This window comes from Emys orbicularis, chromosome 1 (genome assembly GCF_028017835.1).
Source record: "Emys orbicularis isolate rEmyOrb1 chromosome 1, rEmyOrb1.hap1, whole genome shotgun sequence".
Lineage (NCBI taxonomy): Eukaryota > Metazoa > Chordata > Testudines > Emydidae > Emys > Emys orbicularis.
The window spans coordinates 314,428,335-314,572,513 of NC_088683.1; the positions used below are offsets into that span (position 1 = coordinate 314,428,335).

The 144,179-nt window shown below is 42.4% G+C and overlaps 1 protein-coding gene across 1 annotated transcript; it reads right to left on the minus strand.

Moving 5' to 3' along the window:
• Positions 1–17,567: 17,567 nt before the first annotated feature.
• On the minus strand, positions 17,568–116,687 carry COG6 (component of oligomeric golgi complex 6). The gene is made up of 19 exons (XM_065417267.1): positions 116,541–116,687; positions 115,022–115,165; positions 113,925–113,996; positions 105,119–105,177; positions 86,596–86,707; positions 81,801–81,883; positions 81,517–81,587; positions 80,532–80,625; positions 74,384–74,512; positions 74,204–74,295; positions 65,663–65,727; positions 60,836–60,927; positions 58,887–59,004; positions 40,643–40,774; positions 39,681–39,848; positions 35,151–35,258; positions 34,172–34,225; positions 28,125–28,204; positions 17,568–17,792 (listed from the first exon to the last, which is right to left on the minus strand). The coding sequence occupies exons 1-19, from the start codon at positions 116,685–116,687 to the stop codon at positions 17,645–17,647; spliced, it is 1,968 nt and encodes a 655-aa protein (XP_065273339.1). The 3' UTR covers positions 17,568–17,644.
• Between the last annotated feature and the right edge of the window lie 27,492 nt (positions 116,688–144,179).

Below are 144,179 nucleotides of genomic sequence, written 5' to 3' on the forward strand. Positions count from 1 at the left end.
CTGGTCTGTCTGCTACCCTGGCTGGAAAGCGCTGAGGCAGCTGGAGCACCCTGCTCCATGAGGAGGGATAGGAAGGGGAATGGAAGCACTCCAACCGGCACTGCTACAAACAGTTCCACCATCAGAGCTGCACTGCCAGTGCCTCTCTGGAGTGAGAATGTGTAGTGGCCACTTGAAACAGAGCATAGAGATGTATAAGAAAAGGGGTAAGGTATCTTTATAGTTCCAATGCCTTGGAGAGTGATTTCCTGGTCTTAGAACTAGGGGCTGAGGAAAATAAATCTCTAGAAGCCACAAAAGAAACAACGTGAGGGGAGATCTTAGCCAAAACAGGGACTAAAAATCAAACTAAAAAACCAAAATAAAACAAAAAAACCCTCTACTTATGTCCTCTTCTGATTCTTCTTTTCCCACTTTGACTCCTTTCCTCCTCTGATCGCAGAAAGTGAGCTCATTTCCTACTTATCCAGCCAGCTGATTGTACCTCTGCAGAGTCAAGGCCCTGTGCAGCTTCAGCAGAAGAAGCTGCTCCAACTCCCATTGTGAGCAGGGCCTGCTCCTGTTGAGGGCTGAATGTGCTGGCAGCAAAGGACTGAGGAAGCACCGAGACCGTGCTGTTTTTAACTCCTTTTGCCTTCTCCATGACTCCTGGTATTTGTCTGCATGTGGTGGGGCAAAAAATCAAATAGCAGCCAGGGGTGGTCATGGAAGTCATCTTGGGAGTTGGGGTGTATGTGTAAGTAACAGAGTGTGAAAATCCTATTATTAAATTGGTTGTCATTCTGCTGTCAGCACAACTAGCGAGAAGAAACCAGGGTCCACCTAGTTGCTGATCAAACCAGAGAAAAGGTGCAGTTTTAAAATAATACAGCGAGGAACTAAGGAAATGAAAGTCAAGTATAAGGGGGGTAGCCGTGTTAGTCTGGATCTGTAAAAAGCGACTGGCCTGCCTCCCAAGGCCTCTGAAAGCGAGGGATCGTTGTCCAGGATGGGTTGTAGATCACTGATGATGCGTTGGAGAGGTTTTAGCTGAGGACTGTAGGTGATGGCCAGTGGAGTTCTGTTGGTTTCTTTCTTGGGCTTGTCTTGCAGCAGGAGGCTTCTGGGTACACGTCTGGCTCTGTTGATTTGTTTCCTTATTTCCTCGTGCGGGTATTGTAGTTTTGAGAATGCTTGGTGAAGATCTTGTAGGTGTTGGTCTCTGTCTGAGGGGTTGGACACACAATAGCAGATTTAAAGGTAGCCATCCTGCAGCAAAAAAACTTCAGGACCAGACTCCAAAGAGAAACTGCTGAACTTCAGTTCATTTGCAAATTTGACACCATCAGCTCAGGATTAAACAAAGACTGTGAATGGCTAGCCAACTACAAAAGCAGTTTCTCCTACCTTGGTGTTCACACCTCAACTCTAGAAGAGGGCCTCACCCTCCCTGATTGAACTAACCTCATTATCTCTAGACTGATTCTTGCCTGCATATTTATACCTGCCTCTGGAAATTTCCACCACATGCATCTGACGAAGTGGGTATTCACCCCCGAAAGCTTATGCTCCAATACATCTGTTAATCTATAAGGTGCCACAGGACTCTTTGTCGCTTTTTAAGGAAATGAAAATATATCTGCCTTGTCTGTATGATCTAAATTGACACAGAGCTGCATTTAAGTGCGGAAAATGTTTGGAGCTGAATATTGATTTGCAAAGCACAATGAATATCTTTCACAAACTTTAAAACCCCCGTATTTTCCATTCATGAGCATCTTTTATTCTATTCTAAACCCCAGAAACAGGCTAATTGGCTTAACAAGTGCAACAAATGGCTTTCTATCGACAAAAAGAATCCTGTGAAATGCACATTACATTCATAAAGGATAAAATTACACTATTTTACTGAAAATGGATAAAGATTACTTTGATAAATCACGACTAATGTTATCTTTGGCAGATTAAGAACTTTGTGCATATCTGTGTGGGTTCTATAAATAGCGTGTTCTGAACGTCTTCTCCCTAAATATAGTCAGTGATCCTGCCTGGCAGGCATTTTCCTCTAATTTGACAATACCACATCTGTGATCTAGCTAGCAGTGAAAACTTTACTGACTGCACGTTAAACACTCAACAGATTAATGGTGTTTTTACTCAACCACTTTACATTAATGACACCTCATGCTTCCAACCATATCTTGCTTGATCTTTTAAGTTTCCTTTAAAACTTGAACAAAGCAGCCAAAAATAAAATGTATTTGAGAGAGTGAGGTTCACCTCTCAAATGCACATCAAATTCCTGTATGGGGTCTGTATCGTTAATGGGTCAGACCCTGAGCTGTGGCCAAGGAATACTTCCTGCAGCTCAAGGAGTGTGTATGCACAAGCATGTACAAAGGTGCCCTTTGTGTACCCTACCTACCTTTGGAAGGCTCAGCACCAGTCTGGTCCCCTAGTCCTGGAAAACTGCACCTTTGCTGCTGGCCCCGCAGGGGCTGTTCAATTATCTGAGGATCACCAAGGTATAGGGGAGGCCCTAGCCATACTACCCCAGCCAAACCTCCGGTGTGAGGGGCCACTAAATTGGCTCTAGCCCTGCAGGGAGGCAGCGGTAATCTTCAAATAGCTGAAGGGAAGATTTTCATGCTAGAGCTGCACTAAACTGCTGTACCTAGGCTGAGTACCTGACCCAATGTATTGGTTTAGCACCAATCTGCTCCTGCATAATAAATACAGCAGTGAGGTGAAAATTCTAATTACGAAGTGGACACTGAAGTCCAACTGAGAAAAGCATTTAAGACTGTGCTTCACATTAAAATATATTCTTCAGTCCCACTGATTTCAATGGGATTTACGCACATGCTGAAGTTCTATCTTGAACGGGACATACAAAAGGAGAAATTTGATTGCCATAAAGGATCCAATGTAGATCTGGCTGGAGAAATTCCAAAACTTTTTTTCATTGGAATTTGCTGATTCATTGAAATCTACATTTTTTGCAGAGACTGGTTTTGATGAAGTGCTGACACAACTCAGGCACAGATTCTAATTTTGAATGAAACCAAATTTCAAAGTTTCAAAATCCTTTGTGAAATGGAATTACCTTTCTCCACCCAGCTGTAATCCATTAGTACAAGCATCCAGTTCAAACATCCTGCTCAAGATTCATTCATTAATTACAACAAGAAAAGTTTTCTAAGTATCTCAAGAGTCAAAGGGGACCCATTGCCAGCTCTGCCACTGACTTACTGTGTGAGCTTGTGCAAATCATTTAACCTTTCTATACTTTACTTACCCATACACAGAAAGTGTATGACCTGCTCTGAAGTTTATTTATGGCTTGCCTTTAGATCGCTGTATGACAAGGCTAGGAATGTTGGGTTTTGTTCATTTGTTAACCTGTAAAAGCAACACTTGAAGAAGTACAGTTATACAATGCAACTGGATATTCTTTTATATTAGTGTTTTATAATCTGGGCTCTGAAAATCCTTTTGATTAGCTAAACATAATACATCTGTGATGGTATTCAGCCCACTGTCATCACTAGTTAGAATTGCTGTATTTCTACAAAACAAATGCTTCTTGGGCAGCTCTTTCCCTCATTACAAGTGGGTGACAGTAGCTTTCAAACAGCTCCACACCCATGTCTGCACCATCTTTTAGTCATAAAAGTAAGTTTTACCCCTTCATTTATTCTCAAAATGTTCTACCTTTTTTCTCACTGGAAAATGACTCAGCAAGGCAAGCAGAGAGGTTAAAAAAGGCAGCAATTTTTAAATTGGAAAAGATGAGTTGTCCTGAAAGCCTTTTTTCATTTTTTAAAAATTAAGCTTTTGAAATAACAATTAAGCATTCTTTTGAGAGAAAATGCAGGGATAGAATCACAAATTGCACAGTAGAGCTGGTCAGGAAATTTTTAACCAAAGCCTTTTTCATTGGAAAATGTCAATTTATCAAAACAGAAACTTTTTATTGAAAGTATCAGAGTCAACAAAACTTTCTTCAGGAAGAAATGGATGGAATTTCTGGTCAGAGAGCCCCACTCCTCCCAACAGCCCACTGGTTAGGTCACACAGCTGTGATGTGAGAGAGTCAGGTTCAAGTACCTGCTCTGCCTCATTCAGACCAGTGACTTGAACCTGTCTCTCCTGCATCCCAGGTGAGTATTCTAATCACTAGGTTATTGCCTATTCTGGGGTGGAGACAACTTCTCTTCTGCCCTTTGTAAGGGGAAAAAAGAGGTGACAACAGCCAGCTAAAGCAGGGCATGATAGAAATTGCCTGAACCTGAAGCAGTGAAAGCATTTCTACTGAAGTTCCATGTTTTTCTCTAGTCTTTTATCCCTGACTCCAAAGGGGAGGTGAGGAATGGCTGGCACAGCTGGGTGGCGCGGGGAGAAACACTGTGGTGAGGATTCCATTTAGCTTACGTTATATTTTTGTTGTTGCTGGGGTACTGTGATGTGGGAGTAAACAAAGTGAGTCTGCTTATTTCTGAGTGTACTTTTAAATATATCATCCAGGGCTCCCAGAGTTTGGGATAGTCATGAGGTTGTGGTAGATTAAAAAAAAAAAATCCTGGTGGAAATCAGAAATTAAAATCACATTGCTATTTTGTTTTATTGTCTTGTCTACATAGCACCATACACCGCACCAATCAACATAGTGTCTGGGCCAATATATAAAGATAAGATCTTAAGACAACGTTTTCCATAAAGGACTCTACTATTTACCACTTAGGCCTGGTCTACACTACGAGTTTAGGTCGACTTTAGCCGCGTTAAATCGAATTTAGCCTGGACACGTTCACACGACGAAGCCCTTTCTTTCGACTTAAAGGGCCCTTTAAACCGGTTTCTTTACACCACCTCCGACGAGGGGATTAGCGATAAAATCGGCCTTAGGGGGTCGGAATTGGGTTAGTGTGGACGGAATTCGACGTTATTGGCCTCCGGGAGCTATCCCACAGTGCTTCATTCTGACTGCTCTGGACAGTACTCTCAACTCAGATGCACTGGCCAGGTAGACAGGAAAAGCCCCGCGAACGTTTGAATTTCATTTCCTGTTTGCTCAGCGTGGAGAGCACAGGTGACCACGCAGAGCTCATCAGCACAGGTAACCGTGATGGAGTCCCAGGATCGCAAAAGAGCTCCAGCCTGGACCGAACGGGAGGTACGGGATCTGCTCGCCATATGGGGAGATGAATCTGTGCTGGCCGAACTCCGAAGCAGTAAACGAAATGGCAAAATATTAGAAAAGGTCTCCAAGGCCATGAAGGACAGAGGCCATAACAGGGACACACAGCAGTGCCGCGTGAAAATTAAGGAGCTAAGGCAAGCCTACCACAAAGCCAGAGAAGCAAACGGAAGGTCCGGGGCTGAGCCGCAAACATGCCGCTTCTACGCGGAGCTGCATGCCATTCTAGGGGGTGCAGCCACCACTACCCCAACCGTGTGCTATGAGTCCCTCACTGGAGAAACACACAGGGAAGCGGGTTCGGGGGACGAGGAAGATGAGGATGGAGATAATACAGATAGCTCACAGCAGCAAGGAAGCGGAGAAACCGGTTTCCCCAACAGCCAGGATATGTTTATCACCCTGGACCTGGAACCAGTAACCCCCGAACTCACCCAAGACCCTGTGGGCACACAGGGGACCTCTGGTGAGTGTACCTTTGTAAATATTACACATGGTTTAAAAGCAAGCGTGTTTAATGATTAATGATTAATTTGCCCTGGCAATCGCGGCCAGTACAGCTACTGGAAAAGTCTGTTAACGTGTATGGGGATGGAGCGGAAATCCTCCAGGGAAATCTCCAGAAAGCTCTCCTTCATGTACTCCCAAAGCCTTTGCAAAAGGTTTCTGGGGAGGGCTGCCTTATCCCGTCTGCCATGGTAGGACACTTTACCACGCCAGGCCAGTAGCACGTAGTCTGGAATCATTGCATAACAAAGCATGGCAGCGTATGGTCCCGGTGTTTGCTGGCATGCAGACAACATCCATTCCTTATCGCTCTTTGTTATTCTCAGGAGAGTGATATCATTCACGGTCACCTGGTTGAAATGGGGCGATTTTATTAAGGGGACATTCAGAGGTGCCCCTTCCTGCTCTGCTGAACAGAAATATTCCCCGCTGTTAACCACGCGGTGGGGGGGAGGGATGAAGTGACCATCCCAGAGAATTGGGTGTGTGGGGGAGGGGAGTTAGTTGGGTTTGTGCTGCATGTTAACCCTGAAACCGCAGCCCCTCCTTTTACATTGCAAACCCATTTTAAATGGCCAACCCAACGGGTGCTTGGTATGGTTAATGAGAGCAGTACTGTTTTAAACCATCCCCACATGTTAACAAGGTTAAAAAAGCCAAAAGACTGTGTCTTACCATGGCTGCCTGCAACCTGAAATCTGTGGCCTGGCACTGCGTGAGTGATCTCTCACACCAAACCTGCAGGCTCTCAATATAAGAGGAAAAATGCGACCTTGTAACGAAAGCACATGTGCTGTGTGATGTGAACAGCAAAATCTAACGTGAAAGAGTGTACCCATTGTTCTCTAAAATGTATCTTTTTTAACCACCTCTCCCTTCTCCTCCACCAGCTGCAAATGTTTCTCCTTCACAGAGGCTAGTGAATATTCGAAAGCGGAAGCGAAGGACGCGTGATGAAATGTTTACTGAACTACAGACTGCCTCCCACGCTGACAGAGCACAGCAGAATGCGTGGAGGCAGTCAATTACTGATTTTAGAAAAGCCCAATATGAGCGAGAGGAGAGGTGGCGTGCTGAATCGCGGGCTGAAGAGGAGAGGTGGCGTCAGCTTGCACACAGAAGGCAAGAGTCGATGCTCCAGCTGCTGGAGCATCAAACTGATATGCTCCTGCGTATGGTTGAGCTGCAGGAAAGGCAGCAGGAGCAGAGACCGCCGCTACAGCCCCTGTGTAACCAACAGCCCTCCTCCCCAAGTCCCATTGCCTCATAAGAACATAAGAACATAAGAAAGGCCGTACTGGGTCAGACCAAAGGTCCATCTAGCCCAGTATCTGTCTACCGACAGTGGCCAATGCCAGGTGCCCCAGAGGGAGTGAACCTAACAGGCAATGATCAAGTGATCTCTCTCCTGCCATCCATCTCCATCCTCTGACGAACAGAGGCTAGGGACCTCCTCACCCAGACGCCCAAGAACACGGTGGGGGGGCCTCCGGCCACCCAGTCACTCCACCCTAGATGATTTCCCGAGCAATAAGTGTTAAAGTTTTAAAGTTTTAAACTGCAGTGTGTCCTTTTCCTTCCCTCCTCCCCCACCCATCCCGGGCTACCTTTGCAATTATCCCCCTAGTTGTGTGCTGAATTAATAAAGAATGCATGACTGTGAAGTAACAATGACTTTATTGCCTCTGCAAGTGGTGCTTGAAGGGGGGAGGGTAGGGGAGGGTGGGGTGGTTGGTTTACAGGGAAGTAGAGTTAACCGGGTGGGTCGGGGGGCGGAGATTTCATCAAGGAGAAACAAACAGAAGTTTCACACCGTAGCCTGGCCAGTCACAAAACTAGTTTTCAAAGCTTCTCTGATGCGCACCGCGCCCTGCTGTGCTGCTCTAACCAACCTGGTGTCTGGCTGCGCGTAATCAGCGGCCAGGCGATTTGCCTCTACCTCCCACCCCGCCATAAATGTCTCCCCCTTACTCTCACAGATATTGTGGAGCGCACAGCAAGCGGCAATAACAATGGGGATATTCTTTTCGCTAAGGTCTGAGCGAGTCAGTAAGCTGCGCCAGCGCGCTTTTAAACGCCCAAATGCACATTCCACCACCATTCGGCACTTGCTCAGCCTGTAGTTGAACAGGTCCGGACTCCTGTCCAGGCTGCCTGTGTACGGCTTCATGAGCCATGGCATTAAGGGGTAGGCTGGGTCCCCAAGGATCACAATAGGCATTTCAACATCCCCAACGGTTATTTTCTGGTCCGGGAAGAAAGTCCCTTCCTCCAGCTTTCGAAACAGAACAGAGTGCCTGAAGACGCGAGCATCATGTACCCTTCCCGGCCAGCCCACGTTGATGTCGGTGAAACGTCCCTTGTGATCCACCAGGGCTTGCAGCAGCATTGAGAAGTACCCCTTGCGGTTTATGTACTCGGTGGCTTGGTGCTCCGGTGCCAAGATAGGGATATGGGTTCCATCTATCGCCCCACCACAGTTTGGGAATCCCACTGCAGCAAAGCCATCCACTATGTCCTGCACGTTTCCCAGAGTCACTACCCTTGATATCACCAGGTCTCTCACTGCCCTGGCAACTTGGATCACAGCAGCCCCCACAGTAGATTTGCCCACTCCAAATTGATTCCCGACTGACCGGTAGCTGTCTGGCGTTGCAAGCTTCCACAGGGCTATCGCCACTTGCTTCTCAATTGTGAGGGCTGCACTCATCCTGGTATTCTGGCGCTTCAGGGCAGGGGAAAGCAAGTCACAAAGTTCCATGAAAGTGCCCTTACGCATGCGAAAGTTTCGCAGCCACTGGGAATCGTCCCACACCTGCAGCACGATGCGGTCCCACCAGTCTGTGCTTGTTTCCCGGGCCCAGAATCGGCGTTCCACGGCATGAACCTGCCCCAGGAACACCATGATTTCCACATTGCTGGGGCCTGTGCCTTGTGAGAGGTCTAGGTCCATGTCCATTTCATCATCACTCTCGTCGCCGCGCTGCAATCGCCTCCTCCTCGGCTGGTCCTGGTTTTGCTTTGGCATGTCCTGGCTCTGCATATACTCCAGGACAATGCGTGTGGTGTTCATAGTGCTCATAATTGCCGCGGTGATCTGAGCGGGCTCCATGATCCCAGTGCTAGCTATGGCATCTGGTCTGAAAAAAGGCGCGAAACTAGTATCTGAAGGACCAGGGGAGGGAGGGGCGAGTGACGACATGGCGTACAGGTACAGGGAATTAAAATCAAGAAAGGTGGCTGTGCATCAGGGAGAAATACAAACAACTGTCACACAGAATGCCCCCCCCCCCCCGAGATTGAACTCCTAAGCCTGGGTTTAGCGGGCCGTTGATTTGACGGAGGGAGGGGCGGAAGGAAATGAATACAGAACAAATCTATTTTTTACATCTTAAGACGACGGTGCAGCATGACTGATAGCCCTCGGCATTTTCTGGGTGCTTGGCAGCAAATACTGGGCGCTTGGCAGTATGATGATGACGGATACCAGTCATAATATACTATTTACTGCCAAAAGGCAAGGGGTTGCTGCTGTGTAGCAATGTAGCCCCATGTGTGCCAGCCACATGTCTGCCAGCACCCAGATCGCCCTCGGCCTCTTCTGGGTGCTTAGCAGACAATACTTGGCAGAAAATAGTATACTACGACTGATAGCCATCATTGTCCGACGAGGACGGTTACCAGTCGTAATAAACCATCTACTGCCAAAAGGTAAGGGGCTGGTGCAATGCAGCCCTACGGCTGCCAGCCCCACAGCTACCAGCATCCCAATTGCCGATGAAGGCTACCAGTCATGCTGCACCGTCTACCGCCAAAAGGCAGTTAGCTGCTGCTGCTGTGTAGCAATGCAGTCCCACGTCTGCCGGCACCCGGATGACATATGGTGATGGTGAGCTGAGCTGAGCGGGCTCCATGCTTGCCGTGGTATGTTGTCTGCACAGGTAACCCAGGTAAAAAGGCGCGCATCTATTGTCTGCCGTTGCTGTGATGGAGGGGGAGGGGCGTGACGCAATGTACCCAGAACCCCCCGCGGCACTGTTTTGCATCATTCGGGCATTGCGATCTCAACCCATAATTCCAATGGGTGCCGGAGACTGCGGGAACTGTGGGATAGCTACCTATAGTGCAATGCGCCGGAAGTCGACGCTAGCCTCGGTACTGTGGACGCGGTCCGCCGACTTCATGCACTTAGAGCATTTTATGTGGGGACACACACAATCGGCTGCATACAACCGATTTCTATAAAACCGGCTTCTATAAATTCAACCTAATTTTGTAGTGTAGACATACCCTTAGTCTAGCACCAAAGTGCTAGGTCCGATATCACATCTTAGACCTTAAAAATCACATCCTGAACATCTTGTTTTCCTTCCCCCACGTAAACTGTAACATGATTTTAGCAGCAAATCTCACAGACTGCTAAAATTCAGGATTAATACTTTATAACATTTGAAAGTTGACATCCCAAGCATTCAGAAAGTATAAAGCAACTGTTTTTACCACTCTCACTTGGAGAAAACAGCTGCTAAATTCACATTGCAACTGAAGTGGGGTTGTCATAACTATAAAGGGAAGGGTAACAGCTCTCCTGCGTACAGTACTAAAATCCCTCCTGGCCAGAGACTCCAAAATCCTTTTACCTGTAAAGGGTTAAGAAGCTCGGGTAACCTGGCTGACACCTGACCCTAAGGGCCAATAAAGGGACAAGATACTTTCAAATCTTGGGGGGGGGGGGGGGAGGCTTTTGTGTGTGCTCTTTGTTTTAAGGGGTGGTTCGCTCTTGGGACTGAGAGGGACCAGACATCAATCCAGGTTCTCCCCATCTTTCTAAACAAGTCTCTCTTATTTTCAAAATTGTAAGTAAAAGCCAGGCAAGGCGTCTTAGATTTACTTTGTTTTCTCAACTTGTAAATGTACCTTTTACTAGAGTGTTTATCTTTGTTTGCTATACTTTGAACCCTAGCCAAACCCTCTGCTCCCTGTCCTCTGATTGCCCTCCCGACCCCTATCCAAATCCCCGCCCCCTGACAGGCCCCCGGGACTCCCACTCCCAACCCTCCCTGTTCCCCAACCTCTGACCACCACCCCCAGAACCTCTGCCCCATCCAACTGCCCCCTCCCCCTGACTGCTCCCCAGGACCTCCCGCTCCCTTACCCAACTCCCCCCCCCCACTCCTCACACCCTTACCAGCAGCAGGAGCTCAGAGCTGCGACACCCGGCCAGAGCCAGCTGCGCTCCCCACGCTGCTCAGCGGGAGCGGCGGGCCAGAGCGCGGTGGAATAGCTGCGGGGGAGGGGGGACAGCAGGGGAGGGGCCAGCGACTAGGCTTCCCAGCCAGGAGCTCAAGGGCCGGGCAGGACGGGCCCACGGGCCGGATGTGGTGCATTATTTTCAAGTATGTGGGATAAAGTATCATAAAATCATAGGACTGGAAGGGACCTCAAGAGGTCATCTAGTCCAGTCCCCTGCACTCATGGCAGGACTAATTATTACCTAGATCATCCCTGACAGGGGTTTGTCTAACCTGCTCTTAAAAATCTCCAATGATGGAGGTTCCACAACCTCCCTAGGCAATTTATTCCGGTGCTTAGCCACCCTGACAGTTAGGAAGTTTTTCCTAATGTCCAACATAAACGTATATATCAAGAAGGCTTGAGCGGGCCTTATGTTACGTGAGGTAACAGTTGCGCAGTACAGGAGAGCTGGATTCAGAAGCCATTGTGGGTGAACAGATGGCTAGTTTCTACATTTGCACTTCCTATGGGCCAATTTGCAGAGTGGTATATTTGGTTCAGTTCTAAACATGGTGCTGATCCACTTTTTCAGGACTGACGGTGTCAGGTTACAATAGCAGGATTTATTTTCTTGTTGGCAAACTGGTGGCTCTCCAGATTAAAGAGATGAAGTATCCTAGACCCCCATATGGAGGAAGAATACATTATTGTAAAAACATCAAGAAAGGTGTAACATGCCATCATGCACGCACACACACAAACACGAGTCAACACTTATTTCCTGCTAACATGCCACCAACCTATCCCTACATGTGCACAATTTGGCGTTGAAAATACATTTTTTCTTCTGAATTCAGCTCAATTGTTGTATTTGCTTTTACTTTGGTTCTATTTTGTGCATTGAATCATCTTGAAGTAATTACTTTTTTTTAAATTCACTGGCTTCCCCAATTTGATTTTGATAGACCTTTAATAACATGAGTGCATCCACACCTGTTCAAATTGAAAGCAGTTGTACAATGGGAGCTTTAAAAACTGAAAGCTGTATTTAAAGAACAGATTTCAATATGCACAGATGACAGAAAGTTTGTTTCTTCAACATCGACATTATGTATCAGGTACAGTATTTGAAACCCATAGGCATGCAAATTCTGAAAATCTAGCCCTAAATCTCTATGGCTAAAAGTAAGCGGCTTCTAGAAAACCCAACACTTTAACACAGTACCCTACGTAATTTCAGCACAACATGGTATATGGGAAATGCACTATTATAGCCTACAAGTAGCAATGTGTAAACCTGCTTATTAATAACATCTGCACCATATGTTTAACTCTACAAGGAATATAAACATGGCTCCTGCTTCTATTAGACACTATTATGAAAGCAGTTTTTATTTTAATTTTCTCAGTGGTTACATATTATATCTATACACATACACACACACACACACGCACAGGAAAGCAAAACCTATGTGAAAGTGTCAGGACACCTGAAGAAAAGCTCCATGTAAGCTTAAAAGCTTGTCTCTCACATCAACACAAGTTGATCCGATAAAAGATTTTACCTCAGCCACCTTGTCTCTCTAATATCGTGGGACCAACATGGCTACAACAACACTGCACACAATGATAATAAGTGAAAGTTAGTCCATTTCCCCACCAGTAATCCCATTTGTTACAATACTTATGGGACTGCTCACAGGAGTAAGTGCTAACAGGGCTGGCTTTAGGACCTGCGGGGCCCGATTCTGCGGTCCGGCTCTTCTGCGGCGGGGGTTCCGCTCCGCGTCTTCCGCGGCACTGAAGGACCCCCCCGCCGCCGAAATGCCACCGAAGACCCCGGAGCGCCCCCCCCCCCCCCACCGCCGAAATGCCGCTGGAGCGGACCGCCGCTGGGTGAGCCTAAGGCGCGGGGCCCTCTTACCCACGGGACCCGATTCCGGGGAATCGGCCTAAAGCCAGCCCTGAGCGCTAATGTTGAGTAATCGGTGTCTGCAGGCTTTGGTCCTTTCAAAGGAGAACACTGCTTCACATTTTCTGATGAATGTGTGTTACAGAATCAACATGGGCAGTTTTTTCCTTATTGACTTTTATTTTACAAATCGGAAACTGCAAATAAAAAGCTCATCTAGTCTTTTTTTCCTTTCAGAGAATAAGAGGAAAAATCAGGCGTCACCACCAAGGAAGACATAATCAGTTACTCTTAAGCTTTTATTGACTAATTTTCTCAATTATGATCCTTTGTTGTTCACCTCTATTGATCAAGCCAAAATTAGCGATTGATTTTTATTTTTTAAAGTAACAACTTTATGACCTTTACATTACTAACAGGAAAGGATGAAAGGGTTAGTTGAGGCACATCATGGAGAAGTCTCAGCATGGACTCAAGTATAGGAAATAACTTCTCGCAAATCCTTTCGCAAGCTATTGACTGCTTATTGAAGTTTGTGGTCAGTTTCTGTGACTGGAGAAAATATTCATTTAGTCTTTCCTAAACTTCAAAGCCGAAAAATTGTTCAGTTTCATGCGTCTTATCACAAGCCCATGTTTATTGTCCTCTTACTACTTGTTATGCAATTCCCATAATTTAACACGTTAATTAAACAATAGTATACAGCACATTACACAACTTCAACAAAACTGTTTCCATACATATCATGGTAATGTAAAGATCAAACAATTTAAGATGTCTCACCAGGTAACAGATGAATGAGAAGTACTGAAGAATTGTTTTCCTTGGGAGCGTCTCAATTCAAATATGTTTTATGAATTGGGGCTGGGTTCTCCATATGAAGCTTTTTCCAGGCTTGCTGGATTTCTTTCCTTGCATGATGTTAAGAGTTCAAAATGATACCATACTTTTTACTCTCCCTTTAAATTATTTAAAGACCCAAAACACCCATAACATTCATGTTTATAACAGATCAGAGTCATTATTCTAAGAGATCTAGGACACTTATATTTTCTAGTTCTTTTATATTATGCCAGTATACTATATACTAGAAAAGGAAGATGATCACTGTCCTGTGACATTACCACTGCAGTTGATTCCTAACATATAGTTGGATTGGACTATTTTTCTAGGATTACATTCTGAGTTGCTGTTCTTCTCTGCCACTGGTTCTTTTACAGACATACACTGGCTGTCGATGTGGCTGCTGATTAGCACATAACTGGTATGGAGGTATATTATTTATATAAACCTCTACAAGTGCTGGTCACAGATTCGGTCAGGTGCCCCCTGCAGGCCATCTACTCCACTGCTATGAGGGGACTCCAAGTCTCTGGGTGCCTCATCCCTCCATGGTTTAAGCCTTCCTTGAGTCTCAGCAATTTTGCCCAGTATCTTGTCCTCCCTTGGCCTTTCTGGCACATTTCCTGGGCAATGACTGTCTGCTACCCCTACACAGTTTCTCTCAGCCCATGTGTCCTAGGCCCCCAGGACCAGCGCTGACCCCCAAGATACTCCATTTCTTAAACACACCCTGTCCCAGAATCTCATGGAAAAATGTGAGCCTTCTGGTTTACAGCTTAATTCTCTCAGGAGGCATGTGTAATTGTGACGCATATAACACAGATGCATTGCCCAGAATCTAACACAATTCTCTTGTACTTAATCATATCAAGCACAAAAGAGTATGCATCAGTTAGAAAACAAACATCCTAGCTACAATGCCCCTCGCTAGTTCACCCTGCCCTTGGGAGGCCACCTGGGCTCAGGAAGGCAGGCAGGGTTTCCCTGCCTCATGCAGGCTGTTACATGCTGAGTGGCTTCTCCCTCATGGAGTCTTCCTCCCCAGTCTCTCCCTCAGCATCCCTCAATTGCACCCTCTCTGTTCCTGTGTGTTTCCTCATTTAAATCCCTGCTTTCTTTGTTCTGTGTTTGGTAACTTTCCACTGCTCCAAAAACATCCCTCAGAGAAGACTGGTTTTCTTTAATGATAGTGCTTTGACCACACAAAGGTTATGCTAAGAACTGCCTGCATCCTAAATGTTAAGTATGCCGCACTGTACTCAGTCTGCAGTGTGCGCTTGCAGTATGTCTCGTCAGCGATAGTGAATCCACACATACAGGCTTACAATAACACAGTAATGGTCATGATACAATGTCATATCATCCAGAATTCATACGTTGTACAGAGTCCCCAACTCGTCACAATGCACATCCCATAAATTTCAAATACACAATACAAAATTCTATGTGAATGGTAGCTCATCCCATCTAAGTATGCACCAGCTTAAACCGAAGCACCTGAAACAACCCGCTGTCCACCTTCTACACAAAATCTTGGAGGAAAAGAAAACATGGAAACTGAGGTCTCCCAAAGGAAGGTTTCCCACCTGTGCCTCCTTCTTCCATAGTATAAAGATCCCTTATTGGTAACCTCTGGTTTTCTGGGCAGGATTTCCTGAATGAAGCAAATATTCTCAATTTATAATAATGTTTTCACTGTCTCTTAACAGGTCAGTTGGAAATCCAGTAACATTTCTATTATATATTTTACTCTCCTTCTGGAAGCACAGATCATCTGTAAAAATCCTACACTGGTCACCAATAACTTATTTAACAAAGGTAAGTAGTTCATTTCAATTTGTTCTGCAAGTACTCTCCATGCTAAATACAGGAAATACCCACAGTGATATGATCTGCTTGCAAAGACAAAATGTAATGGTGACTACCATACAAAACAGTTCTTCATTTTCCAGTAGTACCCAAAGCCATTGCTGACACTCGGGCCATAACAGTACAGTTTTCAAGCAAGGATTAAAAATGACTTTTTTTTTTTGGTTTTGTTTAATGATTTCTATTATTTAAAGAAAAAACATTTAATCAAACACAAATGGCTCATCATTTCAGCTTCCAGAACAAGAGAAAAATGCATTATGGCCAACTAAAAACTATATCCCCAGTAGGTTTTACAGAATCATGCAAGAGTTGTTGGGATATCCGCCGGGTTTCTACAGAATTTTACATACAGCCCACATTGTGAATGACACCACAGACTGCACGAGTAATTGAAATACAGTAGATTAATATTAACAACTCCTGGTTAATAGCATCATTTTGCCAGGAGCCAATCCCGTCTTATTGACTTTAATGTTAATGGGATTCAGAGATTGTTAATAAGCAGCGTGCCCTTGCCAATGTTTTTCAGAAGAAAAGCACCACCTGCAAACAGGTTTGCAAGGCTGCAGCCAGAGAAGGAAGTGCTGAACGTGCCTGCCCAGGTTGAAGTCCCAGAAACATGCTCGGGGCCATTGATCAGACCATTCCAGCACTTCCTTCTGGGGCTGCAGCCCTGGAAACCTGCCTGTGCACAGGACTGCACAGGAGGTAAGGGGCTGTGGTCTGGCAGTGGAGGCTGTGAACAGGGCAAGGGGGAGGGGACTACAGCATGAATGCTTCAGTTGCATGGTACCTCTGCCTGTGCTGCATCCTGCCGGGGGACTGCATGTGGGGAAGGAAGTGCTGGGACGTGCTGATCCCCAACCCCTGGAGAGAGCAGGGAGAGGTATGGTACAGCGCCACAGCACCACGTAGAAAGCCCTGGCATCCAGGCTGCAGCCCTCCTCCCCGCTGCTGCCTTGCCTACAGGCAGTTTTGCAGGGCTGCAGCCAGGGAAGGCACATCCCAGAACTTCTTGTCCTGGCTGTTGCCTAGCAAACCTGTCTTCTGCTTATTAGCAACTGCTGGATAATAGCAACTATTTGCTGGCAACTGAGGGGGTGCTAGTAAGTGGAATCTACTGTATTTCCTATTCTTATTGGAAATGTGTTATACATTTTTTAACTGCCTAATGGTCTGAATTATTTTCCCTGTTAACAATGGAATATAATTCACAGTTAAGTTACTAACCTTCTAAATTCTCCTTTACGTTTGCAAGGCAATGATTTGTTCTCTGAATTTAGATTGTTATGGTATGGGCACCAGTGGCATCAAGAAAAGCACCAGAACCAATAACAAACAAAATTGATTTTTTTACCTTGTTCCAGAGACATGAAATCAGTGGGCTTTAAAGAATCTTAGTATGCCACAGTGCCAAATATTTTGAAATGACATACAGGATGTAAAGCTGATTTACTTCTAGATATTCAGAAGTATATCAGCTATATCCAAATTATGTACTATTAGGAGGGAAACTCTTTTGTTCTGTGTTTGTACGGCACCTAGCACAATGGGATCTTGGTCCATGACTAGCGCTCTTAGATGCTATGACAATACAAACAACAATAATATGCGTACTTGCAATGGGCTATTGAATAAAGCACCTAGGAATAGAATGGAAAAAAGCAGGGGGAAAGAGCAATTAAGAGAGTATTGGCTAGTTCACTAATGATGTCAGAAGACAGTGTTTCAACATCTTATTCGAAGAATTAGGTGTAGTAAGTAGCAGACTATAATTTTTCATTTCTGATCAGAAAAGTTGTCATGATCCTTCATTTCCTTTCCAAGAATAAGTTAAAAATAATTATTAATCTATATTCTATTTTCTTGTTCTTGTCTATAGCAAGAACTCAACACAAAGTGTATAGAAATGGCCAGACTTCTGTTAGACATATTAAACAAAACCCCATCACTGCCCTTCAAGGTAACTGTACGGTTATAATCAAAATTCAAAAATATAAAAACAGACTGCAAATATTGAAGGCTTTAATATTAAGGGAATGTGATGTTAAGTAACATTACAGTAAGTGTTCTGCAACATAATTTGGAAAATAAGTTTATGAGAGAAGTGATTGAACTTGATGAGGAGATCTGTGTAGTATGGTTTCCGGATCCTTATATTCATTGGCTGGATTCATCACAGCCGCATATATATCACTGTAGGCTCTGCAGACCAGTTCTGTGGACTGTTTTATTATCTGCTCTCTAAAAAACGAAAAAGTTATGTGAACAGAATGTATAGTAAAGTTACGATCAAGATATTAAATCTATAACAGAATATATGTGGAAGATTTTCCACTATCCAAGATTTTTGGATGCATCACAAGTCCTTTGTTTCAACAGTGAAAATAATCAGCTTAGAGTTTACAACAAAAACGTTTTTTGTGTCTGTGTACTATACACACATAAGACCACATATGTGATCTTGATAAGCATGGAATAAGCCTCTTTATTTCTGCAACATGAAAAATTGCAAAAAATGGAATAAACTTCATTTAATTTGCATACATGATCTTTTTACCTGCAATTTGCTGGGACTGCTAATAGAATGTTAATCCTATCAAGAGGTTTTTCCTCAGCTACTATTTTTTTTAAATAAAAAGAATCTACCACCAAAATGTGTTCCTCCCCTTGTGATATCCTACTTCACAACATGGCTCAAATATGAGCAGGTATTGAAAGTTTCCCAGTTCTGTCCAGTGTATTGTTATATTTTACTTTGGACCAAAAACAGTATTAAGATTCTGTCATCTTGTTAATTGCCAGGGCTAGAAATGAATGTTACTGGAAGTAGGAGAGTTTGGAGACTAAAATCATAACATTCTGATTTCCAAAAAATATTTGAGCATTTTAAACAATGAATTGGTGTGGTTTTTTTTCATTCTACCTGTACATTCAGTTTGCTTTAGTTACCATAACAACTTGTCTATAGTTATGCATATCTACAGTACATAGCTAGATGTAGATTAACTGTACAGTAACTGTAACTTCTGCTATGTAGGTTCACAAACACCAGGAGTTCTCAATGATATCAGGATGATCATGGGTCATAGTCACATTTGGTGTAACATGCAGTAACTCCAGAGAAGACAGCAGAGTTATACCCACTAATGCCATGTCTCAATTTGGCACCAGGTCAGGTGGACTAGTGGGATTTGAGAAGTTAATAGAATCTCAAGACGTATGTTTGTAAGTCTCCAACTATTTTTCAACAAAATTTCCTACTTTTAAATATTTGAACACTAAGCAACAGAATTTATAGCAAATGGGATTAGCAGAAATAAATTATTATTAAACTGTATTTTCTTTTGATACACTGCTAAGAATCAGGCCTTTGGATTTCCTAAATTTCTTGACTATTACAATACATGAAAATGGATCAGACACATAACAGCAAATCCAGAAATCCTGCAAGTACAGGAATACATTCACATTTTCTGGGTAAATAGATACCAACTCTCTTCTCAGCATATCCTAAAAATGTTAAACTGATGACATGTGAAAATCTTTAAGCAAATATTTTATGCAGCTACTCATCTGGAGCTGGCAAACTGAATTACATAAGATAATATTCAGTTAAAATAATTAAATGGAAAACCAGTTTATCAAAAATATTTCTATTAAGTAACGAACTGCATCAACACCTGAGCCTTTTCAACAACTGGTGTCAGTGGTGCATTTGTCATTAATTATGGCATTTGGATTTCAGATGTCATAACATAATACAATTTTTATCAATACAAACAACTGCATTTACTAAAAATAGCATCTTATTTCAATTTTCAGTTTCTGTTTTCCTACTCAAACTAAAATGGAGCTTTATTATAGCCATAACTAAAATATTAATACATAGCTTTCAAATAAAGGAATTTTCTTTATTTGGAAACAAGTACAACAGGATACACTATAAATATTTTTCCTGGTTATAGCGTTTAAATGTTACAAATCAATTATCAGAATGAATCAATAATATGGCTAATCTCTTGCTACAAGCACATGTCCTGCTTTATAGAGACAAACAATCAACTCTCAGCTCCCAACAGGACAGAAAGAACGGTTACCTACCTTCTGTAATTGTTGTTCTTCGAGATGTGTTGTTCACGTCCATTACACATTAGGTGTGCACGCGTCGTGTGCACGGACGTCGGAAACTTTTCCCCTCAGCGGCTCCCATCGGGCCGGCAGGGCCCCCCCCTCCCGCCAGAGCGGCGCCCCGCTCTAGCGTATATATATCCCTGCGGGCCTGACCCTCCCTCGGTTCCTTCTTGCCGGTGACTCCGACAGAGGGGAAGGAGGGTGGGAAGAGTAATGGACGTGAACAACACATCTCGAAGAACAACAGTTACAGAAGGTAGGTAACCGTTTTTTCTTCTTCGAGTGATTGTTCACGTCCATTACACATTAGCTGACTCACAAGCTTACCATTGGAGGAGGATAGGAGTCAAGGAGCAATTGATTGAAGCACAGCCCTGCCGACCACCGCGTCCTCTCTGGTCTGATGATGGATTGCGTAGTGGGCTGTGAACGTATGCACTGACGACCAGGTCGCCGCTTTACAGATTTCCTGGAGTGGAACCTGTGCCAAGAAGGCCGCTGAGGACGCTTGGGCCCTAGTCGAGTGAGCCCTGATCACCGGGGCTGGTACGTTGGCGAGCTCATAGCATGTGCGTATGCAAAGCACAATCCATGCTGACAAGCGTTGTGCTGAGATAGGCTGGCCTTTTATTCTCTCTGCAATGGCAATGAACAGTTGCGTCGACTTGCGGAATGGCCTGGTCCGTTCCAGATAGAATGCCAAGGCTCTACGGACATCGAGGGTATGCAGGCTGCGGTGGCTTGGGTCCGTATGGGGCTTAGGGAAGAACACCGGTAAACAAATGTCCTGCCCCATATGAAATTGCGTGACCACCTTCGGAAGGAATTTGGGGTGCGGCCTCAGTTGCACCTTATCCTTATAAAAAACTGTATAAGGGGGTTCCGAAGTGAGGGCTCTCAATTCCGATACCCTCCTAGCCGATGTGATGGCCACTAGAAACGCTACCTTCCACGAAAGGTGCATGAGGGAGCAAGAGGCTAGGGGTTCAAAGGGCGGCCCCATGAGTTTAGTTAGGACCAGGTTAAGATTCCATGCAGGGACCGGCGGGCGCGAGTAGGGAAAGACCCTTTCCAGCCCCTTGAGGAATCGGACTACTGTGGGGTTGGAGAACACCGAAACCCCCAACTCTCCGGGGTGGAACGCCGATATGGCGGCCAGATGCACTTTAATTGAGGCGGGAGCGAGCCCCTGATGCTTGAGGTGCAGCAAGTAGTCTAGTATTAATGGTACGGAGGCCTGTAGAGGCTGTATGTGATGAGGCTCACACCAGTGGGAGAACCTCTTCCATTTGGCAAGGTAGGTCGCTCTTGTGGAGGGCTTCCTACTACCAAGAAGAATTTGCTGGACCTGGTGGGAGCACCTGTGTTCCGTATCGTTTAGCTAGAGAGATACCACGCCGTGAGATGTAGCGACGGTAGGTTCGGGTGGAGTAGGCGACCCCGGTCCTGCGTGATGAGGTCGCAATGGAGGGGGAGGGCAATCGGGGCAGTCACGGACAGTTCCAGCAGGGTCGTGAACCAATGCTGGCATGGCCACGCCGGTGCGATGAGGATGACTGTCGCCTTGTCCCTGTGGGTCTTGAGCAGGACCCTGTGGATGAGTGGGAATGATGGGAAGGCATACCTCAGGCTCCCGCGCCACTGAATCGCGAAGGCATCTGCCAATGAGCCCGGGCTGAGGTTCTGGAATGAACAAAACTGCGGGCATTGGCTGTTGTCCTTAGTGGCGAAGAGATCCACCTGGGGAAACCCCCACCTCTGGAAGATTGAATGTAGGACGTCCTCTCTCAGAGTCCATTCGTGCATGCGGTAGGACCTGCTGAGGTGGTCCACTAACCCGTTTTGGACCCCTGGAAGATATGCTGCCAGCAGGTGGACTGAATGGGCTATACAGAAGTCCCATAGGAGGAGCGCCTCGTGACAGAGGGGAGAGGATCGGGACCCACCCTGCTTGTTTATGTAGAACAATAGCGATAGTGTTGTCCGTCAGAACTGACACGCTGTGGCCTTCTATGGTAGCGTGAAAGGTCTGGCAGGTGAGGCGAACTGCCCTTAACTCCTTCAGATTGATGTGAAGCAACCTTTCCTCCCTGGACCATAAGCCCTGGGTCCGCAGGTCCCCAAGGTGCGCCCCCCAGCCCAGGTCCGACGCAATACTAACGTCAGAGTGGGTTGTGGGGTGGCGAAAGGGACTCCTTCGCAAACCTGCTGCTGATCGAGCCACCAGCGGAGGGAGTTCGCCACCCAAGCTGGGATTGTCACTACTAGGTCTAAGGGGTCTCTGTTGGGGCGATACGCTTCGGCCAGCCACAACTGTAACGGTCTGAGTCTTAGGCGGGCATGTCTGACTACATGTGTGCAAGCCGCCATGTGTCCCAAGAGTTGCATACAGCATCTGGCCGTGGTCGTGGGGAATTGTTGGATGGAGCTTATGACCCTTTGAATGGCCAGGAACCGAGCCACTGGAAGACTTGCCCGTGCCGCCACAGAGTCCAGGACTGCTCCTATGAAATCCAGTCTCTGTGTGGGGATCAGTGAGGACTTGGGTACATTGACCAGTAGACCGAGCTTGCGGAACACCTGTAACGCCAGTGCCACGTGGGAGCGGACTTCGGCCTCTGACCTGCCCGCGAGGAGCCAGTCGTCCAAGTACGGGTATACCCGCATCTTTCTTTTTCGAAGAAAGGCTGCCACCACGGACATGCATTTCGTGAACACTCGTGGGGCCGTTGCTAGGCCGAAGGGCAAGACCGTAAATTGGAAATGGTGTTGGTTGATGGTGAAGCGCAGGAATTGCCGGTGGGCCAGATGGATGGCGAAGTGAAAGTACGCATCTTTCATATCGAGGGCAGCGTACCAATCCCCCAGATCCAGGGATGGGATAATAGCGCCAAGGGAGACCATACGAAAACGTGCCTTGACCAAAATTTTGTTTAGTTTGCGTAGGTCCAAAATGGGACGGAGGCCCCTTTTGCTTTGGGAATGAGGAAATATCTGGAGTAAAACCCTTTCCCTCTTAGGTCCGGAGGAACCTCTTCCACTGCTCCTACTTTGAGGAGGGCCCGCACCTCCTGCATAAGGAGTTGCTCGTGAGAGGGGTCCCTGAAGAGGGACGGGGATGGGGGGTGGAAGGGAGGGGGCGAGGAGAACTGAAGGGTGTATCCCGCCCTCCACCGAGTGAAGGACCCAGCGGTCCGATGTTATACGGGACCAAGCACAGTAAAAATGGGACAGGCGGTCCCTGAAACATATAGAAAGATCTGGTGTAAGGGTCGGTACGCTGTCCTCGAACACAGCTTCAAAACCCTTGCTTATTTCCCGGCTGCGGCTTGCCTTGACCGTGGTTTTGGCCCTGGTTAGGCGTGTTGTTACGTCTACGCCTGTTATCCCTGCCCCTTCTGTGGTACGGTTCCTGTCTCGGACGAGGGTGGTATTGCCTCTGCGGCGGTTGGGGCTTAAAGGGTTTCCTCTGTGTCACTGGGGTCTGCATTCCCAATGACTTGAGGGTTGCTCGAGAGTCTTTGAGGCTATGCAATCGGGCATCCGTCTGGTCTGAGAACAAGCCTGCCCCTTCGAACGGGAGGTCTTGCAAGGTGTTTTGAACCTCTGGGGGAAGGCCGGAGGCCTGTAGCCATGCCGAGCGCCTCATCACCACTCCTGACGTGATTGTCCTTGCCGCTGCGTCCGCGGAGTCAAGGGAGGCCTGCAAAGAGGTTTTGGCTACTGCCTTCCCCTCGTCCACCAGGGCAGCGAACTCTGGTTGTGAACCCTGGGGCAGGGAGTCCTTAAACTTGGAGACTGATGCCCAAGAATTGAAATTGTGTCTGTTCAGAATCGCTTGTTGGTTAGCGATCCTCAACTGGAGGCTACCGGATGAGTAGACCTTCCTCCCAAATAAGTCCAAGCGCTTTGCCTCCTTGGCCTTGGGGGCCGGGGCTTGCTGGCCATGCCGCTCTCTTTCGTTGACCGCAGAGACAACCAGCGAACAGGGTGCTGGGTGAGAAAAAAGGAAGTCGAACCCCTTGGAGGGGGCGAAGTACTTCCTCTCTACGCCTTTCGCAGTTGGTGCGCTGGAGGCCGGTGTTTGCCACACTGTTTTATAATTTGACTGTACTGTTTTTATGAACGGGAGTGCAATCCTGGAGGGGCCTTCCAGGCTTAGGATGTCAACCATGGGGTCCTCCTGCTCTACAGTTTCCTCCGCCTGCAGCCCCAGATTGAGGGCTACTCGGCGGAGCAGATCCTGGTGTGCCCGATGGTCAATCGGGGGAGGGCCGGACACTGTCATGCCTGCCACAGCCTCATCTGGTGAGGAAGAAGAGGTTAGGGCCTTCTGCGCGTCCTCCTCTTCCAGCAACTCCTCACCTAGTGGGCGCTCCCCTGGGATCTGTCCTATAGTGTGGGCCTGAGACGGTGCCGGGCTCGGTGCCGAGTCGGCTCTTTCTCGCTCCGGTGGTCTGGAGACCGTGGCCTCCTTACGCGAGGAGGGGCGCCCTTGCGGGGAGCGGGACCGGTGTCTCGAGGGGCCAGATCTCGAGGTCCTGGACGGGGGGCCTTGTTGGTGATAGGCCCAAGGGGTCCAGAATGGCCATTGTCCTGGCTGGCCCTACTGTGGGTGCCAAGCGGCTTCGTGCTCCCTACCGGCCGGTGCCCTGTGGGCAAATCTGCTGGACTGGCCCGAGTCTGCCTCCGAAACCACAGACGGTGACCTGGATGGCCACGGTGGTGCCGTGGGACGGTGCCGGTCCGGGGTCAGAGAGTAGTACCTCCGTGACCGGGACCGGGAGTAACGTCTTGCCGACCTGGACCTGGAACGGTACCGATGACCTCGGGACCGGGAACAACTACGAGTGGTCGGTCTTGGGGATCGCGTGGCTGACACGTCCTGGTGCCCACTCGAGTAGGGCTGCTGGGTCGGTGCCGGACGCTTGTTGGGGCCCGACGGCTGTGTGGCCCTCTGCGCCGAGGGTAGCCGGGAGTCCACCGAGGCAGAGCTCGACTGGGAACGGCGCCGTGAGCGGTGCCGAGATGGTGACCGTGATGGGCGCACCATTGCCGGCTTGCCTCTGGACGGCCGTCTTGGCGGATTATCTTTGGCTTGGAGGGGGCCCACAGCGGACAATTCGATGAGGTCCTTTGCTGCCTCAAACGTGTCCGGGGTGGAGGGCTGTTCCAAAAGCTCCTCCAGCCCTTCCTCCTCACTCGATGCGCCTATCCCGGGGCTCGACGGGCCTCTCGGCGCCGGAGCCACTGGCACCGGGATCTGTTCTGGGGTCGCCACTCCCTTAGGCGCAGTCGAGGTCTTCGTGGGTGCTGCCCTCTTATGCAGGGAGCGTCCTCGGGCCTTGGGTTGGCCCTTCGATTTTGCCGGCGAAGATGACCGGTGCCGGGGGCGGTCTTGCTGTGCCGTTGGCTTATGGTGTCCCGCCGGTGCCGGATCACGAACCGATGCCGGGGCACTCCGCACCGAAGTTGACGGTGCCGCGGCCTGATTCGAAGTGGAGGGCTGTAATGCAGCCTCCATGAGCAGCTGCTTAAGGCGAAAGTCCCTCTCTTTCTTAGTTCTGGGTTTGAAGGCCTTACAGATCTTGCAGCGCTCTTTTTGGTGCGCTTCCCCCAGGCAACGGAGGCACGAGTCGTGGGGATCGCTTATCGGCATAGGCTTGCGGCACGTGGCACAAGCCTTGAAGCCTTGGGCATGCGGCATGCCCCGCCGCCCAGGGCCGGTGTTGGGATCGACCAAACACCTAACACAAAGGAGCTTAACTACTAAGATTAACACTAAGTACTAAAGAACTGATACTGCTAAGAAGAACACTAACTATTAACGCTAAGGGACACTCTCAAGCGAGAGACAGAGTTGTTCCAACGCCGTCACGGACGGTAAGAAGGAACTGAGGGAGGGTCGGGCCCGCAGGGATATATATACGCTAGAGCGGGGCGCTGCTCTGGCGGGAGGGGGGGGGGCCCTGCCGGCCCGACGGGAGCCGCTGAGGGAAAAAGTTTCCGACGTCCGTGCACGCGACGCGCGCACACCTAATGTGTAATGGACGTGAACAATCACTCGAAGAAGAACAAGTGTTCAGCACTGGTGTGGGGCAGATTTATACCCCAGCTTGCCGTCAACTTAGTGTTTGCACAGACACATCTGGAGTCTGGTATACTACCCTATAATTTGTTGTATTAACAATAAATTAAAAAAAATAGGGGTATTTTGTACCCAGTTTTCACATTAGCTATTCTCTGTACAGTCTTCCTGATGTCCTGACATCATCAGGTCTGTCCAGCTATGCTAGCTGTGCTCCACAATCCTTTCTTTTCTCTGGAGAGTGCCACATGTACGTCTAGTGATGTCTGCTTGGCAGCCTATATGAAATCTGAGATCACTGAGGTTGTCTCCTGACCCTCTCTGCCATTGGTGTGGTGCTGTTCCTCTGACTCCGGTCACAGCTCCCATCATGAAATTCCTCTGTTGCACAGAGGGTATGTAAGGCACTCTACCAAACATACACAATTTTCTCCAAGAACTGAGGGTGACAGCTATGGCAGGAGCAATCTAGCTGAGACTAGAGAGACTATGAATGTCTGTGGATAGAACATCTCGCTGCACTTCCCCTAAGTCTCCTTGTTTCTCCAGGAGATTCCAACTCCCAACTGGGATCCCATGAGACGGCACCTATATTTATAAGTCTGCGTGACCTCAGCTGGCCTCCTTTTTGGCCCTCTCCAAATACAGGCCAAGCAGGTGGTGAGTAGTGAAAACTGCTGCTGACTGATTAGGAACTGCACACACAATTAGTCTGTACTAAAACATCCTATTATTTTTGTTACTTAGCCTCTAATAAAAAGGCCATTGAGCTGATGGGCATAGAGACTGAAATACTTTACCACCCTTAGAGGTGGGCACTCTGTAAAACGGAGGCACCTCAGCTTGCAGAAGCTTGCATTGCCACATGCCAAGTCTCTTAAAAAAACATCAGGCAGGCAGAACTCCTGTGATACCAAACAAGGAAGAGCGAGCACTAATCAGCAGGATTCACCAACATTGCTAGCAGCAAGAAAGCAGGGGAGGGAAATGCTAATGATTCTTAAACTTTATGGTGGCAAAAATAATTTTTCAGTCATACATACAACCATTTTAGTGACAAGACAGTGTCCTGTGTAATGAATACATACAAATGGACAGTTAATGTTGCTGATACTGCTGACTTCTGTAGTATTAAAATAATAAATTTAATCTCATATTAACAGTTTTTCACATGATACTATATAATCAGTGTATTTTCACAAAGTACCAAAAATAGTGGCAAGAGACCGTTTGATCACAGTAGCAAATCTAATTTTTTGAATGTAAGTGTTATACAATGTCTTCATGAGCTTCACATTTAATTGGAAAGAAATTCTTGGCATATTCTAGCCTTAAGGTTGAGTATGCCCATATTTGTCATATTTTAAAATATCTTCATGAAAACAAGAGGAGAGATACATAATAAAATCCTCACTTAATACTTCAAAGTAGAAGTCACAAAATTCTGCAAAAAATAATTGCAGCACCACATTAAATGAGACAAGAATATCAATATTCTACAGTACAGTGCAACAAAGCTGTAGAATTCTATAAAGTAGATATAGAAATTGGAATAAAAAAATCTTCTATGGGGAATTACGTATTTCATATATCTTTGGAAGGCTTATAAAATAACTAAAACAATTTCCAACAGAGACGAGAAACTGATAATGATACAGGGAATATGTTCTAAATCAGTGTTTCTCAAACTGGGGTCGCCGCTTTTGTAGGGAAAGCCCCTGGCGGGCCGGGCCGGTTTGTTTACCTTCCCCGTCTGCAGGTCCGGCCGATCGCGGCTCCCACTGGCCGCGGTTCGCCGCTCCAGGCCAATGGGAGCTGCTGGAAGCGGCGCGGGCCCAGTTTGAGAAACATGGTTCTAAATAGATTAGTGTGATTCATAGGCTTGCCAAGGCCAGAAGGGATCATTGTGATAATCCAGTCTGCCCTCCACTATAACATAGGCCATAGAACTTCCCCAAAATAATTCCTAGAGCATATCTTTTAGAAAATCATCCAATCTTGATTTTAAAATGGTCAGTGATGGAGAATCCATCACAACCCTTGACAAATTGTTCCAATGGTTAACTACTCTCACCATTTAAAAATTTATGCCTTATTTCCAATCTGTATTTGTCATGTCAGTGTGTTCATGGACTCCAGAGTAGCTACTTTAGAAAGTTATAAAATTACCCCTTACTAACTACTTGCTCAAGAAAGTGCAACCATAACAAATTAAAGTAGAACCTAAAAGCATATCTGAATAGCATTTACAATTGAATAATTCCACTTCTAACATACTCTGCTATATTCCACTCAATCTGTACCTTTTTAATGTGCAAAAGTAAAGAACAAAGAAATTCAGTCAAAACACTTACTTCACAGTAGCACTTAGAAGGAAATTGAGTTGTGGCATTAACAGATTATCAGGAGCAGACAGGTAACGATCAAACTGAACCTAGAAGAAGTAATAAAAAGTAAGAGCTTGGCAACATACACCACACCAAAGCACCAAGAACATACTACAGACCACTACATGCAAATTTCCTCTAAAATGCAGTCCTCCTCTGAAAAGTGACTATATTAAAATGGCACCTTCTTACTTAGCCAATTAGCTCCTATATACACATACACACACACACACACACACAAACACACACACACAATGTTAGTTGTATTAGCCCTACAGATACATAGCTATGAGAGAATTAACTGATTTTTTTTCTCGCTAATTAGCCAACAACATTAACAACTATGGTGCATTTGCAGAAACACTTTTGCAATCCTACTGAACACAACTGAGTTGCACTGGTGTTAATTAACAGCACAATTTGAGAAAAAAAGGGCTACGCAGACATAACTGAGGGCAGATTTTAGTCTGCAGAATCTTTATTAATAGTGACAATGCATGAATCAAAATATACATCATGTCCTACACAACTCTGTTTGAGTTTTTTAAGGCTAGAACTCAGGGGGAAAAATTCTTTTTTCATTTATGAACTCAGCAAGTTTCATATGGAAATCACTGAATCCAAGTAGCTGTGGAACTCTAAAATGCCATTTGCATAGATAACACTGCTCTACAGCCAAAATGCTTCTGAAATAAATGTAGTCAAACTTTACTAATTCTGGGTCACTGAGAATGAAAATGATGCTTAAAATTGTTGATTGGCTCTAGTTTTCAAGATATGCTATTGCGTCAGTATATACGACCCTGGACTTGGGAATGGCGGAGGATAAGTGAGTTATAAAGGGAAGGGATCTCAATTTAAACCAGAAATGACTAAAATACATCTTTAACTGGATCTATGAATAAATCTATGACTGGGTTTGGACAGTACTTGCTTTTTAGGCAAAACAATGAATGATGCAATCTGAAGCTGGTATTGCGTCATACATGATATGAATTGCATCATGTTATTCCTAGAAGTCATGGATGATGCAATCATAACGAAGCTTACATCACTCTGCTGAACAAATTGCCCTATATCAGCTCTAGAAATCATACAGCGTCGTGCTGTCTTATTTGTCAGTGTTGGATTTTGCAAAGGGACACATTTCTGTTTAGCCAAAGTGAGCAGAGATGCCTCGTACTTGTGTGAACAGTGCAGATAACTTCTGCTATGTTTGTGGTGAAGTGACTTTTGCATCACAAAAGCGCAGTATAACCACTATGGTTAAGAAAGCCTATCACCTTTATTTTGGCTGCAAAATTGGAGATCAGGACAAGAGGTGGGCCCCACACATATGCTGCAACACTTGTGCAACAAATCTTCGCCAGTGGTTGAACAGGAAAAGGAAATCTAGGCCTTTTGCAGTGCCAATGATTTGGAGAGAGCCAACAGATCATACCAGCAATTGTTACTTCTGCATGGTGCCTCCAGTTGGGAAAGGTGTGTCAAAGAAGAAAAAGTGGACTGTGCATTATCCAAACATTCCATCAGCTATACACCCAGTACCCCACGGAGAAGGACTGCCGGTTCCTGATGCACCAGAATCATTCTCACTTGAGTTAGACGAGGAAGAGGAAGAGGATGAAACTTCTGGTCCTGAACCATCAATGTCACAGGACCCACATTTTCTCCCATCCTCTTCCTCTGAACCACACCTCATAACACAAGGTGAACTGAATGACCTTGTCAGGGATTTGGAACTACCCAAGAGTAAGGCAGAGCTGTTGGGCTCCAGACTACAGCAGTGGAATCTCCTGGCAGGTGATGTTAGGGTTTCCATGTTCCGTGACCGTCAAAAGGATCTTGTCCCATTCTTCTTCATGGAAGGTGATCTTGTAGCCTGCAACAACATTGATGGTGTGATGGCAGCCCTCAACATCGTTCACGATCCAGATGAGTGGAGACTGTTCATTGAGTCTTAAAGCTGTTTTACTGCATAATGGCAATGTTTTGCCATCAATTCCAGTTGGTCATGCAGTCCATATGAAGGAAACCTATGACAACATGAAACAACTTTTGAGGTGCATAAACTATGACCAACATCAGTGGCAGCTTTGTGGCGATTTGAAGGTTGTTGCTCTCTTGCTTGGTCTGCAGACTGGATACACAAAGTACTGCTGTTTTCTCTGCGAATGGGATAGTCGTGCAAGAGATTCCCACTACATCAAGAAAGATTGGCCACTCCGACAGTCATTGGAGCCTGGGAGGAAAAGTGTTCAGCATCCACCACTTGTTGAATCAAGGAAGATTTTGTTACCACCCTTACACATCAAGCTGGGTCTGATGAAGAACTTTGTCAAGGCCATTGACAAAACACAAGCAGCTTTCAAGTACCTCCGTGGAAAATTTCCAAGGTTAAGTGAAGCTAAGATAAAGGAAGGTGTCTTTGTTGGTCCTCAGATTCGTGAACTTCTTCGAGATGATGCATTTGACCATGCACTGCGTGGCAAGAAAAGACGGCCTGGAAAGCCTTCCAGTTAGTGGCAATAAATTTTCTCGGAAACAACAAGGCAGACAACTACAGGTTGTTGGTGGAAAACCTCCTCAAGGCATACAAAAGCCTTGGTTGCAACATGTCACTAAAGATACATTTTTTGCACTCTCATCTAGATTTTTTTCCACCGAACTACAGAGCAGTGAGCGACGAGCACGGCGAGCGATTTCACCAGGACATTGCAACAATGGAGAAACGCTATCAGGGCAAATGGAGCCCATCAATGCTTGCAGACTATTGCTGGACAGTGACAAGAGATGCTCCATTTAATGAATACAAGAGACAAGCCAAGAAGCGCCGAGTAGACACTGAATAGGACTAAACTATGTACATAATAGTTTTTTGCCTTTTGTTTCCTAATAAATTTTATTTATATAACCCTTTTGCTGATTTTTAAAGTGTTACATAAACAGGAGAGGTGAAATATTATCATGTAAAGCAACCATAAACACATGAAAAGACCTAGGTTTACAATTTATGATTAAAACTCTACTATCTACACAATATACATAGACATAAAATGTAAAATCTTAAATATCTTAGAAACAGTAGCCAATCAGTTGTTTTAATTGTCATATTTGAATTCAGCACATCAAAATACATAATAAATAGCACATTTTATCTCTGAAGCAGACGACTTCTCAAAAATTGTAGACCAGTGTAATCACCTTTTCAGTGAACTGTACTTTAAAGGTTTACTGAGAAGATTGACAGTTCATTTATAGCTAGCTGTTGAACTGTGAGATTGCATCTGTGTCATTTAACTTTTGCATGTTGTTTAAGATGAAAAGCATTAACTGATAATTTGTTTTTAAATCTACAGTGTAATGAACTTAACACCTCCCAAAAAACAAAAATCAACTGCAACATACGCTCAGTACCTAACTTTTGAGCTTCACTGAACTACTTGCATAAAATGAAAGGTTTACTTTTCCCTATCATTTATAACTATAATTCCTGTATTTCAAAGCACTGAGGCAAAAGAAATCTCAGTGATTACAACTCATTAGAATTAATATTTGCTCTCAGCAATTCAAAATGTTTCACAGTGTAACATTATTGTAAGCAAAATTTTGTTTCTCAAGACTTAGAAACTTGATAGTCTTACTACCAGTTCACAAATAATTTTGTATTTGTACTACTTCAGTAGATCAAAGGCCCACTATTAGAAACAATGAAAATATTCCAAAACACAATTTAATGGATTTTTAAATTTCAATATGAGTGTTTCAAAAGAGTGTGATGGTTTCTATTATGTGATGCAAGATTACTGTAGTTCAACACGTTATGACTAGGGCTGTCAAGTGATTAAAAAAAATTAATCACGATTAATCGCACTGTGAAACAATAATAGAACACCATTTATTTAAATATTTTTGGATATTTTCTACATTTTCAAATATACTGATTTTAATTACAACACAGAATATAAAGTGTACAGTGCTCACTTTATATTATTTTTATTACAAATATTTGCACTGTAAAAACAAAAGAAATAGTATTTTTCAGTTCACCTAATACAAGTACTATAGTGCAATCTTTATCATGAAAGTTGAACTTAAAAATGTAGAATTATGTACAAAAAAATAACTGCACTCAAAAATAAAACAATGTAAAACTTCAGTCCTACTTCTTGTTCAGCCAATCGCTCAAACAAGTTTGTTTACATTTGCAGGAGATAATGCTGCCCGCTTCTTGTTTACAGTGTCACCTGAAAGTAAGAACAGGTGTTCACATGGCACTGCTGTAACTGGCATCACAAGACATTTATGTGCCAGATGCACTAAAGATTCATATGTCCCTTCAGGCTTCAACCACCATTCCAGAAGACATGCGTCCATGCTGATGACAGGTTCTGTTCGATAATGATCAAAAGCGGTGCGGACCAATGCATGTTCATTTTCATCATCTGAGTCAGATGCCACAAGCAGAAGGTTGATTTTCTTTTTTGGTGGTTCGGGTTCTGAAGTTACCGCATCAGACTGTTGCTCTTTTAACTCTTCTGAAAGCATGCTCCACACCTCTTCCCTCTCAGATTTTGGAAGGCACTTCAGATTCTTAAATCTTGGGTCGAGTGCTGTGGCCATCTTTAGAAATCTCACATTGGTACCTTCTTTGTGTTTTGTCAAATCTGCAGTGAAAGCATTCTTAAAATGAACAACATGTGCTGGGTGATCATCCAAGACTGCTATAACATGAAATATTATGGCAGAATGCGGGTAAAACAGAGCAGGAGACATGAAATTCTCTCCCAAGCAGTTCAGTCACAAATTTAATTAACTTTTTTTTTTTTTTTTTTTTTTAAACGAGGGCCATCAGCATGGAAGCATGTCCTCTGGAATGATGTCCGAAGCATGAAGGGGCATACAAATGTTTAGCATATGTGGCACATAAATACCTTGCCATGCTGGCTACAAACATGCCATGTGAAAGCCTGTTCTCACTTTCTGGTGACATAGTAAATAAGAAGTGGGCAGCATTACCTTCTGTAAATGTAAACAAACTTGTTTTTCTGAGTGATTGGCTGAACGAGAAGTAGGACTGAGTGGACTTGGAGGCTCTAAAGTTTTACGTTCTTTTGTTTTTGAGTGCAGTTATGTAACAAAAAATCTACATTTGTAAGTTGCACTTTCACGATAAAGAGATTGCACTACAGTACTTGTATGAGGTGAACTGAAAAATACTATTTTTTTGTTTATCATTTTTACATTGCAAATATTTGTAATCAAAAATAATAATATAAAGTGAGCACTGTATACTTTGTATTCTGTGTTGTAATTGAAATCTATTTATTTGAAAATGTAGAAAAACATCCAAAAATATTTAATACATTTCAATTGGTATTCTATTGTTTAACAGTCTGATTAAAAGTGTGATTAATCGCGATTAATTTTTTTGAGTTAATTGTGTGAGTTAACTGCGATTAATTGACAGCCCTAGTTATGACCCAACACAACATTACAAAATTTCTTTGTGACATGATTGCTATGGGAAACAGTTGAAAAATATTTTGAATTCTTCAAGGCTTTGAATTAGTTTTGTAATAACACACATTACCATCTGTATCAAAATACGCCATTTTATTCTTGAATAATTTCTGAATAAGATAAATGTTCATTTTTCTTTTCTAAACAGTATAATTGATTTGTTAAGACCTACAGCTAGATGAAAACATAGTTAAAGGATCACAGGACGAAAACCAAATGCACAATTCGGCTTAATTCTATTAGAAGTTCCTTCTGTCATAGTAAATACCTACAACTTTAATTCAGTATATTATGCATGGTTTTTAGAATGTTTTTTACCTCTTAAAGTCTGTTGAATGGATTGAAAAATGTTTATAGAAGCAATACAGATATTAAGCTCCAAAAACAAAACACAGATATTTAGATAAATATTTTTGTCTTATAACTTGGACACTATTCCTTTAAAAGTCATAGCAACAACACAGCTCAACATGAAATTGCAAAAAGCTCACCATTGCAGCCTTCAGTGACTCTGAATCCAAGCTAGGCAAGTTTGCCAGGGGCCCCTAAAAATAGGTAATCAAATAAAGCAGCCTTTTAAACAAGTGGATAAAATGTGAAAATAATCCTAGATTAAGATTTTATTGTAATCCAACACTAGATTGTAAACTCTTTGGGGCAGGGACCATGTCTGACTACCTGTTATGACTGTCAACAACTACACCTGTAGGTACAGGAAAGCAGTAAGTAATACATTCACTAAAACAGGCCATTTATCATTTCCTATCACTTCTTTAAATTAAAAATAACTAAAACTGAGCTCATCTGTCCTCCCAACCACTTCCTCCTCCCTTTTCATTACCACAGACAACATCATTACAGTCTCCACCATTTTGCTGTATTATAAATTGTTTCATGGAATCAGTATAATCTAGAACAGAGTTTGAAAATAGGCTTAGAATAGGAATTGGCCTCTGTTGACCAAAAAATCAAATTTAGCATCTTAATGGGGATTGCCACGTTTAAAAATGCTTGTTTAACATTATTTCCCCATTATGTTGGGGCATTCACACACATACACACTATCAATCTCTCTACTGGTTTAGGAAACAAGAACCCTAAATCTAGGTATCCTCCTCTACAGAACAATACACCCTCTCTCCAAACACATGCTTAATTTATCACCTTTAATCATGGGAACCTATTCGGAGAATTTTGAGTTCACTGAAGTTAAAAGACAAAGGACAAAAATCTAGCTGAAGAGAAAAAGGAATTTACTAATACCTGTAGTATAACAAATAAGCTACATAAAAAGATGAGTGGACAGGAGCTAAGATTGCAGGTTTTCAAGAGATAGTAAAAACTTATTTTTGTCACACTAGTTCTGACTGTCTTGAAGTTAGGATAAACAGAAAACAGATAGCATCACACTTTCAACAGTTTCAGGCAAAACAAAGTACTCCAATGGCTGCTGAAAAAGTAAATTCTTACCTGCTCTGGTTTGTGCTGCTGCACAGATTTGTATATGCAACTTAGACCAGCTCTAGTTAACACACAGGAGGCTTGTTCATTTATTAGCGTATCCAAGTGTGCTTCAATCTGAAATTTGGAGGGGAAGAAATAGTTAAAAGAAACATTAAATAAAAGTTGTTCTTAAATTACAAAGTGACAGTTTAGTAGTCATCCAGAATAAAAGGAGAATGAGCACCTAAGAATTCAAATCACATGCACTACAGAAAACCAAGAATAAAAAGTGACAATGTGGTTTATACCTTTTAAAAAAGATTTAATTTGCAAAGCCAATTTGGATCTTGATTATTTTGCATTACCAGGGAACTCAGTGAAGCAAGATGTTTTGACAAAAGCTGAGGTCCCAATCCTGCAGTGAGCTCCACGCAGGCAGACCCTGTGCACAGATGAAACCCCACTAACTTCAACGGGGCTTGACTTGGACACATGGGTCTGCCCACATTGTAACACTGTGGCCTAAATGCTCAAATCTGAAAAATCCATAGCCATAAAAGACAAATACTAATGCTTTAAAATTAAAACTTCAAAAAGTTATAGTAAAATATCAAAATTAGAATGATATAATGCATTGCAACTACATGAAAGAAATAATCAAATTCTTGTTGAAAATGCTGAAGAGTGCAAGACAAGATCAAACAAAAAATAAAATGAAACCATTAAGATTTCATGAAGAGAATAAAACTGAAACCTAAACCATGTTAGGTAATCAGTATAGGATTCAAAAGGCATAATTGAATTTATTTTAAAGAAAGAGAAAGTTAGCTACAAGCACCTATTCAAAAATTAGGCAATGAAGAGCTGTATAACTGTCAGCTCTGCTTTTATCATCTTCATAAAAAGCTTCCTTATTACCTCTGAGACATCAAAAATGCCGTATATTCATAAAATCATTTCACAATTTTTGTACAACTGCAACTTTGCTAGAGATAAAAACAAAGAACCCAAATCTAGTCAATTCAACCCAAAGGAGCAGCAATTTTCTTCTTCAGGTTTGAGTGGCCTTACAAAGATGTGAAGAAATATACTTTTTTTAATACATAATCCTCCATTTGCTTTTTCTCTCTCCTGGTCTACACAAGAAACAAAAACTTCTATTACAGCACAAAGAGTCCAATTTAATTTAATAGATATAGCAGATACAGAACCTTTATTAGGTATCCTACAAAACTTTGATCTCTCAAGAGAAGAATCATCGTTTTCTAATGAATTTATGGAAACTAGAATATAATAAAATACATCTTTTCCTCCTGATCTCTAAGGAAAGGCTAGTATTTGAATATGGTGATTTCAATAATTTTCAAAGGTCTCGATTTTCCTATTCAGTAAATTATTCTTGATGAATACCCCCAATAAATGTTTCTGTTCTACACTAGTCTATCTCAAAATCAGTAACCTTCTTTTGCATGACCTCAAGACATCCCTTCCAATTTAGATCTAACTGTGAAATGTTTACAGAAAGTGAATCCGGGTTAGTAGCAAATGTTTCCCACCTAGTCTCTAGATTTTGAATCGCAGAATAAATGGATTCCAGAAGTATCTTAAAAACACCACATTAGTAGTTTGGTTTTAGACAATCTGAATTTTTTTAATTAGTTAAATGGCCAGCTTCAAGTGCCAGAGTTTCTATTGCTAATGACATAGTGGTGATACTAAAGAAGGGTAAGAGATAACCTCCACAACGCTCTGAAATATTACAGGAGAGTCACTAATTAAAAACATGTCCAGAGAAACCCCTTGTAATTGTGCTTCCTGTTGGGAAACATTTTAAAGAAGGACATGGGATGCAGTGCAAGTTGCGGGCATAAGTAATCTATACATCTGAAGATGGATTGTGCCAAACGTGCCCCAAAATTAACAATCGAAAAAGCATATATTTTAATGTCTTAGTGAACTGTGGATAGTGTTAACATTACTTATTAACTTCAAAATATTACAATATGTAAAACATTGTTTTGGCATGTTAAGTAAAATCAAGCACTAGGGAAAAAACTTAACATCTAATCCTCCCATGGATATATCCCCATGTTCAGGGAAACAGAATTTGATTATTCATAATCATAGTTTAAGGCCAGAAAGGGTCACCAGATTGTCTAGTCTGACTGCCTGTATATCACAGGCCACCAGCACCTGCTCACTAAACTAAAAAATCAAAATTAGATCAAAATATTACAGCCCACAGAAGACTAGACTATTATATACCACAGACAGAGAATAGGAGGGACTGAGGTGCACCAGTGCCCAATTTCCCCCGCAGGGAAATGATTAAGTGAGCTATACCCACATAGTCCTGGCAAATGATCCACATCCATATGCTGCAGAAGATGATGAAAACCCCTCAAGTCACTGCCAATCTGACCTGGGGAAAAACTGCTTCCTGACCCTACATATGGCGACCAGTTAAATCCTGAGCATGAGAGCAAGAATCAGCCAGCCAAGCACCTGAAAGAGCGAATGCCTGGTGCCAGCTCAGAGCCCTGGCTCTCCCTGTCCAATGTCCAATCTCCAGCCATGGTCATCCCTGATGCTTCAGAGTAAGGAGATAAAAAAAACTTCACTGATTGATGATCATACTTTGATCATTACTCCTGGGGGAATTGTATGCCAAAAAGTTAAAAATTCTGCATCAAAAAATTAAAAATGCTGTGCACAATATTTTAAAATTCTGCATATTTTATTTGTCAAAATATCACAATATAATCACACCAGTTTCAATTATTTTGGTAATTTATTTCAAAATACCTGTCAGCAAATATGTCTAACAATACAGACGACAAAAAAGATTCAGGATTTTTTTTTTTTTTTTGACAAATAGATTCTTTAGTAGGCATATTAATACAGAACTCTTAGGGCCTGTCTACATTACCCGCTGTATTGACGGGCAGCGATCGATCCGTCGGGGGTCGATTTATCGCATCTAGTCTAGATGCAATAAATCGACTGCCAAGGGCTCTCCCGTCGACTCCGGTACTCAAGCGGAGCAAGAGGTGCAGGCGGAGTCAACGGAGGAGCGTCAGCTGTTGACTTACCACAGCGAAGACACCACGGTAAGTATTTCTAAGTACATCGACTTCAGCTATGTTATTCACGTAGCTGAAATTGCGTAAATTATATCAATCCTCCCCCCCACACACACAGTGTAGACCAGGCCTTAATAATAATTCATTTAAACTACAATACAGAACCGTATTACCCGCACCCCTCAGAAGCAGTGGAAAGGCTTGGGGGAGTCAGAGGCAACTGAAGAGTGAGAGAGAGGGAAGTAAATTGCTGGGAAGGAGCCTGGGTGTGAACTTGGAGGGTTATGGGGTATGGGTGGGAGAAGTAAGGAATGGGTATTTTGGGGGGGGGGGCAGGGAGGGATTGCTAGGGAGCTTCCTTCATGCAGACCCTGGCTGATCCCTAGCCTCTCCCATTCAGTCAGCCACTTATGCCCCTGTCCTCATGTGTCCCTGCACCACATGTTCTTGCACCCCCGTCCACATCTCTCCACCCCCACTCAGACACCCCTCCCTTCATCCCCTCCCTGTCCCATGTGTCTTTGTGCCCCCACTCAGTCGCCTCCCTTCTCCCACGTGTCCCTGCACCCCCTCAGCCAGCCTCCTCCACCCATCTCCATGTGTCTCTGTGCCCCCACTCAGCCACTCCCTTCTCCCTTCTGGTCCTGCACCTCCCCCGCATCTCCATGTGTCCCTGTGCCCCCACTCAGCCACCCCCTTCTCCCATGTGGCCCTGCACTCCTCCCTTCCCCCTGTGGCCCTGAGCCTCCACTCCCATTCAGCCTCTGCCCCAGTCTGTCCTGCCCCACTAGCCCTTATGAGCCTCTGTCTGTGACCCCCCAGCGGCCCCATGCTGTCTGTCTCCCCATATCTCCTGTCTCCTGACTTGGCTTGACAGGTGCTGTGAAGAAAGCACTGCAGACTCTCTTTCTTCCCTAGCTGACTGGAAGTGGGCAAAAGGCAGAACTGCAGCAACTTTCCGGCAAAGCTATTTTCTGCAAAAAAATTAAAAATATGCATGGCGCATTATGCATGCATGCAGTGGTGCAGAATTCCCCCAGGAGTAGATCATTAGGGATGTTGCATATTGGTGTTTACACTTCCATTTGTTTTAACTATATCAGCTCGTTTGTCTTAAAAAATGAGTGACTGGAATAAAAAATACTTTCACTTATATTGGTTTACTTTCAGATAAAAAAGCCATAGGTCAAAATTTTCAAACCTGGGTGCCTGAAATGTGGCTCCTAAAATCAATATTTAGGTACCTAAATAAAAGAGGTGTAATTTTCAAAGATACTATGTACTTTCAGCTGTCACTGATCTCAGTGGAAGTGGGGCTCCTCAGCATCTATGAAAATAATGCCTCATTTAGGTGCCTACATATGGATTTAGAAGCCTAACTTTAGGCACCCATGTTTGAAAATGTTGGTTATGTCTGCTATTCACAGCTATAAAACAATATGCGATAACCTTTCTACTTATTGTTGACACTTACCTGAAATTGTAACATTTCCAGACGTTTGTCAGTGAATTCAAAGAGAGCCAGGGTAGTCTTCATCATATAAAGTGAATTTACCATGAAGGTTGCCATGTCAGCTGTGCCTAAATTACTAGCAGACACAGTACATAGCTGTAATAATGGATCTAGCACACAAGACAGAACCTAAAAGGGAAATATGAACAAGAGGAAAAAAATGTTTCATGGGACTTTAGACTTGCGGGGTAGTGACCATTTTGCCTTTATCATCTATTTATTTCCCAAAACAAAATTTTAAAAAATGAGAGGTCCCCTATTGAGATCTAGTGAAAACAGCTCTTGACCAGCTGGTGATCAGCTACCAGACTAGTGGTGTGGTATAAGAACCTGAAAGGAACAGATTTTACCCTAGCAGGAGCTGGAGCAACTCAGAAGAGAAGATTGGTGGTCCACAGAATCAGTTCACAGAATCATAAAAATGTATGGGTGGGAGGGGCCTCAAGAGGTCATCTAGTCCATCCGCCCACACTGGGGCAGGACCAAGCATATGTGCATAGTATATATATATATATAATTTAAAAAACAAACTATCAATAGGATAATAGAATGTGGATATTGTAATAGGACATTCCATGCTGTAATATAACTATCCATTTTATTAGCCACAGTCTTATCAGTATTAAAATCTGGGGGGGCGGGAGGAAGCCTATAAACAATTGCAGACAAATACCGTAAGAACATAAGAATGGCCATACTGGGTCAGACCAAAGGTCCATCTAGCGCGGTATCCTGTCTTCCAACAGTGGCCAATGCCTGGTACCCCAGAGGGAATGAACAGAACAGGTAATCATCAAGTGATCCATCCCCTGTCACCCATTCCCAGCTTCTGGCAAACCAAATTCATGCCTCTTCAGTATTTTTTATATTGAGACCAAATTATGTGCATATTTCTGTGTTCAAATGAACTCTACAAACTATACCTGTACAAAGTCAGCTTGACGCGCATCCAAAGGCACAACAGATGAGTCATGGGATGCCAGAACCTCACGTAGCAATGTGAGTGTTTGATTCAGTGCAGAGCTTGGGCCAAGATCCGGTGGTGGGAGTTCAACCTAGACAACAGAGAGTTTATTCCCTACTTGTGTTATATTCACAGGAAATAATAAGCAGTATGTATCCATGTTACTAGGTACCAATCAGCTACTGGTAATGTCACACACAGTCAAGCAGAGATGGAGTTCAATATTTTGACACTGGACAGATCTATAACTTGTTCCAAAATATACTTGCCTATGACTCCCAGTGTTACAATATCACTTATTACTTACTGACAATAAACAAAACCAACCTTCCCCTAACATCTCAGTCATATCTAGCATTAAACTTAGTATTCAGCAACGTGCATCATGGGTGCTTCAAGAAATTGGCAAAATTAAAATCTGTAGTGGCTTGTAAAATGGAGAAGAAAAGTAATATAAACTTAAGTCCTTTTATTGAAGTTCGGAGTGCTGGAAGTCAGTCAATAGCCCATCATGCTATTTATACAGCTCTTCATAATGGACAAATAATTTAGACACCTTGTACAGTTTCCAGGGAAGAAAAGTAATCAGAGGAACAGAGGCTATCAAGTGGACAAAATTCTGCAATGAGTGCGCTACAAGTCCCCCACAGAAGCTGGGATAACAGAACTTTCTTGAATAAAATCAGAACCAAAAAGGGGGAGTATTCTGGTTAAGAAAGGACAATTTTCCTCTCCCTTGGATCTTGCACATAAGCTTTCATAATTTGTACATTTAAGAAACATTTAAGGCACTGTGAATATCTACCTGCTATTGGTAACAGACTGAATAGAAAATGTAGATCACATTCTTCTTGATAGAGTATAGCCCAAATGTTCTTCCACTTTAGCTTTCCAACTGAAATTATAATGAAATGTATAGGGATTCTATGAACTTACCAATGGAAACCTAAACTACATTCAGGGGACTCATCCATCTTTCAACTTAATCTTGATTTTCTGACAGCTTTATACAGAATACTTTTCTGGTGATAAGGGAACATCACCAGTAATGGTATTAATGTGGACCAGTTCAGACCACATCACAAATGCAATTTGAAAATGCAAGCCTTTCTGGTAGATGGCTTTGGAAAGACCAGGAGAGGACATGAGCCATCTACTCAGAGACATCATGTCTAAGGAGCTCTATACTGGATGTGTGCCATGGAAACTACAAGACCCATTGAGGTAATGGAATTCAGTATTCAAAATTCCATCTCAATGTTGGCAGTTAGCTCTGGAGCTTCCCACTGTTTGAGTGGAGAGATTTCAATCTCTAATCTGGAAAATGAGTTTGAGGATGAGCCATACATACAGAGCTCTTACTTATTCCAAACGTCTGCTCTGTAACGTTGGAACTTTAGAGTCATTTATTTGAACTCAGTAATTCCAGCATCCTGATAGTGACCCAATAGATAAGAGAAGACATATACTGTACTAAAAAGTATAATAGTGTTATCTGAAATTCAAGGGGCAATGTGTCCAAACAGGAATTCAAGCACATGTTTCCACTGATAGGTCCAGACAGGCATTCCAGTACAAGGCTGCATTGTCTACCACAGGGCTTGTAGATATGGGAGCAATGAAGAGCAAAAGCACCTCTCATGAGCCAACTAGGCCAGAAATATTGATGCTGTCTTGAGACATCAAAAAACATCCCAACTAGCTGCTAATGAAATGGTACTTGACCCACACCACCTACCTACCTACAATCTTGGAGCCTAGGTCATACACACACACTGATGTAGTAATCTTAGGAAGAGGCAGAACACTGACTGAGGGCATCAGTATGGCATGAAATCCGCACTAGAAGACCCCAGTACTAACAATCCTTTCTGAGATAACCAGAAGGCAAGGATGCTAACTGCACTGACAGAAGCAGCCTGTGCCTCGTCTTAGTAATCACAACTCTGTTCAGGGCATGAGAAAGTCATTCACATAAAGGTCAGCAAACTATGTTGGGTGATGCAAGTGTCAACATCCTTGCTAGGAGGTGGGAGTGCCTGTATGAACTAGTGCCACAGAATCTTCCCACTACCGTGGGTCAAGGGAACACACACTGGCAGGTGCAGAGTTGAGGAGAATGTGTAAAAGCTTATACAGTGCAAAAGCATCACAGTTGTAGGACTTTAGGCATTTAAAACCAAACAATGAATGTGCAGGGAACACCAGAAACCACACAATATGAGGGCTCAAACTACTAAAGGTGCCCAAATTCTAATGACAACAGTCCAGAAAGCCAATGAGGCAAGGATATGCCAATACTCCCAAGGAGCTTGCTTACTTCATTTCAACAGTGCAAATACCACCAGCCACATGAGATTCTAATGCTGATATCCTGAGGGCTCTGAGCAGCCATGTTATTCTGGTACTAAACCACAAGAATAGCAGAGGAAGAATCCAAAATTCCTAGACTTTTGATCTGCCAGGACAGAGCAAACAGAGGCATAAAGAATGATACATAGGGACTGAATAACTCTGACTATGGTTCTAAACTGCTCCACCAGCACTGATACACTGAATTCAAGAAGGCATGGAGAAGACCGATGCTGAACAGTTTCTTCAGGATAGGAACCCTGTGGAAGTGCAAGAAAGGTCCCCTGGCAACACATTATTCTGACAGTGCTGATGTGCTGAACCCAGGAGGCGCTGGGAAAGTCCCTGTTGTTCAACCAATCTGTTGGCTCTGACATACAAAAGCCAAGGCAGCATGGGAAAGACTCCCTGACACTGAGCTTCTGTATAGACTCTTGTCCTTAGGAGGCATTCTTTGGTATTGAGTGGGGATGGAAAGACCCACACAACTGATGCACTGTGGAGAAGATCCCTTGCTACCAAACTTTGCCATAGGTGTCAATGCTTCAAGCCTGGTCTGGGGAACCAAGACAACTTCCCAGTGCCTATACTCTCCACAGAGTATACTTATAAGTATAGAGTATACTATACTTATCTTCAGGCACCAAGCTGAGGATCTACATGTGTTACTGATGTACAATATTACAGCTCCTGAGAAGCCAAATCAGAAGCCTGAACAGAAGCAGGAAAGAAACAGAAAAAAGATTCCATCAAGAACTGAAACTGTGTTGGTTGAATCTGCTGGGAACTTTTATTGGCTGACCACAGAACTGGAGCCTCAGAGACACTGGAAGTATGCTCACTAGTGCAGTGCTCTTGAACAAGCCCACATGTGCCACATAGGATCAAAAATCTTAAGAGCTAGGGGTTTTTCATCATAACTTATACTGAATTCATGAGGACCAAAGAGCGAGAATCCTGAACTCATGGTATCTTGAGAAAAACACACTTTGGTAGCTCTATGTACTAGTGACACTTTTTACTTACTAATATAATGTGGGGCACATCAGTACTCAAGATCAAGAATTGCTCAAATGTGATTCTGTTCTCTCCACAGACTACTAGACATAGAATGTAGATCTATCAAAGCAGGAAGCACTGCATCCATATTGTGAGACTCGACATTTCAGTTTAATCTAGACAGTCATTCTGCATTATTTACCTCACTATAGCAAAAGTACATTTCCAATTCAGCATTAGCAAGTGGTGTAAAAGAGCCCTAAGTCAAATTTATAGAGCATAGGCAGGAATAAATGGTCTAATCATCTGGATTCAGCATGTGAACAGTAACTAACAAAAATTGAAAGGTCCTTTAGAAAGAAAGCAGTTTCAGGAATCTAAACAGCAGTTTATTTAAAATCTCCAGATAAATAGTTTAAGACTTCGGGTACGTCTTCACTACCCGCCGTATCGGTGGGTAGCAATCGATTTATCTGGGATCGATATATCGCGTCTCGTTAAGACGCGATATATCGATCCCCGAACGCGCTCACCGTCGACTCCGGAACTCCACCAGAGCGAGCGGCGATAGCGCAGTCGACGGGGGAGCCGCGGCCGTCGATCCCGCGCCGTGTGGACCCCAGGTAATTCGATCCAAGATACTTCGACTTCAGCTACGCTATTCGCGTAGCTGAAGTTGCGTATCTTTGATCGATCCCCCCCCCCAGTGTAGACCCCAGACAACCACAAATAAATTAAGCTATCCAGGGACTATTATAATCAAAATTATATTTTAACCACATCAGATTTATTTCTAGTTCTCACACAAAAACAGTCTAAATAAAAAAGGGTTCATTTGGATTACAAAAAATAAGTTTAGTAATTACTTACTGGTATTCCTAAAATGTTTTTAAAGTGATTTTTAATTGCTTTATAAATTATTTTTATTTCATTTATATACTTAATGGATATTCAATATCCTCTGAAACAGGCGTAACAATCAAGAGACTTAAGATCTTATAGTAGTTCCTTTAAAATAATTAATTCAAGCAATAATGAAGAAATAGAGGAAATTGTTAAACAATCTAGAAACAATAAAACAATAAGCACATTTTACTTTTACAAACAAGTATTCTCAAGTGGGCATGCCAGGTGATGTGCACTGAATCCTGAGCAAATGGCATACTGTAAGCTCAACAGACTGCTTTCTAGTGCTATAATCTTTCCTGAAAACCATAACGTTTTCAGAAACAGTTTCAGTGTGCTGGTACATGCACATAAGCACAATCCAATGAACTGGTAAAAAGGTAGGGATGCTCCTACACACACTTTGGTTTTGAAGCACATTAATAAAAAACTGGATGATTAAAAACATAATCCTGTAATTCCCTCCTAATTAAAAAAAAAAAAAAAAAGACATTCGCCACTAACTTAAAATCAACAAAAGGCTCCAGTATAAATGTTTAGCTGATTGTCTGCATTTTTAAACTTTTGCAAAGGTAATGAAAATTAGTTACAACTAAACAAAGCACTTTATTTTATGGAAATTATTTTGAGTATATAGTTATGTCATCAATTTTGCATTTTTTTAAATCAATGTAGAATTGATTTGAATCACAGGAAATGCTACACTGGATCAGACCAGTGGTCCATGTATGAGATGCACGTTGTATTCATTTAAATGGAATATATGGGCCAAAGGTGTTAACATTATCCAGCCACTGTCCAACATTAAATTGTTAAACAAGGTCCAGGGTTTGGTATACAGAGACCTCAGCTCTCTTAATGCCATGGCAAACACTCCCTTAAAAAACCTTTTAACTTTGTATTAAAAAAAAAAAAAAATAGGGAGGAAAACCAGTTAAAGCATTTTAAATTTAAATAATTAGGTAAGGTTTTCATTTAACAACATCCCTTATCCTTTAGCTGGAGTTTTTAGAAAGAACCCCTCCCCCCCTTGTTGACAGTCTCACATGGTAACAAAGATGGTAATATCTGTCCTTCTGGTGAAAAGAGAAGCAGCAGCTAGCTGAGATGGACTGGAGCTGCTGCTGTTGTTAAAATCTGATCCCATTTCATTCCAGATGGTGTTTGGGATTCAGCTGGAGCATAGAGATGGTGATAACATCTGGGTCCCTCTTTCTGGCCCAGTTTGGTCAGGACATCTCTCAGGATCAGGGTGACGAAGGCCCAGAGTCCCAGGAGATGGTGGGAGTGACAGCCATAGTGGTGAAGCTCCCTCATAGCCAATTTCTCTCCCGAAGTCTCTTTCTTTCAGGACCCACAAAGGGAATGGTGAGAAATATAGTCCACCCCCTCATCATTTTGTCCACCAATTAAGCCTAGTTTCTGACACGCCAATTTTGGTTCACTGATTTCTGGTCTACACTTTCCTTGTTTACCAAGCATGGTCTTAACACAGTTCTTAAGTTATATCAGTAGGCCTTTTTGTTTGGACTAATACAGTCTGTCTCCCTTTCTTGTCTTTTCCCATAAGTATCTTATGAACTTTTACGTACAGTTGATCCCACAATTAGGGTAAATTACTGTGCCCAATTATCACAACAGGAAACCGAACCAGATGACTCAGAGGAATGTGAAAAACACCCTGTAGGGACAATTATGGAATAACCTGCCAATAAAGGGAGTCTTCCTCCTAACATGAGGCAGTTAGCAGTTGGTTTAACCCCATTAACCATTTTTAACACTTTTAATTCCTTTAACCCTTAAAAATATTTTATTTGTATATATTACCATATGAATATGGTATCCGTTTTTAGACTTATGTTTATTGAATGTCTTATTGTAGTATCATGAGAAAGAGTAGAGTTTTTATACTATACTGTACTCTCAATAATAGTAGAACTTCCTATACCATTCATTATTTTTATACCTCTGTCATAACACGCTTATTTCCTCTGTAAATAGTGCCAGTCCTCTTGCATTTGAAAGTGTTTCCATATTCCTTGGCATTTTCTTTGCCTCTCACAATACCCCTCTATTTCTGCTATATCACTTTTTGAGATAAGATACACAGAATACTGTGTTAAATTTTAGTTAAGGGAACACCAATTATTTATATATTGGAATTATAATATTTTCCGTATTATTTTCTACCCCACTGTTTAAACATACTAACATTTTGTTTGCTTTCTGGACTACTACCACCGCACACTGAGCAGAGATCTTCATTCAGCTGGTCACAATGATGCCCAGGTCTTTAACCTGAGTTTACAGTTATTTTAGAACCCAGTAAGATGTATGAATAGCACAAGCTATTCCTTCTAATGTGCATTATCTTGCATATGTCAATACTGATTTTCAATCAACATCCTACTGCCCATTCACCTAGCTTTGTTAAGTTCTTCTTGAATTCCTGATAACCTTCTCTAGTCTTAACTAAATGAAACAATCTTTTCATTTGCAAGTTTTGCCACCTCACTCATTTTCCCATCATTGATAAGTATATTAAATACCACCGATCCTAGAACCTATCTTTGGGATACCCACCCAATATTTTGCCTTGCTGAAAACTGATAATTTATGCCTATATTCTATCTTATTTGATCCGGTAGTAAAACAATTCTGAATTTGTGATATAAGCCCTTTATACCACAGGATTATGACTCCTTTACAGAATCACTCAAAGAGAAGATAAGGGCTATGGGGAAGAAAGTACTTATCAAATACTAGCCAGTAAGATGGTGGGCAGTTTCATTTGTCAAGGAATGAGAATAAAGCCCCAAATATTAATCCTTTTAAGGCCCCTTTCCATGGGGCTTGCTTGTTATCCACTAAATAAAGGTGAAACTCAAATGACAACCAGCAGGGGAGAAGATGTATCCTTCCCTTATAGTTCCTTTTTGACCTAGCTTTTACTTCCTTTTATTCTCCATCCCAAGCAGCCACATGACCTGCAACTACAGCCCCCAGATTTAAAAGGCCCAAGGGTTGTAATGCCCTTGGATTTTCCCAAAGATCCAATGCTCTGTTACGGAGCCTAGTAAGAAGTGCACACGAATGTCTATTTTCCTAGTTTGGTGTAGTATGAAAATACTTCTCCAAAATACAGTAAGACTTCATTTTATATTTAAAACCAAAAAGCAGGTTGTGATATATTAGTATATATCTGCAGGTATCTCTCATTCTGCAAACTCCATTTGTTTTGTGAAAGCCATTTTGGCTGTAAAACGGTACTGTGCCTTCACTGTTGTCTTCTTACCTCCATTTTAGACTAGGATTCCAAGAGGTGTTAGCAGAGGGCTAACAATGCAGAACAATCAGAAGTTGCTAAGCTGGATGGTCTTCCATTAAATTGGAAGCATCCTAAGCAATGATCCGTCTGCAGTTTAGGTGCAGCTATACCAGTCTGTACACTTGCTACAGCCAAGCAATGAGAAGAGTCACTAAATGTGTGGAACAGAAACTTATAAAAGGAAGGTTCTCTCCCGGGCCATTTGGAGAGAGAGAGGAGACCAGGGTGAGAAGGCAAGGCTGTGCAGCCAGGAGACAAAAAACAGAGGAGTCCTGGGATAAATAAATAAATGGAGATATACCTATCTCATAGAACTGGAAGGGACCTTGAAAGGTCATTGAGTCCAGCTCCCTGCATTCACTAGCAGGACCAAGTACTGATTTTGCCCCAGATCCCTAAGTGGCCCCCTCAAAGATTGAACTCACAACCCTGGGTTTAGCAGGCCAATGCTCAAACCACTGAGCTATCCCTCCCCCCTTGGTCAATGACATTGACCAAAACCCAATGGGATGTAAGGGTGGTGTGGAAATTGAGGCAGTGTTGTGTATACAGGTTATGGTTATTTTCCACAGATCTGTAGATCACATGTGCTGTGTTTATGAAAAGTGTGATTGGTTTAGAAATGCCTTTGCAAAGTCTGTGTGTTTCTTGCTTTCTAATTCCTGAAGGGTGAAACAGTAACTGCAGCGTGTCCATAGCTTCAGCAGAGCGCTGGGAGCATGTAAGACCTAGTGAGGATGTTTGGCAGAGCCTGTACTTGTTTCAAGGCCTATGCAGTTGAACTGGGCAGTGTAAAGTTTCATCTCTCAGGGAAGGGTGCTAGATGGAGGATCTGTACCTTGAGAGTGTGCCTAGGGCCCCAGAGCCCAAAACCATACTTTAGACTCCTCAGACCTAGCAAGTCAACAACAGATGGGATCCAGAGGTTTGGATCCAAGTACAGCAACCCGGTGAGAGTACACTATGGGGAGCTCACCAAGGGTTGTAACAAAACTTGTTCAAGGATAATCTGATTTGAGGAATTAAAAAATGACATTCTAATAAATGCAAAGAGCAATGCTGACTATTATTCTTTAGAATCAGTCACAGACTCTAATTTTACATTTGGCCTGTGGGCCAGAAGGGTTAACATGGAAAACTTTGAAACATTAATACATTAAAATACAGACTAATTTGTAAAAAGGAACAGCCTGAGACACACTCTTTTCTTAACAGATTGACCGAAAATATCCCCATCAATGGGACTCTGCATATGAATAATAAAGTGTAACTGTCTGCAGGTCCAAGCCTGAACTGAATACAGAACATCTATAAATAAACTGATTTTTGCTGGACCATGTATTCACTGGTCACTTTAGGCAAGTTTTATTATATAAATTTTCATTTTATTGTAAAAAAAATTAAAATCACAGTACTGCTTTCTGAATAAATATTGAAGCAACAGTGCAAATATAAAAATAATAGTACAAATATAAAAGTAATAGTAAAAGTAACAATTACATCAGTATAATTTTGACGTATGTACTAGCAGACTAGTTGGAAAAATTCCATGGAAATAAAACTGATAAAAATGGAGGGGGGAAATAGAAGCAGTTACTTATCTGTACAGTAACGATTTCTTCAAGATATTTTGTCCCAATGGGTGCTCCACTACAGATGTGTACGCATGCATGCTCCTGTGCGTCTGATCAGAGATTTTTCATCAGCATGGGTCTGCACCTAAGCCCTACACAACCTTGTGCTTTGGACTGAGGGTATATAAGGAGGGATGGACCTACTGCTGCTCCCATTCTTCTCAACCACAGAGTCTAGAAAGACAAGGACTTTGTAGCAGAGGGGAAAGGAGGAGATAGTGGAGCAAAATATCTTGAAGAACACCAGTTACTGTACAGATAAGTAACTTCTTCTCCTTCGACTTATTGTATCTATGGTGACTCCTATTCAGTGTCTCTATTATGGAAGAGGGTGTTGAGTAGACATACTTAGTAGTTCATAGAACAGACTTGCCAAAGGCTGAATTTGCTCTCTAAGCATGGAGGATAGCACAGTGCCAGGAGAAGGTGTGCACAGATGACCAGGTGGCAGCCTTGCAAATGTCAATAATGGGTATCCTCTTAAGTAGGGCTTTAGAGGTGGATTGTGCCCTCCTCTCACATCCAGAATATCTATACCATCCCAAGATACATCCTGATACCCATTCAGAGAGAGTCTTTGAATGGAGATGTGAGCTCCCTTCATCCTTTCTGAGAAGGAGATAAAGAGTCTAAGGGAGGCTCTAAATGGATTAGTCCTGTCAATATAGAATGCCACGTCTCCTCTCACATCCAGAGTATGAATTTAGAGATGAAGTGAGGATGGGGACATAGAGTCACAAAGACAAAAATCTTCAGCTGGTAGGTGAATGGCCACCAGGTGGACTTTAAACACACCTCAAAGACAAACCTATAGTTTTTAAATTGAACAAAGCAACAGAGTCCTGTGGCACCTTTAAGACTAACAGATGTATTGGAGCATAAGCTTTCGTGGGTGAATACCCACTTCGTCAGACACATGTAATGGAAATTTCCAGAGGCAATTCACCCACGAAAGCTTATGCTCCAATACATTTGTTAGTCTTAAAGGTGCCACAGGACTCTGTGTTGCTTTTTACAGATCCAGACTAACACGGCTACCCCTCTGATAAATTGAACAAGTTGTTGCCATGGATTTGAGGGGTGTGTATACCCCAGAATGTGATCAAGTTAATTGCAACCATATAATGTGCATTCAGCCACTCTAAATTAGTGAAATAGAATACCACATAGTTAAGGGTTAATTTGGAGACAGGCTTTCAGAAGCAAGGTTAAATCTAGCTGGCAGTTTCTGCTACTCAGAGTGGGAGGAGGGAGCAGACAAGTAAACAACTGAGACCGAAAACCTTGGTGGTTAGAAAACCTTGAATCTAGACGCCTCTGATATTAAAAGTTTATTGAAAGTTAGAAAAGTGATGATCCAGTAGTTGTCATTATGACCTATGTGTTTTGCAGAAGTTAGTTATAAAAGATTAGCTAATAGAGTATACTTGGGCGCAGTCCTCTGAAGCCATCTTGAGAGACGTTTTTCCTGACACCTTTTCTCACCGATGGGTGAGCAACTGGCCACTGTGAACCTGCTGTTAATTACTCAATACCGTTCCAGATATTAGGTAAATATCTGGGATGTTCTAAACCTATTGCTTATGTCTGTGTGCGCTTAAATCTAATAAACTGCAGTTTACTGCATGCTTACTTGCATGAATCTGATCAGACGGAATTGCTGTGTTCCTATGGATTTATTCCTGACACTGCCTGGAGTGAAATAGTTGGGGATTCTGAAAACCCCAGGTAACAAAGTAGTCAGGAGTTTCGGAGAGGTGAGACTCAGTTGGGGACAATGACCTCTGGTCACACCAGGACTGGAAATTGCTTCAACTTCTATATGTCAGTTTTTCTGCTATTCAACCCATTGTACCTCAATACAACAATCCCATTCTACACCTAAGAGCCATTGAGGATCCAGGCTTTGAAGTGTAGTGGTGAGAGACTGGGAGAGGGCTACGATGCCACACTTCTGGGTCAATAGGTCTGTCAACGTGGGAAGGTGGAGACGTGACTTCAGGGATAGGCAAATCAGATCGGGAATCATACCTGCCTCAGACATGATAGAGCTATGAGAATAAGTTGATGTTCTTTCCTGTTTCAGGACCCCAAGGAGCAGTGGTGTTGGAGGACAGGCATGTAGCAGAGTTTGAGGCAAAGGAGTGAGAAAGGCAACTTCCAGAGAGTTACAACCAAAAACGCCCCTTGAGTAGAAAAGTCAGCATTTCATGCTGGACAGTGTTGCAAAGAGATCGCTCTCTGAGATGGCCCAGAAGATAAAGAAGTTCCAAAATACAGAATCACTTAGCTCCCATTCATAATCTTGACAGAAAAGTCTTCTCAAGGTGTCTGCTATAGTGTTCTCCAGACCTGCAAGACGGACTGCGGAGATGTCTATTCAGTGCAGTATGCACCTATTCCAAAGTTGTATTGATTCTGCAATAATGGCTTTGATTTTACTCCTCCCTGGTGGTTTATATAGTACATTGTTGCCCTGCTGTCCATCATAACTTTTATTATATGACTCCTGTTCCTGGGTAGGAAATGAAGGCATGCATATCCAACTGCCTGAGTTCTAATAGGTTGAATGAAGGGATGACTTCTGCGGAGTCCATTTGCCTTGTGCCATGAAGTCTTGGAGGTGAGTTTCCCAACCTAACAGTGAGGCTTCTGTGGTAATGACTTTAGTAGGGGAAGAGAATGGGTCTCCCACACAAACTGAGGAATCCCTCAAGTGGTGGAAGGACCTGAGGACTCTCTGAGGGATCAACATTCACTCAGGGTATGTCTATACTTACCCGCTGGTTCGACGGCAAGCAATCGAACTTCTGGGTTCGATTTATCGCGTCTTGTCTGGCCGCGATAAATCGAACCCAGAAGTGCTCGCCGTCGACTCCGGTACTCCTGCTCAGCGAGAGGAGTACGCGGAGTCGACGGGGGAGCCTGCCTGCCGCGTCTGGACCGCGGTAAGTTCGAACTAAGGTACGTCGACTTCAGCTACGTTATTCACGTAGCTGAAGTTGCATATCTTAGTTCGAATTGGGGGGTTAGTGTAGACCAGGCCTCAGACAGGTAGTGCTTGTTGGGAGTATAATGGTTCTGAGACAGCTTTGTAGGCATCAAGAATGGAGTCTGGCATGGGGTATTATAAATGTGCAGGTGACCACATAGCCTAGAATTTGAAGGCAAGATCTTGCTATGGTCTAAGGGCTCTGCTGCACAGAGGAAATGAAGTGGCACAACATGACAAACCTGGTATGCCACTATGACAGGGTAACCCTGAGCCAGCCCTCTGTTACACCAGCTCCAATCAGGAAAGGGGAATTGGAGCTGGCTGAGTAAGCCTAGGCCTAAGTGGCAAACGGGAAACAGCTGCCGGCCTCGTTAGCCAGGGGCTACATAGAGGCTGGCAGGAAGGAAGCCAGGGGAGAGGAAAGGGAGGAGTCAGGGAGCTAGAGGCTGCTCTTTCCTGCTGGCTGCAGAAGCTAACAGTCCCTGAGGCTGTTTGCCTGACACTGTCTGTAGCTACAAGGTGGTGGGAACTTGTACTGTAAATAAAGAGCATGGGTGATTGCACCAAAGCAGAGGTCTTTGGCTGGTTTGTGGGTGCAGAAGAGGCAGAAGATAGAGGGGCCTGCCTGCACCCTATTACAGCCACACTGGTTGTCTAGTCTAGGGTGGTTCCGATCAAGTTGATATGCTAGACAGGTGTCACTGTCGATTTTTCTGCATTGAGACAAAAACCCAGTGATTGGAAGAGGGCTAGGGGCCTTGTTGATTGCTGACTGAACCTCTGGAAGGAACAAACTTTGAGGAGTCAATTGTCCAGGTAGGGGAATATGACTATTCCCAGCTGTCAAAGATGGGCTGCAACTACCAAGAGGACCTTTGTAAAGATCCTTGGAGTGGTCAAAAGGCTGAAAGGAAGAACTCTGCACTCATACTGGTCCTTGCCCATAATGAACTGCAGGAAGTATCTGTGGGACAGAGGCACAGCGACATGGAAGTAATGTAGCCCATAGGGCTAGCTTGCCTTTATTATATTCACTGTCTTGCTTTCATTATATTCTGTCTTTTATTATATTCAGCAGTAATGCAAGGAACTTACAGGCCTTATCCTGTAAGACATTGGCTTCAGCAGTTAGCATAAGGCTTGAGGCCTATGAACTCTGGCACAGACAAATGATCTAATGGTCACCCCTAAGTTTTGAGGAACTGGAAACAGAATGCGTGACACCAACAAACCAGCTCAGGTTAAAATTAACAGGCCAGTTCACCTGTGTGTAACCTTTAAAAGCATGTCAAGGGGCAGTGCAATGTAGTCAGGCCAATTCTATTGTGTGAGAGTATTAAAGGGATGTTAAATGGGCTAGAGGACACCAGCCCATTCACTTGTTTTTGATAAGAGATCAAGGAAAATGTGGATGGTATTGTTTTCATCTGTCTGTATTCTGTACTCAATCAACCTTCAGATCAAAGATGTGTATATACTGCATGAAACGAATGATACTACCTGTATTGTCTTCGATTATCTATCCCTGTTATTATGAATGGCCAGCAATTACCTTATCTAAATCAATGTAACTGGATTATTTGTGTATGCATGGGAAGTAGAAGGTAAACTTCAAAGCAGGGGTGGCTGGTTTAACAATGGAGATTCACAAACTGTCTGAATTACCTATTCTTCATCAAAGGAAATTCCCACGTGGTAATAATGACGGTCAGCTTGCTAGCCTGTTTTAACTATAAAAGAGAAGCCTTGGGCATGATCCTGCCATCTCTAATCTGCTGAAGTCTAAACAGGGGGAGTTTTGAGCCACTAGACTGAAATCCCCAAAAAGCTAGTTTTGGGAAAGCCCTGAAAGACTTATGGAGAATTAGCAGACACAGTATCTCTGCTATCAATTGGACTCATATTCTGATTCAACTGTAATGTATTTTATCTGCTTTTAATCTTTCTAATAACTCATTTCTTTTTCTTAATAAATAAATATTTAGTTAGATTACTAATTACTAAGGATTAGCTAACAGCATTGTTTTTGATGAGATCCTGAAGTATCCAGTGAACGCGGGTGAGTGACCAACTCTTTGGGGCTTGAAAAACCTAATATGTGATGGTTTGGGTTTTAATAACCTAACATCATGCGATCCAGTTTGCCTGGGTGGTAAGTAGGGGCTGTCTGTATTCTGTGGTAAACTAATACAGTGATCCACGAGTACCCTTTTATTACTGGCTTGGTGAAATCTAATGATAGAATATACCACCAGTTTGGGGTGTCTGCCCTATTGTCTGGCAGTCTGTCCTGAGTCTGGGCATTCTCAGCTGTGGCCCACTCTAGGCGTCGCGACACAGTGAGGGGGGCGGAAGGGAGGGGGGAATTTGTCCATAATGACATCAGCCAGCCACAGGAACATGAGCTAACACTAGCTTTTGGATAGAACATCCGCAAACGTCTGACCACAAGAGTGCCATGGCAATGAGTTGACAGGCATAGCTGTGAGACCCTGAGCAGGCAGAGCAGGAGCAGTGCTGGGGTCTGTGGCTTTCCTGTAAGCCACGGGCACAGGTTCCCCCCCCCCGAAAAGAAACTTCCCAAGCTCCTGCTGGAACCTGGCATGGAATGTTTGCTGCTGGAGCTGGAGCCGGAGCCCAAGCTCTTACCTGCATGCTGCGCTGTGGAGGAGCAGCTCAGTTTTAAAGGGACACAGCTTGCACCACGTGCCCACTGACACTGCGGTGCCCCAGGGTGCCTCACTCATCACTCAGTGGGTATTCACCCACGAAAACGTATGCTCCAATACGTCTGTTAGTCTATAAGGTGCCACAGGACTCTTTGTTGCTTTTCACTCATCACTCTTGCAGAAAAAGGGGCTAGAACCAGCTGCCTATGCACACGTCCACTCACTGGGCAGCCACTTACAGGTAGGAGGAGAAGACGCTGAAGTTCGCAGGCACAGCTGTGAGCCCCCGCTTTGAGCAGTCCGCCCTGCGGAGCATCTCATAACATCTTGTTCAGAGTTGTGAACATTTCACAGTTACGAACAACCTCCATTCCCAAGGTGTCCGTAACACTGAGGTTCTACTGTAATAAATATAATTAATACATAACCTGTAAATCAAGCTACAGTATGAATCCTAGAGGTCGAGGGCGATGAATCAGTCCCCCAAACCTAAAGTTGAAATTATTGCTGCAGGGCTTACCATCCTGAATCACTGTGCATGGGTAAAATGTGTTCTAAGTCCTGAGTTCCAAGATCTGTCTCCATTCTCCTTTTTCTTGGGGCCTAGGAAGTAGTTGGAATAGAAACATTTTCTGCTGAAGTTGGGAGGAACATGTGGGATTGTACCCCCCTGTCTTTAGAGACTCTTGAGAAATGAGTCCCTGAAAAGGGACTGGGGGAGCAGGAGGGGGATGGAACTGAATTGGATAGAATAGCCTGTGGAAACTACTGTGATACACCTGTCCAAAGTAATGACCTCCCAGAACAGTAGGAAATGGGAGAGGCAGTCCCCATAGAGTAGGTGGAAGGTAGGGCAATGGAGTGATTCATGACCAATAAGTCAAAATGGTCACTTGGGAGGCAACAGAGGAAGATGGCCCCTGCTTGTGGACCCTGGGACACCTCTGGGAGATGAAATGCTGTACTGGGAGAGATCATTGGGCTGTCTGTGATCTACATTTTCTTTTTGTTGTAGTAGCATAGATGCCCAGGGATCGAAATGTTGCCCTAGAGTCCTTTAGAGAGTGGAGAGACTTGTCCATGTTGTCACTAAAGAGCATGGGTCCTTCAAAGGAAAAATTCTCCACTATGTGCTATACTTCCCTGGGGAGACCAGAAGACTGCAGCCTTGGAATCTGATGCATTATTATGCCTATTGCCATAGAGCAAGATGCGGTATCAGCTGCATCAAGAGAGGGCTACAGAGAAGCCTTGGAAGTCATCTGGCACTTGGAAACGAGGGCTTGTGGTAGATGGTCCTGTGGTAGATGGTCAAAAAAATGAAAAAAATTACTATATTTCATGTAGTCACATTTTGCCAACAAGGCATGGTAGAACTGCAGTGTAGCAAGAGATTAATTTATGGCCAAGAAGGTCGAGGCATTTGAGCCCCTTATCGTGAAAAGCTGATCTGGATCAGCACCATCTTTTCCTTTGTTAACCACGTTGACCACCAGAGTTTGGGGTATGGTGAGAATAAAGGTACTCCGAGCCCTTGGCTACCACACAGTACTGCTTGTCAGCCCTCTTGTATGTAGGTAGGAGGGTAGTTGGTGTTTGCAAAATAGTATGGGCAGGTAACAAGAAGGCATCATTAGCAGCAGGGCTATCTTGCCTTGAGGAGAGGTATGTAAGATATCTACCAATGATTGTTGAGATTCCTGTATCTCCTCTAGAGGGATCTGCAAAGTCTCAGCCAGTCTCTTGATCAGTTCCTGAAAGATGTTGAAATCATTAGCATAGGATGCAGGAGGAGGCATAACAACCTCATCTGGGGAGGAAGAGGATTTGTTTGAAGGGTGTAACCCCTCCTCTGCCCTTAGCTCCTGTTCTTCCGAAGGGTCTCCCTAGGGAAGAGAGTCCCATCTACTGGTGCCTACTCATCTTGATGGTTCTTCTTATGTGGGAACATCCTATAGAACTGGTCACTGTAGGGAGCCCCAGGTTCCAAAAAACACACTGTGGAGGAGCATAAGCAAAGGGGAAGAATCCCAAGGTATTCCTGCCAGAGAGGGTGGATTGGACAATGACTAGTCCTTAGAGTCTCATCATCTGGGTATGCCACGAACGGAGGCTGGAATGGGAAGAATTCCACCACCTCGACAGAAATTTCCAAGTCAGAGAAAGTGTCATCCCCTGTATACAAGGGAAGAGCTAGGGGTGTTGAGGCCAAGTGAATACTAGCATCTGCATCAGTACCGGTGGCTGACTTTGTGCGTGAAGGTGCAGAGGTACTGGAGGATATGTCAGTGCATGCATATATGTTGATACTGGCAGGAGATGCCTCTCTGATACTTGTAGTAGAGGGGATTCAGGTCTTTCCAACACCTGGAGAACCTCATGGAAGAGAAACATGGGCAGTACTGGTGATCCTGGGCACTGCTCCTCAGGATGTGATGTGTCGAGCAGTACCAGAGATGATATGGTCTGTATATTCCTCAGGTCCCAAGGAGCAATTCATAAGGAGTAGCTTCAATCTGTCCTCCCTCATCTTTTTGGATCTACTTTTGAAGCCGAAGCAGACCTTACACTCAATGGGATGTTGGACTCTGAGGCAGCTGGAATGACCCTTGCTGAGGGGAAAGGACCAGGGACAGATCTGGCATGGTTTGAAGCTCATAGTTTTGGGCATACCCCTGTAAATTAGGCTGCAAACGAAAGAGAGGCTGTGGGGGAGAAGGCCATGACTACGAATGTGGGGGGAACCCTCATGAAAGTACAAACCTATGCTATAAAATAGAGAAGAAAACTACAAACTAAATAAAAAAGGACAAAATACTAAAAAAGTAAAGAAGAAAATAGGCAAGCTAAGGAGCTAGCTTGTTGGTCCTGCTTTGAGCAGGAGATTGGACTAGATAACCTTCTGAGGTCTCTTCCAACCCTAATATTCTATTATTCTAGCTAGCAGACACCGCAACACTCTGTCTCAAGCTACACAGGTGGCTGAGAAGGAACTGGAGTGGTGGTGCATCTGTCCCTACCTATATACCCTCGGTCTGGAGCACGAGGGTGTATAGTGCGCAGGTGTGGACTTGCAGAAGCTGCTAACGAAAAGTCTTTGATCAGAAATGTGCACACATCTATAGTTGGGCAACTGGCAGGGACAATAACGTGAATAATTTACTGTATGTGTTATAGAGCACATGGAAACATGAAATGTCAATTTTAAGATAATGAATCAAAATGTAAACAACAATTTTTACTCCATTAGTCTCCTTATATTAAGGAAAAACTGGAGAATTTGTTTTAAAATATGAAAAGCTTATATTTCTGAAACAAACCTTTTCCATTAGTTTACTTGCATGTAGGCTCAGACTATTGAAGAATATCTTTTTGCTTAACAAATGCATTTCTTCAATTGTGGTTAACAACGTGGCTGCACTGTTTCCCAAAATACCACTGAAACCAAAAAGAAAATACTTTGTTAAATCCAAGAAATAAATATAAAACAGATCCAGATATTTTAGTCAATGTTCAAGAATATGACACCAAGTCTAAAAGTTGGAAATGCACAGTGAACTGTCATAGGAAACAGCTTCCCCTATTAACTAATTCTAATAATAATTTGTAAGATAGGATGATTAGTGAGAACAAGCACCTCCAGCCAAGATAATAAACAATTAGATACTATCTCAGCTATAACATATGCATAACTTAAATTAAGTAATATATTCCATTAAAAAAAGATTGGAATTACAGCTTTGTTGAAAAGGAAACTATCTAAGCATCCAATTCAGGTTTTGCTTAGTGGGTTTTTGTTTGAATGTTTAAAGCCAACAAGGAAGAGAAAATGCTAAATTTTCAGTTATACAGCAAAAAACATAGTACATAATGAAACTAATATTTTATTTTTTCAAGATGGGCTAAAAATATTTACCTATCCAATATGCTACTGTCTTTTTAAATAAGTGGGGGGAAAAATACTTAACTTTGTTTCTGCTATAGAGAACAAAATCCAAATGAGAAAGATGTGTTGATAACGTCATTCCATTTCCACTACTTTCCAGGTAAATATGTCTCGTCACATACAAAATTGTACTCTTTAACACTTTAAAAATGTATATGCTTGGCTAGTGTAAAATTAGTTTATTAGTTTTACTACAACTGTGTTATACCCATTATGCCATGACACTTTTCTACATGCTTCTTGCATATGAGTTTGTCGTCTAAATTAAAAGTGATTCTAAATTACCCATATCTTGGGTAAAAACTATCATATCTGAGTGGGACTAATGTGACATCCTTAACAAAAATAGCAGCTTGGTTTTCAGAGCACTATCAGCCCCAGTAAAGTCACCAAAGGCTCAAATTAGACCTTGCTATAGTAATTAGACCAGTTTCCCTCTATTTTTGAAAAAAAAAATTGGCTAGTAGGATCAGTACTATAATCTTTGACCTTTAAATAATACGGTATAGGCAGCAATGCCTATAGTTAAGGCTGCCAAACACTCCCCATTATAAAATTGTTTTCAGTTGCTTGTAACTACTAAATTTTAACTGTTTGGGCTAAAAAAAAATTAAAATAAAAAAAAAAGAGAATTCTGGTTGTCTTCCTCACCCACTTTTGGAAAGTTTTAGCAAAAATGGTTCTGCCAATTTGAGAACAAGATTAGGGGAAAATATGCTGTTTAACTTATTAAAAAAAAATATTCTTACAACTGTTTTACTGAGAAGCTGTACTGCCTCATGCTTTAGAGTAGGGACTTGAAATTTGGCAGGCAGGTTGAGTTTATGTTAGGGATGTGCCTTTTACTGTTCCCATGAAAAACCGCTAAGATATAAGCCCCTGAAAAAAAAATTGTACGGTGTACATATTCAGAGACTTGTAAAGCGTTTAAACTGAAGCTAAGGTTTCAACAGGTAACTTTAATTCTGGCATTTCCTAATTTTGGAGTGTTTAATTTTGCAACCTTAATGTTCTTTTAATGTAGTTTTTTGTGTGCACTTTAATATCTACAATGCTACAGAGTGATAAAGTATGTCTATATGTTGACGTTTTTTTCCATTTACAGACAGATTTCTATCAAAAGCATTGATTACTACTTCAGGTCAGGGCTGTGTCTTCCTCTTTGTTCCGTACACAGCTGAGCACAGTCAGAACTCAAACAAACAACCCCCCCAAAAAACAAAAACAAAACAAAGCAAAACAGAGGGAGTGTTTTTTACTGTACCAGAATTGGTGCATGTTCAAACAGGAGAGTTACTTAACATGTTTAGTAATTCTGTATACCTGATAGTATGGTGATAGAACTTGAGAAGATTAGATATTTTGTATAATAAAACTGCTCCTGGTTCAGCAACGATCACCTGCTCAATTCTGACCTGTGGAACAAAAAATAATCATTTTTATTTATAGGCATATTCTGAAAATCAGCCTCTATGCTTTTACATGCATTAGGGATATTCACGGACAAATGAACTTTGCAAGAAGCATAAGAACATCACATGGTCTGCTTATATGGCAGGATTCCTCTTGAACAGGGCATTTTTTTGCAGCAACCTGAAGGGCAGAAAACAAGCAGGTGTATGCCACTCCTTAAGAATGGCCCTATTTCCCATAGAGTTTTGTATGTAACTTGTTGCTGGAAATTTCTATATAATGAAATCATTTTGTGGATTAGCACCAGTACATACTGGAATTCCACCTAGCCCTGAATAGCAAGAACAGCTTCAAAATGCCTAAATTACAACAGATCATCAATGGCAGAGATGCAGAATAATCAGAACTGATATATCAGGGGGTTTATTTAGGTTTATTTTACCTGATTTAATCTCATCTCCGAGTCATGACCTCTAGCCAGTACTTTATCTTGAAAAGAGATGCTAACGGTAGGTAAACAGATATATTCAAAGCTAATACATGCATTTATTGACATGCTGACTGGGCCAAGAGATGCTGGATTACAGAGCAAAACAGGCCTGACTTCTTTCGCCTCCATAGCACATGCAGCCTCCACACAATCATAAGAGGGCTGCCCCACGATCAGTTTTTAGGCATTTATGAAGCAATCATGGTCAGTGACTATTATAGCACTATTCCTCAAGTGCTTATATGTGACAAGTCCATCTACATATTGCTAACCATTCATCATCCTTCCAAATTATTTGTCTGCTGCTCAGTGTAGCATCCCAGGGTCAGATTCACAAAGAAAATTGGTCGTGGTGACACAGAGCGTTGCCATGCCTAAATTTTAGGTGCCTAGAAAGTCACTGAGATCACAAAGCCTGAGTTTGGCACTTAGGCTCCCTATTCAATGAATGGGGAAAGATAGATGCATCAGAATGGGATATACAAAAGCCAGCACCCTAGGCAGCTCCTCACCTAAGCTAGTCAATGGGAGGTGTGAAGCGAAGGGCATATATTAAACTTCACCCCTCTTGGGGATAGGTGCCTCAAGTTGGGCTGCAAGGAGGCATTTCCCTCTGCTTGGGATTCTCAGCTGCAAAACCTCTCTTGGCATTAGGCAGCTATGCATTTTAGCAAGAAGCCGAGGGGAGGCCCTCCCTTGTAACTTAATGTCCAGTGGTCAGGGCACTCACGAGGGAGTGTTGGAGTCCCTAGTTCAAATCACTAGACCGAGGGACTGGATTTTGGGTCTCCCACATCCCAGGTGATACCCTAACTACTGGGCTAAAAGTTATAAGGGAGCTCCTCCTCCCCATATAGGCAAGTTTTCCAGGCTGACATCTATCACCATCACACTTTCTGATTTTTTTTTTTTGGTTGTGTGTTTTGGGAGGACAGATAGGATGCTAGGAATTCTATATTTAATTGTCTTTAGTAGAATATCAAAACCTTTTAAAATCAGAAGGAAAATAATATTTTGTGATTTTTAACCACAGTCTCCTCTACGATGAAATGGGAGAGTTAATCACTAACTCAGATCAAATTTTTCAACCTTAATTCATATCCAGGTGCCTAAATAAAAGTGGCCTTATTTTTCCAGTCCCACTGAAGCAAAAGAGAGTTGCAGATTTTCAGCCACTCTGAAAAGTAGGCTGCTTTTTTATTAGGGTTGTCAAACAATTAAAAAAAATAATCATCAGAATTAATTGTGAGATTAAACAAAATAATCACGATTAATCACTGTTTTAATTGTACTGTTAAATAATGGAATTTAAATTTATCAAATTTTTTGTTTTTCTACATTTTCAAATATATTGATTTCAGTTGCAACACAGAATACAAAGTGTACAGTGCTCACTTTATATTTATTTTTATTACAAATATTTGCACCGTAAAAAGATAAACAAAATAATAACAGGAGTACTTGTGGCACCTTAGAGACTAACAAATTTATTAGAGCATAAGCTTTCGTGGGCTACAACCCACTTCTTCGGATGCATATAGAGTGAACCTTCACTCTATATGCATCCGAAGAAGTGGGTTGTAGCCCACGAAAGCTTATGCTCTAATAAATTTGTTAGTCTCTAAGGTGCCACAAGTACTCCTGTTATTTTTGCGGATACAGACTAACACGGCTGCTACTCTGAAACAAAATAATATTTTTCAATTAACCTCATACAAGTACTGTAGTGCAATCTCTTTATCGTGAAATCGCAACTTATAAATGTAGAATTAAAAACAAACAAACCTGCCCTCACAAACTTTAGAACCTACAGGTCCATTCAGTCCTACTTCTTGTTCAGCCAATTGCTAAGCGATTGCACTAGAAATTGCTAAAGAAATTGGTAAAGGGATTGCACTACAGTACTTGTATGAGGTAAATTGAAAAATACTATCTTTTGTTTATCTTTTTTTACAGTGAAATATTTGTAATAAAATATAATATAAAGTGAGCACTTTACACTTTGTGTGTTGTAATTGAAATCAATATATTTAAAAATGTAGAAAACATGCAAAATATTTGTAATACATTTAAATTGATATTCTATTATTGCAACTTTTAAAAAATCTAGTTAATTTGTTTTGCGTTAATTGCTTGAATTAACTGCGATTGACAGCCCTACTTTTTATTTTAACTCACTTATTTTAGGCACCCAAGCTGGAAAATTGTGACCTTTAAGATCTATAAGCACAAGTAAAATATCATTAAGAAATGGGGACAAATTCTATTCCATATAACCAAACTATTTCTTCAAATGTTAGGAAATTACAAGGAAAGAGACATCTTTATAAGTAAGTCTAAACCATCAAAAAAAGTCATATACAATCCTGTATATACATTCAGATGTAATCAGAGAAGAAAAGTAAGTCTATCTTAAAATAAAGTGTTACATTAACATCTAACTTTCAAATGCTTAGGGAAAGGAGGGTGCTGCGGTATATCGTGAGAAGCAAGTTTTGAAATGTTATGGTGGGTACATGATTAATGGTGCTTTCTCCTTTGTCTTTTCTTACACACACACACACACACACACACACACACACTTTCTGATCCTTCTTTCAATTTTTCACCTCTCCAGTCAAGGACATGGAGATATTTCAGCCACAACCTGCTTTTTAATATGTAGATTACCAGACATTTTACAGTATTAGTCAACTAGTCAGATAAGATATTTTAAGGAATTTTATTCTAATTTTTCTACTTTAAAAACAACTGATGTATGAATTACATGGAAGTATGCCTTATCAGTAGATTACTAAATTTTAAATTAATTATCCTGAATTTATTTTTTATTTGTGCTGAGTCTGAATTATAATAAGTATGGCAATGTCATGTATCTGATTTGTAGGTTTTTCATTACACTTAATGAACAGAGTTCATTTCTATTATATGCAATGAGGTAGAATGATGATTTGAAAAATGACAGAGTCCTCTAATCTCTCATTTGTTGCACAATTACATGTTTATTAGGAATCTCAATTAAATGTATTCTTAATCCAGGGTTTCACCCAAAAGTATTTTGCACTCAAAGCTAAAGACGCAGTATTGTAAATCAATTTAACTCCAAGTTCAGAAGTTTCCTTTCTTTGCCTTCTAGAAAGAAAAAGGAGGCTTTTATGACTAGTCCCAAATCTGAACACTGGATCTGAGCACCCTTGAACTTTGGAAGACATCTGATATGGATCAGAATGCCTTAGAACCATACATAAAATGGGAAGACCTTTTTTTTTAATACGGATGTGCTATAAAAACTTAAATTTAATAAAATCTAGGGCCCTACCAAATTCACGGTCCATTTTGGTCAATTTCAGAGTCATAAGATTTAAAAAATCATCAATTTCATGATTTCAGATATTACCATCTGAAATTTCACGGTGTTGTAATTGTAGGGGTCCTGACCCAAAAAGGAGTTGTGGGGGGCTGACAAGGTTATTGTAGTGAGTGTTGCAGTACTGCTACCCTTACTTTTGTGCTGCTGCTGGCGGTGGTGCTGCTGTCAGAGTTGGGTGGTCTGAGAGCGGCAGCAGTTCTGCCCAGTTCTGAAGGCAGAGCCACTACCAGCAGCAGTGCAGAAGTAAGGGTGGCATGGTATGATATTGCCACCCTTACTTCTGCGCTGCTGCCTACAGAGCTGGGTCCTCGGTCAGCAGCCACCACTCTCTGGCCGTCCAGCTCTGAAGGCAGCAGTGCAGAAGTAAGGGTGGCATGGTATGGTATTGCCATCCTTACTTTTGCACTGCTGCTGGTGGGCCACTGCCTTCAGAGCTGGGCACCCAGCCAGCAGCCACTGTGCTCTGGCCGTCCAGCTCTGAAAGCCTTGCAGAAGTGAGCGTGGCAATACCACGCCCCACCTAAAATAACCTTGCGACCCCGCCCATAACTCCCTTTTAGGTCAGGATCCCCAATATAAGAAACGCTGTTCTCCCCTGTGAAATTTGTATAGTATAGGGTAAAAGCACACAAAAGGCCAGATTTCATGCGGGGGGAGACCAGATTTCATGGTCCATGACACGTTCTTCATGGCCGTGAATTTGGTAAGGCCCTAATAAAATCCCTCAATATTCAAGTTATGTATGTACCACTCTTGGTAATACACTGTTATTGTCTTCAGCTGAGATATATGACAAAATGCATTTTGCACTAAAAACACAACACAGCTTTAATGAGCGGCAGGCACACACAAAACACACACAAACAAAATATTCCACCTTCAGAGGTCTGCAGACACCTTCTGTGATGTGCCCAACTACTTCTTGTACATTTTCTTCCACACCTACAGTTAAAAGAAAACATACAGTAAGCATTATACAAATTTACTTTAGTTTTTTTTTCTTCCACACATTTGCTAATTTTGTTTCATCTTACGTCATGCCTCTTCACTAAAAGCAATTTACGTGCACCCTGGAAAAACTGGTACATAAGATACATATGCACTATGTTTTAACCACACTTACTTCCCTGCCATAGCATACCATAACACATACCTGTTCATTGGGACCTTAACTAGTTCAAGTGATTAGTGCAAACACATCCTTCCTCACAAAATAAACCAACAAACAAAAAACCTATTGTCCTGTCTTCTTATCATGAAACAGAAAAGCAGTACTGTCATAATTTTTTCCAACCAGAAATACCTGCCCTACAGGTCTCAATATAATACTGTCTCAAAATATATTATCAGAGTCAGTAAATCTCTAATTGTAATTTAAAACCTATCAACATGAGTTCAACCTCAGATGAGGCCCATGAGGTAAACTGTAACTAAGTGTGGTTAAGCCACGTGATAAAATCAGGTGACACTCAGCCACGTTACTTCCCTATTTCACACCAAAACAGATTATCTTTCAGCCACAAAATGAAGACACGAATTGTGAACACAATCCCAGGGTTGTGAGTTCAATCCTTGAGGGGGCCACTTAGGGATCTGGGGCAAAAATCAGTACTTGGTCCTGCTAGTGAAGGCAGGGGGCTGGACTTGATGACCTTTCAAGGTCCCTTCCAGTTCTAGGAGATAGAATATCTCCATTAATTTAAAATTTAGAACACAGTAATCCTTGGGAACCAAGATCAGAGACAAGCCACGTCATTTTATATTAACATGAAAGAGGTTGTTTATGAAGAAGCAACTAAAACAAGGCAACTACAATGAATTAAGAGTTTTAATGCCATAAATTGGTAAATCAATAGTCACTCAGAAATTTAACATGTATAAACATTGACAATAAGGAAAATCAGCTAACATAAGAGAGCATGATGCACCTATTTTGTAACTACTACTATCTAAAAGAGACGTTCCTGATTCTGCATTATCCCTTTTAATAGAGTTTACCAGTAAGGCTATCACTTTAGTGCTCATCAGAACAATAAATCCTTGCCCACATACACAATAGTAGATTAAAAACAGGTTAAAAATGAAAAATCTGTATCTTAATGCATATGGGTTAAATTTTAAGTTGCAGAAAAGTCAAAATTCAGGTAGTAATACTTTACACACAGCAGCAATGATTTGTTCATACTGCACAGGGCTTTGGAGCGGAGCCCGGAGCTGGAGCGCAGAGCAGTGGAGCTGCAGGTTTTTGCCTGGAGCTGGAGCGGAGCCGGAGCACAGAAAATCTTGACTGCTCCACTGCTCCAGGTTTTTTTTCCATTTTCAATCCAAAATGAATGATATTTAGTAAGAAAGTCCTAAAGGTGCCAAAAAGTTTCAGATTGTATAACAATTGATATTAACATCTACTTTACCACTTTACGTAATATGTCAGAGTTATTCTCACTTCAGCCGAAATCAAGATTTAATGTACAGATACAAAATTACAAAGTTTTTTGGAGATATGTTTTATTAAAGAATCAGATAATTATCAGACATCTGGCAACACTACAGACTGCTCCCACCCTTGTGCCAAGGTTAGGCGAGTACGTACTCACGTAGATTAGTTAGATAAGTATGTGTTGATACTTCTTTTGTAAGGGTTGATCAACGAGACACGCTGAGTGCTGCGATTACGGAAAAGTGTGACGCAAGACTGCAACATTTAAGATATCACAAACAGGTATATTGCAAAAAAAATAATGTTTTTGTTTATTGATATATTAAGATACGCAAGAGATATTAACCACTTAAGCTCATTTCTCACATGGGCTCCTGTTACCGGTGCATTTGTTCATTTGTACATGCTCCCGTATCACTCTGGTGGACTTATTTTATATGTCATCTGTTCAACGGTCTTTTGGTAGCGTTGTTTGTAATTTTAAATTTACTGAAAAAGTCGCGTGCAGCAGGCATATAAATATACAGTAAACATTTTTGCATAAATTAGGAGTGATTTTTGTGATATATCCAGAGTGATTGGAAAATGTCCAATACAACTTTGGGGGTGAATCCTTAGGTCATTTTAACAAAAAACGTTTCTGTGAACACGTGTCCTAAAATTCTTCCTAAGGGAGCTACAGTCCCTTCAAGGAGGTGATGAAAAGTTAATTTCTGATTAATATCTCAAAAATGCTTTAATATAAAGTAATGAAATTATGTCTGTGTCTTAGCGTTAGTATGTGCTACCATATTACATTATCCAAAATTATTTAAACCATAGGTGCTCCGAACTGGTGGCTGGTCATTTTTATTTCATATTTCAAGAAAGGCTTGTCATCGACTGCCTCTGGCTACGAGCGGTAATATTATGTTCCATAGTAAGTTAATAATTTTTGGTTATTATTTATTATTACGTTTAAAATTTATGGTTCCAAAGTTGAAAAATAAGTAATAAGTAAAATTGTTTGTATCATTCTAAGCCTCTAAGCAGATTAAAATTTTTAAACAGTTTTCTCGGAAACGGTTAATTATACAAAATAAATTAAGAGTACCATTTTAATGCATGTTTTAGCATTAAATCATATTCCAGGGTCGTATCTGTTAAATAGTCGAAGATTTAAAAAATATTAAATAAAACTGTCCCAGTCCCCCCAGTTCACGACGCCTGTAGTTTAAATAATTTTATTTGAATGATGTTGTATGATAGAATGTTGGAAATAAACTTTAATGGGAAAGCGGATTCAAATTGCAAGCATAGTCCTTTTAGCAAAGAGAGCAAATTTTCGGAAATACACCTCTACCTTGATATAACGCTATCCTCGGGAGCCAAAAAAATCTTACCGTGTTATAGGTGAAACCGCGTTATATCGAACTTGCTTTGATCCACGGGAGTGCGCAGCCCTGCCCCCCTGGAGCACTGCTTTACTGCATTATATCCGAATTCATGTTATATCGGGTCGCGTTATATCGGGGTAGAGGTGTATGTTTTTCCTTCATCAGGCTGGAAACATTATACAAGATAGAGCAAATAACAGGTTCTATCTTGTATAATCTATTCAGGCTGATGAAGCAAAAACATATTTCTGAAAATTTGCTCTCTTTACTAAAAGGACTGTGCTTGCAATTTGAATCCGCTTTCCCATTAAAGTTTATTTTCAACCTTGTAATGTGTAGTCTCGTTACTTCCCAACAATTAATGTTGTAGAACAGCGATAGTACATACTAACGCTATGGCACATACCAAATTTCATTGATATATCTATATTAAAGCGTTTTTGAGATATTAACTAAAAACTTGGAAAATATTTCAAATATTTTTACCGCAAAATTTCATAAGAAAAATGAACTTGCAATTTATAAATAAAAATTATATTAATGATGTATATTAAAAATACTACTTACTTCATTAAAACTGCAAGAAACATGTTAAAATATTAAAATATACTTTAATAATAATTTTGTGTAAAAAGAAAATGCGATCATTTTTGTCCAGAAAATCCAAAATAAGTTCGAAGTACCTTAAGTGGTTAAGATATCACAAGCAGGTACATTATAAAAAAATGCTTTTCGAAGATCATAACAAGAAACATTTGGATGCGGTAGCAGCACAAGAAGATCTGGCCATAGCTTCAACAAAAAAATCAAATCTGCCCCCCATGATTGATAGCTGATTTACGGAAAAGGATCTCAATGACGTCTTTACTTTTGAATTTGAAAAGCCCAAATTTGGGCTTTTGGGAAAAGCAAAGAAGAAATCGGCAACGTGCAAGGTGGAAAAGGAAGTGAATGGCGAACTCAAACCATGTAGCTTCAAGACAAGTGAAGCAAGTGCCATGAAAAGTTTCAACCTTTGTCGGCATGTAAAATGTAAACATCCTGAAAACTATGCGGCTCTGGTTACAAAAAAGGACCAGGAAGATGAGGCAAAACAGAAAGCTGACGCGGCTAAACAACGTTCATCTGGCTCTTTGAAAACTCCTGGAGAAAAGATTTTTTGCGGAGCTTTATCTGAAAAGAAACCCAAAATTGAGCAAAAGAAACCCAAAATTGAGCAAAAATAACTTGACTCATATTTTAAGTCCCCAAAGGTTAGAGTCACCATGGATGCCATGGAGCTGGAGTGCAGAGCAGTGGAGCTGCAGGTTTTTGCCTGGAGCTGGAGCGGAGCCAGAGCACAGAAAATCTTGACTGCTCCACTGCTCCAGGTTTTTTTTTCCATTTTCAATCCAAAATGAATGATATTTAGTAAGAAAGTCCTAAAGGTGCCAAAAAGTTTCAGATTGTATAACAATTGATATTAACATCTACTTTACCACTTTACGTAATATGTCAGAGTTATTCGAGCCCAGTCGCGGCCCCGCTCTCGGGCCGGAGCGCCGCGCCGCCCCCCTCCAGGTGCCGCCCCAAGCACATGCTTGGTGGGCTGGTGCCTGGAGCCGGCCCTGACCCACAGTATCGGATTCTTCTTACCTCAAAGGAAATACCAAAGGCAAAGGAAGGGCTCTTTGATATTGCTCGACGACTCGAAAAACAAAATCTATTGCTTCATTTGAACTCGGCGAAAGAGGTTGAAGAAAACGAAACACAACAAAAGGAGTCATCAACAATCGAATTTGCGGTTTCGGAAAGTTCACATCCTTCAGAAATAGCAGGCTGTTCTCAAACTTCCGTCTCCACTCTGAACTTGTTCGAGCGTCCATCCCTGAGACGTCTTCAACCATCATGGGGAAATGGAGATAATTCAAGCATCAATTCTTCAGAAGATGACGACTTCGAAAAGGAATTGGATTAACAAGAAAGATGCTGGCAAGTTTCTGCGATTCATAACTGTAATGAAGTATTATTCGAGAGAAACTTTCGGGAAGATTGTGAGGCAATGGAGTCTATTGGTAGGCTAAAAGTTAAGTCCGTTTTTGAGGCCATTCACAGCTACCCACACCGCATTCATGCTGCCTGTATAATTGCTTTGAGCATGCCAACAACTCAAGCTAGTGGAGGGCGACTGTTTTTGGCTTTAAAGTTAATTTTAAATGATTTGCGGCAGGCTATGAAAGACGACTTGATTCCTGCAATAATTTTTTACAGAATGAATTATGAATGATTCTAGTTTGTATCTTTGTTGATGACATTTAAATTGTTTTAAAAGTCTGAATAAAAATAATGTTTTTTCAAAATTACAGTATGCACTTTTTTATTTAGTTAAAAATTAATTTGAGTCAGAGCACGGAGCGGAGTCGGAGCGGAGCTGGAGCAGTCATTATTGGTGCCAGAGTGGAGCTGGAGCGGAGCAATTCAAAAATTTGATTGCTCCAAATACCTGATACTGCATGCACATAGGCGCATTAATGTAGATTGTTTTTGCATTTAATTTAGTAATTTTCATTTAATAAAAATAAACCTGCCAGCTCCGTTAATTGCACAATAGTTTGCCTTCCCCCCCAAAAGTCACAGAACTTTAGAAGGCACCTGCACAGTGGCAGAAAGCAGATGTGAGTAACAGGCAGGAACATATCAAGTATCTTTCTCCCACTCAGTTTTGGATGCTTCTTTACAGTGGAATCCCTTTAACTTCACAGGATGGGGAGTCTCTGTTGCTTCCCTTTAGCAGAATTCTTGAGAGTCTCCCTTCCTGTGGAGCTCAGAAACTCTGCAAGAGAGGAAAGTCTTTGCTACTTCTCTCTGCTGGAGCAACTAAGCTCCACAGAAGGAGAGATAATCTGCCTGTTTTCCGTCTCTACAATCTGAGGGGTAAAATTTCTTTGCACTTGCTATTAGCCCTTTCAAATTTAAAACAGCACAGTTGTTGGATTAAATTAAAAATTAGAGTTTGAAATGCAAAGCTTTTAAATGGTTTTAAACTATTTTTAACCATGTGATTATGTGCTATTTGACTATTTTTATTCAAAAACAAAAACAAAGGGCAGTTTTCTTAAAACGTGAGCTTGGACTTTTCACATTTTTCTTCAAATGTGTCACTTGAGCCTTGAACAGTTTTTCCTCCATCAACACCAAACCTCCATCCTCCTCACTCCCCTTCCCCTCCCCCCCCCCATTCTGTAGGGAGGGCTGGACCTATGGCCTTGTGTTTGCAGACTAAAGGAAGTTTTCAGGTGATTCATACATTTTCCTTTTCTTCATTGCTGATGGTTTCATAGACCCTACATGGGGCTTACTAAGAAGTGTGACTTTTGGGAGGCAGACACTGAATTTAACAACTATTTAACTACAAAAATTATTTATGATAGAATTTTGTTGTGGCATCTTACTGAGCTACCTCACTGTGCAACACCAGTCATCTGAAGGCTACATCAGTTGAGGGTTACATAATGATCTTGTATTACCTTAGCTGACATACTCAATGGTGACCAAGTAGCAGCTTTCCATATTTATTTGTACAAGGCGTATAATCTCTTCGCTCAGGATGTAGCTACTGCTCGTTGCCTGATCCAGTTCCCACCTAAGCCTTCCAGTTGATTTCAATAGGAGTTGGAATAGGCCCTTAGTGAGTAGTCTCACCTAACAGGCTTATGGAGGATTTGGAGTCCTTTCCTCACAAACTGCAGGAGAATTTTCAAGCAGGATATCAGTCTTTAACATCTCTGTGCACGACGTTCTCTCCAGAATGCTTGGAATTTGGAGAGAATGACCAGTGACCTATTTTTGTGGGAAATGAAATTTTACTTTGAGCTTGAATGCTGGGTTTGCCTTAAGACTACATTGTTGGAGTGCAGCTTTCCCCAGGAGACTCCTAGTTTTGGATAGCCTGTCATGGGTTCTCAGTTAGGTACCTGATTCTCCCAGAAAACTAAACCGGAACTGTGATCAGACACTCTTCCCATGCACACTCCTAGTCTTCATAGTCTCAGATACATTGGTCCAGTCTATGGCTAATGGTGGTTATGGCTATAGATACTACGAGTGTGTGTGGTAAAGCATCTAACCCCCAATTCCTATTATATAACCTCAGAAGGGAGCATTTAAGTAGAGAGCCTTACACTCCCAGTATATAGTGATTTCAGAGTGGGAAGTGAGGCTGTGGGGAGAGGAGTGGCTGTAAGGCACAGCCTGCAGCAAAAGCAGAGCATGGAGATGGACTCTGTGATTCCTGCTTTCAGAGAGCTCTTCCTAAGAGAGTGTCTCCCGCCAAAAGAAGTGGAAGCATAGGGCTCTTGTGGCACATGTAAAATTAATGGAATTGACATGTCTTTTCCTCTTCCACACCCCACAGCAGTGTCTGGGCTTCTCGCTCCCCCTTCTTTAGCGTCTGGAGTTTGTAATGGAACACCCCATCAGATTGTCAGTAAATAAATATATTAAACACGGTACAAAAAAGTATTCAACTTTTATAGTGTGCCTATAACTGGAGCAGAACAACTGATAATGTGGTGAGAGTTGGGGATAGTAGAAAATGTTTAAACATTTTCAAAGGACAAAATATACATAACCACAAAATAGGACAAAATTTCCACACTTCTCAATTTTTGGCCTTATGGTGGTTTGACTGAAACTGGGAGCTCTTCCAACACCCTTCTTGCTGATGTGACATCTATTAGGAATGCCACTTTCTATTTCCAAAAGTACAGGAAAACAAGGGTGCGTTAAACAAGTCAGATTAAATTTAAATTCCAGGGCAGAGCCCTGTGAACCAGTTAAGGTCCAAGTAGCTGTTCGTATCTCAGTATGACAAGAACTTGGCTTTCACTGGTAACTCTCAATACCTGTTATAGGTGAGGCATGTACGCTCAGCTGTAACAAGCCCCTGGTTGTAGCTACAGAGGTAGATCACATTGGCATCTTCTACAGGGATTACCACGGTATTACTGACAACAGGTCCAAATCTGCTTCAAAAGCTGCAAGCAGGCTGAAGACTCAATGCAGGCTCTGTGGACTAGTTGATGCAGAAGAATTTGAAAATTATGGAGTTGCATAGGTGTAACCAGGGGTCCTATTTGACATTTGGACCATTTTAATGGTGATATGGTACAAGATGGAAGGAAGCCAGACTTGACTCATAGGCTGAGCAGGAGCATGCAGTGCAGGCTGTTAGAAAAATATTTGTTTACTAGAAAAAGTAAATCTGATACCCAAATCCCCAAAATACAAGCAGGGTACACGACAATGGCATTTTTACAAAGTTCCTTTTCAGAAATGCACTTGAGTTCTAAAGTCTAGCATGAAAAGTTCCCTTCTAAATCTAAATATATTGAGAGGGCAGGAAAATGCACACATTAGTGAACTTTGAAATATTCTGTCTGATTAATGGTTTTCTTCCTAGCAAACTGAACTATTACATTTTCTGAAGTCATTTACAATACCATTTACCCTCAGTGGAGCAACTGAAGTCCACTCTAGGAATTTTGTTGTAGTTTTCTGGCATATTGCTCACCACTAACTTCAGTTTCTACAGATTTGCAAAATATGCATTAAAATCTAATAATACCTTGAGTAGTTACAAGCTTTAACATAGCTTCCAGATGTTCTTTTTCAGAAGCAGTAGCTTGATGCAGCCATGCCAACATGTCTCCTACATATCTAAATAAAAACAAGAATTGCTACATAAAGGATTTATTGTATGAATGACAAAAAGATTATGTAATGCACAGTTTCACTACTATCCTACCTCAAAGGATCATGAGAGTGCATTTCTATAGGTCGGGGAGTACCTCCTGGACCTCCTCTGGTAAGAGCATCGATAAAGCCACGGACTACTGCACTTCTTCTAGCTGTTCCAAACTCATCCAGAGTGTACCTATAATTGAAACATGAAGATCCTCAGAAAAAAACATTTTATCCCTCACAATTTACATTAGCTTAATTTAAGAGCATTGTACTAGTGCCCATTCATTTGGCTATATACAAGGTTGTGTCAATGTTTCCAATATACAAAGTCCAAATTTTGAGGTAATTTTTAGCTGTAAAAAATCTGATTCACTATGACCCTCTCTCTCTGCATTTTTTTTTCTTTTTAAGAAAACTAAAACCCTCTTCAAGGCTTGGACCGCTGGCCAGATCACAAGAAGTTATCAAAGTCTCACAGGATTGGCTGACGGTATCGTTCCCAACAGTCCTCCAACTCACTTTCCCAGTAGCTAGTAAGGGAACCCCGGCCCACCCAATACTCTGGGTTCCAGCCCAGGGACCCTTGAACTAGCAGCCATGGTCTGCACCATCCAAAACCTTACTGCCCTTTTCCTGGGCCTTTCCCTATTCCACCTCTATCAGGCTTCCTTGTCCACCCTCCTCTGTGTAAACCTTTCCCTCAGGGCCAGCATCCCAGGGCTTCAATTCTCCCTGTGTTTCCTACTTTCCCTTTCTAAACCCAAAGAGTTACTATAGGCCTTCATGCTGCAGCCCTCTTCCTGCTACATATTTCCTGGCTTTGTACTAGCCTGCCTGCTCCTGCTCAGCTGGGCTTCATTCTCAATCAGTGCTTGCTTATCAAGCCTGACTCTTCCTCAGGTGTGGCCTATCAGGTTACTTACCCCTTTTGGGCCACATTAACTCTTTCCAGGCTAGTGTGGGGGAACACCCCATTACACACACCCCTTTAAATTCTTTATTAGAGTCCCAAATGGATCATTCCATTATTTTGCCCAGGACTGATGTCAGGCTGACTGGCTTATAATTACCATATTATCCCATTTACTCTTTTAAAATATTGGCACAAATATTTTCCTTCCAGTCTTTGGGAATTTCCCCAGTGTTCCAATACTTATTGAAAACCAACATTCATTGTCCAGAGGGCTCCTTGACCAGCTCTTTAAAATTTGTGGATGCTAACTATCCAGACCCGATGATTTTAAAACATTTTACTTTAGTAGCTGCTGTTTAACATCCTCCTTAGTTACTACTGGAAAGTGTAGTATTATCAGAACATGGTATGACTACTTTATCTAGCTTTTTCCCAAATACGGAACACTTCTGCCTTTGCTGCATTATTATTGACAATTCTACCATTTTCAACTAGTAACAGACCAATATCACTGTTATAATTCTTTTTGTATATATAAATTCCTCCTTATGGGTCCTTATCTCTAATGGATATAGATTTGTTCTTGTATTCTTTTGTTTCTCATATCAATTTTTTACAATTCCTAGCTTCTGGTTTATATTAATTACTATATATTTCCTCTTTATTCATTTTTTAAATTTTATTTTGTATATCTACTTTTACTTCCCCTCTAAGCTTGTGAACATTGAAAGCAAATGCAATCTTGTCTCTCTGCAAAGAGGAAAAAGTAATCATATATTATCAGAATGTTCTAAATAGGAGCGTTACTGCCCCCAGCTTTCAAAGGCTGAGGAAAGCTCTACTGCATTTTCAAGAAATTTTGTGAATGTTTTAAAGGATCACTGGACAGAATCACATTCTGTATGACATAAGGTAAAGAAGGATTTGTGGTAGTCATGTACCAATAAGTACTTTTAAAAAAAATATACACTGAGATTGCAAGGGTATTTGCTTTTTAAATAATTTTCTTTTTGCACACAGTTCATTCACAATGTATTGTTCTTTTGCAACAGTGGTGAGGTTACTGTGCTGAAGGGATCAATAAGAAAAGTTTTATTTATCTTGACTATAAATTGCTAGTTACTTTTTTGCAAACAATAAGCACATTGATAGGTACTTAAATTTCTGCATAATCCATTATATTTTTACCCCCAAATTAAGTCTGCTTGCCACCCACTGGTAAAAAAAAATGTAAACAAAACAAATGCTACTGCTTGATGAATCAAGTGAAAGGTGTATTTTTAAATGAATTTTAGTATTTAGGAAGAGTATCTGATTAAAGCACTAGAGAGCTAACGTCAACTCATTACCCATAACACAGGGACAGCAGTGCCAGTGCCCCTCCCTCCTCCCTCCCCCCCCCGAAAAAAATAGCACAAGACCATAGGTGTTTTGCACAAACCAAATTGATTCTTTTTTCCAAACAAGTAATGATATTATACAGTATCAGATATTTGGCAAATGACTAGATCTTGTAATTTTGTTCTCATCGGTTTTGAGAACTGTAACATAACACTGATAATTATGTTTGCAAGAGGAAATAGAAAATTATATTTTTCTTTTTACCCACAATAGAATACAATATAATTATGACATAATTCTGCATTGTATAAAAATTCAGCAAAAACTAATTATTATCTGCCCTTGAAATGGTGTATTTACTACAGCTTTATAGTAAGTATTCATTATGGAGAAGGAAAATAGTATTTGGATTCTTTTAGCTTGTCTTCCAACAATAGACCAAATTCCCAGTGGAGCTATAATTGCAGATGGGGGAGGGAAGAGGGTGGAGAAAACCTTGAGAAATCAGCAGGGAAATGTCCTTCTTGCTGTGGCTGCTCATGCGTCATCTACAAAAACCCAGTTTTCAAATTTGTCTGTATTCTAGTTGGGAAGAGGAAGTGAAGACCCAGATGAAGCATTTATTTCAGTTGCTCTGGACTGACTGCAGTTCCAGGAAGTATGTCAGTAGTGCTGTTACGTTTTGTTAACTAAGTTTGACAAGACAAAACATTTAAAGTATGTTCAATTTTTTTTTCTGAGTGAGAGCGAATCTTCACAGCAAAGTCAGGCTGAGTTATAACTGAAGTTTTCCCACAAATTAAGTGGTGCATTAAGCTTGAGCTAACTAGTTTGGGAAGGGGGTTGAAACTTGAGCTGGCAATGCAGTGAAGATGCAACAGCTTGAGATACCACAACTCCTCTGCAGCTAATCATTTGTGCTGCTAATCAAATCACTCTGTAACTTGAGTGTGGTTTTGAAGTATGGTCACTGGAGCTAGGCTAGCTCAAGTGCAGTTACCTTGTGTGTGCTAATTTGAGCTAACTGTGCTTTGATTGGTTAGGAAATGATCATCGTTTTTATTTAAGTGTTTCAAGAATGGCAATAATGTTTGTCATAATCATATTTTATGGCACAAAGGTTGCAATGAAAAAGTGTGTTCAAATTAGTTTGTAAAATCAATGTATTTTGGAAACATTCTCAGTATTTTAGAGACTTAATTTCAAATTAGTGTTCATATAATTTTTAAATTTGAGAGATACTTAAAATTTTTAGACTTTGTATTGTATTTTTGATTAATTGTGAGGCCAGAGTGATGCCAAAAAAGGAGGAAATGTACATAAAGTGCTACTATGTTATGGTGATTTGAATTGAAGATTATATTTTTTACTCTTTTTTTCCATTTAAAAACAAAACCAAAAAACCACAGCCATTCTTGCACACAATCCAGTGGTGGAAATTTTATGGCCGGTAAATTATATCACAAACTACCACCTCTGTTCTTTTTGTGTAAGCCTATCATTGGTTCTAGTAAAGATTTAGGGCATGTCTTCACTAGCAACGTTAAAGCGCTGCCACGGCAGTGCTTTAACATGGCTGTGTAGCGCAGCACCAGCGCTAGGAGAGAGCTCTTCCAGCGCTATAAAAAAAACCCACCTCTATGAGGGGAATAGCTCCCAGCACTAGTGCACTGTCTACACTGTCACTTTACAGCACTGAAACTTGCAGCGCTCAAGGGGGTGTTTTTTCACACCCCTGAGCAAGAAAGTTGCAGCACTGTAAAGTGCCAGTGCAGACAAGCCCTTAGAGACCTTTAATTGAAGCAGGCATTAGCATTTAATCTTTGAGATTTTATAAAGCACCAACACGGTGTTTCATTAGTGTTTATGGGAAACAATAAACTTTTCATTTATGGGAAACAATTTCTTTCACACTCTTAGTTTTGCAGCAAGAACAGAAATCTGACTTGACCACAAAGAACCTTCAAAAGATATCTGAAATCTCTTTCCCACAGACGGTAGTACTGGCATTACCAAAGATCAGAAACTTTCTGTAAAGGTTAATAACACATTACTGCATTTTCCAAGGTTTTGAAGTAGGATAATTTAAACACAACACAGTATTTATTGTAGAAGTATTGTATAGTATGACCCTAATAAAATATAGTGAGCAATATTGTGGCTTACCCTAAACTGGTCTGAAAAAGGCATTGGGGAGAAATTTAAGGAATCTCTGTTTCATCCCCAGGGGGAGATGAAAATAATTTTTATTTCTATTTAAAATTACTTTGGTTTCAAATTACTTCTACATATAATTACTGAAAATTAACTGCATTCAAGTCACAACACAATAACACAATGGCTGGAAAAAGATAATGGATTTCTGATGTTATTTCAAGAGTTTGATGTTCAGCATGATTATTTTCTTTCAATTCTGCCACATAATATCGCTCATAAGGCCCTAATTCAGCAAAGCACATAAGCCCCTACCTAACTTTAAGCACTTAAGTAGTCATATTGAAGTCAAAGTTACTAATCGTGTGCTAAAAATTTGACACACTTAAGTATTTTGCTCTATCCAGGCTAAATGCAGTACAATGCATAACAGGCTAACATGAGCAGCCAAAGCAAAAACAAAGACAGTTCTGATAGTGCCACCTTGTGGTTAATTTGCTTTTGTTATCAGCAAACTGGATTTAGGTTTAAAAGTCTTGTTAGAAAATTCTGATCAAGAATTAAGCTTTCACTATAGAAGATAAATAGTTACTCTTTAGCTTGCGCAGTCCATTTACTGTAGTGCAGGAAATTAACAAATAAACAGTTTTCTTTATGTCAATAGAACAGTTACACATACAATGTTCTTTCTTTATAAAATAGAAATTCATATTTTAAAAGTTAAAGTTATGTTATTAAAGTAGAAAGTTAAAGCATTCAAAAGACAGAAAAAAAAACAATTAACTTTATTCATGTTGGTGGGAAAGGCTAAACATAGACCAGTAGAAGAGGGTATATGGGCAAGATAGAAACCTGGACAATACACAATTGACCCTGATCCCCCATTAGTACTAGTGAAGAGATGTACTTGTGCATTTTGGATCAAGTCCTTCAAATCCTGACTGAGGCCTCCAACAATACAGGAAATGAGGCTGTCAGATGATCTCCATTTTAAACCGCATACAGTAGTTTGTACTTCAACATTAACTTTTTAAGCAATGCACTGAACTGGAAGACCTAATATCTTCAAGTGCCTTCTTTATATGAAAAGAAAGCATGTAGGGCATATAAATATATAATACGTTGCTTTTAATAGACTACTATAATTTACATAATAGGAAATACTCTCAGTACTGGTACAATCTGGATAAAAATTAAGTAGGCTTTGGCAAACTTTTACTTTCCACAAGTAAATGTACTAATTAGATGCCTTGCATTCTGACAAAGGAAACCTAGACTAGCCCCACTAAAACAAAACAAAAAAACCTTAAGAGAGCACACACATTCACATTTAAATTGGATGAAAGTATAGCTAGTATAACATTTTATTTGAAATAAAACCCAAATATGTTTGCAGAAGACCAGCAGTGAGACTTCTTGTACAGTGATTGAACAAAGAATATACCAAAAGTTTAGAGACACTGAAACATGCCTTTCTTAAAGTTTTCTTAGAATATCAGGGTTGAAAGTGACCTCAGGAGGTCATCTAGTCCAACCCCCTGCTCAAAGCAGGACCAATCCCCAGACAGATTTTTGCCCCAGATCCCTAAGTGGCCCCCTCAAGGATTGAAGTCACAACCCTGGGTTTAGCAGGCCAATGCTCAAACCGCTGAGCTAGTCCTCCCCCCAGACTAATCCCAGACTAATCATCATCATGTTCAGTATCATTGTTTGTACGTTACAGACTCGGAATGGATCTATTTGCTAAGAGAAGAAAAGATACCCTTACATGTGTTAGAAATAATCATGAACGTTTACTTACTTATACAGAATAGGTCTATCCTGCAGGGCTTCCATGGCCTGGGTGAGAACTGGAGAAATGTCACATGATTCTTGTGTCAAAGTCCTGCACTCACCTATAAAATAGCAATACAATATCAGGTAAACCTATGCTATTTAGACAGTAAAGATGGTGTAACATCTCTTATGTACCAGAAAGATATTAGGCTACAAGTAGAGTCTCTTCATTTTACAATATAACTTTCAGAATATGTAACAGGTTGCCCATGTCTGTATCACTGTAATTTCCCCATGAGCAGTGTTCTTCTATATGAGTGATGTGGGTCTCAATTCTTAACAAACAATTTTTAAAAACAGTGTAAAATGAGACTTATTGAATACAGATTTGTGCATGCCATCAAGTTCGTATTTTTAAACCAGGAGTATTACTATATAAAAATTTAAATAAAGAGCATTACATGGTTTTAAAAGACTGCACATTTTACCTCGATTTTAAATGAAGCAGTGCCTACAAAGCGATAACCAGACACTCCTATACTGCAAGAAACAAGCTAGCTCAAAATGGAATAAAGCCACCTACAGGCAAAATTCTCACACTGGCCATTGATTTTGAGTGCTCTCACCTGCAGGCACTGCCTCTCTCCTTCCCCCCCCCCCCCCCCCCCCCCCCAGCTCCCATTGGCGGAGCCAGACCTGCTGCTGGCCTCTTTCGGGGCACAGTGCGGTGTCAGAACAGGTAGGGACTGGCCTGCCTTAGCCGGGTAGCACTGCCGACAGGACTTTTAACGGCCCAGTCGGTGGTGCTGATCAGAGCAGCCACGACCCAGTGCCTTACATTCTTTAAAAACCACTGCTCTACAGTGTAGTGTCTTAGATTTCCTTCTGATTTAGTCAAAGAAAGGCTTCTAGCTAAGCTTACCCCCATTTTAAAAGAACTAAAAAGTTGATCACCCTAATATTCATAAATCTAAATCTTCTAAAAACAAAAATAAAAGGTGTAAACCTACTTTGAGCCCATCTGTAAAGTCGCTCATAAGAAGTCTCTTGGAGCAAAGCCATCTGTTCCATAATTTCTAGGCTACAAAATAAAAATATTTTATTAGATGTTTATAGAAGCATCTAAAATTTAATGTAAAAGTTAGCATTATAAAGAAACGGAAATTTCAAAATGAATTCCTGTTACGTGTACAGCGCCTTTTGTCATCATTTGAAAGAACAAATAAGGCAGCTCCATACAATTACTGTTTTAACTATTAAATGACTACTTTGCAGTTATTCACATTAAACTCACCCTGTTCTCTGTTGGTTTGTACGGAGAAGAATCTTGACATCATTATGAATTTGCTTTACTCTTCCTAATGCCTTGAAAAAATCCTTTAAAAAAATGTATTTAATGATTTAAAGCATTTCCAGTTTTTAAATGAAGAAAAATAAACTTAATAACAATACTAAAATGCTATACTGGAGGTTGTACTGACAACTATTTGATATTAGAAGTCAGCATTTTTGGATGAAGTGGCAAATGCAACTGGGCAGAACGTCTCTTGCACAGCACGCACATGTTCACAGCAGCCTTGTGGCAACCACAGCAACTACGTACATGGAAAAGTAACACTGGAATGACTTTTGTGCAATGAACATTTTGTTCCTTTTGAAACAGAGCAATCAGACTGCCTGCTTTTGCTCTTCTGTTTGGATTTTCTCCAGTGGTAAAAATGGCAACAGCCAGCAGCACATTTGGAACACCAGCAAATGTTCCGAGGATCACAATTAGGAAACCTCTGCTCTACACACATTTCACTTTGTGACCTCTGCCATATCTAGAGTTTTGGCAAACATTTCTTACATCTACCATCTGACCTCTCCCACATTGGGTTCCATTTCACATCTCCAGTAGTCTCACTTGCTTCTCCGTTTGGAGAATCAGAGAATATCAGGGTTGGAAGGGACCTCAGGAGGTCATCTAGTCCAACCCCCTGCTCAAACCAGGACCAATCCCCAGACAGATATTTGCCCCAGTTCCCTAAATGGCCCCCTCAAGGATTGAACTCACAACCCTGGGTTTAGCAGGTCAATGCTCAAACCACTGAGCTATCCGTCCCCACCACTGCCATTGCAAATCAGATGTGATAAAAACTGAACTTATCATTCATCCCTATCCCTCTTTTTTCTCCATTAATTCTTGTTCAAATATGAATGGAATAATAATCCACTAAGGAAACTAAGTATTTGCAGTGGACAAAATAAAATCCAGAGTTTTTTTAATTGTAAATCATTCTGCATATAAAAATAAAAGCCAAAAATATACAATACACTATCAGCAGTTAAAAAGACTCCCACGATAGTCACTTTGTTGTATTTGATGTTATCATTAAGGATGCACCATATTTCCACTACTGTCCCTGATTTGGAGGATTTATAACTAACACGGTAGAAAAATATAGGTTTTCTTTCATTTAAAAAAAAATTAAAAGGCAAAGTTAGTCTTTGATTAATTTTGACATACAATGTCTCCCCAGATAAAATATCTGAAATTTGAAACAATTTCAAAAGTGTTTTTTATAGTTTAAAAATGTGTCTGTCTCTAAATCTGAAAAAGTACAGAATCATTGGGCATGTGTGTCAACTTTTTATTTCCTAAGAAGTTCATAATACTTTGCAGTTCATGCATGTCAGCCTGCACAGTAAACTTTGGCCAAACTGAGTTTAGACAACAGCTTAAAAATTACTCTACAGATATTTTCAGATTAAAGAGGCTGGTATTTTAAAGTTTTTAATGCATGAGTGTGGGAGTGGGGATTTGAGAACAGCTTTGCAAATTCACACATACTAAGCTACATAACAAAAATAGTAAATTTCTGACAGAAAATAATAAAAGCAAAGAAATCAAGGCTAACATTAGGGTTACCATTCGTCCGGATTTACCCGGACATGTCCTGCTTTTTGTGTTAAAAATAGCGTCCGGGGGGGAATTTGTAAATCACTAAAAATGTCCGGGATTTCCCCCCCATGCAGAGCGAGGCGCGGCTGGGAGGGCTGCAGGAAATTCAGCCGCTCGCATGGGGCTCTGGCAGCCAGAGCCCTTCCCCCGCAGCTTGCCGGGCTGGACTCCGAAGCAGCTGTAGAGCTCCTCCTCCCCGCCCTCCCCTCCCCCGCATTCTGAGCCGGCCGGCCTGCCGGCCAGCCGGGCCGTTTGCATCGGGCCTCGGCAGCTTCTCCTGCCCAGCGCCCCGCTCCGGCAGCACTGGGTGGGGTGGGACCGGGTTGTGTGTTGCGCTGGGGAGCGCAACCACGTGTCCGGCTCCGCACAGAGCCCAACACCATGTTCTGAGCGGCAGGGTAAGGGGGCCAGGGGGCAGGAGAAGGGGCAGGGAGATTTTGGAGGGGGCAGTCAAGAGACGGGGGGGGGGGTGTCGGGAGTCCGGGGGGGGGCTTTTTGAGGGGGGTGGAGAAGGTTTTGGGCAGTCAGGGTACAGGTAGGGGGTAGGGTCCTGGGGGGCAGTTATGGTGGGGGGGTCTTAGGAGGGGGCAGTTAGGGGATAAGGAACAGGGAGGCTTAGGTAGGGGGTGGGGTTCTGGAGGGCAGTTAGGAGCAGGGGTCCCAGGAGGGGGCAGTCAGGGGACAAGGAGCGGGGGGGGGTTGGGAGTTCTGGGGGGGGCTGGCAGGGGTGGGGAGAGGGATCGGAGCAGTCAGGGGACAGGGAGCAGAGGGGTTTAGATGGGTCGGGAGTTCTGGGGGGGGGGCTGTCAGGGGGTGGGGAGTGGTTGGATGGGGCGTGGGAGTCCCAGGGGTCTGTCTGGGGGTGGGGGTGTGGATAAGGGTTGGGGCAATCAGGGTACAGGTAGGGGGTAGGGTCCTAGGGGGCCAGTTAGGATGGGGGGAGGGTCTCAGGAGGGGGCAGTCAGGGGATAAGAGGCAGGGAGGCTTAGGTAGGGGGTGGAGTCCTGGGGGGCAGTTAGGGGCAGGGGTCCCAGGAGGGGGCAGTCAGCGGACAAGGAGCGGGGGGAGGGTTGGGGGTTCTGAGGGGGGCGGGAAGTGGGAGGGGCGGGGCTAGGGCGGGGCTCCTCCTGTCCTCTTTTCTGCTTGCTGAAATATGGTAACCCTAGCTAACATGCACCATAAATTCTCTGCTAGCATAGCCCAATAGTTGTCTAGTAGCTTTCTGAATTACCCCTACTGTGCTTAATTATTGGAGGACACACATGAGGTCATTATGGTCCACTAGGCCTCCACTATATTTTTACACAGGAAATCTAATTTTAAAAATTGTTTTGTTTACTTGAAGTAGTCATTGATTGTATAATCAACTACAGTATTTTCTTATCACCGGTGTTAAAGGTAAGAATCAAATAAAACTATTTTCTGATACAGTTTTACCAACTGTGTTTTTCAGTTCTGAGGAATGTATTCTCAAGACCTACAATAATATTTTTTTAAACACACTAGAATTATCTTCAGTCCAGGTCCATACTAGACGTGTAGCTAGCTGATTGTGCATCATCAAGTCTGCTGCTTCAGTACCCCAACTGCAATTCTATTCCCACAATTTCTGCACAGTCTTAGGTAGATTAAAAAGAATGCACAACACAGGAATGTTCCCTGCTCTGCCCTGAGCCAAACGTTGAGTAAATTTACTGAATTATTGGGTGCTCATGTCCCCTACTCTTCTCCATCCCTACCTACACAAAGAGAAGAGAGAAAACATGAAAGGAGTTTCATAGAGTCATAGCCCATACTCCATTTAGACAGGGTAGGGAGAAATGATCTTCTAGCCATTGCTGGAGAGCTCACCAGGAGGAAATATACATTTTCTCCCAGGAAGCCAAGGAGGAAGACAGCAGAGAACCCCCTTTTTCACAGGTATGGTGTAGTGAGAAGGGTTAGGATTTGGATTTAGTTTAGTTTCTGTCAGAGTCCGAACTTCAGCAACTTCATTCAGGAATGGGTGAGAGAATCTTTTAGGACTTGATCTTGTGAGTTACTGCACTCCCTCAACTGCAATTGGATTAGAGGGCATGCAGCACCTTGCAGGATTGCCTCCTACATTCAAGGAGGAGAAGGAGCACAGAGATAACTGCAGAAATAAAGGTTAGGGCCTAATCCAAAATCCACTGAAGTGAATTAAAAAAAAAAACCTCAAGGAGTTTTGGATTAGGCCCTTGAGAAGTAAACATTTGAGAAAACTGTTTTATGAAAATGTCTGTATTTTGAACTTAATGTTTTCTATCACAATTGAAACGTTTCTTTCAAGGTAACATTCGGTGTTTTATTAAGTACATGGCAATTACTCAAGTGCATGATCATTTAACATGCTTTCATTTGTGCTTTTGTTAGTATTGTTTATGGCTATCTGCTCCATGTCTTTAATAATGCTCTCACTGCTAACAGGATGTCTGTGGAAATGAGATACTGCGTCTCAGCAGGTATTCTGTATTTCAATGAAAGTTTCCATGTAACTAAAATAATAAAAGCTATTAAATATACTTAATTCTCTGGATATTTTAATTGCTTTCGCCATAGAACAATGTGCTTTCTTAAGCAAAAACATATCAATATGTTTAAAAACTTAGTTTAGAAGGTGACTAAAAATAAGTGAGTCAGCACCTAATATTTCAAACAACAACAAATGAAACAATGAGGGAAAGTCCTACTTTAAATCAACTTAAACAATTTATATATTGCCGTAGCCAAGTAAAATATATACACACACAATAGTGGTGCTACATAATCTGAAAGTACCATGAACTGTTAAGTTTCTTTACTTGGTCAAGACAGAGTTTTAACAAACTAAAAATATAGAATTTGAGGCTTTAAAAAAAAAATCTTTTCACAGTGGAGGAGAAATACAACATTAAAATATCAATTTTATTGCCCCTCACCAGTCATTAATCAGAACAGAATTTTTTACTGTGATTATTTTTACTCATTATGATATCCGGACACTTACAGACATCATTCTATTACGAGATAAATTCATTCAATATAAAAGAAAAGTAATGATGTGACAGACCTTCCTATGTATGCTGCTCTAATGGTTCTGTTGTGTTTTAACTCAGTACAAAACTTATAATGTATTTTGAGTTACCTCGGTAATTGGGCCATCTCTTGTGCCTCGAAGAAGGTTCATTTCATCTGGAGTCAGTTGGAATTTTTCTATGAAAGCACCTGCAACTTGTGCTTTCATTTCTAGTCTTTGACTGTAATAAAAGTGCCAAGGACATTAGTTTTTTATATTATCTCATTTTGTATCTACTGATTTTTGAAAATATTCGTATTTTAAAAATCAATGCTCTCTTTATTTCTAATAGTGCAATCTTGCCCTCAGATACTTAAATTGCATCACCATATACCTGATATAATTACTTACTAAGCTCACACACATCTTCATCGATTTTACTCAGCAATGTGAGCCCATGTATTTGAAAGTAGGAACAAGTTACTAAAATATTCAGTTAGCATTTATATAATAGATTAACTGGCATAGGTATCCACACTTCCATAGTTCAATAGATGCCTGCCATTTCCTTTCAAGAAGTTCATTGTGAGAATGAAGTCTGCTTGAGCCTTTAGCTCATGTTTTCACAGATACAAAAAAGGCTATACCCACAGAACACCAGAACTGAACCAATTGGCACATTAACTCACCCACTTTTCTGGAGAACAGATGCAATTTCTATTGAAGAACACACTGTCAAGGGTCATTTACTAATTCCATACACCCTCAAAAATGTATTAGCCAGTTCCCATATCCTCTTGCCCCTTCGCCCCTCCCCCCCCCCCCCCTTTAAGGTAAATCTCACAGACAATTAAATGGAAAAATCACTGAATGGGCAGTATCTATGTGCACACTGGGGCAAATCCAGTCCTAAAGTCATGGAAGGCCCTGAATGTAGCCCAATGGGTGTAGTTATGCAGAGGTCAATCTGCAGTGGCGGGCAGCTTGCAGTGCTGCCTTCACTGCTTAACTAAGCTGCCTTCACTTAATGGCTGATCTGAGTTCCTCTAGTTCTGAAGAAATTTTTGGTTACTTTCTGGTTAAAAGTTGATAGCCACAAATAGACAGTTCAGCCTAAATCTATCTTTTACTAAGACTTTTAAGTTATTTTTATAAATGTTCTTAACTGTACCCTGTTTACTTATACTGGTTTACATTTTCATAAATGACCAATGATTCTGGAAACTCAATTTTGAGGTGCTCTCCTTATGTGGCCTGAGTTATAGAAGTACGGAGGCCCACACTCTCAGAAAATAAAGTCCATTTAAAGTGGTCTCAGGCTGACCACTTAAAAACTGAAGCACTCAAAATCAAGTCACTTTTGAATTTTTAGGCCAGTATTATTATTACAATCTTAAAGGCTTGGACATTTGAAAGGAACAGTCATACAACAATATGCTAATGTAGTTGCTCTGGAGAGAATTACCTTTCAAAAGAAAATACAAAAATAACTGTGTGAAAGCAGCCACCATTAGTTACCAAAGAAATGGAAAAAAGCAACAGTCCTCTCCTCTCAGGGTTCATTAGCCACATTAATAATCTTTTTATTCATATCCCCCAATCCATCTGCAACCAACCTTCCCCATCTCTCCACGGTGGCCACCAGGATCAGGAGTGATGCTCCTCCCAAAACAATGCTTTAAATCCACTCTAAACCCAATATGTCCTTGGTGACTGTCTGCCAGAACAACAAACTGACCCACTCTGAATTCTCACAATAATCAAATAATTTCAGTAAAACACAGCCTAATTCAGTAAAACCCTGAGGATTTGGGTTGAACTTGTCAAATATCAGTGTTACACCTTGCATGCAGCAAAATATGCAAGAGCCTCTAGGTGGCAGCAATGTTTTATCTCTATCTTAAACAATTTAATTTGATTATAAAGAGGAAAATGATTAAAACAAGAATCCTATCAATTTGTGTGTTAATTAAAACCCTGTTGCTTACTCACTGTTATGTTAACCAAATTGACATTCAACTGATAATGTGTTTAAAGTAGTTAAAAACCCCTCTTTCTACATTACACATCCTTTTTCCACGTCATACTTAGGCTTCCATCAAAATATGTTAATACTCTTCTTTAAGGGACTTTTGTGTAACAAAGGACTTCTTGCCCGTCCAAGGGATTTAAATTAGTTTCTTAAATCTAGGTCCAGAACTAGATTATACTGCACTTATGTTTAGGCTTGGAAGAATTTGATTTTTACTTCTTTATAATTTCAATGGATAATACTGATGTTTATTTTAAAGCATTTTTTCGCATTTTTATCTAGTTAAATGTTCACAGTTGCATGAAATTATGGAGAGGTCAGACAATTATTTAATAACAGTAGAGGTTGATATTCAAAACGTTAAAGCTTTATAAACCATTGAAAACTTATCAACATCAGATATCGAAATATTCAAAGTAAATATCCTTAAACGAACATATCATACCTGTTTTTACTATTCATTCTTTAGTCCATTTGTAACAAGCCTAATTCAAAAAGCCTAAATCACTGGATTTTGACTCTAATGAATTCTAAAGCAGCATTTTTCTTGCTTTGTCTATTTGTAAAATTCAATTATAGATGGAAATATTTTTGTTGGGTTGTGGTGTACTGTGAAATTGATGTTTACTGACATTTATCAATAAAAATGTAATCCTTCCAAGCCTATTTATGTTGACTAGTACTTTATTGTGAAAGTAGCCCCACTGATTTCAACATGAATAAGGGTGACAGAATCTGACTCCTAGACAGCAGGAGACTGGAAAATCAACCAACGTCTTCCACATGGCAGTATACAGCATTAATATAAAGCCACTTACACTTGAATTTTTTTTAAAGTAGTATATTTTCTTGAACAACAGCATGCATGTGAACTTTGTAGTTAAAATAAATTGTGGAATTTAATATAATAGTTCCAAGAGCCATCAATTCAGCAGAACGCAAGCACAATCGAAAATACTGCTAATGCGTGTGTTAGTGCATTGCTAACACACACGAGGCAAAAGTGCTGTGCAGTTTACAGAGTATGTACAACAAAAAAATTAAAGGGAGGAGCATCTCTTACATATACAACATAATAAAGAGATTTGTCTAGTACCTGGCACAGTTTTTCAGGTCCTATTATTTTATCTGACATAGTGGATAAAATTTAAAATTGTGTGCTGAGCATGTACATTATAGCAGAGGGTATGCAGATACTGTACTGCTATGCAAAATACAATGGTTCCTTTCAAAAGTTAACTCTGCATAAAAGAACAAAACGAACATATCATGGGAACATACCACCAATGCAAAAGGGGGAAGTACCAAACACTGTTGCACTTTAAGCTCTCAGGGGGAAACTAGTGAAGAGCCATTTCCCAGTTAATAGTTACCATGGAAACAGAATACTTCAGTGAGAACACTCAAACTGCTGAGAAAATTATGCACTTCATGCACTTTTCCCTTGAACCAAACACAAAAGTGCTCTGTTAGGATTATCACCTAGACTCCTCAATGAACGAGGTGGGGGAGAGAGTGCCTTTTCTGAGGTTCAGTTTTATATTGCTACCGAACATTTCCTGGCAGTCTTAGTCTCCTTCATATGAAGAGTCACGGCAGCACATTCTGACCCCTTGAGAATTTAATTTCAGTTTAGTGCACTAAGGATTCATCACATTTTAAAGCTTTGAAATTTACAAGTTTCAAGATCAAAGTATTTTAAACAAACAAACAGAAAAAGCATAAAAAGAGACCATAGCCGTCATTTTTAACTCTCCCACACCCAGTTGTTAGAAAAATGTTTTTCTATTCTGCTTTTTCAGGGAATATACTAGGAAGGAATATACACAAAATAAAACATAGGATGACTTCTTCTGGAGACACTGGTAAGTACAAGGAAACCATCCGCAAACATGCACTTCAGCAGCAAATAGGAAAACAAAAGTTGTAAATGCAGAGTGGTAATGTACCATTAAATGTTTGTGTTTTATATTTTACCTAATAAGCACACATTTTAATACAAGAGGTTAGAACCATTAGTTGCTGAATGTCTCCACGTAGTAAGTCATAGGATATAATAAAGAAAAACTATAAAACGGTAAAAATTTTAAAATCATACTAAATAGCCTCAATGCAAGCCAGGGTTGCCAACTTTCTAATTTGCACAAAACCGAACACCTTTGCCCCATGGTCCCTTTTCCACCGGGCGTTCAGGTCGAAAACTGGACATCTGGTAACCCTAATGCAAGATGACAGACAAGGTGGGTGAAGTAATATCTTTTATTGGGCCAACTTCTGTTGGTGAGACACAAGCTTTTGAATTTACACAGAGCTCTGTGTAAACTCAAAAGCTTGTCTCTGTCACTGAAAGAAGTTGAGGCAATAAAATATGTTATCTCACCCACCTTGTGTCTCTAATATCTGGGACCATCACGACTACAATACTACATACATTAATACAAAATGGTCAGGCCTACCTTACAATATTAAAGATCTGCACAAGCACTGGCATAAAGACACTAACCTTCCACCATTAAATCTTTTAGGGGAAATGAAGCAAGCTAAATCACAAGCAATACCTTAGGTGCCAGATGATATTAACAGCACTGAAATGGTACACAACTTCTTCCTTTATGTACTATGGTTAACAAATTCTAAGATTACTAAATATTACAACTAAGCAAATTATTCATTGCAAAGAAATTCACTAAATTTAATCTATTTTTCTGTTCATGAGCCAATCTTGGTTTCAGTGAATAAGTTCTCTTTTGTAAGCATTCAGGTAACTCAATCAAACACCAGCTTTACTCTAAAGCTAATTTGCATGAAACAATTTCATTGGTTGAATGAGGGAAACTGCACAGATGGTGCATTGCCTGGCCCAAATGATACACCCAGTAACACACAACACAAGCATCCACATTAAACCCAAATACACACAGACTCTCAACACAGTACACAGTTCCTCATTTGCCACCTGCACAAGTCCACAGAATTCTCCCAGTTTTTCAGTATTTCACAATGTGGTCTCCAAAAGAAGGTTGATACAGACAAATGAGTAAGTTGTTTTACATCAAATAACTTTAGTTCCTTGTCAGGATGAACCTCTTTTTGTAGGCCACATTATTAAATATAACTCTGAGCCTGATTCTTGTTTATACTAAGGCAATGTTTGGGCAGTGTCAAGGAGCTTAAAATGGGCATATATGCTCACTGTAATGCCCTTTTACACTCTTACAGTGATGTAAAATAAGGATCAGGACCATAGTTTTTAATGCATTCATGATTTCTCTTATGATGAAAGGTTAATGTTCCAACCAGCATTAACCTGCACTAATTTTCCCATTAAGAACGTACTTGTTCATCTTCAAGAATCATAGAAATGTGGGGCTGGACGGAACCTTGAGAAGTCCCCCAACGGTGGGGCAGGACCAAGTATACCTAGACCATCCTTCACAGGTGTTTGTATGTATAACCTATTCTTAGAGAATGATTCTTACAGACTGATTCAGACTCAACTCAGTTCTAATACAGGATTATACTTAACACACACAAAAATTCCCAATAGATAAATCATGTTCAATTGCAGTGCAGGTGGCCCATAGCTAGCATTGTCTGAAATAGATGAATTTCCTAATGTAGCTCGATGGCCCAAATTGCATCTGTTATACCATTTTTTATAGTGGCAAAACTCCACTGACCAGAGTGGAATTATTCCTGCTTAATGCCTCATTACTTATGCTTTATATATTGGTATAAGTGAGAGGAGAATCAGGCTCCAGGTCTTAACTTTTCCCTCCCCAAATTAATTTGTATTGAACTTTAGGCAATCAGTCGATCTTCCACATGAAATATTCTTCACAGGAAGTGTAATTCCAGCAAGATTCAAAAGGTCAGGACACAAAGTACAACTCAGTAGTACAAATCACCACTTTTCTTTTCTCCATGGATACTGATGAAAGCATATTTCTCCAACCTGCCACAAACATTGCTGAACTTCCTGAAGTCCTTCTAAATTAATTACTAATGGGAAAGTAATCTATAAAAAAAAAAAATCCAACACATCAATAAGATTCTCAGCTAAGGGAGTACTATACAATGTGCAAGATTACGGTAGCAGAATGCATGTTTATTGAAAACATTGTTCCCAGTGAAAGGCTTTCAAGCCTGTTTTTCTGAGAACTGTGGGTGCTCTCTCTATGCTCACTCTTTTTTCCTTTATAAATAGTATAAACACTAGTAATGCATTTAAGACAACCATAAAAATAATTTATAAAATATAGTTAAAGGTTATTTGTTTAATGCTTATTAATGTTTCATCTTGTTTAATTTACTTAATGCTACAGAAAACAAATGCTCCAGAATCAATATAACTAACACAGCTACATGTTCCAATAACACAATAGGTTCTTTTTTTGGATTCATTTTTATTAAAACAAAAACAAAACAAATACAAATGAAAGACTGCTACAAAGAGATAAATTTATTGTTCTCAATTTATCTAGTTTTAATGGCATGCTCATACAAGCCGTTTCAGTTTTAAAATAACAAAATGCATTTTAAAAATAATGTCCCACAGCAGACAATACACCTCTTATAACAGCATGAAAACCAAGGAGGAGATTTTAAAAAAGTCTAAGGTATTTAGAAGCACAAGTCTCACTGAAAGTTCTTAAATCCCTTAACGAGACAAGAAGGGTGAGGTAATATCTTTTATTGGACCAGCTCCTGGAAGAGACGAGCTTTTGAACTATGTAGAGCTCTTCTTCAGGTCTGGGAAAAGTACTCAGGGCAAGTCTACACTTAAAATGCTGCAGCAGTGCAGCTGTGCTGCTGCAGCGCTTCAGTGAAAATTCTACTATGCTGAGGGGAGAGCTCTCTTAGCATAGTTAATCCACCTCCTTGAGAGAGGAGAAGTCCTCCTTGTCAACATAGCACTGTCTACACCCTCGGCTAGGTCGGTATAACTGCATCACACAGGGGTGTGGATTTTTCACATCCTCGAGTGATGTAGTTACATTATGTAAGTTTATAGTGTAGCATAAGGTAGTTAACACATACTCTATGAGACCATTCACGGTGAAGTGCCCAGTTAACACCTCTGCAGTCATCACAGGACAAAAAGGGAGATATGACTGTAAAAGGTCATAAATCCAGTGTCTTTATTAAGACCATGATTTTTAGTGTCTAGCAAAGTTATGAATTTAAGCTCCCAGGCTCAACTTTTGAAGGTGTCGTGTAGGTTTCCTTTGAAGTTGAGCACTGAGAGGTCAGATATGGCGTGCTCATTTTGAGAAAAGTGTACGCTCACAGGTGATGTGGTGTTTTTGTCTTATTTTTATGTGTGAGTTCATTTAAAAGTGTGGTGATTGTCTGGTTTCACCCACATAGTTGCTATTAGGGCCTATCACAGCATGTGGTGTACCTCATCCAGCACATTAAATGCCCCATTAGTTACTCAAGAGTTATGTAACCCTACGCCCTCTTCTCTCTCTCTCTCTGTATATATGTATATATACGTAAAATATTAAATAAAAACTACATTAAAAGAATGTTACGGTCACAAAGTCAAGCACTCAAAGGTTAGGAAATGCCATACTTAAGCATGCCTAAGCAACCTAAAATTGTCCCCCTTAGGTGTATGCATTACGATGCAGTCTTTAAACGATCACTTACAATTTTTTCCACATGGGAAAACAACATATTTTGAACTAATCTCATTCTTGAATATTGCCACCTTTTAGTTGAAACTTTACAAAAATCAGCTTAAGGCAGACTTAGCTTGACAATTTTCATCCCAAATGGTAAAAGTTTGGCAAAGTTATAAGCAACTGAAAACGGAGTCTTATGATAGAAGGTAATGGGCAAACAATTAGAGGCAGTGTTGCCAGTTCCTCTTATAATAAACTATGTACTGTTACATCCAGAGACCCCAATCAGTTTCAGGTCACCATGGTCTTAGGCCCTTTACAAATGCAGAGAACTCTTCCTCACTCCTCCCCACCCCAAAAAAAAAGTGAGTCCCGAGAAGATATAATCTAAGAACACAAGCAACATATGAGAGGAGGGAAGGCGGGAGAAGAGATGGGGAGAAGAAACAATACAATATTCAAGTCACTTAATTATACTTACATAACAAATGGTAACGTTTTAATTGTGCAAAAATTAGTTCTGCTTTCCTGAACCAGCCTGCTTCAAAAATGCAGTAAATACCTATGAAGTGTTTTTAGAGTGTTCTAAGGAGCACAATAAAGCACAAAGGAATCATCCTTTTTAGCTTCTTACTAGATTTTTAGCTTCTTACTAGATTTCAGATCACAAGCTACTTTGAATCTGAGCTACTTCTTTGACACATACAAATGCTTTGGTGCCAAGATTGTTGGAAAACTGTCATCATGTAGGTGTCCCTTACTTGGTTGAGAGCCTGCTTGAGTCGTATCTATTTTAGTAAATTGGTGGGAATCGCTCATAATTTAGTTTTATCACATGCTGTCTCTCCTCAGTTCCTTACCCTTATCATGCATTAGGAGTGTATTTCAATAGGATAGCTCAGTGGTTTGAGCATTGGTCTGCTAAACTCAGGGTTGTGAGCTCAATCCTTGAGGGGGCCACTTAGGGATCTTGGGCAAAAATCTGTCTGGGGATTGGTCCTGCTTTGAGCAGGGGGTTGGACTAGATGACCTCCTGAGGTCCCTTCCAACCCTGAGATTCTGATTCTAATAGGTGGAATAAGTAAGTTAGTAAAATACCTTCATATGATATAAATTAAAAAGGAAAGCTGAATAGCTCAATTTTTGGTAACAATCTGAGTTGTGCGGGGAGTATGTCCAAGCAGAACTGGGCCCTAGTTCATCACTGTTGTCCAATATATACATGAAGAATAGTTTTTGGTTTGCTTGTGAAGGATCCTGTAGAGCTACAGTATGTTTCAGAAAACAGATGGCAAAGATAAACATAATTTCTAGTAGCATTACACATTAGTCAAGGTTTTGTATCCTATGGCAAAGATTAGCACCAATAAAGACATGTAATCCCATAAAGTACCAAAACCTGCAGATTACAAGTCTGTCCTGACATAGATATTTCCCTAGCATAAAACAAAGTGCAATTCAAATTATAATAACAAAGCAAGAAAAGAAATGATGCATCCGACGAAGTGGGTATTCACCCACGAAAGCTCATGCTCCAATACGTCTGTTAGTCTATAAGGTGCCACAGGACTCTTTGCTGCTTTTACAGATCCAGACTAACACGGCTACCCCTCTGATACAAGAAAAGAAACAATCTCAAGGCAATCCTTCAATGCTATCCTCAATATTGAGTGTGAAGGGCATGCTGCAGCAGGTATTTTCCTGTGTATTCTGAGTGGAAAAGATGACAGAGTAATAAAATTGTCCTGAAGGTATGGAGAATGGAAGAGAGGGAAATTGTAGTTTCAAAAGAGTTATGTCACTTCCTGAGACCCATCATACAAACTGTTTAAATAGCTCTTCAGCCTATAGTAGCTCAGTTCTTGCTAATTCTTGATTTTGGTGAAAAACAACTTGCTACTCTTTTTTCATCCAATGTATAATGCTTTATAAATATATGAGACAGGTCAGTGACGTGGATATGCTTCTCAGTCTCAAGATGCTTGGCAATTTGCCATCAGGATGACTAGCATATACATCAGAATTACAAATTCACTGCAAGTGAAATCAAATCATAACCCACAGTAGAACTAAGCAGGATACATAAATATTTGTCCATTTTCTGCTACTGCATAGGACTTTCTCTCTCCCATGATGGCTGTGTATCTTGGATTCTGTTACACTGTTATATCCAACACACTTATTAGGAAAGTCCAGCTGTGAATTAATGTCAAGATTAGATATAGATGGAACATGTAATAAATCCCAATACACATCACAGTTGAGACTGAATTGAGATTCATTTTTGTTTTAAGATTCTGTGTGACAGGTAAAGAACAGTTTGTCCCCACAAAGTTCCACCACTGCATCCCAGAAGGACCTAAGAGCAACCACATCTAGAAGAGGTTAGGTCAGTGTGCAGTAAAGGAGGATGGAACAGTCTCCATTACTACACTTTTTAAGGTCTTTTTTACAATAAAAACGGCCAACATTCAATTATTATTAATGGAAATTTAAATATCTTTTCAGCAGACTTTCACTGTCATCAATTCATTTTTATTTCCAAGCACTACTCTTTTTATGGTCTTTCTTAAATCATGCCTCTCTTAAAAAGCGGCTGTAAAACTGGCATTGTGGGATTCCATTTTATCTTTTCAATTACTTCACTACCAAAGAAACTGCTAGCCCTGCCAAATCAATGTGTGATATGAAAGTCAAGCTGGGTACTTTCAGGTTGCACATTACCATCAGTAATAAGAGATTCTGCAGTTGGAACTTAATAATTTTATTAATGATACATGGACCAGAAAAGAATCTTGCTCACTCTACCATAGCTGTATTGGCTTTGCAGTACTAAAAAGAGGAAAAAGCTGTGAAATCTTATTTTAAATCACTAAAACAACTAGTTACCAGATTGGCCAGTAAGAATTTTACATAGTAACTTTTCTGAATACAATTGCATTCTGTACCCAGGTATGCATTGATAAGATATGCTTTTTTAAAAACCAAACTACAGCGCATGGTTTGTTCATCTTTTATTTGTTTCAAGGTAAAAATCAGATCAGCAAGATTTACAAGGCACATCTATGTGGTAAATGTGACTGTCTTATAGAAACATTTAATATTTGTATTGAGTCGCAAATAATTTTAAGATAATTATTTCAAAATATACATCCACCTTGGTAGTGAAAAGAAATTTAAGCTGTCACTGATTCTAGCCATTCTTAAACAAGAATTAAATGTTCAATGATTCATAACAAATCTGTAGATGGAAATTCTAGACAAAAGCAACATAAAGCCCCGAGACAAGAAAAAGTCAATCAGCTCATTATGGCTCATTACTTTCAATATTTTGTTTCTCCCAAGAAAGCATTCAATTGTTTCCTAACTGATCTCAGCAGCTCAGCCTGAACAATCTTGCCCAATAGGCATTTCCATATATATATTACTTTGCTTAGCAGAGCACTTGAATTTTTATCTCCAGTGTAATAAAATGTGTATTTGGGCTGACAAAGAATTAAATGTAGTATTTAAACACTCATTTTATCCGTTTAAACTATTTTCATAATTACAGCATTACTTTAGTCTTTTGGATCACACATTCTTTTTCCTTTTCTTATTCTGATGGTGCTCACTAGGTACTATAGTCTCTCGACCTTTCCAGTAATTCATTTTGCGGGATAAAATTTTGATACAGCACAGACCAGAGACAGCATTCCCTCCAAAAAGAAAAAAAACCTTAGCAACTTGTTTCAGGTACATGCCTCATATTTAAACCATGCTACAGTGAACACTTAAATGGAATATAAGCTTTTCATAATACTTATCTAACAAATAATAAAGGTTCTGTGAAAAAAGAAAAGGTAGCATACCTGTAGCCCACTTATTTCAAAGTGATTTGTAGGGTAAGAATAATACACAATGCTGTGTAATACTGCACTGAAAGATCCTATGTCACAAAATCATCATAATTGGTAATGTATTTTATCTGACCAAAAAATGTTCTGTATCTATATAACAGTGGGCAGAATTGAGCCCAGTTATTTTAACTACTGAAATAATCTTACAATCTCAGACCCAAAAATGTATTTCTGTTGATTAATAGACAATGTAAGACAGCTAAGGTTGATGTTAACCCACAGATGCATCAAATTTCTGAATTTTACTATTAAAACAAATACAGAGCCCTTCACAAAGAAACAAGCTATATGTACGCAAGTGCTTACTATCTTTAAAAAAATATTCTACATTAAAATAATGTCCAAAGGCTTCTTAAGCATATACAAAAGTAAGGAATTTCTTTCTATATTGCTATTGTATTCCTTGCCTACCTGTAAAAAGCAACAAAGGGTCCTGTGGCACCTTTAAGACTAACAGAAGTGAGCAAGCATCTGAAGAAGTGAGGTTCTTACCCACGAAAGCTTATGCTCCCAATACTTCTGTTAGTCTTAAAGGTGCCACAGGACCCTCTGTTGCTTTTTACAGATTCAGACTAACACAGCTACCCCTCTGATACTTGCCTACCTGGTTTATCTAGGCATTACAACTCATTTCATGTTCATGATTCACCACTGTTTTGAGGCCCCCAAGAAAACCATCTGAGCTGCAATTGCTAGAAAATATTTAAACAAAATGAAAAGGATACATAGCTAAACAAGTACCTGAAGAGAATTACTAGAGTAGCAGGTTTAGATAGGCCCACAATAGCAGATCTAGGAAAGCCTCCGTAGAACCCAGGCCCCAGGCAGTGCCATGCTGACGTAAGGTGTAAATATGCTCCTAAATCTTCACCACTGTGAGCTGACAAAAGGACAAAGTTTGTCTGACTAACCAGGAACTAACGAGTCAAATGACCTGTGAACAGCATATGAGGCAACTATACTTCAAGCAAAAAGAAAGAATAAACAACCAACCCATAGAACATAACTGAATAACCCTGCAGGGTCCCTGCACTGGGCCACTATCTTTGGCAGCTACCTTGGAAGAGATCAATGGGAATAATCTGCAAAGATGGAAGCACTAAATGAAGTCTCAGAGGATTTAAAGACTCCTCTTAGGCTACGTCTACACTACCAGCCTGAATCGGCGGATAGAAATCGATCTCTCAGGGATCGAATTATCGCGTCTCGTCGGGACGCGACATTCGATCCCCGAATCGACGCTTGTACTCCACCAACGGAGGTAGGAGTAAGCGCCGTCAACGGGGGAGCCGCGGAGGTCGATTTGCCGCCGTCCTCACAGCGGGGTAAGTCGGCTCCGATACGTCAAATTCAGCTACGCTATTTGCGTAGCTGAATTTCGTATCTTAAATCGACACCCCCCCCCCCATAGTGAGGACGTTTTTCTTGCCCACTGGCTACCCTGGGGAAATGGCCTACCCTTTCTAGGATAGTGTGATTCCTGCAAAACATGAGCAGCTACCTTTAAAGGAGAGTATTAAGACCTGTGATTTGTGTGAGACGAGACAAATGAAGAGAGGTCTATATGTCTGTGAGGTAATTAAAATGTTGTAAAGTAAGGGGGGAAAAGGTCTTGGCATTATTTCAATGCTTCAAACAAGTATTTTGTTTGTATTTGTGAGACCCAATTGAAAAAGGTCTCCATCCCCCATTCCAGAGTCTGAGTATTTTTATTTGTTTTAGTTTTAAGTGAACCTAATTGCCAGACAATTTCAAACTCAATACTAATTACAACACCTATTAACAAAATGTTCTTTTAAGTGAGAGCTGAACAGGCATGAGGTAAGCCTTATTGAGTTTTTACCTGTCATTTATTGAAAACATTCTTAAGAATGTAATAAAAATATATCATTGTTCAGAGTCAATGCTAATCCATTTAAGAATCTTACCACTCATGTAAGAGGGAAATGTAAGAGGAAAAATTATGTGGGAAAATAACTTGCAACATCATTTGCAAGCACAAACACTATTTAGGTCCAGAAGTCGAGGGCAAATGGATTTTCCCTATATCAATCACTTATTTTTTGGTACAAATGATATAGTTCACAAAAAATGAGCATGCATTATTGATTATTGGGTGTACCTAAAGATACCAGGTTGAGGGTACCTTTGAAAACTAGGCCCTTCATATTCATTCCACTGGCTTCCTGTTCTCCAACACATCAAGATTAAACTTCTAGTTTCCCCTTAAAGGCCTTCAACTGCCTCACACTCTGCCCTGCCTGCATATCCACTTTAGTCCCTTATCATAGTTCCCTGTTTCCCAATAACGTCAGCCTCTCCCACAAGCATTTTTGTATTCTTCTTGTCACAGTATGCTTGGAGTGCCGCACAAGCCAAGTCCACTCAGTCACTAAGTCTCAACGAAATCATTTAAAACTCACTTAAATTCATATAATCACAGAAATGGAGGGCTGGAAGGAACCACAGGAGATCTAGTCCAGCCTACCACAGTGAAGCAGGACCATGTATACTTAGACCATCCCTGATCAGTATTTATCTAACCTGTTCTTAAAAACCTTCAATGGTAGCGATTCCACAACCTCCCTTTGAAGCCTATTCCAGCGGTTAGCTATCCTTATAATTAGAAAGCTTTCCTATTATCTTTCCGAATAACTTTTCCGAATATCTAACCTAAATTGTCCTTGCTGCAGATGAAGCCTTCTTGCCATACCTTCAGTGGACATGAAGAACAATTGATCACTGTCCTATTTATAACAAATCTGTGCATATTTGAAGACAGTTATCAGGTTCCCCGCCTCAGTCTTCTCTTCTCAACTGTCCCACACTGTTGGCTCGTATTCAATTTGTGATCCACTATAACCCCCAGATTCTTTTAACCAGTACTACACCCTTCCCAATATTCCCCATTTTGTAGCTCTGCATTTGTTTTTTTTCTTCCTAAGTGCAGTACTTCGCACTTGTCTTTATTGAATTTCAATCTTATTGATTTCAGACAAATTCTCCATACTAATTCTCCATACTAAATATTAATATATAGGATATCTACTGCCTCCCTCCTATTCACTAGGCCAATAACACCAGCAAAAAAGGCAATTAGGTTGGTTTGGCATTATTTGTTCTTGACAAATCCATGTTAGCTATTCCTTATCACCCTATTATCCGCTCAGTGCTTACAAATTCATTGTTTGATAATTTCTTCCAGCATTTTTCTAGGTATCAAAGTTAAATGTCACAGTTCAGGGCAATGGCTCCTGTATTCTCCCTTTGCGGTCCATGAAGGGCACCCACTTTAGGCTTCTGGCTCCTCAGCAGTCACCTCTCTTGGGCAGAGACCTGTGTCCCTCTCCCTCCTAACTGAGGTTTCTCCAAGCTGCACAGTTCCCTGGCAACACTGTATTATTCCCAGCAAGTCAGACTGCCAGAACAGGCCAGTGCCTGCATTTTGCTTCCTCTTTGAAGGCTATCAACAGTGTAATGGCACACCGCCATAAGTTACAACAAAGATTTTTCTAAGCAAGCACATGTATTCTTAAGGTAAAAGCATAACAGAGGAAATATATTAAAAATGGTTAAAAAAAACCTACACTACTTTTAGGTAAAAATCAGCAAACTTTGCAAAAGGGCTACGAGGGTGAGAAACTGTTTTAGCCAAAGGATTGTAGACTGTTAAGTTTTAGTCATTAAAAAGTGTGTTATACTCTGGTTTTATTTGTAACCATATTCTGTTTCTCTTATCCTTGCTTAATATCACTTGAATCTCTACTCTTATTAATAAACTTATTTTGTTTTATTATAAATTTATCTCAGGTGTGCATCCTCAGCTGAGCCAACAGGCTGGTGTGTATACTGTCTCTTTGGAGACAGTGGAATAGGTAATTTCTCTGAGTGTCCAATAACAGGGGCTGGATATGGCAGGGGAACGCTCTCCAAGGGAGTTCAGGAACTAAAATGCACCAAGTGATACCTGCAAGCTGAAATAAGGGCTGAAAGGGTCCTGAGGTGTTTGTTGGGCTAGCTAACAGTCTGGAGTATCAGGGAGCTGACACACAGTTTAACAGCAGCAAACCTCTCTCGCTGAGGCAGAGGGGTAACAAGGTGATTTACAGTTCTGAACACCCCAAGAAAGCATCACAATTTTACCTCTCAATTCCCTGAGTTTGTTAAAATCTGTATTTTTGACGTCCGTTGTCTTTATTCTGCTGCTCTCACTCCCTTTCCTTAGAATCATGAAATCTATCATTTCATGATCACTTTCACCCAATTGCCTTCTACCTTCAGATTTGCAATTAATCCCCGTAAGTCGGAAATTCCTGCAGAACTACGTTCAACTACAAGCAGCCATTTGTTATTAAAATATATTTTTATATCAAAAAGATAACCGCATCTCAATTCTAACCATTTCACATATTCATCTTTCAAACTAATGAATTATCAAAGTTACCTACCTTTTACTCAATTACTTATTCAAAGGGTGAAATTTGTATCAAGGTTTTGGCAAAGCTTTAATCTACCCAACATCCTACATCTTACTTTAAATCTATGTTTAAATTACAGTACAGCCCCACACTCACACTGTCATAGGGCACAATCCAGCTCCCAGTAAAATCCATGATACACTCCCACTGACTTCTTTGGAAGCAAAATCAGGTCCACTCTAGTTCACAATTTATGTTCTAAGTAATTATTTCCTGTGATAAAGTAATCTCCAGTAATCTACATATATTTTTCAGAGGAAGACACAAGAGCAAACAGTTTCATTCTCCTTAAGATGACAATAAAGACTAAAGCTGTAACAAGATATGTCCTAACCACAAAACACGTAAAGAGTACATAAAGCTATCATGGCCCATGATGAGTCCCATGAGTAAAAGCAATGAAAAGATCACAATACAAATCTTCCTTTTCACTGGTATCGAGTATCTAATGGAGTTTAAGGGGAAATTATTCATTTTAATTCATACTAAAGAGCAGTTTTGTATTTCAGAATGGAAAATATGGCAAAATAGACCTGTATTGTGATTTTTTTGGTACCAACATACTTTTTTTCTCCCCTGCAGACTTAACACAGTACAATACTAACCCACTAGATGAGTGGTTTTCAACAATAAAAAAACAACCTACAATGGGAGACTGAGCACTGAGATCTAGGTGATGTTTGGTTAAGAAGTTATTTGTCTAGAATTTGTAAATGGGAACAGATTTTTTGGGGTGGGAGGATCTATTTAATGATGGAGAACAAATTTTATAGCCTGGCTCTGTGAGTGACAAGTGCTTCCAGTAAAGCTAATAGGAGTTGCGAGTACTTTTGAAAATTTGGGCCTGATGTGCCCAATGTCACACAGTAAGTCAGTGGCAGAGACGGAATAGAACTGAAGTCTCCTGACCCATCCCCCTACTTTATTAATGTTCCAAGATTTTTCTAACTTTACATTTATAAATTTGAGGAACTTGCTTGACAGACACAGATATTCTCCTTTTTGAATTTGTGAATCCTCTTTCCCTTATATACCAACCAAGTATTTCTTTGCAAGGTGGAGACGTCCCATTTAACAACACTTGCAGCAGAATCAAATCATGCCACTTCCTATCAAAACAGTGCAAGAATCCTAGTTCTATGGGAACAAGTGTATCCGGAAGAGTAGTCAGTCATTAGTATTAAATTACAGCGGGACCACTCTGAAACAAACAAAAGTCCATATAGAACTGTAAGACATCTACACCAATGTCAAAAACCTTTATCACAATCAGTGTTAAGTCAAATATCAGATATTAGAAGTCAAGCATTCTAAGTGTTCACAAATATACAAGTACAATAAATAAGTTAAAATGTCAACATGTATTTAGAAGTTTTATTTTATAGAACTGATGTACCATGTACTATGTATATGCCTGCGAGTTTGTCATGGAGGTCACGGATTCTGTAACTTTCCACGACCTCCGTGACTTCTGCAGTGGTTGATGCGCCTGTCTCAGGGGCAGCTCAGGCAGTCCCTGCGCTAGGCACACCGGCTGCTGCTGGGGCAGTCTAGGGCCCTTGTGCGCCACCCCACCCCAAACCTCCCCCCAGCACAAGAGACTGGGTGTGGGAAGGGGTTGGGGCAGGGGACAGGGTGAGGTGGGCTCTGGGTGGCATTTACCTGGGGTGCTCCCCGGAAGCGGCAACATCCCTCTTGCTCAGCTGCTAGGCAGAGGCATGGCCAGGCAGCTCTGCATGCTGCCTCCGCCTGCAGGCGCCACCCCCGCAGCTCCCATTGGCTGCCTTGCAGCCAATGGGAGCTGCAGGCATGGTGCCCTGGGCGGAGGCAGCGCGCAGAGCTGCCTGGCCATGCTGCTACCTAGCAGCTGAGCGAGGGGGATGTTACCACTTCCGGGGAGCTCCCCGGGTAAGCACGGCCCAGAGCCCGCCTCACCCTGTCCCGTGCCCCAATCCCTACCCCTCCCAACCTCTGCTGCATTGGGGGGGGGGGGGAGGGGAACACACAGGTAGGAACCCTGCCGGCTCCGCCAATCCCCCCTCCAGCACCAGCGGGGGTTCCAGATCATGCACCACCACCTGCCTGCCCCCCCAGCATCCAGGCCGCCCTCTGCCAGCACCCACGAGGCCCCCGGGCAGACCCCCCCCCCCCAAAGTTTTAATCACCGGTATTTTTAGTAAAAATCATGGACGGGTAACGGACCATGAATTTTTGTTTACTGCCTGTGACCTGTCCATGACTTTTACTAAAAATACCGTGACTAAAACGTAACCTTAACTATGTACCATGAACTGATATATAATGTATTATTGTAGTAAATGGTATATTACCAGCTAAGCATCAGATAAAGTGCATTATTGTTCACCATACTATACCACAGTAAGTTGTTCTTTTCTACTGGAAACACTGACTTTTGATAACAACAAGCAGCAGTGTGTTAAAGAGCTTCATGTCATCTTATCATAACTAGGACCCAATTCTGCTGCCTTTATTTAAGCTGAGTTTCAATTGTACCACTTGAAAAAAAGGTACTTCTTAAAACAAGGATGGCAGAATCCAGTTTAAAAACAATCCACAATATTATATAAAGTATAAATAAGGTAGAGCACATACTTTTCTGCTTGTAGCTTTGTTGTCTTCACCATCAGATCCTGAGTCTGTTCCTTCGCTGCCTAGAATATAATTTGTATCACTGTAGCTATATGAAGTTAACATACAGTACCAAACTAATTCCATTTCTACTGTTTTTAAATATACTTTAAAAAGCCCTCTAATTACAAGCCATTTAAACAAAGTACTCTTTGAAGGAGAACCGCCTTGTTATAATAACCATTAATTGATTATTTCCTAGTTTTCAATATTTAGGCATTATTAGGCATAAAAAAAGAATTCCATTTAAAATTCTTGACCTGTGCTACAAAACCATTTCCACACATATTATAATTAGTTTCAATTATTTTATTTGGTCCTTCAGTTGCAAATACTTTGTGCTACAAATGAGTCGGACATGCTCATCTGAATGCAAAAGGGCTCATATCTATTTAGCCCTGTTCTCTGGGCAGCCTTTAAGCATAGTACGCCCAGCATAGACTCTGGCTGCTGGGCAGTGACAACCCAACGGATCCATTAGAGCTAGCCCCCCCCCAGGGGACAGCCAACTGCACCAGAGCTGTGGCTCTCCTAGTGTCAAAACGAAACAGCCCAGGAATGTGACTTCGAGCCATGAGGTAATGAGCTCTATTTTATTACTGTTGGTCTATCTGTGCTCCCTGTAGAAACTGTGGATATCATTCCAGTGACAGAGTAAACCCTAAAGCAAGATTTAGGCTGAATATCAAGAATAACTTCCTAATAGCAAGATGTATTCAGCTGCAGAACAGAATAGAAGTAGTGGAAAAAGAACTAGAAATATATATGATAAGAAATAATCACGTAATCACAGAATCATAGAAATGTGGGGCTGGAAGGGATCTCAAGAGGTCATCTAGTCCAGTCCCCTGCTCTGAGGCAGGACCAAGTAAACTTAAACCATCCTTGATAAGTTTTTGTCTAACCTGTTCTTACAAACATCCAATGTCAGAGATTCCATAACTTCCCTTGGAAGCCTATTCCAACGCTTAGCTATCCTTATAGTTAAAAATCTCCTATATCCTAAAATCTAACCTAAATTGCCCTTGCAGCAGATTAAGCCTTCTTGTCGGACTTTCAGTGGACATGGGGAACAAATGATCACTGTCTTCCTTTTAACAGCCATTTGCATATCTGAAGACAGTTATAAAGTTTCCCCCTCAGTCTTCTCAACTGCATAACACTGTGAGCCACTATAACCCACAGATCCCTTTCAGGATTACTACACCCTAGCCAGTTTTTCCCTATTTTGTAACTATGCATTCGATTTTTAATTCCTAAATGCAGTACTTTGCATTTGTCTTTATTGAATTTCACCTTGTTGAATTCAGACCAATTCTCCAATTTGTAAACATCATTTTGAATTCTAATCCTGTCCCTCCAAAATGTATGCAACCCCTCCCAGGAAGGTGTCATCTGCAAATTTTATAAGCATACTCTTAATTCCATTAGGCAAGTCATTAATAAAATGAATGAATAGTACCAGACTCAGAACAGACCTAGGACTCCACTTCATATGTTCTCCCCACCCCCCCACCCCGTTTGACAGCAAAATACTGATAACTACTTTTTGAGTATAGTCTTTCAACCACTTTTGCACCCACCTTATAGTAATTTCATCTAGATCACAGTTCCCTAGTTTTTATTATGAGAATGTCATGTGGGACTGTCTCAAAAACCCTACCAAAATCAAGATATAACATCTACTGTCCCCCTCTATTCACTAGGCCAGTAGCATCAAAGAAATAAATTAGGTTGGTTTGGCATGATTTGTTCTTGACAAATCCATATTGGCTATTACTTATAACCTTATTATTTACTAGATGCTTACAAACGGATTGCTTAATAATTTGTTCCAGTAACTTTCCAAGTAATGATGACTGTTCTATAATTTCCCAGGTCCTCTTTATTTCCCTTTTTAAAGACAGGTACCATGTTAGCCCTTCTCCAGTTTTCTAGGACCTCACCTGCCCTTCATGAGTTCTCAAAGATATTGTTAACAGTTCCAAGATTGTTTCAGCTAGTTCCTTAAATATCCTGGGGAACATTTCATCAGGCACCGCCAATTTGAATGCATCTCAATCACTGGTCTACAATTTCTGAGAAGTCGTCTGCTTCAGAGATAAAATGTGCTATTTATTATGTATTTTGATGTGCTGAATTCAAATATGACAATTAAAACAACTGATTGGCTACTGTTTCTAAGATATTTAAGTTTTTACATTTTATGTCTATGTATATTGTGTAGATAGTAGAGTTTTAATCATAAATTGTAAACCTAGGTCTTTTCATGTGTTTATGGTTGCTTTACATGATAATATTTCACCTGTCCTGTTTATGTAACACTTTAAAAATCAGCAAAAGGGTTATATAAATAAAATTTATTATAAAACAAAAGGCAAAAAACTATTATGTACATAGTTTAGTCCTATTCAGTGTCTACTCGGCGCTTCTTGGCTTGTCTCGTGTATTCATTAAATGGAGCATCTCGTCACTGTCCAGCAATAGTCTGCAAGCATTGATGGGCTCCATTTGCCCTGAGAGCGTTTCTCCATTGTTGCAATGTCCTGGGGCAGGGGCAAAAATCTACATCTTAGCAAAGCAACAGCATGGAGTTTCCTTCCATGCAGACTGCTGGTCGCCTTGCTCCCAGCTGGAAATGCTTCTCTAAGGGGGGAAAAGGACTATAAAAAGAAGAGACAGACACCCACCTGCCTTTCCCCCTGCCCACTGCAACAGAAGAGGCAAAGGACGCAACCATTGGACTCTAGGGGAGGGGTCCTAACCAAAAGAGCTTGGGGATAAGACTGCTGGAAGCATGTAGTGAGAAAACTTTGCTTTGAATCTAATGTAGTTAAGATAGGCATCAGTAAGCATTTTATCTTTATTTTTCTTGTAACCACTTCTGACTTCTATGCTCATTGCTTGTACTCACTTAAAATCTCTCTTTATAATTAATAACCTTGTTTTGTTTTACCTGATCCAGTGTGTTCAAGATGAAGTGCCTGGGTAACCCCATTTGGGGTAACAAGTTTTCTGCATAATATTCCCTTAAAAGAATAAGACTGAATATATTTCTACTGTCTTGGTGTAGTGGAGTGGTTACCCGCTCCTGCCCTGCAGGGCTAGAAACAGCCTAGGACAGGGCTGTGGCTGGGGCAGAAGCCTGGGCTGATTGGGGGAAAGTAGGCTCAGCTGGGGCCATGCCCCAATCAAGCCAAGCTGGCCCTATAAAAGGCAATGCCTGTAGCAGGAAAAGGGCCTGGCTGCAAGGTGCCAAGAAGGGAACCTAGATTGAAGCAGGGCTGGGGAAAGGCCTAGGGAGCTCCGGCCTAAGAAAGTCCCAGGCTGCAGGTCTGATAAGGCCCATTAGATATTGGGTTGCAGGGGGCAGCCCATGGGTAGGCAGAGGCAGCAGGTCCGAACCCCCTTTGCCTATGATGAGTGGCTTATACTGCAGTCTGCCCCAGTGAATGGGGGCTAGATGGGGACTGGCAGTAGCCGAACACTGAGGCGAAGTGGGGATAGTGGGTGGGGGTTCCCCTAGGAGGGGGAGACCCTGAGGCTGTAAGGGGTTACTGCTAGAGGGGCAGCACCCCAGGTAAATGGGGCACCGGGGTCCTGGGAGGGACACAGGGCCAGCGGTAAGGCGGATCACCAGCCTGCAGAGGGCACTCCGGACGCTGGGAGAGCTAATTCCCTGAGGATGACCAGCAGGAGGCGCCGCAGGGGTGAGTCTGCACTCTTACACTTGGAGAGGGCTGGGTAGTACAGGACATATGTTCCCGGGGAAAATCTGGGCTTGGGAGTGTGTTGGGGTCACTCTCTGGTACTCTTTAAGGCTGGTAAGAGACAACATGTAGCTGGCTGACTGCAGCACACACAGAAAGTTGGAAGTGATTTACATGCTGAAGATTTGTGAGCAGTCCCGGTTGGAGGCTACAGCAGCAAAGCATTGTAAAGGGCATCCCACATTACAGGGCAGGCGTGACACAGTTACGCATTGGTCTGAATTGTATGCTGGTATGTCACAGGGTTATAGTGGATCACACACTTTATAATATAAGCAAATCATTCTGGGATGCATTAGCAAGATTGTTGTAAGCCAGACACAAGAAGTGATTCCTTCCATTAAACTAAACCCTGATAAAGCCTCAAGTGGAGTATTATACTTCAGGACAGATGTGGACAAACTGGAGAAAGTCCAGGGGAGAGCAACAAAAATTAATCAAGTTCTAAAAAGCATGAGGAAAGATTGAAAAAATTGGGTTTGTTTAGTCTGAAGATGACTGAGGGGGGACATGATAAGTCTTCAAGTATATAAAAGGTGGTTAAAAAGAAGAGGACAATAGACTGTTCTCCTTAACCAATGAGGACGAGACAAGAAGCAATAGGCTTAAATTGCAGCAAAGGAGATTTAGGTTAGACATTAAGAAAAACTTCCTAATGGTAAGGGTAGTTAAGCACTGGAACAAATTGCCTAGGAAGGTTATGGAATTCTGATATTGGATGTTTTTAAGAACAGGTTAGACAAACACCTAAGATGGTCTAGATCAGGGGTCTCAAACATGCGGCCCGCCGGTGCTATTTCCTGCAGCCCGCCATAGGCGCCGACTCCACCGGCTGCCAAGCTCCCCGCACCCCCTCTTCTCCTCCCCCCCCAAGCGTGCCACATCCCCACTCCCCTGCTTACCTCCCAGCACTTCCTGCTGCCAAACAGCTGTTTGGTGGCACTTAGGACTTTCGGGGGCGGGGCGGGGAGAGGAGCGGGGACACGGCGCGCTCAGGAAGGATGCAGAGAAGAGGCGGGGCCAGGGCAGGGATTTGGGGAAGGGGTTGGAATGGGAGCGGGGAAGGGGCTCATGGAAGGGGTGGAGTGGGAGCAGGGCATGGGGGGGGGGGGGGGAGGGCTTTAACCAAAGTAATTCTAAAAGTAAATGCGTGTTTTGTCATTTTGAGTGAGGTGCATTATTGATTGTTTATATTTTATTAAAACCCCTCTTCGCATTACAGTTTTAAAAAAGTTAATACATTGGCTTTTAATAGCATGCTACATTACTCTTCATTTTATTCATTTTTACTATATTTTTGTATCGTTGTATGAAAAGGTTTCACTGATGCGGCCCTCAGGCCAACGTACTAGTCCTCATGTGGCCCTCGTGGTGATTTGAGTTTGAGATTCCTAGTCTAGATAATACTTAGTCCTGCCTCAGTACAGGGGGACTGACTAGATGACTTACTGAGATCCCTTTCAGTCCTACATTTCTATGAAACATTATCCTCACTAACAATTATGCCACAACAACCAAGATCAGCTGAAGAGTTTCTGAGAACAGCCCCTAGATTTTTATCACTGGTGATATGAAAGTAGATCAGTCCTATTCCAGAGCCCTCAATATCATGCATATGTCAAAGCCAGGGGCTATTGATCGTAAAGGTACACCTCTACTCCAATATAACACAGTCCTCCGGAGCCAAAAAATCTTACCGTGCTATAAGTGAGACTGCATTATATCAAACTTGCTTTGGCCCCCCTGCTCCTTGTCCCCTGACCACCCCCTCCAGAGAGCCCTGTCCTTAATCACCCCCAGGACCACATCCCCTACCCAACCCTCTTACTCCCCGTCCCCTGACTGCCCCGAACCCTATCCACACACACCAGCTCCCTGACAGGCACTCACCGGCAGCAGCAGGAAGCGGAGCAGCCCGGCCCTAGTCCGCTCCACTCTGCCAGCTCCCAGCCGCAGCGCTCTGCTTCCCGCCGCTGGTGAGTGCGGGGGAGGTTGGGGAAAGGACGCTCCCTGTACTCACCTGCGGCAGGAGGCGGAGCGCCGCGGGCCCAGCCCACTCCGCTTTCCTTGTCCAGGCCCCAGCCGTGTCACGCGGGGGGGGGAAGGAGGTCCCACACTCACCGGCACCAGCGGAGCAGCCCGGCCCCAGCCCGCTCCACTCCGCCAGCTCCCAGCCGCAGCGCTCCACTTCCTACCGCAGGTGAGTACGAGGGGCGTCCTTTCCCCAACCTCCCCGCACTCACCTGTGGCAGGAAGCGGAGCGCCGCGGCTGGGACCTGATCCACTGATCCGCCGGAGCGCTGCTTTACCGTGTTGTATGCGAACCCGTCTTGTATCAGGTCTCGTTATATCGGGGTAGAGGTGTATACTGTAATGCTCAGCAACAGGTTTTTGTTGGGGGTAGGGAGGAAAAGGGTGACTCTACAGGGAAGAGGATTAGGGTTTATTTATATATAGTTAAAAGTTTAATAGCATGTATAAATGTACTCTGATAATATTCTTCAGAGGTCTCATTCAACCTCCAAGTAACAGAGTTTGGGTATTAACTCCCCATTATCGAACTGCCTTTGCTTTATCTATCTCTCAATGTGTACTTTTATCAGAGGAGCAGTGTGGGAGGGGAGAAGAGGACAGGTAAGAAATATCTCAGTTATTAATGAAATTGCATTGGAATGGGACTTTGCCCAGGCACATTTCATATTACTGTGTAAGGTTGAATCTTTTTTCTACTATCCCCAGTTAGCTTTTCTTCCATTGTAACTGATTAGTTAAATATACTATTAGCCATTGTCAAAAAGGTAGTAGAGCATGCACGTTCTGAATTGCTCTTCAGAATCACACCCTCCTTAATGTAAAGAAAGCATCATTAACCTTAAAGCAAAAAAGGAAATAATAAAGCAAAGGAAACATTTTTAAAATATGCATGGCAATTTTTTTCCAGGTTTTATTCAAGAAAGCACTTTAAAATGCATTTACCTTTTTCCTGAATTCATTAGTATCTACAAAATGTTAGGATGTTAACAAGAGATATAATACTGTGTGGCTGGATTATGAAGTTTAATGTCTTTAGGACCTTTTAGAACTGAACATTATTAAACAAATGTGAAAAATGAGAATAGGTCAGTAATAAAGAAATGCAGCTTTTAATGGTCATTACAATGAAATTCAGGTGCCCAGGATTAAGGACTTGAGTCTAAACCATTTTGTGAAGAAGTGCATTGTATCCAGATCTTTTCTCCAAAGTTACATTTTATTTAAAAAAAAAAAGCCACAAAACACAGAAGAAGGTATCAGTTTCCTTTCTGAAGAACACCTCTTTTGGAGAAGTTGAGCTCCTAGTTTCCTTTCTGAATTGAAATACAAATTGCTAAAAGAAATACCAACACCAAAACTGGAGAGAAAAATGAGAAAGATCTTGGTTCACAGCTGGCTACATACATCTGTAGGAATGTCTTATTTACTTAGCACCCAAAAGTGGGCTAGATGTTGCACATATTAAGCTGACAAAACTTTGTAGTATAGACAAGGCCTTAAACCAGTAGTTCCCAAACTTTAACAGCCCGCGAACCCCTTTCACTAAATGGTGAAATCTCGTGAACCCCCCTCCTAAAAATGAATATTTTCAAGGGTTAAAGTTTAAATTTCCTCAGTGTGATGGATGCCTCAACTGCCCGGCCCCGCTCTTCCTGGGGCTTAGGCTGGGGTTCGGGCTGCCGCCTCCCCCGCTGACGGGGGCAGGGCTCGGGCTGCCAGCCCCAACTGCCCAGCTCCGCTCTCCCTGGGGTTCGGGCTACCAGCCCTGCAACTGGGTCCCACCTGCTGTCTCCAATGCCCGGGATCCTCTGTCTGCCATTAGTGAAATTTTTCTGGCGAACCCCCTGTAACGTTCTGCGAACCCCAGTTTGGGAACCACTGCCTTAAACACAACAGATGGACATAGACCAAGGGGAAAGTACAAGGAACCAATGAGACAATATTGGTCAAAATGACAGGCACTGGTTTCATATAACAGAGGACCAAAAAGAGCTAGAAGAGATTCAAACATGCAAAAAATGAACAAGTTGTTGTTTGTCATTTGCTGATTTTAGTTCCTCCCCATCTTCCCCTACTAATTCAAATTCCCATTTACCCTTCAACCTCTTCACTCATTGCCTACTCCCACACTTATAGCCTCCCTTTCAATTCAGCTACTAGCTACATCGAATCCCTGGCCCAGATCATGGTAGCAAAGTCAATATATGAAAAAGGGTCACACTTTTAGCCAGGGGAAAAAAGGCAATCCTGGTCACTCCTGTTGTAAGATGGCCTAAACCGCTGGGGATCCAACAGTATCCAGTTATTCCCAACTTGAGTAAAAACGGAAGACACATTCAATTAAAAGGGAAAATATATTCCTGGCCATATCATCTATTTGCATCGCTCACTCTATCCGCATCCCTCCCATATTATCCAGCTTGAGCTCCAGCTAGCTTTTATCTGTCCCCCATGATCTACTGTACAGTGGCCAAGGCATTTGACAGCACTGTCTGTGTTTGATGAAAGTGATCTAGAGCTGGGTAAAACATGAACTTATTAATCCTCATAATAGTTCCATACACACATTAAGAAGGAACAAGGTAGGTTTTTTATACTGTATAATACACTTTTAGATTCAAAATTAAAGTACAGCATTCTTCATATAATCAGTTTTTCACCATATTAAAAAAACTGATGGATACCTTGATGCTCTGAAAGAAACATATTCCTATAACTGAAATGGAAGTAGTGATATGTAACTCCCCCGAAAGTAGTTGAACGCCTTTTCTTTAGAACTAGAAACACACTGATTACTATACCAAGATAACAGTTACATAGTAGCATTAATATTCTAGAGTTGCCTTAACAGAGCTGTTAATGGAAAAAACTTCTTTGGTTACTGTGTTTACTTAACTGCTTTCTGTTATCTGCCAAGATGCAGCAGGGAAAGATAGGGAAAAAACAGACATCTATTCCTACAGTACCTGCAAACGAATGGTCATGTCCTGACAGCAGTTGCTCATTGCCTGAACATCTTCATTTATACTTTCAAGCTCCTAAGAATAGAATAAGATTGGTAGTTTATTTGTATTGTGGTGTATTTTTCTGTAATGGTTATGCTACATCAAGTCTACAATTTGAATCTATCTACAGAATTTTTCAAAATGTTGGCATGCATGATTTGTCTATGTTTCAGCAATAGCTCCCCTTCCACACCCTGTCAGAAGAAGTTATCTAGTCCAGTTTTCTTCTTGGGTGCACTTTTCCTAAATGTATTTAATTTCACTCAGTGATCATACCAGTGAGCTTCTTAGGATTAAAGAATGGCAAATAAAATGGCAATATCTGCTAAGAAGCAGTGCACACGATCTTCCATGATGCATCAGCATCTGTACAGTGTGTTCAGTATACTGCAATTCTGTACTGCTGAGCAAAATATGAAGGACCTTTTATTACTACAGAAGAAAACTTGCCACTGCTTTAGCTCTTCAGTGGCAAGTCTATCATACCAATAAAAACTAAATCTGGATGCCACAGAACATTTAGTTGGTTTATTTATAAGGGAAAAACAGCTAGCTTTGGAAGTTTAGCATCTCTTTGTTTCTTGTTAGTCTGACATTACAACCAAACAAATTTCAAATTGTAGTACTGAGACAATTCAGTAAAAGAGCATCTGGTTTGCTTGATTTTAGTGAAATCACTTTCTGATCACATCCAGTTACTGAGGGCTCTATCCAACCACATATTTACATGTACTGAGTCAAGACATTTCCAGGAAGGCTTTAGCTCCAGTGTATTTATGTTCATATATCAAAGTGATGAACACCTTACACGTGAGAAAAATGGTCGAATTATAGAAGAGGCTGAAACAATTCTACTATGATGGTAAATTTGCTTCGGAAAAGGAAAAATTCTTTGAGGCTTGGTTTTCATGTAATCAATACTAAAGACAAGGTGAGTGAGGTAACATCTTTTACTGGACCAACTTCTATTGGTGAAAGAGATGAGTTTTCAAGCTTACAGAGGTTTTTTTCAGATCAATTCTAGATGTTTTAAGATGATTTGTTAACAAAAATATTACCTCCTTAACTTGCTTAAAAATGCAGACAAATTCTTCATTTATGGCTAAGTTACGGCGCTCAATGTCTCCACGTAAGTTTCTTCTGGTGCGCAAACTGTTTTCGACAAAAAAGGTTGAAAGAGCCTTGAGAGCTTCCAGCATTTCCTGTACAATATAAGAAAATTAACTAAGAACTTCTGTTCTGAGATACATAAGAACGGCACAACTGGGTCAGACCAAAGGTCCATCTAGCCCAGTATCCTGTCTACCGACATTGGCCAATGCCAGGTGCCCCAGAGGGAGTGAACCTAACAGGTAATGATCAAGTGATCTCCCCCTGCCTCCCTGATTCAAGACATTGATGTTGAGTATTCTTTAACCATCTAAAATTAACATTTTTAAAAAAAATTATAACTCCTCAAACAGTTCTATTATCTCTATTTTAATTCCCCCCCCCCAAATGTTCATATGTGACGTGGTGCACAATCACTTTCAACCACTATATTAATAACTGATATGAATGTTCCATGCACAATCAAAATTTAGATTAACACAAATTAACTGTCAGGTGTTCTTGAGTGTGAATTTCCTTATGGTCAGAAAAGAGTGGGTGATACCTGATGTTAATTTAAACACAAAATACATGAATTTTAATGTCCAAATAATAAAGTCTTAGAAAATACGGTTGAGACAAACACATAATGTAGATAGAACAGGAGTACTTGTGGCACCTTAGAGACTAACAACTCCTGTTCTTTTTGCGGATACACACTAACACGGCTGCTACTCTGAAACCTGTCATAATGTAGATAGTATTTATTGTTATTCTGATTGCAGTTATGGGATATTACAACTGCCTGCTGAAACGTGTTGGAGGACTCTTGGACAAGCACCTTTCCCACCACAACTAGATAGGGTGCTTTTATATAGCCTAGTGAACATGCTTTACCATCAACACTGCAGGTTTTACCCCCAGAAGACCAGACACCTACCCATGGGTTGCAGGCCTGAGCCACGCTTGGGTTTTTACACTCCAATGGGAAAATGATGAAGGAGAAGAGAAGAGTGTAAGGGTGTTCTGGGGCAGCCAGCATCACCCATTCATTCCAACATCAAGCCACCCTTACCCGCAGGCTGGCTCGGTAACCCACGAGGCCCAGTGCGGTGGGTCAGGGTATGAACAACTGTGAACACCTGCTTTGGGGCTGCATGAGAGCATCTCGGCAAGCACCGACCACCCGACCGCGCTGGAGATCAGTCAAGAAGGGCTCACCTCTGTCCGGGGAGGCTCAGGGGCCACACGATGTAGAGCATCGATCCCAAGCACGTTAGCCCCCCGCATTCTCTCCTGCTCTCCACCCCCGCCAGGGCATCTCCCCATTCCCCCGGCTCTAGTACTCCCCGCAACCCGCACGGGCAGCCTGCTCCCCCCGGCCTGGGCAGCCTGCTCCCCCCGGCCTGGGCAGCCTCCACCCCCCATACTCGCCCCCTCCGGCCTGGGCCCCCCGCTGCCCCCAGGCAGTGCCCGCCCCGCTCTCACCTTGTCGTTGTCCAGCCGCGTCTCCAGAACCTTGTGGAGCTTACGGGACAGCGGGTTGCTACTGGGCGGCGCGGTCCCGGTGCTGCCGGGGAGCCCCTGAGAGGAGCCCGACGGCGGAGCCGCTACCTCGCCCCGGCTCTCCGCCATCTTCCCCTCCCCCAGCGGAACCGGCCTAGCCGCGCCCCCTCTAGCCACCTCACCCACCTGCCGGGGAGCGGCCCGAAAATACTCCCCCCCGGCAACCGACTCCGAGCAATTTGATTCCGCTGTTTAGACCCGTGGGGGACAGTATGTGCTGGGACACCAGGAGCGACTGGCGGCGGGGCTCCAGAGAGGCGCACGGGGGCATGGGGAAGGGGATGACGGGGGCTCCAGGGCGGCGCACGAGGGTATGGGGGCGGGACTCCATAGAGAGGCGGAGGGGAAGCGGATGGGGGCGGGGCTCCAGGGCGGTGCACGGGGGTATGGGGGCGGGACTCCATAGAGAGGCGGATGGGGGCGGGGCTCCAGGGCGGCGCACGGAAGCAATTGGAGCTCTGTTGACACCCCCCAGCTGGCGTCGCTCGCCCAGGGAGTGCGCTTGGGTCGGGGGCTCTGAGGTCTGCCCGGTTCATGCAGGGGCTAGCACCGTGGTCTCTAATGCTTTTACACCCAAGATCACTTTTTGAATTAAAGGACAACCCAGTATCTACCCTCTCCCTCTCCCTCTCCATCACTCGCTCTCCTCCTCCACCCTCACTCACTTTCACCAGGCTGGCAAAGAAAGGTTTTTTGAGGTTTTTTTTCCCATTCAGGAGAGTGCTCTAAACACTGAGCTATAGGATGGTGCTCCCTCAGGCTGTTGAAGCTGTTCCGCTGTGAAAAGTAATAGAGTGGAGCAGGGGCTTTGAACCCTGGGTATCCCATCTCCCAGTGGGTACCCTAACTACTAGACTGCAGTTTCTCTTGCCTAATGATTGTTGCCCTGTTGATATATCATTAATTATAGAATATCAGGGTTGGAAGGGACCTCAGGAGGTCTTCTAGTCCAACCCCCTGCTCAAAGGGGGACCAATCCCCAGACAGATTTTTACCCCTGTTCCCTAAATGGCCCCCTCAAGGATTGAACTCACAACCCTGGGTTTAGCAGGTCAATGCTCAAACCACTGAGCTATCCCTCCCCCATCACTGGGCCAGTCATGGATCATTAATCAGAAATAGGTGCTGTCATGTCCAGTGGCTCACAACTGTGAGAATCTGCCCTGAGGTAGGCAATCAAAAACAGTGCAGACACCCCAAATTGGCAGTGTGTTGTATAATTAGATTTTACCAACCGATAAGAAGTGTGAACTTCAGGATTACTATATCAGTCTCACTACAGAGTCACAGATGGCTCTCCAGTCTATCTTGTCGCGCAGGCAAACTGGACTTAGTGATAAATGGTTACTTGCATCAAAAATCATAAAATATTCAGGTTGCTTCCAGTCCCAAGAAACCAATCACTTATCCCAGATCAGTTAGTACCCTAGGTCTTACACCAAAGATATAACCTGTAGCCAATCCTGTAATAAAATATCTAAAGGTTTATTAACTAACAAAAAGAAATTAGAGTTATGAGTCTCTGGCCCTGTGAGAGTTCAAACAGCAAAGAGGTGAAAAATTCTCTTGTGATCCTGTTTTATCTTTTACATTTAGTCTTCCAGTCCACAAGAGGAGCGCTATTGCAGGTAGCATTTCCAAGGTGTGATAGGGCCATTCACAAATCCTTTGTGTTCCAATGTTCCTTAATGGCCCATTTAATCTTTATAGGCCTCCTGAATGGGGGTGGGCTGGGGGAATTCCCATGCCTCAGTTCACAACTTGAGAGCAAACATTTTCAAAGTTATAAAGCAAAACTTACATATTTTCTTATAGCATGGAATACAGAATTACACATGAGATTAATGCATGCAGCAATTTACAAGCATTTCATAGAGACTAAATATATTCATATAAGACTAATACCTATTTTGAACAAAACTAACCTCCAGGTGAGCTGGTTTAATTTCCAGCTATGAATTTGTCAGTTCTTAGCAAAGGGCTACAGCTTTGGCCACAGCTGGCACTTCATTTACCAGTGTCACAGATGCCTCCCTACAACCTGAACCTCCGTGGCCTCTCTCTGAGATGGGTGGGATTTAGGACACACCCCTCTCATCAGCATCTCTCATTGGCTGGTTTAGACAGCTCCTTACCTAGTGTGCTGGCTTTTGTGGATCACGTTCTTAAGTGCCTGTCTTTCCCCATTCATTGTATAGCAGCATTTTTCAAAGTGGGAGTCCAACTCAAAAGCGGGTCACAAGTCTGTTGTAGAGGGTCACAAGATTATAAAAAATATTGCTGGGGGACTTGAAGGGAGTACAGCAGCTGCCACTCTCCAGCCACCCAGCTCTGAAGGCAGCACCACTGCCAGCAACTGCACAGAAGTAAGGTGGCAATATCATGAGTATGTTCCTAGAAGTATGTATGGATAATTTGCTATCACTTTTTTGGGAGGAGGGGTCATCACACCCTGAAATATTTTCAAAGGGGTGGCCCAGCAAAAGAAGTTTGAGAACTCCCATTGTATAGGAAGTCTAGGCACCTAACTCAGGCTTTGTGGATCACAGCATTATTCCTGTGATTTTGTAGGCTCCTAAAAATTTGATGCCATGATTCTCAGTGTTGCAAGTCCCTTCATGGATCCCTAGGTGATTTTGAAAATCCCTCTTGGTGCCTATCTGCAAGTTTAGGTGCCCTAAATACCTTTAAAATCTTGCCCTTAATAGCTAAGGAGACTGAATTGCCTTCCCACACCAGATAACAGTCCCTTCAGAACATGGTGCCACGGAGTGTGGGGGAGTCAAGGCCCCGCACCCCCCACGTCCTGCGATTCACCGTGACTCTCAGCCAGCCAGTAAAACAGAAGGTTTATTAGATGACAGGAACACAGTCCCAAGCAGGGCTTGTAGGTACAACCAGGACCCCTCAGCCAGGTCCCTCTGGGGGGCAAGGATCTTAGACCCCAGACTTGGGGTTCCCTGCCTCTTCCCAGCCAGCCCCAAACTGAAACCAAAAACCCCTCCAGCAGGCTCTCTCCCTCTCCTTCTCTCCCCGTCCCTTTGTCCAGTTTCCCGGGCAAAGGTGTTGACTCACCCCACCCCTCTTCCTGGCTCAGGTTACAGGCTCAGGTACCATCCCTCACCTAAAAGCATCCCCTGCTCTCCCATCCCCCATGCAGATAGTCCAATAAAACTAAATGACATTCCCAGGTCAATCCATCCCGCTCCCTACTGCGTCACACATGGTAAGACTGACTGATAAAGCTTGCAGTGGCACTGTTTGTGCTCCCCCTGTCCTGTGGGTAATTAAAGACTTTAGCCTCCAAAGACATAGAATCATAGGACTGGAAGGGACCCCTGCACTCATGGCAGGACTAAGTATTATCTAGACCATTGCTAACAGGTCTTTGTCTAACCTGCTCTTAAAAATCTCCAATGATAGAGATTCCACAACTTCCCTGGGCAATTTATTTCAGTGCTTAACCATCCTCACAGTTAGGAAATTTTTCCTAATGTCCAACCTAAACCGTCCTTGCTGCAATTTAAACCCATTGCTTCTTGTCCTATCCTCAGAGTTTCAGAAATTTTTTTTCCCCTCCCTCCTCCTTGTAACAACCTTTTACATACTTGAAAACTGTTATCATGTCCCCCCTCAGTCTTCTCTTTTCCAGACTAAACAAACCCAATTTTTCCAATCTTCCCTCACAGGTCATGTTTTCTAGACCTTTAATCATTTTTGTCGCTCTTCTCTTGATTCTCTTCAATTTGTCCACATCCTTCCTGAAATGTGATGCCCAGAACTGGACCAATACTCCAGTTGAGGCCTAATCAGCGTGGAGTAGAGCAGAAGAATTACTTCTCATGTCTTGCTTACAACACCCCTACTAATACATCCCAGAATGATGTTTGCTTTCTTTGCAACAGCATTATACTGTTGACTCATATTTAGCTTGTGATCCACTATGACCCCCAGATCCCTTTCCACAGTAGTCCTTCCTAGGCAGTCATTTCCCATTTTGTATATGTGCAACTGATTTTTCCTTCCTAAGTGGAGTATTTTGCATTTGTCCTTATTGAATTTCATCCTATTTACTTCAGACCATTTCTCCAGTTTGTCCAGATTATTTTGAATTTTAATCCTATCCTCCAAACCACTTGCAACTCCTCCCAGCTTGGTATTGTCCACAAACTTTATAAGTGTACTCGCTATGCCAGTATCTAAATCATTGAGGAAGATATTGAACAGAACCGGACCCAGAACTGATCCCTGCGGGACCCCACTCGTTATGTCCTTCCAGCATGACTGTGAACCACTGATAACTACTCTCTGGGAATGATTTTCCAACCAGTTTTGCACCCATTTATAGTAGCTCCATCTAGGTTGCATTTCTCTAGTTTGTTTATGAGAAGGTCATGCAAGACAGTATCAAAAGCTTTACTAAAGTCAAGATATACCATGTCTACTGCTTCCCCCCTATCCACAAAGCTTGTTACCCCATCAAAGAAAGCTATCAGGTTGGTTTGACATGATTTGTTCTTGACAAATCCATGCTAACTGTCACTTATCACCTTATTATCTTCTAGATGTTTGCAAATTGATTGCTTAATTATTTGCTCCATTATCTTTCTGGGTACAGAAGTTAAACTGACTGGTCTGTAATTCCCCATATTGTGTTTATTTCCCTTTTTATAGATTGGCACTATATTTGCCCTTTTCCAGTCTTCCATGACTTTTCAAAGATAATGGCTAAAGCTCAGATATCTCTTCAGTCAGCACCTCTTGTGCTCCAGCCAGGGAGTGGGACTGGGGGCTTGCGCTGCTTTGCTTGTGCCGTGGCTCCGTGCGACTCCCGGAAGCAATGGCATGTCCCCTCTCCGGCTTGTATGTGTAGGGGCATCCAAGGGGCTCCACACGCTGCCCCCAGTGCCGGCTCTGCAGCTTCAATTGGTCGGGAACCATGGCCAATGTGAGCTGCAGGGGCAGAACCTGTGGACGGGACAGAATGCAAAGCTGCCTGGCCGGTGCCGTGCCTCCACTTAGGAGCTGGGGTGGGGGGGCACATGCTGCTGCTTCCGGGAGCTGCTTGAGGTAAGTGCCACTCGGAGCCTGCACCCATGCCCCAACCCCCTACCCCAGCCCTGATCCCCCTCCCACCCTCCAAACCCCTCTGTTCCAGCCCAGAGCACCCTCCTGCATCTCAAACCCCTCATCCCCAGACACACCCCAGAGTTTGCACCCAGCCGGAGCCCTCACACCCCCCACACTCCAACCCCTTCCCCCAGCCCAGAGCCCCCTCCTGCACTACAAATCCCCCAGCCTAGAGCCTCCTTCCATGCACCCCAATCCTCTGTCCCAGACTGGAGCCCACTCCTGCACCCTGAACCCCTCATTTCTGGCCCCACCCTGGAACCTGCACCCCAAGCCCAGAGCCCATGCCCCCTCCCACATCCCAACCCTGGGCCTCAGCCCAGAGCCCCCTCTCATACTCTGAACCCTTCTGCTCCACACGCAGCCCCCTCTTGCATCCAAACCGCTCATCCCTGGCTTCACCCCAGAACCCGCACCTCCAGCCAGAGCCCTCACCCTCTCCCACATCCCAACCCCCTACCCCAGCCCAGAGCCCCCTCCTGCATCCTGAACTCCTCATGTCTGGCCCCACTCCAGAACCTTCACCCCCAGCCGGAGCCCTCACCCCCTCCCACACCCCAATTTTGTGAGCATTTATGGCCCGCCATACAATTTCCATACCCAGATGTGGTCCTCAGGCCAAAAAATTTGCCCACACCTGGTTTAGAACCTGCAAGTGACTTCTATTGGTTGTGACCATTTGGTAAATGCAGTGACTCAGAACAGCTTCTTCCAAACAAAGTATTACTTATTTATCTATAGGAATGTAGCTGTGATGGGTGGGTGCCCCCACCCCTAAGCTCCTACCTGACCATGATTTGGGTTACTTACAGAGTCCTCCCTCGGTCTATGGCATACAAAGGATTCTCAAAACAATGCATACAAAATGGTCCTTTTCCCTCTCTTTCCCCTGAGAGAGGAGTAATCAGAATAAGACAGAAGGACGGACAGTCTCTAAGGCCAAGTCTACACTACAGGCCTATATTGGTATAACCATGTTGCCCAGGGTGATGTAGTTATACCGACCTAACCACCCCATGTAGACAGCGCTATGTCGGCAGAAGAATTAACACTTCTTTGGGAGCTGGATTAACTACGCGGAGAAGCTCTCCCATTGGTGTAGGGGTGCAGGGCTGCCCGGGGGGGGAGGGCAAGTGGGGCAATTTGCCCCAGGCCCTGGGCCTTGCAGGGGCCCCCATGAGAATATAGTATTCTAGAGTATTGCAACTTTTTTTTATGGAAGGGGCCCCCAAAATTGCTTTGCCCCAGGCCCCCTGAATCCTCTGGGCAGCCCTGTAGGGGTGTCTTCACTAAAGCACTACAGCTGCGCCGCTGTACGTTAAGACAAGCTCATAGGCAGTCTTTTTGGTCACTCCTTTGGGGTTTGGCTTATGTGCAGGTATAGCAATATTTAATCAGGGTTGGAGTCTTCCTCCAGCCACTCCTTTGGGTCACCCCATCCCTGGTTCATACAGTTGCAGCTGTCTTCCTCTTTGTTGATTTGTTCTTGTAGCCAGCAGTCTTCTCCCTAGGCATCGCCCCTTCCTGTGGCAGGCTTTCCCTTTTTAAGCTTCTTCTCTGCAGGCAGAACAAGTCTTATAGTTGTGCTTGGTTGGTGCTGGCTGAGCCCAGAAAAGCACATTAGTCTCCTCTCTACTACAGTGAGGATGAGCCCCCTTGCAGTGGCATTTCAGAAAAAAAAGTTAAAACAACAAATGACCTACATGCATATGTCTTACCTAAAGCTTAGCATGTCTCTCAAAGCTTTAGGCAGTCCCAGCTTCTCCCTGCTTTGGGGACTGAAGTCCCAGTTTGCTTCTCTCCATCCCCCTGTTCCTCCAGGATCCCCTTTTGATGCCCCTCAAAATTCCTTTGTCTGGCCTAGCTCTTCTAAACCTAGTCAAACCAGTTTATGCACCACATGTGAGGGACAGACCTCTGTCTGCATCGTCTGTTAAATAGGGGTGAGTGAGGTTACTAAAGCCCCCCCGGAGATGAGGTGAGCTCCAGCAAGAATTAACCCTTTGAATTCATGTAGCAAACAGCAATAAAAATAAAAGGTATACATAATAATAATACAGATAATTCCCATGTTCTTCACGGTAACTTGATATGAAAAATAACAGACAAAATACTTAGGGCCAGATGATAACCTAAGTAACTTCATGCGGGGATGAGGGGGAATTGCACAATCTCTCCTAGAGGGGGCCAATTTTTGTCAGAATGAGCACAGGAAACATCATTCCCTACACCTCTAACTCTAAGGAAGCCCTTTCCAAATGCCTGAAGCTCTGTTGTTGTAGGGTAACATGCAGCAAAGCAGAAAGTGGGCAAGGCCAAGGGGATGTCCCCTCTCCATGGTGTCACAGTGGAAAAAAATGCAGATTACATTTCTCTAAAGATGTGACCTCTACTCTTTCACTTGGAATTTTAATCTGTAATTCATTAGCACTCACCAACAGGAAATGTTTCCTAATATGCAGCCAAAATATCTTTCCTTTTCTTAGTCAGTTACATTACTTTAATGTACACAACCTCCTACAAACAATTCTTCTCCCTCCTTAGTGTTTAGTACAACCTTCAAATGCTTATTAACTTTGACCAATGCTTCCCTCTGCCTCCAACAGTGGAGAGCAGTACAAAATAATGGAAGCCTGCTGGAATTCATAGACTCATAGATAATAAGTCCAGAAGGGACCACTGTGATCATGTAGTCTGACCTCCGGTATAACACAGGCTATAGGACTTCCCTGAATTAATTACTGTTTGAACTAGAGCAGAGCTTTTTTTAAAAAAAACACCCATTCTTGATTTAAAAATTGCCATACATGGAGAATCCCCACAACCCTTGATAAGTTGTTCCAATGGTTAATTACCCTCGCTGTTAAACATTTGTGCCCTATTTCCAGTCTGATGTAGTGCAGACTCTGTTGCCTGCTCCTCCTCTCCCTCTGATGCCAGTAAAGCTCCTCTGTGGGAGTTCCTACAAGCAACCCAATGTAAATTAATTCTGTCTGAAACAGTGTTAACTTGTATGGATCTCCACCCACACCCAGTGATTGCAGTCCCCCGGGGGAGGACATGGGAATAGCTATGTTCCCATGGGAGTGAAGGATTGATGATCATGTGGAGGCACATGGCCTCCATGTAGATATTCCTGACCTCTACTGGATCTCTGGGGATTTCTCAGGGATTTTTGCCCCTTTCCATGGCAAGCCCCAACCCTCTCAAAGGGAGATTAACAAGGAAACACCACAAGTTAACCGTCCCATATTCAGAAATGAACTGCATAAAGGGGCTGCACATTTTGTTCTTTCCTAGTTGTAATTTAAAAATAATAAAGATAGAAGAAACAGTGAAGCAGGGCCAGTGTGATGAATATGCATTCCATGCTGAGATTGTCAGGGGAGGGCTATCCTACTTAGATGAAGGCCCACAGATGGGAACCTCACTAAGGCTAGGCCAGCTCTGGGGAGTTAATTAACACACTAAGAAGGGAGGGTGTCTGGGAGGGAAGGAATAAAGGAGCTGTGTGGAGAGGACTTGCTCAACATGCTTGATATGTTTGGGACTAACCTTAAAGGCACAGGGTCTTGTTTTGTTTTCTCATAATAAAGCAATGCTAGAATTGTGTTCCTCTTCCTCATGGCTGCAAAGAAACTTTGAAATTGTGGCCTGAGTATAACTAATGCCTGTCTGAGTCTGCAGACAGCCTGAATCAATAGCTCTAAGGGATGTGAAATGCCCCAGGCCATTTGTCTCAACTCTGAAACCCTCTGCTGTCCCAAGAAGGGGCAGGCCCACAGCACAAGGATGAGTTTATGAGGGGCTAGGGGCACGTGGATTGTGCCTTGTGCCCTGTATTGCCTTTCTGTGACGTTATTGACATAATCTGGGACCATATAGAACATGGTTGCAACCAAAGTCCTGTAGTGGCACCAAATCTTGTATAAAGGGGGTCAAATAAGGTATCTAAGACAAGGTTATGGTTTGCTGGTTATAATTATGGTGTCTATATGTGAGTATCATTTTTGTAGTTGAAGTTATGCATATTGGCTCTATATTGTCTGTATTTCAAACTTATGCTATGCTTCTGGGAGACATCCCAGACAAGTTGGTGTTAGCTCTGCCTAGCCTGCTTGATGGTCCATTAAGGACCATCAGCTATACAATTGACCCATTGAGAGAAGGCAGATACGCCTTGTAACACAGCAAAGTATGCAGGAACTTGCCCATGTGACTCCAGACTCCATTTTGCTGTAATTTTCCACAGTAAGGACAAAGAGGTGTTCTTATACCTGGAAAAGACTATAAAAGGCTGATGCCTCATCTCCATCTTGTCTTCAATCCTGCTTCTTACCTCTGGAGGGACTTTGCTACAAACTGAAGCTCTACACAAAGGACTGAATGACCCATCCCAGCTGTGGATGTACTCCAGAGACTTGATTTAAACCTGCAGTTTATTTCATCACTGCTACAAGCCTGAACCAAGAACTTTGCCATTACTGTATGTAATTGATTCCATTTAACCAATTCTAGCTCTCATATACATCTTTTTCCTTTTATGAATAAACCTTTAGATTTTAGATTCTAAAGGATTGGCAACAGCGTGATTTGTGGGTAAGATCTGATTTGTATATTGACCTGGGTCTGGGGCTTGGTCCGTGGGGATCAGGAGAACCTTTTTTCTTTTACTGGGGTATTGGTTTTCATAACCATTTGTCCCCATAACGAGTGGCACTGGTGGTGATACTGGGAAACTGGAGTGTCTAAGGAATTGCTCATGTGACTTGTGGTTAGCCAGTGGGGTGAGACCGAAGTCCTCTTTGTTTGGCTGGTTTGGTTTGCCTTAGAGGTGGAAAAACCCCAGCCTTGGGCTGTAACTGCCCTGTTTTAAGGAATTTGTCCTGAATTGGCACTCTCAGTTGGGTCCCGCCAGAACCAGCATTGTTACACTTTCTTTGACCTTTATAAATATTCCAGGTGTTTGAACTCTATCCAGGCATGAGAATCCTTCCTTGATCAGCCTGGCTTGTACTGGTCCATCGCATAGAGAAACAAAGGCAAGATGCGTGTCCCTTCCTGCTAGGATCTAATTTGGCCCCTCTTATGCTGTGTGATATCTGCTCATGCAAGTGGCACCAGCTGATTCTCCTCTCACAATCATGTAACCCTGAGTAGCTCTAATGAAGTCAGAGGACCTGCACCACTATAATACAGCTGTACATGGGAGGAGAATCAAGCCTGTTGGCCACACAGGGATCGATAGTGTGAGCCAGTATTATGCAACTTGAGAAAAGCTTTCCAAATCACGCCTATAATTAGCAATGTTGTTTTCACTGTCTGTGCTTCATACCACACACAGCTTAGAACTACACTGCAGCACTATCAGTTTAATGCTTTAGTAATTCCCCTTTGAGCTTTGTATATATTGAAACTATATACACATACCACATTCTTGAAGAACTTGTTCATAATTCTTCAGTCACATTGTATTTGCCAGGAAACTGGGGTGGGGGCATAACTGTTATGATGAATTATTAAACATAAATGTTTGATAGTCAGCAAATATTATAAGTTGTATGAACAAAAGATTTAGGTCTAATGATAAGCAAGAGAGCTCTTTACCCTGAGGACAGTTATTCACTTTTATTTGATGCCTGGTGCATAAATGAGCAAGTTTATACAATAAAAGTAATATAAATTGAGTGGTAGTTGTATATGTTAATATGAATGAAAGGTACAGACATACATCACACTAGGAAAAATTCAACCAGTGTAGGAACAACCCATGGAAGGGGTCTGCCTGAAACTCCATGAGTTGAAGCTGTCTCTTCTACTTATTCCATGAGGGGTGAGAAGGTTGCACCCCTATGTCACCATAGAACAGCCCAAAGGTGTGTCTCCTCAGCCAGTAGATGTCCTGAGATCTGTACCTCTTCATCCATGGTAACATAGCCTTTGCATATGTGCTCCCATTGGCCACCTATCCTATGCCTGTACAAAGCCTTTTCTGAAAGGACAGCAGATGTGGAGTCTTGGGGCAGGTCTACACTACAGATACCTCTGTAGAGCTTAAGTGAAGATGTTCGTATGCCAATGGGAGAGAGCTCTCCTGTCACCATAGTTAATCCACCTCCACAGAGGCAGTAGCATGTCAATGGGAGATGCTCTCCACATCTGCTGTCCTTTCAGAAAAGGCTTTGTACAGGCATAGGATAGGTGGCCAATGGGAGCACATATGCAAAGGCTATGTGGATTTTCACACTGCTATAGGTCTGTAGTATAGACCAGACCTAAGGTAATGCTGCTTCTGGCTGTGCTAGAATAAACATAGATAGATGCTTGGATATCTGCTTCCTCAGAAAGGGAGTATACTGCAGAGCACAAATGCTCCACGTCTCCAGCCTTGCCCCATATCAAGCCCTGCCCAGATGGAGTTCTGGCCAAGGGGCTTCTATGAGCTTCCCTGGAGGAAGAACATGTGATCTAGAATTGCTGTTTGCTTCTTCCAAGTCTGCTACACAAGTTGTGCCCCATGTGGCTTCCTTCTGTATACTGAAATGGAAGGGGCCATTGTGCCCAGTTTCCATCATGAGCAAATACAGCGAACACTGTGTGGATGTTTTACACAAAATAAAGCTTGTACTGGTCCATCGCATAGAGAAACAAAGGCAAGATGCGTGTCCCTTCCTGCTAGGATCTAATTTGGCCCCTCTTATGCTGTATAGTCCTATATACAGGGCTCAGTTGTTCCATTTATGAAAAGCATTGAATTGGAGCAGGACTTTTGTGTATGTGTGTGCCGAACCACTCAGCCCTAAAGGGTGCTGGAGAGGGATTGTGCCCCAGGAGGTTCAATCCCCCAATCAGTCCACCCTCACCTCACAATCCTAGTATATAGGGGGAATGAGCAAGATGCACCGCCCTGGGGATAATGCAGCCTGCTTCCCCAGGCATGCTGGGCCAGCTCACTGCAGCAGGTGATGGGGCTTTTGCTCTGCCTCTGTCCCGTTTGAAAGATTTCTGCTCCCAGCTGAGCATAGAGAGAGCAGATTTTGTGCTTCCTTGAACTAAGGGATTGCATTATGGGGTGTGCACAGGAATAAAAATTTGGCCGCTTTTGGAGGGGCACTTTCTATGGCCCCCGTAGCGGAAGGATCTGGCTCTCCCCCCCACCCCCCATGGCCAGAGGAGCTCCTCCTCACCCGCTGTGGCTGGTGGAGCTGGCTCTCCCTTCCTCCCCCCATGCCCCAGCCCAGTTCTGTGCCCCTGCTTGCCCCCTTGTGCATGCCCCTAAGTACATGGGGGGGGGGGGGAAGGGAGGTCCACAATATACACAGCATGTGTGTACAGTACACTCTTGTTGTCTTACCATATAGTTATATAATGTAAATGAATCTTCCCTACAAAGAGCTAAAGATATTTTCTCACATTCATGTGTAGAGGATTCTGTATATAAATCTCATCTCAAGCATTGGGGACAGGAAATATATCCCTCGATATGGGGGGGGGGGGGTGTTCAAACAAACCTAGAAAGTTGGACCTGTGACAATGGATAATACTAGACTGCTAGAGTCCAGCAAAGTTGTGTTTGACCCTTTTTTGCTGACAAGTTGCAAACTGTTTTAAAAACTACAAATTACAAAACCTAATCCAATGTCTATTAAATTCAGTGGGAATCTTTCCACTGACTTTAATGGGCATTGGATGGAGCCATATTCAATATTGAATATTCATGCATGGTTTCATGATGACACTTAATTGTTTAATTTTCTGCAGGCTGTGACCAAGGTTATGAGGGTTGGTGTTTTGTTTGTATTTTCCCCGTTTGTTGTACTACATGCCTCCATACTGACACATGGCTGCCAGGGAAGGCAAAGCCTCCCCATGCTATGGAAGGCGTGAGCTCTGAAGGCATCAAAGCCTCACAGAGCCTGTATGTTATTGAAAGTTTATTTTCATTTGAATGATAGTATATGGATCAAATAGTGAAGGCTCGAACAGCAGCTCATCTTCTTAGTGGTCTTGGGGCATTTTTAGGCTATTGTTTTGAATGTTATTCTTGAAATGGAACTGCAAGTAATCAAATGGATCTTGGCTTTAAGGCTAAGAGAAGCTATTGAACCTCTAAAACATTTTTAGTTCACCGTAATTTTTTTCATGTGAACTACTCACGTCAAGAAAAACTGCAAGCTCAGAGCCCATCTTGTCCACGAGGACTCAGTAGCAGCCATTTAAAGTTAGTACAATCAAGCAAGTGCATTGAACATTTTCAAATTTCATCTTTACTTTTTGATTGCTTCTTCAAATGGCTTCAGTACATCTGACCTGTACTGCAATCCTCTCTCTATATAGAGCCAGCTTCCCTGAGCTGGCTCTACAACTTCTCACTCCCCAACTTCAAGCCTGCCAATTGGTCTGCAGCCATTCTAGGACCCTTTGCATCCCTCCTCAACTCCAGCTCTTCCCCTTTCCTCTCCTACTGAACCCTCGACTGCTCTGTGTTCCCCTAACATACAGACATCCTCTGCATCCGAACTCCACTTCACAAACCTCTGGGTGCCACTAATTTCACAATTCCCACTTCCCAGCCAAAATTCTGTTTCAACTTCAGAATGAAGGCATTTAAACCACATACAGACACAGATCTAGGTCTGTGAGCAAAAAGATCTTATTTAAAAAAACCTTGCAACAACCACAACCAACACCCCAAAATTAAAATGGATGGTGATAGCAGCCAAGATGAACAAAGTTTAAAAGTCTCGTTAAATTGATGGATGAGTTGACAGAATCAAGACACACCTAAAATTCAGAAGGAATGAACATCTGAACCACAACTGTGAGATAAGTCTAAGTCCTTGCCAAGTCTGATTCATGCAGGTTGACCTATGAACATCTAAAAAACCACAGTGATGGTCTCAATACGTTCCATCACTCATTGTCTTTTGAGGCATCCGCTTTTGCTTTCAGATGCCCTCCATGGGTAGATTTGTTAAATAGTTTTATCCATCAGACAAAAGGCAATTAAATATTATACACTGGCAGGAAACTTGGAAGGTTTTTTTGTTTTTGTCTTCCACTGGAGAATTGAGGAAGGATTGTCAAGAAAGCATATTCCAATCTCCTGCAACTGAACAGGCTGTTTGTATGAGGCACCTTGGCTCGTTTTATAGCCTTCTTTTAGGCATCTGTAGCACAGTGAGACTCACCGGTGCAGCGCCTCCTGCTGGTTATCCTGGGAATTAGCTCTTGTCCAGACCAGAGCACCCTCTGCAGGCCAGTGTCTCGCCTGCCTTAGGGCCCCCGTGTCCCTCCCAGACCCTGGTGCCCCTGAGCAGTAACCCAGTCTGGGTCTCCCCTCCCAAGGGAACCCCCAACCCTCTCACCCACCTTGCCTCAGTGGCTACTGTCAGTCATCATCTAGCCCCCGCTCACTGGGGCAAACTGCAGTCTGTAAAGGCCACTCATCATTCGCAAGGGGGTCAGACCAGTTGCCTCTGCCTAAGCCTGGGCTGCAGCCTCTGCAACCCCAGTACCTGTTTTGGCCTTTTAGCAAGGCCCACAGCCTGGGGATTTATCAGGCTGGAGCTCCCCAGCTCCTCTTGCCTTTCCCCAGCCCTGCTCCCTGTACCGAGCCCCGGATGATGTGGCTGATGTGGTTAGGTCCTATGATGGCTCGTTCACCTGCACATCTACCATTGTGATATATGCCAGCAATGCCCCTCTGCCATGTACATTGGCCAAACCGGACAGTCTCTACGCAAAAGAATAAATGGACACAAATCTGACATCAGGAATCATAACATTCAAAAACCAGTAGGAGAACACTTCAATCTCTCTGGTCACTCAATAACAGACCTCAAAGTGGCAATTCTTCAACAAAAAAACTTCGAAAACAGACTCCAACATGAAGCTGCAGAACTGGAATTTGCAAACTAGATACCATCAGATTAGGCCTGAATAAAGACTGGGAGTGGTTGGGTCATTACAAAACCTAAACTTAATTTCCCCAATACTAACTTCTCCCTACTGTTACTCACACCTTCTTGTCAACTGTCTGTAATGGGCCACTTTCTTACCACTTCAAAAGTTATTTCTCCTCCCCTGGTATCCTGCTGTTGATTTATCTCATTAGACTGACCTCACATTTGGTAAGGCAACTCACATCCTTTCATGTATTTATACCTGCTACTGTATTTTTTACTTCATACATCTGATGAAGTGGGTTCTAGCCCACGAAAGCTTATGCCCAAATAAATTTGTTAGTCTCTAAGGTACCACAAGGACTCCTCGTTTTTTTTTTTTTGCTGATACAGACTAAGGGTACGTCTATACTACCCGCCGGATCAGCGGGTAGTGTTCAATGTATCGGGGATCAATTTATCGCGTCTTGTCTGGACGCGATAAATCGATCCCCGAATCGATGCCCATACTCCACCTCGGCAGGAGGAGTAAGCGTAGTCGACGGGGGAGCTGCGGCAATCAACTTGCCGCCGTGAGGACGGCCAGGTAAGTCGAACTAAGATACTTCGACTTCAGCTACGCGAATAGCATAGCTGAAGTTGCGTATCTTAGTTCGAACACCCCCCCCGCCCCCCCTCCCCGCTAGTGTAGCCCAGGCTTAACATGGCTACCACTGAAACAAAAGTCAGAGTCAGCCTTTGAATAAAATTCTTGTGTGTTTGCTTCTCCGCTGAAAAGTGTTTTCCCCACTCAGCTAGTTTGGATGTAGATTGTGGGGAACAGCAATTGGGAGCTCATGGTCTGAAGATGTCAGGGGCGGAGTTGATTTCACAAATCAATCACCTGGTACGAATGGAAGGCAGATAGTTGACATTGTGCAATTTGTCTGAGCACCGAATTCCTTTAGCAAAGCTATAGATGGCAGCAAAGTGGTGTCTAGCAAGTAGAATTTTCTATTGATTTCCTCATCCCACTTCCTTATTTTGGCAGAAGCAGACAGAAAAATAACTCTTAAATCAGCACTGAGCAGATGAAAGGGTATAAAAATCACACAAGCACTCTGCATAGGGTTGCCAACAGTCCCATATTATAATGGATGTCACTTTTAAAAAATCGCCTCTCCTGTACTCAATCAGTACTGAACATCTTTTATCTCTCATTTCAACCAGGGCCATAGTGCTGCCAGAGGGCTCTGAAATCCAGGCATCCCGTACTGATTTAGAGTGCTGACAGAGGGGCGGGTAGGCCAAATCGGAATGGTGTTGCAACCTGGTGCATGGGGTCATGCCACCACTCAAATATGGCCGTGCCACCCTTCCGTCATGCATGTCCTGTATTTTTGAAAGACAACATAGGCAATCCTAATTCCGTATACTACAAATAGGAATTTGATCTGACATGCAGAAAATGGGCATGTGGTTTATGGATTACACCCTTTCAAATGACCAGACCCAGCAAATAAGATAATAGTATTTTGCAATACTAGAAGCTTGTGAAGCCCAATCTGTGTTTGTCAAGTACTTCAACATTCCTGTGAGGTAGATATCTATCAGATGCTTCAAAAGCCTGGGTGCCCAGGCAAGTAGAAATTTGCACTGGACCAGGAACAGAGTGACTGAAGCCAATGACTCCTCACTCCTCTGGGCAAGCCAGAGAGCAGAACAGCCCAGAGGCTTTCCTCTTAAGTGGTGAGGAGCAGGAGCCTGATGGAGGTGCATGCAGGCGGGTGCATGATGGTGAGGAGAAGGGAATCTGTTGAGTGGGCGATAAGGGAGAAGAGCTTGAGGAGATCAATTTTAAAAGGATGAATACAAGAGGGAGAGAGAGATCATTTGGGGAGGAGGGTAAGAGATAGGGTGACTAGATGTCCCAATTTTATAGGGATGGTCCTGATTTTTGGGTCTTTTTCTTATATAGGCTCCTATTACCCCACACCCCGTCCCAATTTTTCACATTTGCTGTCTGGTCACCCTAGTAAGAGATAGATGTAGAGACAGAGGATAAAGGAGAGGAAGTAGAGAAAAAGAACACAACGTAGGGAAAGAAAGAGAAAAAGATACAAAGGGATGGAGGGACAGAGAAGGAAACAAGGGAACAGCACTCTCCGAACAATGCAGAGAAGATACTACATGATCTCTCACAGAAAACAGAGGGAGTGAAGCCAGGGAGGGGAAAGGTTGAACAACAAAAGCACAAGGCACAGAATAAGTCACTTTTTCTTTAAAGTTTATTAGTTAGAAAGTTGGTTGACAGTGCTACAGTTGCATACAATTCACAGGCCCTCATGCTCTCAGATGTAGGGAAGAGTGGTATCTACAGAGATCTAGTTATGGCTTCCTGCCCCTCAGCTACCCAGCCCCTGGGGAAGTTAGGGCAGCAGGCTGCGTAGTCGACCTTATGGCAGAGGAGGATCATGCCCCCTCACCACAGCCTTCCCCCAAAATGAACCTGATGTGCCCCTTCCTTTCCTCACAAGCCTTCTGCCAGCAGAGAGTTCCCCTGCACAAGGGGAATTTTCTCCAGCTGTCTCCAGCATTTTAAGGCTACTTTGTTTCATTAGCAGTTGGGAAAATCTGGCCCATAATTAACTGTTTTATTTCTTCAAACTTCAGGGCATTGGGGGGTTTTGAGGGCCTGGTGGCATAGAAATTCTTCACCTGCACTAGTCGTCATAGTCCTTGAGCTAACAGGTCAATTTTTCAAGTTCTGGTAAGTATTGTCTCCATTTTACAAATCGGCAAAGTGAGGCACAGAGGTTAAATGGGTTGCTAAAGGTCACACCATCAATCTGTTGCAGTTTTGGGAACAGGACAAGATCTTGCGCTCGCCATTAGTCATGTGACAAAGCATCATGTTGCACAATCCAGTTTATGAAGAATGCCAGGTTCTCTGGGGCTTGTAGTTAAGCTTGTGCTCTCTCACTTCAAGATTTATGGTCATGCCTCGGAATCAGCAACATGAAAGATCAAATATATAATGCTGAGCCAGCCACCTGGCCCAGGAGCTGGAAAGCACCTGTATGTTATGGCTGACTGAGAACATAACAGATAACAAGACAGTACATAATCCAGCTCATACCAAACCCATGAAGGGCCAGATCCTGTTTGCCTCATTCTAGCAAAATGCCCCTTGACATCAGGGCCGTACAGTGCCAGCAAAGTGAACAGGATTCTGTCTAAAGTATATTTGGCATTAGATTTCTAGCAAACAGTGATAGTCGAGTTAACTACCAATGTTGTAATGCAGACTATATTGGTGAAATCCTGACCCCATCAAAGTCAATGGGAATTCACCCTGTTAGCTTAAAAAGGAGGATGCATTTTGGTTTAGTGGACAGGGTCCAGACGTTGAAGCCAAGATAACTAGATTCTGTTCCTGGCTCTTCCACTGACTGCCTGTATGACCTTGGGAACGACACTTTACCTCCTTGTACCTCAGTTTCTCCATCAGTAAATGGAGATTATAATGCTCAGCCTCCTTTGTAAAGCTCACTGGGTATATAGCTAAAAATGCTACATAAGAGATTATTATTACAATTTATTATTATTGTGATTGTAACATTTAAGAATTTTTGCAGAAAGAGTAGATTTAGGGCACTAATAATATATGACATACTATTAATGGATATATCTTAGACTTGAAATTCTAATCTATGTTTGCACAGTGCCTAGAGTAATGGGGTCCTGATCTCACTTAGGGTTCCTAGTAGCAACAAAAACAACAATACTATTTAAATTGCTATGCAGTTTCTTTTTCTCATCTGATCTGTATAGGATTATATATGTCAGGTAATAAGAGTTCAAACGTAAATCAAAATTATTTTATAACATACTGAGATCTGGTGTGGGGTCTGACCAACCACTTGAGCTTGAATTTGAAATATGAATGGAAAAATTCCTTTTAAGGGTTGTCAAAGTTAGAATCAGGACTCACAATTTTGTCAAGACCACTCTGTTTATTAGCACAGCGCTCTGCTAATACATTCAGATAATGTGAGCCCCCTGCAAGACCCAAACAGTCTTATTTATACAGGTAAAAGGGCGCAAACTAAACAAAGGGACAAAGAGAGCAAAATTGTAAAACTTACCTGGGGCACAATATGCATATCTTCCTTACTAACTCTTATCGATCTAAGGCTAATGCTTCACCAATCGCCCTTAAGTAGAGCAATTGTTCTATCTTAATGTCTGCTTTCCTGACACCTGGATCGCAGCATTTCTCATTTCTACTTAAAGGCACATACAGTATTCTTTAATTCATTCTATTTCTTTAATATAATTCATTTCACTTTCACAGGGTGTAAGTTAACAGCACATGTTTTAACACACTTTGAAGACATTCACTAGTGAACAGCTCCTGTTAGTGTAAAGCAGCATGTCAGTATCCTACAATGGGAAAACTGTTTCAAAATAAGTGTTCATATAGATGGTCCTAACTATGTCAAATACACTAAAAGCTATGAATGCAACTCAGGTTACTTTAGTTCAATGAGACCATGTTGGCATAACAAGTCATACACATTGTCAAGGCTGTATCCCTACTTTGAACTTTAGGGTACAAATGTAGGGGCCTGCATGAAGACTTCTAAGCTTAACTACCAGCTTAGTTCTGGTCCGCTGCCACCATCCCAAAGCTAATTCCCTTTCCTGGGTAGCCTTGAGAGACCTTCACCAATTCCCTGGTGAATACAGATCCAAACTCCTTGGATCTTAAATAAGGAGAAATTGACCCTTCCCCCCTCCTTCCTTTCACCAGCTCCTGGTGAATACAGATCCAAACCCCTTTTGGATCTTAAAACAAGGAGAAATCAATCAGGTTCTTAAAAAGAAGGCTTTTAATTAAAGAAAAAGGTAAAAAATCATCTCTGTAAAATCAGTATGGAAAATAACTTTACAGGGTAATCAAACTTAAAGAGCTTAGAGGAACCCCCTCTGTCTTAGGTTCAAAGTATAGCAAACAAAGATAAGCACTCTAGTAAAAGGTACATTTACAAGTTGAGAAAAACAAAGTAAATCTAAGACGCCTTGCCTGGCTTTTACTTACAATTTTGAAATAAGAGAGACTTGTTTAGAAAGATGGGGAGAACCTGGATTGATGTCTGGTCCCTCTCAGTCCCAAGAGCGAACAACCCCTTAAACAAAGGACACACACAAAAGCCTTTCCCCCCCCAAGATTTGAAAGTATCTTGTCCCCTTATTGGTCCTTGGGGTCAGGTGTCAGCCAGGTTACCCGAGCTTCTTAACCCTTTACAGGTAAAAGGATTTGGAGTCTCTGGCTAGGAGGGATTTTAGTACTGTACACAGGAGAGCTGTTACCCTTCCCTTTATAGTTATGACACGCCCCCCAAATCACAGATAGTGTTGGACGTTTGGTTCCACACTGGCTGTGATTTCTTTCCTGGAGCTTTAGGAGAAAACAGAGTTAATAAGACACATGTACCTTTAGACATACTACTGATTATATAAAAACTAACAATATGTTTCAGTCCAAGAACAATTGTTAACCAGTTAACTCTGGGAAACTTTCCCAGGAGAGTGCATCAGCCACTTTGTTAGAAGCTCCCGAAATGTGTTGTATTTCAAAATCAAAATTTTGGAGAGCTAAACTTCACCGAAGAAGTTTTTTGTTATTTCCCTTGGCGGTATGAAGCCACTGTAGCGCAGCATGGTCTGTTTGTAGTTGGAAATGCCGTCCCCAAACATATGGGCGTAACTTTTCCAGCGCGTACACAATGGCGTAGCATTCCTTTTCGCTGATTGACCAGTGGCTTTCCCTCTCAGACAGTTTTTTGCTGAGAAACACGACAGGATGGAATTCTTGATCCGGTCCTTCCTGCATTAAAACTGTTCCCACGCCTCGCTCGGAAGCATCTGTGGTTACTAGGAATGGTTTGTCAAAGTCTGGGGCCCTTAGCACAGGGTCAGACATGAGTGTTGCCTTAAGCTGGTTAAAGGCCTTTTGACACTTATCAGTCCACTGAACTGCATTTGGCTGTTTCTTTCTGGTTAGGTCTGTCAGCGGGGCGGCGATTTGGCTGTAGTGTGGTACAAATCGCCTATAATATCCGGCCAAGCCTAAGAAGGATTGGACCTGTTTCTTTGACTTTGGAACCGGCCACTTTTGGATAGCATCCACTTTGGCCTGTAGGGGATTTATAGTTCCTTGACCCACCTGGTGCCCCAGGTATGTCACTCTGTTTTGGCCTATTTGACACTTTTTAGCCTTAACAGTTAGTCCTGCCTGCCGGATGCACTCGAAGACTTTTTTCAGGTGCTCCAGGTGTTCTGTCCATGAATCAGAAAAAATGGCCACATCATTGAGATAGGCAACTGCAGATTCTCCCAATCCCGCTAAGAGACCATCTACAAGTCTTTGGAAGGTGGCGGGTGCATTTCGCAACCCGAAAGGGAGTACATTGAATTCATACACCCCTGCCTGGGTGACGAAGGCGGACCTTTCCTTAGCGGGTTCATCTAGTGGTACTTGCCAGTACCCCTTGGTTAAGTTTAAAGTAGAGATGAATTGGGCATGTCCCAATTTCTCCAATAGCTCATCTGTGCGTGGCATTGGATAGTTGTCAGGACGAGTTACAGCATTTAGCTTACGGTAGTCCACGCAAAAGCGTATTTCCCCATCTGGTTTGGGAACTAGAACCACTGGAGATGCCCATGCACTGCTAGAGGGGCGGATTATACCCATCTGTAGCATGTCCTGGATCTCCCTTTGTATAGCAGCTTGGGCATGAGGTGACTCCCGGTAGGGTGGGGTTCTAATTGGGTGAGCAATACCTGTGTCAATGGAGTGGTATGCCCGTTCGGTCCGTCCTGGAGTGGCTGAGAAAATCGGTGCAAAGCTTGTGCACAGCTCCTTTATCTGCTGTCGCTGCAGACGTCCCAGGGTCGTGGAGAGGTTCACCTCTTCCACGCCACCATTCCTTTTTCCTTCATAGTAGACACCTGCAGGCCACTCCGCGTCATCAGTTTCCTGGGCTGTAAACTGGCAAACGTTTAATTCTCTAGAATAAAAGGGCTTAAGAGAATTAACATGGTATACCTTAGGCTTTATGTTGGAGGTGGGGGAGGCTATGAGATAGTTAACAGCTCCTAGGCGCTCCTGGACCGTGAATGGTCCTTCCCACGACGCTTCCATTTTATGGGCCTGGAGCGCCTTTAAGACCATGACTTGGTCTCCTACTTTGAAGGACCGTTCTCTGGAACGTTTATCATACCAGGCCTTTTGCTCTTCCTGAGCATCCTTTAGGTTTTCTTTAGCAAGGGCTAAAGAGTGTCGGAGGGTGTTTTGTAGGTTGCTTACAAAGTCTAGAATGTTAGTTCCTGGAGAAGGCGTAAACCCCTCCCATTGCTGCTTCACCAACTGTAATGGCCCCTTAACCTCGCGGCCATACACAAGTTCAAATGGTGAAAACCCTAAACTGGGATGTGGTACAGCCCTGTAGGCAAAAAGCAACTGCTGCAACACTAGGTCCCAATTATTGGAGTGTTCATTTACGAATTTACGTATCATGGCCCCCAAAGTCCCATTAAACCTCTCCACCAGACCATTGGTTTGATGGTGATGAGGGGTGGCAACCAAGTGATTCACCCCATGAGCTTCCCACAGGTTTTTCATGTTCCCTGCCAGGAAATTAGTTCCTGAATCTGTAAGGATGTCGGAGGGCCAACCTACCCTGGCAAAAATGTCTGCTAATGCCTGGCACACACTTTTAGCCTTGGTGTTGCTTAAGGGTACAGCTTCCGGCCATCGGGTAGCAAAATCCATGAAAGTCAGTACGTACTGCTTTCCTCTGGGTGTCTTCTTTGGGAAAGGACCCAGAATATCCACAGCTACTCGCTGAAATGGGACCTCAATTATGGGTAGTGGCTGGAGAGGGGCTTTAACCTGGTCTTGGGGCTTTCCCACTCGTTGGCACACCTCACAAGACCGGACATAATTAGCAACGTCCTTGCCCATTCCCTCCCAGTGGAAGGACTTCCCCAACCGGTCTTTGGTTCTGTTCACCCCAGAATGGCCACTGGGATGATCATGGGCTAAACTTAAGAGCTTTACCCGATACTTAGTGGGAACTACCAGCTGTCTTTGAGGATGCCAGTCTTCCTGGTGCCCACCAGAAAGAGTCTTCTTGTATAAAAGTCCTTTCTCTACAACAAACCGGGATCGGTTAGAAGAGCTGAGAGGCGGTGGGGTGCTTTGCGCCGCCGCCCAAGCTTTCTGAAGGCTGTCATCTGCTTCCTGCTCGGCCTGGAACTGTTCCCTTGATGCTGGAGACATCAGTTCCTCCTTGGACTGTGGACTGGGGCTTGGTCCCTCTGGAAGCGATGCAGGTGCTGGGGCTGTTTCCATTGACTGTGAACCGCTGTTCGCTGGTGCACTACGTGGTATCTCAGGCTTTGGCTGAGCCTCTTGGGTAAGGTTATCTGCTGCTTCCGCCAGTTCAGGCTCGCTGGTGTCCTCTGGCATTGGAGTTGTAGACGGGCTTGCAAGCGCTGGACTCAGTGCTGACAATGGTTCTGGTGCTGGTTGCGTTGCCAGTTCCGGTTCTGGGACTGGCTTTGGCTGGGTCTCTGGGATTGGATCCACTACGGCTGTTGCAGTCGTTGGCAGGGGATCCGGTTCCACCACCTTTGTTTGGGTCTCTGGTAACACAGACGGGGTCCTGGTGGACGGCTCAGGAACAGGGATGGGGGTGGAAGCTTGCTTAGCCTGGCTGCGGGTGACTATTCCCACCCTCTTGGCTAGCTTCGCATGGTTGGCCAAGTCTTCCCCCAGTAGCATGGGAATGGGATAATTGTCATAGACTGCAAAAGTCCACATTCCTGACCAGCCCTTGTACTGGACATGCAACTTGGCTGTAGGCAAGGTTACAGACTGGGACACGAAGGGTTGAATTGTCACTGTAGCCTCCGGGTTGATGAGTTTGGGGTCCACTAGGGATTGGTGAATAGTTGACACTTGTGCCCCAGTGTCCCTCCAAGCGATAACCTTCTTTCCGCCCACTCTCAAGGTTTCCCTTCGCTCCGAGGGTATGAGAGAGGCATCTGGGTCTGGGGTTCTTTGGTGTGATTGGGGTGTAATGAACTGTAATCGGTTGGGGTTCTTGGGGCAGTGAGCCTTTATATGCCCCAGTTCATTACATTTAAAACATCGCCCTGCTAAGGTATCACCGGGGCGATGTTGGTTGATGGAGACTGGTGTGGTGGGGTGAGAAGGCGTCTGGGGTTTCCCTTGGGATGTGGGTGGGGCCTTGGGTTGTCCCCGGTGATAAGGTTTTGTTTCGGCTTGCCCCTTCTGATATTCACTCCAACTGCTACTAGCTTTTTTCTTTTCTGTCACCTCCACCCATTTGGCTCCAATCTCCCCCGCCTCGGTTACAGTTTTGGGCTTCCCATCTAGGATGTACCTTTCTATTTCCTCAGGAACACCCTCTAAAAACTGCTCCATTTGCAATAGGAAGGGCAACTCTTCCGTAGATTTAACATTTGCTCCTGATATCCAGGCATCCCAATTTTTCCCAATGTGGTAGGCATGTCGGGTAAATGACACATCAGGTTTCCACCTTAGGGCTCTGAACCGCCGACGGGTATGCTCAGGTGTTAGCCCCATTCTGATTCTGGCCTTGTTTTTAAAAAGTTCATAACTGTTCATGTGTTCCTTAGGCATTTCAGCCGCCACCTCTGCTAAGGGTCCACTGAGCTGCGGCCTCAGCTCTACCATGTACTGGGTTGGAGTGATGTTGTATCCAAGGCAGGCCCTTTCAAAATTTTCTAAGAAGGCATCAGTATCATCGCCTGCCTTGTAGGTGGGGAATTTCCTGGGATGGGAAGTGGTACCTGGAGAGGAGTTGTTAGGATGGTCTGATGCACCCTGCCTAGTCCTTGCTGCTTCCAGTTCCATCTCTTTTTCTTTCAGCTCCATCTCTCTTTCATGGGCCTCCTGTTTGGCTTTCTCTTCTCTTTCATGTTTGGCTTTTTCCAGCTCCATTTCTCTCTTGTGGGCCTCCTGTTTGGCTTTTTCTTCTCTTTTATGGGCCTCCTCTTCAGCTTCTTTCTCGAGTTTTTTAATTTCAAGCAGTCTCTGATGTTTTCTCTCATTTTCTTCTGCTTCTAGTCTGGCCAGTTCTATTTTGTTAGCTGCTTCTTTGGTAGTCATTTTCCTGTTTTCTTGTGCTGGGTCACACCCTCTGCAGTTGACTGAAACTGGGATGTATTTAGCTTAGGCTCCTGCTGAGTGCTGCTGAGTTAACAGAGACTTTCTAACTAGCTACTTCCGAGGATGTAAAAAGAAAAAAAAACAATTCAGCTTGTAAATTACCTTTACCAGATCAAAGTTTGCTCACTGATTGAACCCTTCTCTTAACAAAGCCCCTTGTTAAAAAAACTTAACACCTCTGCCTTCAGGCAAGGAGAGATAAGATATGCATCTACCTTCAGCTCTGCTCTCCAAGCAGCTAGAAGGAAAAAAAAAATCTCTTACTGGCTTTTGGGTTTAAAACGATCCCACCGCTGCGCCACCATGTCAAGGCTGTATCCCTACTTTGAACTTTAGGGTACAAATGTAGGGGCCTGCATGAAGACTTCTAAGCTTAACTACCAGCTTAGTTCTGGTCCGCTGCCACCATCCCAAAGCTAATTCCCTTTCCTGGGTAGCCTTGAGAGACCTTCACCAATTCCCTGGTGAATACAGATCCAAACTCCTTGGATCTTAAATAAGGAGAAATTGACCCTTCCCCCCTCCTTCCTTTCACCAGCTCCTGGTGAATACAGATCCAAACCCCTTTTGGATCTTAAAACAAGGAGAAATCAATCAGGTTCTTAAAAAGAAGGCTTTTAATTAAAGAAAAAGGTAAAAAATCATCTCTGTAAAATCAGTATGGAAAATAACTTTACAGGGTAATCAAACTTAAAGAGCTTAGAGGAACCCCCTCTGTCTTAGGTTCAAAGTATAGCAAACAAAGATAAGCACTCTAGTAAAAGGTACATTTACAAGTTGAGAAAAACAAAGTAAATCTAAGACGCCTTGCCTGGCTTTTACTTACAATTTTGAAATAAGAGAGACTTGTTTAGAAAGATGGGGAGAACCTGGATTGATGTCTGGTCCCTCTCAGTCCCAAGAGCGAACAACCCCTTAAACAAAGGACACACACAAAAGCCTTTCCCCCCCCAAGATTTGAAAGTATCTTGTCCCCTTATTGGTCCTTGGGGTCAGGTGTCAGCCAGGTTACCCGAGCTTCTTAACCCTTTACAGGTAAAAGGATTTGGAGTCTCTGGCTAGGAGGGATTTTAGTACTGTACACAGGAGAGCTGTTACCCTTCCCTTTATAGTTATGACACACATATTGCCAAAGACAAAGAAAAACTCAGATCCCTCAGACATCTGTTGGGGTGGATACAGCCCACCCAGGATGGGACTACCTAGTTATGGGATTTGATTCCCTGTGTCCACTGGTCATTACTGTCCATTCCTGATCTGATGGCAGGATGCTATGTATGGGTGCAATGCCATCTCTCTCATTTCTCTCAGACATTGTTTTTCTGTTTTATTCTGTTCTATTCTTTTTGGATATCTTATGATTTCTGATAATTTGAGGAAATATGTTTCTTGTCCTGTCTCTCATCTGGGATACTGGAGAGAAAGTGCCCCTTTGTCTCAATCTTTCCTTTGTCCCACTGGGCTGCACAGTGGCTCCTCTCTGTATTTAGACTGCACTTGGCGCCTCCCAGTTTCCATCTTTAGTTTGTGGTCACTAATTCTGTGTTTGGTGAGAGTCTGCCTTAGTGTTGCACATTTCATTGGGGTGAGGTATCTGCTAGCATGACAGTTCTGTGCAAGGATCTGTAGTAATTTAGTTGGTTGCTTACGTTGGTGTATAGTGCAACATCAGCTGATTTGAGAACAACTGTATGTTCTCTGGCAGTGATTAAATAAACTCTCACAGCATCTCCAGATACAATATTAATAATGAGAATTTCTAGCCCCAAACAATGGATCTGAAACTTTCCTATGTACTGCAAAATAGCAAGCTCCATATTGTTCAGTTCAGTTTGAATTGTCCCAAAATAACATAGTTCTGTTTATACAACAAACATCACTGTCAGCTTTGCTTAAACAATGACATTTTTGAAGTTCAGTTGTGCATACATAATATGTGTCTTGGAAAAAGTGAAGGTTAAGGTGAACAAATTGGCAGTCTTTGATTTCTTACTATTTCAATGTTAATTTTAGATGTTTAGGGTGCCCTGCCTGTCCCTTTCCAATGTCCCTTTACATGAAGAAGCTGTGTCCTCTAATAAGGTAGGTGTAGGCAACATCATCAAGGAGCATAACCAGCCACAACAACCGAGGTAGTAGCTGCTTCAAATACCAGCAGCCCTAGTGATTGGGGTAAAGAGCCTGTACTTCCTCTACCTGTATTAGAAAATATGGTGGGTGGAGGATGGAGCAAAGAGCATCTGTCCCCCTCCTTCACTG

What these genes read in the sequence shown, in the direction of transcription:
- COG6 (XM_065417267.1), bottom strand. Translation starts at nt 116,687, where the DNA reads ATGGCGGAGAGCCGGGGCGAGGTAGCGGCTCCGCCGTCGGGCTCCTCT. An exon ending in CAAGTAAACTAATGGAAAAG is followed by an intron (nt 40,775 to 58,886) that starts GTTTGTTTCAGA and finishes TCTGTTGTCTAG; the next exon opens with GTTGAACTCCCACCACCGGA. An exon ending in GTCAAGCTGACTTTGTACAG is followed by an intron (nt 39,849 to 40,642) that starts GTATAGTTTGTA and finishes TTTCCCTTTTAG; the next exon opens with GTTCTGTCTTGTGTGCTAGA.